Source organism: Lissotriton vulgaris, chromosome 5 (assembly GCF_964263255.1).
Source record: "Lissotriton vulgaris chromosome 5, aLisVul1.2, whole genome shotgun sequence".
NCBI classification, from domain to species: domain Eukaryota; kingdom Metazoa; phylum Chordata; class Amphibia; order Caudata; family Salamandridae; genus Lissotriton; species Lissotriton vulgaris.
In genome coordinates, this window is record NC_141693.1 from 1,544,303,489 (window position 1) to 1,544,420,509 (window position 117,021).

The 117,021-nt window shown below is 43.4% G+C and overlaps 34 non-coding genes across 34 annotated transcripts; 2 read left to right on the forward strand and 32 right to left on the reverse strand.

Moving 5' to 3' along the window:
* The first annotated feature begins 26,400 nt into the window (after positions 1–26,400).
* TRNAR-CCU (transfer RNA arginine (anticodon CCU)) lies at positions 26,401–26,473 on the forward strand. Its single transcript has one exon. It is a non-coding gene; the product is annotated as a tRNA-Arg (tRNA).
* Positions 26,474–35,193: 8,720 nt separating this feature from the next.
* On the forward strand, positions 35,194–35,266 carry TRNAR-UCU (transfer RNA arginine (anticodon UCU)). Its single transcript has one exon. It is a non-coding gene; the product is annotated as a tRNA-Arg (tRNA).
* A 1,024-nt stretch (positions 35,267–36,290) lies between these two features.
* On the reverse strand, positions 36,291–36,363 carry TRNAR-UCG (transfer RNA arginine (anticodon UCG)). Its single transcript has one exon. It is a non-coding gene; the product is annotated as a tRNA-Arg (tRNA).
* A 644-nt stretch (positions 36,364–37,007) lies between these two features.
* On the reverse strand, positions 37,008–37,080 carry TRNAR-CCU (transfer RNA arginine (anticodon CCU)). Its single transcript has one exon. It is a non-coding gene; the product is annotated as a tRNA-Arg (tRNA).
* Positions 37,081–37,883: 803 nt separating this feature from the next.
* On the reverse strand, positions 37,884–37,956 carry TRNAR-UCG (transfer RNA arginine (anticodon UCG)). Its single transcript has one exon. It is a non-coding gene; the product is annotated as a tRNA-Arg (tRNA).
* A 9,436-nt stretch (positions 37,957–47,392) lies between these two features.
* On the reverse strand, positions 47,393–47,465 carry TRNAR-CCU (transfer RNA arginine (anticodon CCU)). Its single transcript has one exon. It is a non-coding gene; the product is annotated as a tRNA-Arg (tRNA).
* Positions 47,466–48,985: 1,520 nt separating this feature from the next.
* On the reverse strand, positions 48,986–49,058 carry TRNAR-CCU (transfer RNA arginine (anticodon CCU)). Its single transcript has one exon. It is a non-coding gene; the product is annotated as a tRNA-Arg (tRNA).
* An 803-nt stretch (positions 49,059–49,861) lies between these two features.
* On the reverse strand, positions 49,862–49,934 carry TRNAR-UCG (transfer RNA arginine (anticodon UCG)). Its single transcript has one exon. It is a non-coding gene; the product is annotated as a tRNA-Arg (tRNA).
* Positions 49,935–53,724: 3,790 nt separating this feature from the next.
* On the reverse strand, positions 53,725–53,797 carry TRNAR-UCU (transfer RNA arginine (anticodon UCU)). The gene has a single exon. It is a non-coding gene; the product is annotated as a tRNA-Arg (tRNA).
* An 803-nt stretch (positions 53,798–54,600) lies between these two features.
* TRNAR-UCG (transfer RNA arginine (anticodon UCG)) lies at positions 54,601–54,673 on the reverse strand. Its single transcript has one exon. It is a non-coding gene; the product is annotated as a tRNA-Arg (tRNA).
* Positions 54,674–55,317: 644 nt separating this feature from the next.
* On the reverse strand, positions 55,318–55,390 carry TRNAR-CCU (transfer RNA arginine (anticodon CCU)). The gene has a single exon. It is a non-coding gene; the product is annotated as a tRNA-Arg (tRNA).
* A 2,396-nt stretch (positions 55,391–57,786) lies between these two features.
* Positions 57,787–57,859, reverse strand: TRNAR-UCG (transfer RNA arginine (anticodon UCG)). Its single transcript has one exon. It is a non-coding gene; the product is annotated as a tRNA-Arg (tRNA).
* A 1,500-nt stretch (positions 57,860–59,359) lies between these two features.
* On the reverse strand, positions 59,360–59,432 carry TRNAR-UCG (transfer RNA arginine (anticodon UCG)). The gene has a single exon. It is a non-coding gene; the product is annotated as a tRNA-Arg (tRNA).
* A 3,113-nt stretch (positions 59,433–62,545) lies between these two features.
* TRNAR-UCG (transfer RNA arginine (anticodon UCG)) lies at positions 62,546–62,618 on the reverse strand. Its single transcript has one exon. It is a non-coding gene; the product is annotated as a tRNA-Arg (tRNA).
* Positions 62,619–64,118: 1,500 nt separating this feature from the next.
* TRNAR-UCG (transfer RNA arginine (anticodon UCG)) lies at positions 64,119–64,191 on the reverse strand. The gene has a single exon. It is a non-coding gene; the product is annotated as a tRNA-Arg (tRNA).
* Positions 64,192–72,760: 8,569 nt separating this feature from the next.
* TRNAR-CCU (transfer RNA arginine (anticodon CCU)) lies at positions 72,761–72,833 on the reverse strand. Its single transcript has one exon. It is a non-coding gene; the product is annotated as a tRNA-Arg (tRNA).
* A 2,376-nt stretch (positions 72,834–75,209) lies between these two features.
* On the reverse strand, positions 75,210–75,282 carry TRNAR-UCG (transfer RNA arginine (anticodon UCG)). Its single transcript has one exon. It is a non-coding gene; the product is annotated as a tRNA-Arg (tRNA).
* Positions 75,283–75,926: 644 nt separating this feature from the next.
* On the reverse strand, positions 75,927–75,999 carry TRNAR-UCU (transfer RNA arginine (anticodon UCU)). Its single transcript has one exon. It is a non-coding gene; the product is annotated as a tRNA-Arg (tRNA).
* Positions 76,000–80,337: 4,338 nt separating this feature from the next.
* On the reverse strand, positions 80,338–80,410 carry TRNAR-UCG (transfer RNA arginine (anticodon UCG)). Its single transcript has one exon. It is a non-coding gene; the product is annotated as a tRNA-Arg (tRNA).
* Positions 80,411–81,054: 644 nt separating this feature from the next.
* On the reverse strand, positions 81,055–81,127 carry TRNAR-UCU (transfer RNA arginine (anticodon UCU)). Its single transcript has one exon. It is a non-coding gene; the product is annotated as a tRNA-Arg (tRNA).
* Positions 81,128–81,929: 802 nt separating this feature from the next.
* On the reverse strand, positions 81,930–82,002 carry TRNAR-UCG (transfer RNA arginine (anticodon UCG)). Its single transcript has one exon. It is a non-coding gene; the product is annotated as a tRNA-Arg (tRNA).
* Positions 82,003–87,341: 5,339 nt separating this feature from the next.
* Positions 87,342–87,414, reverse strand: TRNAR-UCU (transfer RNA arginine (anticodon UCU)). The gene has a single exon. It is a non-coding gene; the product is annotated as a tRNA-Arg (tRNA).
* Positions 87,415–88,217: 803 nt separating this feature from the next.
* Positions 88,218–88,290, reverse strand: TRNAR-UCG (transfer RNA arginine (anticodon UCG)). The gene has a single exon. It is a non-coding gene; the product is annotated as a tRNA-Arg (tRNA).
* A 2,237-nt stretch (positions 88,291–90,527) lies between these two features.
* On the reverse strand, positions 90,528–90,600 carry TRNAR-CCU (transfer RNA arginine (anticodon CCU)). The gene has a single exon. It is a non-coding gene; the product is annotated as a tRNA-Arg (tRNA).
* Positions 90,601–91,403: 803 nt separating this feature from the next.
* TRNAQ-UUG (transfer RNA glutamine (anticodon UUG)) lies at positions 91,404–91,476 on the reverse strand. The gene has a single exon. It is a non-coding gene; the product is annotated as a tRNA-Gln (tRNA).
* Positions 91,477–93,705: 2,229 nt separating this feature from the next.
* On the reverse strand, positions 93,706–93,778 carry TRNAR-CCU (transfer RNA arginine (anticodon CCU)). The gene has a single exon. It is a non-coding gene; the product is annotated as a tRNA-Arg (tRNA).
* A 1,510-nt stretch (positions 93,779–95,288) lies between these two features.
* Positions 95,289–95,362, reverse strand: TRNAR-CCU (transfer RNA arginine (anticodon CCU)). The gene has a single exon. It is a non-coding gene; the product is annotated as a tRNA-Arg (tRNA).
* A 1,519-nt stretch (positions 95,363–96,881) lies between these two features.
* On the reverse strand, positions 96,882–96,954 carry TRNAR-CCU (transfer RNA arginine (anticodon CCU)). Its single transcript has one exon. It is a non-coding gene; the product is annotated as a tRNA-Arg (tRNA).
* Positions 96,955–98,471: 1,517 nt separating this feature from the next.
* On the reverse strand, positions 98,472–98,544 carry TRNAR-CCU (transfer RNA arginine (anticodon CCU)). Its single transcript has one exon. It is a non-coding gene; the product is annotated as a tRNA-Arg (tRNA).
* Positions 98,545–100,155: 1,611 nt separating this feature from the next.
* Positions 100,156–100,229, reverse strand: TRNAR-CCU (transfer RNA arginine (anticodon CCU)). Its single transcript has one exon. It is a non-coding gene; the product is annotated as a tRNA-Arg (tRNA).
* A 1,519-nt stretch (positions 100,230–101,748) lies between these two features.
* TRNAR-CCU (transfer RNA arginine (anticodon CCU)) lies at positions 101,749–101,821 on the reverse strand. Its single transcript has one exon. It is a non-coding gene; the product is annotated as a tRNA-Arg (tRNA).
* A 1,517-nt stretch (positions 101,822–103,338) lies between these two features.
* TRNAR-CCU (transfer RNA arginine (anticodon CCU)) lies at positions 103,339–103,411 on the reverse strand. Its single transcript has one exon. It is a non-coding gene; the product is annotated as a tRNA-Arg (tRNA).
* Positions 103,412–105,022: 1,611 nt separating this feature from the next.
* On the reverse strand, positions 105,023–105,095 carry TRNAR-CCU (transfer RNA arginine (anticodon CCU)). Its single transcript has one exon. It is a non-coding gene; the product is annotated as a tRNA-Arg (tRNA).
* An 8,146-nt stretch (positions 105,096–113,241) lies between these two features.
* On the reverse strand, positions 113,242–113,314 carry TRNAR-CCU (transfer RNA arginine (anticodon CCU)). Its single transcript has one exon. It is a non-coding gene; the product is annotated as a tRNA-Arg (tRNA).
* Positions 113,315–117,021: the final 3,707 nt, after the last annotated feature.

Below are 117,021 nucleotides of genomic sequence, written 5' to 3' on the forward strand. Positions count from 1 at the left end.
TTCCAGGGAAGTTCGGCCATCTGGGGATCCGGGAGACCAGATGGCCGAGGGGATCCCGGAGACCAGATGGCCGAGGGGATCCCAGAGACCAGATGGCCGAGGGGATCCCAGAGACCAGATGGCCGAGGGGATCCCAGAGACCAGATGGCCGGGCACGAGAGTCGAAAGTCAAGCCAGCCTATGTCACTCTGTGGCCCAACGAAAAAGTGAGCTGGCGCCAGGGAACGGGCGGGTTGGGGACCGGAGGCCCAGGGCCTAGCACCCGACCCGGCCTGGGCTCTAATGCCCGGAGACGCAGGGGCCCTGGCCGGAGCTGCTGAACTCAGCCGAGCGAGGGGAGGCTTCCTAAGCACAATGGAGCCCCGTCCCGGGGCTTTGGCAGTGTGGCATGTCGGTGGATGGGGCCCAGGGCCGTAGCACACAACCCGGGGCCCGGCCGGGCCCCTGGACCCAGCCGGGGCTCCCGGGCCCGGAGGTTCAGGGGAAGCCTCCCCGGGCCCTCCGGACCCCGTCCCAGGCACCCTGCCACGCAGCAGGACCAAGGACAGAGCCCAGGATGGGGAGGCCGCCCTCCCCGGTCCCTCACAGGGGCCCCGGACGAAGCTCCTGAACTCAGCCCGGCAAGGGGAGGCTTCCCGGGCACAACGGAGCCCCGTCTCAGGCCTTTGGCAGTGCAGCAGGCTGAGCGACAGGGCCCAGGGCCGTAGCACCCGACCCGGGGGCCCGGCCGGGCCCCTGGACCCAGCCTGGGCTCCCAAGCCCCGAGGCGCAGGGGAAGCCTCCCCGGGCCCTCCGGACCCCGTCCCGGGCACCCTGCCACGCAGCTGGACCAAGGACAGAGCCCGGGATGGGGAGGCCGCCCTCCCCGGGCCCTCAGGGGTCCCCGCCCGGAGCTGCTGAACTCAGCCGAGCGAGGGGAGGCTCCCGGGGCACGACGGAACCCCGTCGTGGCCCTTTGGCAGTGCGGCAGGCCGGGGGACCGGGCCCAGGGCACCTCCCCGGGCCCTCCCGGACCCCATCCAGGGCTTCCTGCCACGCGGCAGGCCCAGAAACGGACCCAGGGCTGGGGCAACATCCTGGCCTTCCCAGCTGCCGGCTGAGGACCGCTAGGCCGAGAGGGGTCCCAGAGTACCTTGTCCCTAGTAATCCAGAGGAAGGCTACCCCACTTTCTGGGAACAAGTGAGCACCGTGAGGCTCCGGGGACCCTAGGTGCAAACGTGCCCGACCTCCTGGAGCCCTGGCTGGGATCCGGGAGGCGAATGGCACCTCATCGGGACTTCCAGGGAAGCCAGGCTCTCTGGTCGCCCCATAGGAAAGCATTGCGTGCGACCAGATGGCTGGGATCGAAAGTGCTTCCCACCCCGAGGCTTCGTGGTAGGGTTCCCGCCTGCCTGCTCACGCAAGGCAGGGCTCAGGGACACCGGCTGGGCCTCAGGCGCGGGGTGGACCACCAGAGCTCTCGGGCCCAGACGCCTGGGGGAGGACTGCCCGAGACCCATGGAACCCGTCCCGGATACTTTGCCATGCCGTTGGCCTGGAGAAGGGAGCCCCGGACACCCGGGGGAGGGCTGCCCGGGACCCATGGAGCCTGTCCTGGGCATTGTGCCATGCCGTTGGCCTGGGCAAGGGAGCCCCGGACGCCTAGGGAGGTGTTGCCCAGGCAAACTCAGAGAAAAAGGACCATCGGCAAGGGGCTGAGAGGCAGAAGCGTCCCGGGCCCATGGGGGGGCACCGGCGGGCGGGCCCCAGGACTGCCTCCCCCCTCTCAGCGTGGCCGGACCTCACGGAGGTCTGCTTGAGCAAACTCGGAGAAAAAGGAGCATCGGCAAGGGGCTGAGAGGCAGGAGTGTCCCCAGGCCCCTGGGGGCCCCGGCGGGCGAGCCCCGGGACTGCCTTCCCCCTCTCAGCGTGGCCGGACCTCACGGAGGTCCGGCCTGAGCAAACTCGAAGAAAAAAGACCATCATCAAGGGGCTGAGAGGCAGGAGCGTCCCCAGGCCCCTGGGGGCCCCAGCAGGCGGGCCCGGGACCCCGGCTGGGCCTCTGGCACGGGGTGGACCACCGGCGCTCTCGGGCCTGGACGCCCGGGGGGTGGACTGCCTGGGACCCATTGGAGCCCGTCCATGGTCGGACTCCCAATTCCGACAAATTCGTACGGACTTCCAATCCCGACAAATTCGTACGGACTCCTAACCTTCCGACACGGATCGGAATCAAGCCCAATGCGTTTCAATGCTTTGTTTATTTCTATAATTAGATATTTTTTTTATAAACAATATTTTATTTATTTAGTATTTTAAGTATTTATTTTTTAATTTCTAGGGTTTTATTATATTATTTACATTTATTAATAATATTAATTATTTATTTTTGTAAAAGATTTTATGTGTTTCAATGCTTTCTTTTTTTCTATAGTTAGATATATTTAAAAAAAATATATTTTATTTATTTAGTATTTATTATAAATTTTGTAACAATAATATATATGTTAATTTTTAAAATGTATTTAAAAGAAAAAATTATTTAAAAATGAAGTATTAATACTCAGGTATTTTTTGGTAAATTTATTAATATATATAAATTTAGTTAAAATAAAAAGTGATTTAAAAATAAATTAATAATACTCAGGTCATTTTTGGGTAAATATATTAATAATTTTTTTTTAAAAAATGAAAACATAAAAAAAAAAATTTGAAGGTAATATTTGTTATTAAAAAAAAATTAAAATATTATTTAATGTTTACAATAGATTTTTAATATTTTTATAAAAAAATGATAATTTTAACATGTATATTTTGAAATTTTCCCACGCTTTTGTATTGCTTTCAATGAAGCTTTTAGTCCTTTATTTATTTCTATGAATACTCTATTGGAATCCGCGGAACGGTTTATTATGGATGAAAAACAACTGAAGCAGGATGGAAAAGAAGCAAACAAGGGTAGCATAATGGTAAGTGATTAGAAACATAATTTTTGATACCTTTACTTTAATTTATAACGTAAAAATAAATGAAAATAAAAGTACAAAGTCAATGTGTTTTGAAATATATTTCATTTATTATTGAAAAAAACATGTTAAAAAATTATATATTTTTTAATTTACATTTATAATATTTTCACAGGATTTTAACTTTTCAAATAAATAATATAATGTATTTTATCAAAAATATAATAAATTATAATGAAATAGTCCTTTTTTCATATTGCTACTTTTAGATCACGTCGTTACGTTAACGTCGACGTAAGCCGCCATCTTGGATTTCATTGATTGCTGGAAGAAGCAGGAAGCTGATCTGCGCTCAAGGTAGGAAACTTTTATAACTTTATTAACAGTAAAACATAGTTAAAAAAGTATATATATTGTAATGAGAGGATAAGGAGAGGTTGCGTTTTAAACTAATAGTTGTTTTTTTTTTAAATTGAACATGTCGCCGAACATTTCACTTGTATATGCCTTCGTCGGGTTATGTAACGGGAAAAGTAAAGGGTAAATGTATGAAAAAAATGTTATTCAAATACATACTGAAAACATTTTGAACGTCACATGTTTTGTGTAGTGATAGAAATGTATTGTTTTTGAAAGTTTGATCAACATACAAAGGATAGTAACGACTTTTTTGAAAAATGATTGCTTTTGGCTTGCATTGCAAATGTTATTCTAATACATACTGAAAACATTTTGAACGTCACATGTTTTGTGTAGTGATAGAAATGTATTGTTTTTGAAAGTTTGATCAACATACAAAGGTTAGTAACGACTTTTTTGAAAAATGATTGCTTTTGGCTTGCATTGTTAAATAGAAAACTGGTTTTTGGATTTACGAGTGTTGAAATTCATGCAAGATATGTTTTGAATTGTTTGATGATATTTTCAAAACAGGGGTTTGATTGGTTGTTTTGGTTTCATATTTAAAAAAGGAGGAATTTAATTCACTTGTTAAGGCTTATTTACGAGAGTTGAAATCGATGCAAGATGTTTTTCGAATTAATTGTTGACATTTTCGAAAAATGGGTTTGATTCGTTGTTTTGGTTTAATATTTCAAAAAACTGATTTTTAATTCATCTGTTTTGCTTGTCGCTTTTAAAAATTGTATTAATTGAAATATTAAAACATTTAGTCAGCGAGAAAAACAGCAGTTAGGATGTGTTGAAAAAAAGTTTGGAAATATTGAATTGATTTTACATGGAAATTAATGTAAAAAAAAATTGAACAAGATTTTTCATTTACATGCACTGTTTTGTATTGGAAGATTTTACAAATATATTTAGTTAGCGAGAATATATGCAGTTAGGTTGTGATGTTACTTAACCATAAAAAATTATTTTTCAGGTTGCGAAGGTCACATTTTCTATTGAGGGATTGTTAAATAAATAGAGGAATGGGTAACATTTAAGCAAAGGAATACAGTTTTCTTTGCTTTCTTGTATTTTTTCTTTGTGAAATAGTACAGAAAAATGTAATTAAAAAAAATAGACACTTTTAATAAAAACCAGTTTTCAAAATTAATTTTCCACATGCCAGCATCACTTTTGAAAAAGTAAGTGGAGAGAAATGTTTTATAATATTACTTTAATCAGAACGTTCAAAATGTTTACAAGATCTATAGATATTCCATTTTAAAAGTAATGGAATGAAATCAAAATTATTCTTTTTCATAACAAAAAAAAAATACTAAATAGTTTGTATGGGTTTTTATTTGTAAAGAGAAAAGAAATGGATTTTTCTCTATTTTTAAATGGTGCAGTTGAAGAAAAAAAGATTTTTAAAGGTAAGGGAACCCGACGATTTTTAATTTAAACAAAGTTTTAAAAAATGCCAATTGAATTAAATGTTTAAAAAAAAAATTAGGGCAAAGCAGGAAAGTAAGATTGTGAATAAATATTAGAAATGTAATATGTTAGCAACATTCTCCAGGTAGTCTAATGCCACACTCAACGAAAATTGTTGTAGTACACCCAATAGTCTCTTGGACATCTCCTTTGTTTGTCTTGAAGGTCGTGGAATTAGACTACCTGAAAATGCCTGTGCAAGTCTCATTTCTTGAAAACTTTGCTCCTTCTTCAAAGTTTTCAAAAAAGAGTAGAAATTAGGATGATGTTTGCCAATTGTATGACTGAAGGAGTTGTGCCATCCCTCTATGGCGTTATTTGTTTTAGCACCACCTTCCAAGCAGGTTGAGTAGCAGTTCCACCACTCCACATGGTAACGTGGCTTCCTCCTGCGACCTGATCTGCCTAGACGCCCAATCCATGTGTCCTCGAAATAATTTAAAATGGGGGCCAATTTTTCTTCATTTTCCACAAAATATTCCGATTCTGAAATTGCAGTGTAGTACACTATCAGGTGGTACAAAACAAAGTGCAGTTAATTTTTTTAATTCAACTTGTAATTTACTATCAGAGGAGTAATCTGCAACCAGTGATGTTTTCTGAAGTTTACGCCAATATGCCTGGGAAAAATGAAAAAAACATCCCTGAATTTGGGTATCCACGTACAATTTGTTGATCACATTGATCATAGTCAATTCAAAATCTAAAATTATTTTCCTAGGACTCTTTCCAGATGTTTTCTCTTTAATAACTGATAAAAATTCAGTATAGGTTGCAGATTGCTTATCTGGTAGCAAACTATATACTAAGGGAACTACATTATTATTAATTTGAGCATGAATGCTGTAAATTTGAGTGAAAGGATGGGGCGTACATTTAAACGTTCCATCCATCATCCAAATTTCAGTATTCTCTAATTTAAAAAGGTTACGGGGAGTGCTAAATATTAAAATGCGTTTGAGAGGGTTTTGGTTATCATCGAGTAGAAAAGGTTCATTAGAGAAAGAAAGAGTTAAATCATGTGGAATTTCAATGTCAGCAAAAGTTTGTGGAGTAACTGTTTGTGTGTTACTTGCCTGCTTTTTACGTTGAATAATTCTACGCAAATTTGGTATGGTTGGCATATTACAAGCAACATGTCCAGGGACATGTTGTGCAACCTCTCTTAAAATCTGACCAGGAGTTTCATTGGAGGTGGATGCAATATCTTTCATTTGGTTGATTGTATCGCGTATTTCTATCTCCATTGCAGAGGCAGAGTGGTTATGTTATGTGGTTTTGAATACGTTGTCACCAACAGTAACCGCTCTGCCGCTGCAACGGGCAGAATAATATTGTACACACCTCCAATGTCTCCTTGGTTCACTTAGCCTCTCATTACAATATATATACCCACAATGTTTAAGGAGTCTGTTCCCTTTTCTTGATTTGGTATAAGTTGCAGTGGTCTGGCTTGCCATTTTCTGTTGAAAAAAGGAAATATAAAATATAAATTATTTTGTTTTGGAAATTTTTTCAATACATTATTTAAACTGAAGTTGAAATAAAAAGTGACAGCTCTTCATTATATAGCTCTTTTTTAAAATTATGCACTTCAGAGGAGTAGAAATAGTAAGTGGCTTTTCTTCACTATCCTGCACTTTCCCCATTTAGGCACTTTCCTAGAGTTAGAATAGTAAGTGGTACCTCTTGACTATCCTGCAGCTTCCCTTTTCATTCTTTTTTGTGAGTTGGAATAGTAAGTGGCACTTTGACACTATCTAGCATTTTCCGTACTTATACACTTTCCAGGAGTTAGAATATTAAGTGGTACTTTTTCACTATCCTGTATTTTCCCTACTCATACATTTTCTAGGATTTGGAATACTAAGTGGCACCTTTAGACTATCCAGTACTTTCCCTACTCATGCACTTTCCTGGACTTGGAATGTAAAGTAGCACCTTTTCAATATCCAGCACTTTCCCTAATCATGCACTTTACTGGAGAAAAAATTGTAAGTGGCATTTCCTAACTATCCAGCACTTTCCCTAATTATGCACTTTTCTGAAGTTGGAATAGTAAGTGGTACCTCTTGACTATCTAGCACTTTCTCTACTCATGCACTTTCTCAGAGTACGAATACTAAGTGGCATATCTTGACTATCCAGTATTTTCCCTACTCATGCACGTTCCTGGACTTGGAATGTAAAGTGGCAACTTTTCAATATCCAGCACTTTCTCGGAATATGCACTTACCTGGAGTTAGAATAGTAAGTGGCACTTCCACACTATCCAGCACTTTCCATAATCATGCACTTTACTGAGTTGGAATAGTAAGTGGTACTTTTTGACTATCCTGTACTTTTTCTACTCATGCACTTTCAAGGAGTTAGAATAGTAAGTTTTACCTTTGGATTATCCAGCACTTTCCCTACTCATGCACTTTCCTGGAGTTAGAATAGTAAGTGGCAGCTTTTCACTATCCAGCACTTTCTTATAACATGTACTTACCTGGATTTAGAATAGTAAGTGATATTTTTTCAATATTCTGCACTTACTTTGCTTTAACATTATGTATTATTTGCAATGTAATCTGAAAATGAGATGTGTTTATATTTAAAAATTACCTTTGAGTTTTGAAGGTTGCTTTGTTGTTTTCTTAAAACTCGTTCAAGTTGTTTGGATATTGGCTGTTCTTCAGGCGCTTTCTTGGTTTTAGTTGTTCTTGTTTGGCTGTAAAAAAAACGATTTGAAAAGGTGTTTTATGTTTAGAAAATGTTTTATTTATTTTTCTCTTTTGCACCTTGGAAAAAAGATTTATATTTAATGAGGTTTAGTAATTAGTGGCATTTTCACACTATCCAGCACTTTCTCAGATCATGCACTTACCTGTAGTTAGAATAGTAAGTGGCATTTCTACACTATCCAGCACTTTCCCTAATCATGCACTTTACTGGAGTTGGAATAGTAAGTGGTACCTTTTGACTATCTAGCACTTTCTCTACTCATGCACTTTCTCAGAGTTCGACTACTAAGTGGCATATCTTGACTATCCAGTATTTTCCCTACTCATGCACTTTCCTGGACTTGGAATGTAAAGTGGCAACTTTTCAATATCCAGCACTTTCTCAGATCATGCACTTACCTGTAGTTAGAATAGTAAGTGGCATTTCTACACTATCCAGCACTTTCCCTAATCATGCACTTTACTGGAGTTGGAATAGTAAGTGGTACCTTTTGACTATCTAGCACTTTCTCTACTCATGCACTTTCTCAGAGTTGGAATACTAAGTGGCACCTCTTGACTATCCAGTACTTTCCCTACTCATGCACTTTCCTGGACTTGGAATGTAAAGTGGCAACTTTTCACTATCCAGCACTTTTTCAGAATATGCACTTACCTGGAGTTAGAATAGTAAGTGGCACTTCCACACTATCCGGCACTTTCCATAATCATGCACTTTACTGGAGTTGGAATAGTAAGTGGTACCTTTTGACTATCTAGCACTTTCTCTACTCATGCACTTTCTCAGAGTTGGAATACTAAGTGGCACCTCTTGACTATCCAGTACTTTCCCTACTCATGCACTTTCCTGGACTTGGAATGTAAAGTGGCAACTTTTCAATATCCAGCACTTTCTCAGAATATGCACTTACCTGGAGTTAGAATAGTAAGTCGCACTTCCACACTATCCAGCACTTTCCTAATCATGCACTTTACTGGAGTTGGAATAGTAAGTGGTACTTTTTGACTATCCTGCACTTTCTCTACTCATGCACTTTCAAGGAGTTAGAATAGTAAGTTGCACCTTTGGATTATCCAGCACTTTCCCTACTCATGCACTTTCTTGGAGTTAGAATAGTAAGTGGCAGCTTTTCACTATCCAGCACTTTCTTATAACATGTACTTACCTGGATTTCGAACAGTAAGTGATATTTTTTCAATATTCTGCACTTATTTTGGTTTAACATTATGTATTATTTGCAATGTAATCTGAAAATGAGATGTGTTTATATTTAAAAATTACCTTTGAGTTTTGAAGGTTGCTTTGTTGTTTTCTTAAAACTTGTGCAAGTTATTTGGATATTGGCTGTTCTTCAGGCGCTTTCTAGGTTTTAGTTGTTCTTGTTTGGCTGTAAAAAAAAGATTTGAAAAGGTGTTTTATGTTTTGAAAATGTTTTATTTATTTTTCTCTTTTGCACCTTGGAAAAAAACATTTATGTTTAATGATGTTTAGTAATTATTGGCATTTTTACACTATCCAGCACTTTCTCAGATCATGCACTTACCTGTAGTTAGAATAGTAAGTGGCATTTCTACACTATCCAGCACTTTCCCTAATCATGCACTTTACTGGAGTTGGAATAGTAAGTGGTACCTTTTGACTATCTAGCACTTTCTCTACTCATGCACTTTCTCAGAGTTGGAATACTAAGTGGCACCTCTTGACTATCCAGTACTTTCCCTACTCATGCACTTTCCTGGACTTGGAATGTAAAGTGGCAACTTTTCACTATCCAGCACTTTTTCAGAATATGCACTTACCTGTAGTTAGAATAGAAAGTGGCATTTCTACACTATCCAGCACTTTCCCTAATCATGCACTTTACTGGAGTTGGAATAGTAAGTGGTACCTCTTGACTATCTAGCACTTTCTCTACTCATGCATTTTCTCAGAGTTGGAATACTAAGTGGCACCTCCTGACTATCCAGGACTTTCCCTACTCATGCACTTTCCTGAAGTTAGAATAGTAAGTGGCAGCTTTTCACTATCCAGCACTTTCTTATAACATGTACTTACCTGGAGTTAGAATAGTAAGTGATATTTTTTCACTATTCTGCCCTTATTTTGCTATACCATTATGTATTATTTGCAATGTAATCTGAAAATGAGATGTGTTTATATTTAAAAATTACCTTTGAGTTTTGAAGGTTGATTTGTTGTTTTCTTAAAACTTGTGCAAGTTATTTGGATATTGGCTGTTCTTCAGGCGCTTTCTAGGTTTTAGTTGTTCTTGTTTGGCTGTAAAAAAAACGATTTGAAAAGGTGTTATGTGTTTTGAAAATGTTTTATTTATTTTTCAGTTTTGAACGTTGGAAAAAAAGATTTATGTTTATTGATGTTTTGAAATTAATGCCATTTTTACACTATCCAGCACTTTCTCAGATCATGCACTTTACTAGATATCAGCAATGTGGTCATTCTCTAGCACTATGTTTTTATTTAATTAGATTTCTATTTATTGTTTCATTTTTAGAATGGGGTTGGGGGAGAAGGGAAATTACAATCTCAATACATGCGAGCTTTATTACACTGCCATGTTTTTTTCGTTTAAGCTTCTCAAATTATTATACTAATGCTTATTGTTTTTATACGATTTTGTACTGGCACTTTTATACTCTCAAGTACTTACCTTGCTGATAGTTCTAGCTTTTTGTTATCTTTATATATGTCATGCAGAGTAGATTAGTATTTTCAGTTTTTTTCGAAATTAACACTGCTTTAGAACATAAATTGGAGCATCTAAAAATAAATGATGATTGGCATAAGATGCAAAGGATATAAATACAAATGCAACGTTTTAATAGCAATCAATGTTGTGTAACATAAAGTTATTCTATGTAGATGTAATCGATCTACACACTGTATTATCATTCTGTTTTATATGAGTAACTTATATATTTATTGGTTAATTTTTCAAGGGTGTGGGGGCAGAGGGAGGGCACATTTATTAACGTGGCTTGTTTTTTTCGCTTATGCTAAATCATTAACTCTACTTATGTATATAACTACAATAAGTTATAATATAACGACTTTTACACTATGCAGCACTTACCTTGTTGATAGTCCAATTTTTTGACAAATATTTTTCTTAAATGCACTTTGTCTACTGGTATTAGCACTTTTTGTTTTCAACTTCGTACTGCTTGAGGTGATATTTTTGAATACCTTAAAAATATATTTGTAATTTATTAATAAGTTATTTACGATAGATTATGATCTACTAATTACTAAATAACGTTGTTTAAAAATACAACGTAATTTGGAAATGTTGGGTTTATCTTCAAACTTAGGGGTCGATTAGGATGGCGGACGGAAGAGCCACCGCGGCCCGTGAGTAGGTGGAAAAAGCCTTTTCCGTGTCCGCCTGCCGCGGATACTCCGTCCGCCATATCAGGATAGGAAAACTTGTCAAATTTCCGTCCGCGACGGAAAAGCACGCTCCGCCGGCCAACTACACACGACCACGCGGCGGACGTAACAGATCCGGACGCACCGCCGTACGTACTGACGACTAAGACCGTCCCCCCAATCAAGATGGCGGAAAACACACATAAAACCGCAGCGGAAAAACAACCTGTCTGAACACGTCGGAATCCCCACAGCGAACACAGGTGACATAGCCGAGATACCCACCGCAAGCTGACCACCACCATGGACCCTGCGCTACACGCTTTCCCGATGCTCTTCGCGATCCACCACGTCCTAGTCATGGCCTACTATGGACGACGCAGGTAAGGCACAAACCATTGGCAGTCTGGAGGTGAATACCAGCAAGGGACGTGACGTAGGGAGGGGGAGTGTCATGTCACCGTAACCACTGATGAGAAGCAAATACGAATACACAATTGTAGTACGCAAGCAGGAATGACAACGAAAAACCACAAGATTTGATAGACCACCTTTATTTCACAAAATTGGGGTTTGATCACAGTGTATGCGTGAGCATGGGCAAAGTGGGCACCAGAGCAGGCACATCATAGCAGGTAACGAGAGGGCAGTATGCAGTATCAGAGCATCAACAGGGCACAGTGCAGTACACAGCAGGTACATCATAGCAGGTAACGAGAGGGCAGTATGCAGTATCAGAGCATCAACAGGGCATTGTGCAGTACACAGCAGGTACATCATAGCAGGTAACGATAGGGCAGTATGCAGTATCAGAGCATCAACAGGGCACAGTGCAGTACACAGCAGGTACATCATAGCAGGTAACGAGAGGGCAGTATGCAGTATCAGAGCATCAACAGGGCACAGTGCAGTACACAGCAGGTACATCATAGCAGGTAACGAGAGGGCAGTATGCAGTATCAGAGCATCAACAGGGCATTGTGCAGTACACAGCAGGTACATCATAGCAGGTAACGAGAGGGCAGTATGCAGTATCAGAGCATCAACAGGGCACAGTGCAGTACACAGCAGGTACATCATAGCAGGTAACGAGAGGGCAGTATGCAGTATCAGAGCATCAACAGGGCACAGTGCAGTACACAGCAGGTACATCATAGCAGGTAACGAGAGGGCAGTATGCAGTATCAGAGCATCAACAGGGCACAGTGCAGTACACAGCAGGTACATCATAGCAGGTAACGAGAGGGCAGTATGCAGTATCAGAGCATCAACAGTCCATTGCAAAGAACAGGTCCATCAGAGGCAGCACATGAGAGGGGCACAGAGAATCAACAGTCCATTGCACAGAACAGGTCCATCAGAGGCAGCACATGAGAGTGGCCAAGTGCATGAACAGTCCATTGCACAGAACAGGTCCATCAGAGGCAGCACATGAGAGGGGCACAGAGAATCAACAGTCCATTGCACAGAACAGGTCCATCAGAGGCAGCACATGAGAGGGGCACAGAGAATCAACAGTCCATTGCACAGAACAGGTCCATCAGAGGCAGCACATGAGAGGGGCACAGAGAATCAACAGTCCATTGCACAGAGCAGGTACATCATGGCAGGAAACGAGAGGGCAGTATGCAGTATCAGAGCATCAACAGGGCACAGTGCAGTACAGAGCAGGTACATCATGGCAGGAAACGAGAGGGCAGTATGCAGTATCAGAGCATCAACAGGGCATTGTGCAGTACAGAGCAGGTACATCATGGCAGGAAACGAGAGGGCAGTATGCAGTATCAGAGCATCAACAGGGCACAGTGCAGTACAGAGCAGGTACATCATGGCAGGAAACGAGAGGGCAGTATGCAGTATCAGAGCATCAACAGGGCATTGTGCAGTACAGAGCAGGTACATCATGGCAGGAAACGAGAGGGCAGTATGCAGTATCAGAGCATCAACAGGGCACAGTGCAGTACAGAGCAGGTACATCATGGCAGGTAACGAGAGGGCAGTATGCAGTATCAGAGCATCAACAGTCCATTGCAAAGAACAGGTCCATCAGAGGCAGCACATGAGAGGGGCACAGAGAATCAACAGTCCATTGCACAGAACAGGTCCATCAGAGGCAGCACATGAGAGGGGCAGTATGCAGTATCAGAGCATCAACAGGGCATAGTGCAGTACACAGCAGGTACATCAGAGGCTGCACAACTACGTGTCCCTACCAACCCGTCACAGGAACCACAAGAGTGCCACGCAGTTCCCAATGGACACACCATGTGAAGTAACATTTCAGTGAAGTGTACAGCACCTCACATCACAGACTCAGGGGGACTGCGTGAACTACCTGCCTCGGACACACTGGCAGCACCAGCAACAGGAGTGTGAGACACAGTCACAGCCCGAGTCACACACACATGGGCCACGGACCCAGACACACTGGCAGCACCAGCAACAGGAGTGTGAGACACAGTCACAGCCTGAGTCACACACACATGGGCCACGGACCCAGACACACTGGCAGCACCAGCAACAGGAGTGTGAGACACAGCCACAGATGTAGTCACTGACACGTGAGCCACTGACCCAGACACACTGGCAGCACCAGAAACAGGAGTGTGCAACACAGCCACAGATCTCCTAACTGACACGTGAGCCATAGACCCAGATACACTGCCAGGACGTGCAACAGGAGAGGGCACAACTGACACTGTGCCACCATCTGATACATGAGAGTCAACTGCACCAGCGCCACTGGGACAACTGAAATGATGAGCCACAGGGCTGTATGGGCCAGGAGGCAGGGTGGGCCTGGGAGCTGGTGATAGGTCATCTAGAGCCAAATCGGGTTTGGTAGGTGTCAATGGTGTGTGTCTGCGTTTCTTATGGAGGTGTGAGTGCACCCTGGACAGGACTGGACTGCCAAGTGGCGGGGACTCCAAAGAATCACCACCCAGCATAGGTGGAGCAACTGCTGCCGGGGATCTGGTTTCTGGGGACGTGCTGGAGCCTGCTTGTCGTTTGCTCTGTGCCTGCCGCCTGGACTCGGAATGATGTGTAATGGGGGATGCTACAACAGGGGACACCCACCTCTGCTTCTGACTGGCCTGGATGGGAGTGGAGGTATGGGGGGACTCCGCCGCGGAGACATTAGTTTTGCGTCCAGTAGTAAACATCAGCCTCAGTGCAGCCAGGGGTGGAGTATGCCTGTCCTTGATAGCGCCATTGTCCATGCTAGATGCCTTGTCCGTAGGAGGTGCCTTATCCTTAGGTTGAGTGTTGTCTCTGGATGTAGCCTGTGCCCTGCTCGCCGCCCTGTTCCTGCCAGCAGACTTGTCGTCTGTGGTGCACCTGTCTCCAGTAGACACCTGCTCTCTGTGTGTGTCCATGCCCTTGGGAGTGTCCCTTACCTCTGCTGTGGGCCTGCTCTTGGGAGTCTCCCTGCTCTTAGTAGGTGCCTTAGTCTTCTCACTGTCCTTGGGAGTGTTCCTATCGACCGCTGTGGGCCTGCTCTTGGGAGTCTCCCTGCTCTTAGTAGGTGCCAGATTCTTCTCACTGTCCTTGGGAGTGTCCCTTACCTCTGCTGTGGGCCTGCTCTTGGGAGTCTCCCTGCTCTTAGTAGGTGCCTTAGTCTTCTCACTGTCCTTGGGAGTGTCCCTTACCTCTGCTGTGGGCCTGCTCTTGGGAGTCTCCCTGCTCTTAGTAGGTGCCTTAGTCTTCTCACTGTCCTTGGGAGTGTTCCTATCGACCGCTGTGGGCCTGCTCTTGGGAGTCTCCCTGCTCTTAGTAGGTGCCAGATTCTTCTCACTGTCCTTGGGAGTGTCCCTTACCTCTGCTGTGGGCCTGCTCTTGGGAGTCTCCCTGCTCTTAGTAGGTGCCTTAGTCTTCTCACTGTCCTTGGGAGTGTCCCTTACCTCTGCTGTGGGCCTGCTCTTGGGAGTCTCCCTGCTCTTAGTAGGTGCCAGATTCTTCTCACTGTCCTTGGGAGTGTCCCTTACCTCTGCTGTGGGCCTGCTCTTGGGAGTCTCCCTGCTCTTAGTAGGTGCCTTAGTCTTCTCACTGTCCTTGGGAGTGTCCCTTACCTCTGCTGTGGGCCTGCTCTTGGGAGTCTCCCTGCTCTTAGTAGGTGCCTTAGTCTTCTCACTGTCCTTGGGAGTGTCCCTTACCTCTGCTGTGGGCCTGCTCTTGGGAGTCTCCCTGCTCCTAGTAGGTGCCTTAGTCTTCTGACTGGCCTTGTCCAAGGAACAGTCCATGGACATGTGAGTATCCCATGCCTTGGGAGTACCTTTTGTGTTGAATGCCTGTGTAGCTCCTGAAGGCATGTCCTCCAACAACACTTGTGGATCCTGTGTGTGTACTCCAGTGCATCTGACGTCGTCTACGTGAACAGATGTAGGTGATCTAGGGGATGTGGTCTGTGCCCTGCGTGCCCTGACGTGCTGTCTGACGCTGCTTCTAGTGCAATAACCTTTATTTGAGTCTTGCTCACAATAATCACTACCCCCTGAGACATCCAGCGGTGTAGATGGGGAAACAGAAGTAGCACCCTGTTCATTCGACTGAACTATTGCAGACGACACACTGCTTGCCAATGACTGCACTGTCCTGTGTAGACCTGAAAGATCGCCATGCATCCCTTCCATGAATGCCACCACCTGCCCCAACTTCCTATCATGGTCCTGGAAAGCATTCGTCATATTGGTCTGCCCCACACACAGCTGTCGCAGCAGATCAACTGCCTCAGCACACAGTGCATTTTGGCTCACCGTGGCAGGGGCAGCGGTGCCTGCACCGAACGCCACTCTGCTCCCCCTACTCCTCCGGCCACGAACAGTACATGGTGCAGTTGGTGGAAGTGTGGGCCCTGTGTGCTGTCTTCTGACAGAAGGTGATGAGTGCCCACTCCCAGTCTGTGACAACAGTGCAGGCTCACCAAGACTGTCCGACGAGGAGGACGATGGTGTCTCCACATGCGAGTCCTCAGGGACGGTCCTGTCCCCCTCTCCGGCGCTGGCCTCCTCCGTGTCAGTCTGCGTGTGTGCGAAGTCTGAGCCGGACTCATTTCCTCGGCTACTCTCCACCGTCTGTGGCAGAGTGTCCTCTGTCAAAGCTGAAATGCACAGAAAAGATGTGTGAGTCATGGGCAGACTGACGTACAGAAGGAACAGGATAGCCAAATTACATAGCAGACAAAGGTTTAGGAGCCCACATCCTGCACATGGCCCACCCCTACCAGTCATCCTCACATTTCCTGGCATGGGGCCATGGACCACTAGGGGATGTGCATTAACACTCAAGTACTAAGCAAGTGGCGTGTCAACATGGCGGACCTGGCTGTCAAATGAGTACCACCCAATGGGACCAAAATGGCAGCACAGGCATACGTACGCAACACGGAACTCAATAGTGTGTCTGGGCACCAATACATGCATAGCACTCACAAGTTTCCTACACAGACTGTATGCTCACCGCTAGTTTGCTGTTGATCGGCACTCAGACGTTCGGCCAGTTCAGGATGCGTCACTGCAATTATACGGTGCATGAGAGGGGTCATGGAGCGTCGGGCCAGACGGGGCGTCCTTGGAATCAGGCCCAGTGTTACTTCAGCTACATTCTTGCTCAGCCTGGAAATGTCGTCCCAGCGTTTGTGGCAGTGTGTATGTCGTCTGTTGCACACCCCCAATGCCCGTACTTCCCGTGCTATGCTCCTCCACAGGTCCTTGCGAAGGTGCAGCTTGACCTACCATGATGAAAGACAAAAGGGTTAAAGTCAGTGGACAGGTGGCCTGTGACACACATAGGGGCAAGACGTAACTGTCAGCAGCCATGCACAATCGGGAACATATGTGTAGCCCACACTACACAGCTAAGATAGAAATTGGCAAGATCATTTTGCCCCCTCATGCACACCAACATGTCCCACACTGCACTTACCACCCGTCCTGGTGCGCCGTAGAGGCGTCCATAGTTGCGGAGTACACCGTCCACGAGGACATCAAGCTCCGCGGCGGTGAAGGGTCGAGACCGGATCTCATTGCCTCTCGACATGGCAAGATCACGGAGTATGGCACTAGAGCAGCAGTCGGTGGTCAGCTCAGCAGCAGCAGTAGGTCGAGGTGATGGTCACAGGCAGCAGTCGGTGGTCAGCTCAGCAGCAGCAGTAGGTCGAGGTGATGGTCACAGGCAGCAGTCGGTGGTCAGCTCAGCAGCAGCAGTAGGTCGAGGTGATGGTCACAGGCAGCAGTCGGTGGTCAGCTCAGCAGCAGCAGTAGGTCGAGGTGATGGTCACAGGCAGCACTGGTCCCCAGGGTAGGAAGAGTCGTTTTGGCCAACACACATATATAGGGCCCTCAGCACGTGTCAGTGGCATACGTCGCCAGCAATTGGTCAGCCCTGGAAGCGTGATCGTGAAATGGGCCAATGACTGGCCCATAGTTGCGGTGCACACCTTCCGCTACTTGCGATTGGCCATATGCGGCCAGCGTCCCTCTCCCCATTGGCTGCATGTGCATGGACCGTCACGGGCAGACATCGGCGACCGCACGTGCAAGCCTCAGGCACGGATGCTTCAGTTGCAACAATGTACTATCACTGGCGCCTCCATGGCGGTGCACGTACTCAGCGGGGGAGGTGCAGCCCCATACACCCTGTAGATGTAGTCAATGGACATGCCATTTCATGACCCCCCTTACAGTCACCTTGCATCATCCACCGTACACCGGCCGGAGCGGCCGGGCCTAGGACGACCGCCGTGCCCGGCCATGTTCAACCGCCGTGCCCGGCCATGTTCAACCGCCGTGCCCGGCCATGAACAACCGCCGTGCCCGGCCATGAACAACCGCCGTGCCCGGCCATGAACAACCGCCGTGCCCGGCCATGTTCAACCGCCGTGCCCGGCCATGTTCAACCGCCGTGCCCGGCCATGTTCAACCGCCGTGCCCGGCCATGTTCAACCGCCGTGCCCGGCCATGAACAACCGCCGTGCCCGGCCATGTTCAACCGCCGTGCCCGGCCATGAACAACCGCGGTGGCCGGCCATGGCGGTTGTGTTCATGGCCGGGCACGGCGGTCGTCCTAGGCCCGGCCGCTCCGGCCGGTGTACGGTGGATGATGCAAGGTGACTGTAAGGGGGGTCATGAAATGGCATGTCCATTGACTACATCTACAGGGTGTATGGGGCTGCACCTCCCCCGCTGAGTACGTGCACCGCCATGGAGGCGCCAGTGATAGTACATTGTTGCAACTGAAGCATCCGTGCCTGAGGCTTGCACGTGCGGTCGCCGATGTCTGCCCGTGACGGTCCATGCACATGCAGCCAATGGGGAGAGGGACGCTGGCCGCATATGGCCTTTGGGAAGTAGCGGAAGTTGAGCACCGCCATGGCGGCGCCAATTATGTGATCTTGTCAGACGCTGCACCGTGATGTGTTGTGTGCAGTTGTGTCATGAGGGATGTGAGCGTGATTGAGAAAGGTCATATGTCATACAATATAGCATGTGTGTCCATACAATGGCAATCGGTCGGCACATAATGGGCAACAGATGTGCATTTGTACTTGTTGACGTCGGGTGTGACCCTACAGACGTTGTTACATCTTCACAACTACACAGTACATCACGGCTGTGTGGCCAATTAATGCATCTGTTGTCAGTTTCTTGTTGTGTCGAGGTGACTACAGTGGTGGTGGTACACATGCATTCCGTGTATGTGTTTTGTACGTTGTGTCACCATGCATGTCATTTCCGTATGCACATCATTATTGGTGGTGGCATTTGTGCTTGATGACATGGCGTGTGTACACTTATCGTTTGTGTGCATGCAGTAGCATGTGTGTCTGTGATGTGTCTACGAAACATTAGGGTGATGACAGAAGTTTTGTCAGTAAGGTACACATGTGATGGAGTTCTACACGTATGCGTCGTTTGTAAGTTGACCAAAGTTACATCTCTGTCCCACACAGGAGGGCTCCAAATGTGCATCGGCCATACACTGTGCTGGAGGATATGGTAGACGAGGAGGTGATTCGGAAATTCAGGCTGGATCGACGTCGGTTGCTGGACCTTGTGGCACTATTGTCTCCTCATCTGCAGCCACGTAGAACGTATCCTGGGTCGATTACACCCACTGCAAAGGTCATGGCGGTACTACATTTCTTCGCTACTGGCACTTTTCAGTTCACTGTTGCAGTTTCCGGGGGGATGTCGCAGGCCATGTTTAGCACGGTTCTTCGGGATGTGTTAACAGCTATGATGCTCTACAAGGATGAGTACATACATTTTCCACGGCCGGAAGAGTTGCCAGCTGTCAAAGCTGCTTTCTATGCACTGGGCCACATGCCTCACGTTGTGGGCTCAATTGATGGCACACACATCGCTCTGATTCCACCACGGGCACGCGAACAAGTGTTCAGGAATCGCAAACACTTACATTCGCTGAACGTGCAGGTGGTGTGCCTGGCGAACAACATCATCTCCCATGTGTGTGCCAGATTTCCTGGCTCCGCACATGACGCCCACATCATGCGGAGCAGCAATGTCCCACGACTCATGGCAAATCTGCGACCCGGTCAAGCGTGGCTTGTTGGTGAGTGTGCAGTGGGTACTCTTGTGATCTCTGTGTTGCATGGGGTACCCACCATATATTTTTCGGATGTTTGTCTCTGTCATCCCCCTACATAGGCGACTCGGCTTACCCAAACCGGCCCTGGCTCCTCAGTCCCCTACGTAATCCGAGGACGGCGGGTGACATGCGGTACAATGAGGCACATGGAAGGACACGGAGAGTCATCGAACGTACCTTTGGACTGCTAAAGTCCAGGTTTCGGTGCCTCGATAAGACCGGAGGGGCCCTGCCTTACACACCAGGAAAAGTATGCAAGATCGTGATAGCCTGCTGCATGCTCCACAACCTGGCAGTACGCAATGGCATTGAACTGCTGTTGGACCCTGAAGACGAAGGAGTGCCTCGGCCTCCCATCCCACCCATGTCCACTGACGAGGATAGTGGTGAGGAGGAAGGTGTGGACCAGAGGCGCCAGCTCATAGATCGCTACTTCCCTTGAATGTGAGTATCTACCTCTAGTGGCGGTTGACAATGCCTCATGTATGTTTGCTGGTGTTGTGTGGATATGGGGTAAATCAGCTGGGTGTTGTTTGTGATGGTTGCACATGTGTGTCTTCATGTCTTTGGACATGGAAGTGTCCATGATGTGTGTGCTCTCATCCCATGCTTGTGTGATGGTTGTCGTTTGTGTAATGTAGCTGTGCATTGTGTTGTGATGTGTGTGAATCTCTTTACTGACGTGTGTTTGCTGTCTCTGGTTTTCTCTAGGTCACTCCCGCAGCGCCATGATCATGTACGACTATGATCCCTGTACCTGTTTACGTCTGTATCTGATGGCAATCATGTGAATAAACATGGAGGCAAAACATCATTGTGTGAGTTAATGCTATTTATTTACAGGTTGTGCTTCTGTGCTGGTGAATATTTACAAGTCAGTGGGGTGGAGGGAGTTGGAGTTGAAGGTATTGGCTGATGAAATGTCCGTGCTGACGCCACATTGGGGGGTGTCAGGGTAGTCCAGCAGACCTGTGGGAATGATTGTCTGTGGGACAGGCTACTTAGCTGGGTGAATGTCTGGCACAGGCAGTGACATTGTCATGGTCGTCCCCTCTTGGCAACACTGCTCTCAGCCTCTTTCTTACTCGGACGGCCCCTCCGTCTCTGACCTGGAACAGAGTCAGCTGGGAGGGCAGGTTGTTGATGGGCCACATCCGTCGCCAGGGGCTCAGGTGGTGGTGGCGCTACCACACTTGGTGGAGGGGGGGGGGGGTTGTTCCGGTCAACCCATTCACTCCACATTGTTGCCTGCTGCCCCATGATCAGCAACATCTGGCCAAGGATGCCAGCGATTTGGCGCTGGGTGTTGGTGTTGTCCACTGAGTCCTGGTGTGCACGATCAGCGTTTGCCTGGGACCGGTCGTATGACGCCTGGCACCTGGCAAGAGCTTGTAGGGACTGTGCCACTGGCTGGGGTAGCTGTTCCTCCTCTGCACGGCGGTGTGTGGCTCGCCTGATTGGATGTTGTCCCGTTGCCTGTGTTTGTGGCCCACTCACCCTGCTTGTGTGTGGGGCCGTTGGACCAGCGTTGCGCGGTGGGTTCTGCTGGGTGGCAGCGGCAGGAGTCGTGGTGCTGGTGGTAGTGGTGGTACTGGTGGTACTGGTGGTACTGGTGGTACTGGTGGTGGTGGGGACTGTGCAGATCACAGAGACAGGTGCCGCTGGAGTCACACATGCGACGTTGGTCGGTCCCGGGAGTCCCTGTGAGCCAGATGGCCCTGGCTGCGTGCTTGGTCCCGCTCCATCCTCCGCCCCGGAGCTGACTGTGTCCTCGTCACCAGAGAGTCCTGTAGATGTGAGAGGCGAGGCTGGCGGCCGGGTACTGGTTTCCGCAGTCAGTTGACGATCACCTGAGGGACAAGATCGAGCTGGTCAGTAATTTGGACATTACATGGGTATATGGATTTGTAGACATTTCGGTTTCCTGTCGCACACACCCCACCCTCCACCACCACCACCACCACCCTCCCCGTGAACATGGGGGCCTGTTGGGAGTTGTAGTTTGGGCCTCTCACACACCCCACCCTCCACCACCACCACCACCACCCTCCCCGTGAACATGGGGGCCTGTTGGGAGTTGTAGTTTGGCCCTCTCACACACCCCACCCTCCACCACCACCACCACCACCCTCCCCGTGAACATGGGGGCCTGTTGGGAGTTGTAGTTTGGCCCTCTCACACACCCCACCCTCCACCACCACCACCACCACCCTCCCCGTGAACATGGGGGCCTGTTGGGAGTTGTAGTTTGGCCCTCTCACACACCCCACCCTCCACCACCACCACCACCACCCTCCCCGTGAACATGGGGGCCTGTTGGGAGTTGTAGTTTGGGCCTCTCACACACCCCACCCTCCACCACCACCACCACCACCCTCCCCGTGAACATGGGGGCCTGTTGGGAGTTGTAGTTTGGGCCTCTCACACACCCCACCCTCCACCACCACCACCACCACCCTCCCCGTGAACATGGGGGCCTGTTGGGAGCCATGGACATGTTAGTGAGTTGGTGTCGAACGTGCATGGTTTGGGGCGTAGGGGATGTTTCTTCTCAGTTGTGTGAGCCTGACCATGTCGTGCTGATCGTGGTGTTGGTTTGTACTCACCAGTCTCTTCTCCTTCGTCAAGTCCGTCTAGGCTCTCTCGGTGTAGTATCCCCAGCACCTTCTCCTCCCAATCTGTGTAGGGTAATGGCTCCGGGGGTGTGCCACCGCCAGTATGATTGGCTCTAGCGACGTTTTTCGCTCGAATGCCCTTGATCCTGGTCTTCAGGTCATGCCACCGCCTCTGAATGTCATGCTTCGTCCTCGGCACAGTCCCCGACGCATTCACCCGAGTGACGATCCTGTCCCACATGTGGTTCTTTTGCGCCACGCTCGTCTGCTGGACTTGGGCCCCGAAGATGTGGGGCTCAACACGGATTATTTCGTCTACCATTACCCTCAACTCTGTCTCTGAGAATTTTGGATTTTTTTTGGGTGCCATGGTGTGTGGTGCTCAGTGTGTGAGTTGTGTGAGTTGGGAGGTGCAGGTGTGTGGTGTGTGATGTGTCGGATTTGTGTGGCGGGTGTTTGTGTGGTGGGTGTGGTAGGGTGGTGGGTGGGTGTCTTCTATGTGATTTTATGTGAGTAAGCAGTTTCTCGATTTGCCCTCTTGCTGGCAGCAATGCTGTGGTGCAAAGGATTGTGGTTGTGTGTGGGTGTCATTTTGTAGTCGTGTCTCAATGGTTGTTGCGAGTCAGGTGGTAGGTGGGCGTGTTGACGTGTGTGCATTGTTGGATGATTGGGGCTTGTCATGGTGGCTTGTGATTGGTGTTGGGGGGGGGGGCTTGTCAATGTTCGTATGTTTGCTTAGGACTTGCGGTGCAGTTTCTGACATTGGTTCGGCGCTAGGGATGTTGTGCGTGTTGGCCTTCCGCGGTGATGCTGTGGTTCTTGTGGCATTGTTTCCGCCGCGGACGTGGATGGCTGTGCGTTCCGTGGTACGGGCGGATTTATCCTGATTGCGGCCACGGAGTATTCTCAGGTATGGCGGTACATGTTTTATTTTCCGCGGTCATTTCCGTCCGCGGCAGTGGTTGTTCATTGAACTCCGTCCGCCGCGGACGGACTTGGTTGTGTTCCGTCCGCCGCGGTCGGAGTTTCGTCACATGAATATCCTAATCCCAAACGCGGTATCTCCGCGGCGCAGCCGGGAGTAAAATTTCCCCCACCATGGCGGACAGTACCCATTTCCGTCCGCCATCCTGATCGGCCCCTTAGTTAGAAAACACTTCATATCAGGACTTAATATTTTGACTCGTTTTATTAAATATATTCTGTTTCTCACAATAAAATAAATTAATTTTAATTAACACTTTTTTTTATATTATTACCGATGACAAACTTAAAATATTCGTATCCTTTTCTCTCATTATTTACTAATATTTCCTTTATTAATGGTAACTATTATATTAATTAATGTAATTTAAATAATTTTTTTTTTACATATTGCAGCCGATGTGTTAACATTAAATATTTTAAAATTTCGTTTTAATTAACTTACTGTAATGTGAAACAGAAATGCTTCTAAGTTCGTTTTCGTTGAGAATTATTTCAAGAGGTCAGAGGGTCAGGTTCTCACGTCTGCTCACTCTGCTAGTTGATAATCAACTGTTTTCAAAATGGTGGGTTACTCCTATTTAGAACTTTTCTTAATTATTATTATTTTTGGTCTAAATGATATCGTTTCGTTTAAAATTTTATTGTAATTGATTTGATGTGGTAACGTATAATTTAAAATGTTTTATTTTGAAGTAAACTTTTCACTGTTTCGTTCCGTTTTGGCATACATTTTGAAAGTGTTGTTGATATTGTAGGTCATGGAAATAGTAGATGGACTTTATTTATTTTTACTGTGTGTAAAATGGCGTTCTTCTGTTCGTAAAGTTATTCTTTTTGTCTAACAAGTTAAATTATTAATTATTTATTAATCATTTTGTCGTTTTCGTTTAGCTACATCATTATCTGTATCTTACATATAACATTTTTTAACTATAATTATTTTTCAAAATTAATCGATTATTTTTTTAATTACTCCCGTTTTAATTACAATATCTCTATGATTTAGCTTGATTTCCGTGAAGTTTTTAATATTAAACTATAGTTAATTAATTTAAGGCGTTTTTTTGCTACTATTCCGTTTCTTTATTTATGTTATTCAAAATTATAATAAAATGTATTTATTTAATTCAATTAATACATATATTATTTGGTAATAAACTAATTATTGGTTTCTAAAAGTATTTGATCTTCGTAAATATATAAATGTAATGTTTTTAGTTTGTAGTTAATTATCTCGTATTAAATGTAATTGTAGAAAAATATGAGTATCTTTATTGTTACTCGAGTATTTATTTTAATACTCGAGTATTACATTAAATACTCGTATGATTATGCACTTTTTTAATATATTTTCTTGCTTTTTCGTTTACGTTTTATTATATATTAATTATTTATTTAATTATTTTAAATTAAAAAAAATAAAACACAATGGGATGTAAACCTAAATAACTATCAATATCATATTTTCCATCCTTGCATACCACCTACATTACAAAAATAAGCACAGTAGGACATATGACCGTGTGGCCTAATGGATAAGGCGTCTGACTTGGGATCAGAAGATTGAGGGTTCGAGTCCCTTCGTGCTCGGTTTTTGCCAATGGTCACACAACTCAGCTTTCCATTCAGAATGGAAGCAGGCTCTTCCAATACTCTTATAGCCATCATGTTCTCATTCCTAATTATTCATGAAGTGGAGTACATACTGCATAGTCATTTAGATTGCATCTTCAGCCTAAAATCTTGTCCATGTTAGTGGCATTAAGAAGTGCTTCTATGTACACGCACTGAATATGTAATAGGGTTGCAGAATTTTGACATGACAGAATGGGTTTTTAGCTTAAAGGTGTCTAGATGAAATGCAAGGTGTGTAAGTATGTGTTCATGGAGTGCCTCAAGTGTAAAATCTGTACGATTTGTGCAGTTAAAGTGCTAATTTTGCCTACGAGAAAGAAAATTACTACAAAAGAATTATAAAAGATTGGCACATTGGCTGCCTTTGCTGATGACACAGTTGGCTAATTTGTAAAGCCTTGGTCTATTAAGTTGCAGAGTGTGGTTGAACTTAGTTAGGAGATTTGGTGCCTGTTTTTGTGTCCTGCTGAAGACAAGGACGGCTTGATACCACTGTCAAAGCCCAGCCCAGTGCCAAGACAGAAATCATCCCACTGGGTAGAAATCTGTCTTTTTGTCCGAAAGACTGGTGGCCCTTAGGATCAGAAGCCCCTCCCAGTGCAGTACCATCAGCCCGGAACCTAGGCGTGCAATTCGATTAATCTCTCTCTTTCGATGACCACGTTAGGATTACTGCCGGTCGCTGTTTTGGACAAATAAAATCCCTGAAGAAATTCTTCGATTTCCTTCCAATTGCAGCCAGAAAGTCAGTCGCGGTAGCCCTCATTCTTTCCCGACTTGATTACTGCAATGGTCTTATGGCCGGAGTGAAAAAATCTACCCTCAGAAAGCTGCAGAGCATACAACATGCTGCAGCCAGACTGGTTTTACAACTCCCTAGAAGGTCATCAGCGTCAGCAGCACTAAAGTCTCTGCACTGGCTGCCGTTGCATAAAAGAATCCTCTTTAAACTGCTCCTCACAGTTTTCAAAACCATGCAAAACACAGGGCCCCACTACTTTGCAAATCGTTTCACGCGCTATAATCCCCCGCGTTGCTTCAGATCCTCCGGGACAAATCTTGTCACGATCCCCAGATTCAAATACAAGATTAAAGGTGGGAAATCATTCACTGTTCTGGCAGCCAAGGCCTGGAACAACCTGCCTACCAACCTTAGACTTATAGAAAATGAGAACAGTTTCAGAAAACTTCTCAAGACATGGATCTACCAACAATCAGACTCCTCTGTTTTGGCCGCCATCTAGTTTCAATTTTCATCACACCCCACTTTTCTCAGTTATCCTCTGCAGTTTGCTCAGCGCCATGATGCTCCCTTGGGAGCGAACGTCTGCGCTTTACAAATACACATAAATATCAAATAAAAATTGAGAAAAGCATCCAGGAAAGAAGAAGTGTTGAGTCGAAAGTGGTTCTCCTCCAATTTCTCTCCACTTGCTCGAAATGCAGAGCCTCCATTATAGCACAGAACAGAGTGTTAAAGTCGGGGATGGAAGAGGATGTAAATGGGAAGTTTACTTATGGAGAGAACTGAGAAATGTCCTGTGTCCAGACACCAGCGTTTGACGATTAAATACATTTAAATAATGCCTCTAGACTGCAAGTGTTTATCTGTGCCTCAGTGGCCTAATGGATAAGGCACTGGCCTCCTAAGCCGGGGATTGTGGGTTCGAGTCCCATCTGAGGTGAAAACCAATGTCCACTCTTACTTTTCCAGAAAAATTTATATATTTGTTACATACTTCCGCTCAGAATCTTATGAGGTATTATGAACTTTGAAATGGTACAATTTTACTTCTGTACTCTTCAGAGTCATGGTGGTGTTCTGAAACTACAATGTAGATTTTTAAACACCTATCTTTGTCAGATGCAACTTTGACCCGGCAGAAGATATTCCTTTGGAAAAAACGATTTGAATTGGATTGGTGTAACTGTTGTTTCTAGAGGTGGTGACAGGCTTTCAGCTACTTGAATAGGGCAAGTCAGGATTCATGAAACCTATACAACCTTTGAGTGTGTGTAAATTGGCATATCCAGAAAGGAGCAGTTTGTACTACTGTCAAAACAGTTTCTCTCCACTTCTGGAAATATCCAGAGCTATGTAAAGCATACAACTGAGCTTTAATCTCATGAAGAAAGAGGTTTAAATGCAAAAAAGAAAACAAAAGCTTATCGCACTGGTGACATTCTCATTATATAGATTCCAAAAGAGTGCTTTAATTGAAAGGAGCTGAAAAAACACAATGGGATGTAAACCTAAATAACTATGAATATCATATTTTCCATCCAGTGGCGTAACGAAACCTGAGGGGGCCCCCCTGCAAGATACGAGGAGGGGGCCCCTCCAGACTCAATCAGGAGCTCTCCGGCCAGAGTATTGTGCTCAGCTGGCTCTTAGAGATCGCACCCCCCCCCCAACACCACAGGTGCTACGGGCGTCTATGTTGCGGCACTGGACTGGTGCTCCTGCTGCCTTCTCCTTTATGGTCGCTGCTGCTTGGTCTCTGCCCTTGGAGCCAGACATAGCTTCATTCCAGTCGTGCCTGGTACCCCTGTCTCTTCTTGTGACACCATACTTCCTGCAAGAATCCAGGAATTTCTAAATGCTTCGGCAGACACAATGCAGTCCCTTGGTTTTCTTACACTCTAAGCAACGGCTGACTTGGACGGCGAGGCAAGCCCTGAAATGTTGCTGTGAAGTGGTAGAAGATTACATTTCCGCAAAGTGGAGCACTCATCCCAAAATGCGGAAAGGAGGGCTGTTATCTTTAATTGTCTGTTCTTTGCTATGGGCTTATTGCCTCATTTGAACCAAGCTCATATGCTTGCCAGTTCCTAGAGCCATGACCTTTCCATGTTCTGCTCTCTGGTCATCTCTCCTCATTTCTGATGATGCTTTGCTGCACAGTTTGGTACACCTCACTCTTCCCTTTGGGCCCCTGTGTGCTCCTTTGTTCTTGGAGCAAGAAGACTTCAAGGATTGTTTTGTGAACTTCTTTTTCCATGGCCTTCCACCAGGGAATGGCTTCAGCTCCCAGGTGCTCACTTCACGAGCCAGGTCTTTGCTTTTATGAGTGTGAGAGATGTTTGCTCCGCTGTTAATTATATTTTTATGCACCATATTGAGTCTTCAAAAAACATTTTTACTATACAAAAAACAACACTACTACTGACTCAGTCTGTTTTGTGTAAACTGTGTTAAACCCAGGACTCATAATGACATAAAGGACAAAAAAAGAGTAGATCCAAGAACTTTAACCCTGTATAAGATGGCTAGGAAGCCTGGCATTTGGTGGGGCAAATTCTCCAGCCACAATTCAAAATTAGTCCATAGTCAGGCAAGCACTGTTTCTCTAAGATAGCTTTGTTTACCCCTTAATAGTGCAGATTTGAGTTGGAAGGCTACTTTGGAAAATGTTTCATGTCGACTAGTAGTATCAGCAAATCAGCAGAATCAAGAAACCTCTCAGTAAATGATCCCAAAACTATTTAGTAACATCAGAAAGTATGTTATGATTAAAGTAGGAACAAAACAACAAACACTGGATCCGTCACTGCAAAGATATAGCATTGCAAAGTACCATTCCCATTCTACATGGAGAGCACAATAATTCCTGCACGGTGCTCCCAAGCGGCCCTGGAGGCTTCTTCCCACTCCATTAGCACAGCATAACTCCCAGCTCCAGTCAACCTCTTGCCTTCAGGCAGGGTCAGGGGCTCAATGGGAGTCAGTCACCGTGTGTAGCCAGGCACCTTTCAGGCCCCAAAATTCACAGAGTTCCTGGGATGGTGTGTCTGGCTTGACCAATTGCAAATTAGCAGAATAAGACGGATTCATGCTCAGCTGACAACACCTAGACCGCCAAGATTTCAGGCCTGGGTTGTGCCAAAGACAACACCCTTTCAGCCACACAACCTGTATGGCGTAGCGTGCTGTCCATGTAGGTAAGTGCTTCAGAGCCATACATAGGGGTAGTAAGCACAATATAAATCCTTCAATGCAATACAACAGAAACATTTGGTTCTACTCTTTGTAAGCTGACTCTTAACTGCAAGAACATGGTGCCAGAAAGAAACAGATATGAGGCGCACCACGGTGCATTAGAAGGCCGAGTGTTGTCACGTCTGAAGACACACAGCGCCATCTGGCAGCAACGGAAAGCTACTGCTTTGTAAAGAGTAGGTGGATCCAGTCTGGTACCTACAGATAATCAAAATACATCCATGGGAAGAAGCGTCCATCAGAGATGTGTCATTGCCTTGGAACATGCTCATCATAAATCAGTGCTCTAATTTACAGCCAGAACCAGTACTGGGATTAGAAGGAGATGACCTTAAAACGGAGAGGCAAGTCTTTTACTTGCAGTGCAGTCTTCATATTGGGCAAGGTTTTACAAAGTTATTCTCCCCCAGAATAATTTGACAATAAACATATGTGAGATAATCAAACCATTTAATATGCTCAAGAGTTACTTTACTTATTGCAAAGTCATGTTATTTTCAAATTTGTATTTACAGTATTCTCTCTATTTTTTAAATGTCAACAGTATTGGCATCTGCTGTAGGGGTGAACTCACTGTGTGGTCAGCCATTAGCAAGAAGAGTATATCCTGACCGCCAGGCCCTGATCAATGGTAAACACGACCCACTTGGTCTTTGCCACCATAAATGTAACTTTTCTTTCTACCTTGGTGTAGATGTGCAGTTCGACAACTAAGCCATGGGGAGTACCACTGATTAAGCACATCAATCATTTTTTCATTGCCTTCCATAAAATATGGCTTTAGTTTTTCCTCATCACGTAAAACAATAAAAACTAACTAACAGGGCCCTTTTAAGGTAAGCGCACATAGCTCCCTGACTTGATAGACAGGAATTGGAATTCCACTCTTTGTGGCTATAATATGAGGACTGTTGGCCATAGTTTTGTAGCAGAATTAGCTATTGGCAAAAACAACAGGTTATGGACCCACAAGAATTCTCCTTAGGTCAGCATTTCTAGACAGACTGCACCTATGTTGCCTCAGACTGGGAACATGACATAGCCATCTCGCATGATGTCTACAGGTTACTAATATTAAGTGCCCAAACGTGCAAGCAGGAGCAAACTAAACAAGACACACATTCACAATAATGTGTGATTAATTACAGCTACACTGCAGGGAAAACCGAGGCCCCCAGGCACAGCTCAGAATTTTGAAAAAAGAAAAACACACAAAAAACGTATTTTTACTACAATGTAAGCAGACTTCAGAAAGACATCTATAAAGAAGGAGTACGTCAGGTCTACTAATAGGTAGTAGCGCAAAAGAAAGTGGCAACAGATAAAATAGTAGCGATCTGGACCACTAGAACGCATTGCTGTCTATAATCAGATACAGTCTATACATAGCTGCCATGGTTTCAGATTACTCGTGTGACATTTTCAGAATTTCAGTGTAATTATGAGTGACATTCAACAACTATGAGTGACACTTTCTTGCAAGCACAAATCAAGCAACGGAGACGAGGGAGATAAATACATTTCAGATATGATACCCATTTGAGCAATGAGAAACTTCAAGATTATCTCAAAACGGCTGCAAAGCACCAGAAATGGCAGGCCAGTCGTCCTCAACAGGTGCCAAAGCCAAAAACAATACCACATCCTTCTTCAGCTTTCTGCCACGCACATACTCCTTCAAAACACCAACTCTCCTTTTCAAAAACACACTCATATACTAGCATTTAAAAGGGAGAGCCTCTGCACTTTTCAGCAGTGTTGTAATACATTTAATGGGAGCACAGCGGCACTTTGGAGAAGCGAATTGGTACTGTGGATAATAAGTACCATCACTTTTTGTATCTTTTCATTTAAAGTACCGTTTGCACCATTTCATAGGTATACGTCACTCCTCCAACTGCAGACATCACAGCTTGCTTATGAGTGACATTTTCATTTTTTCAGTGTACTTATGAGTGACATTCAAAAACTATGAGTGGCACTTTCTCGTGAGCAAAATAAAGCAATGAAGACCAGGGAAACATATAAATATCAGAATTTACACCCATATGTGCAACCAAAAACTCTCACTTTACTGTACCACAGTCGGTAGAAAATTAGAAAAAGAAAATCACAAAAAGTCTGTATTTTCTCCCTCATTAGTTCATCCTACAAACAGTAGGAAACGTGTTTTATAGCTTTGCGTAATGATACCTGACTGATATGTAAAATAAACGAAAACTGAAAAGTCATGTTAAAAGTGAATAGAAATGGCTTTAAGTGTACATGAACAAATGATAATATCTGGTATATTTTTTCAATACTTGCAATCCTTCCTACCTTGAAAAGTGAGGACCCGACCAACCTGAGAGGAACCAGCAGCTGCATTCTGGCATCGGCCCCATGGATGGAAAAGCACTCTATGAGATAGACAACAGCTGGTGAAGAGCCGGTCTCAAGACTTTCCTTTCTGCGTAGATTGAGAGTCTTGGCCCACACCGAACTGGAGGGGCACCGGGCACTGTGGCAGGGCCTAATCAGTGCATCCATTGGAACAAACTTGATTAGTAGGCGTTGACTTTGATGGGCATGCTTATTTCTTCTTTAACAAAATGTAAGTCCCTCGACGCTAAACACCAGGCAGCCCTCCCCTCCTCCCTAATAAATACCTTCAAAGCATGGTCAGACTCGCCTATATCAGACAGTATGGCCATGTCTCAATGCTAACAAAGACCCAGATACTACTTGATTTGGTTCTAATCTCATTGTGTGTCATAGCTGCCAAGACTTCCACGTCTTGTAGTTCTGTTTATACCAATATAAAAAACAGGACTACGAGTCCCAGATATCCAAGAAAAAAAAACAGGACTGGCCTTCTAGTCATTCATGGCCTTGAGAAACTTGGCAGCTAAGCTAAGAGTAAAGTAATGACTATGACGTATGAAAGGGGATATTGGGAAGAAAGACTCAATGTCTGGTATAGGTTTCGATGCACTTCTGTTGATTTGGCACCATGTGCTAAAGAAATACAAACTGTAAGCTCAGTTGGAAGGCTCAGCACAGAGATCATGTGAAGAATGCTTGGCATCACACGCCCGTCCAGAGCACGGGAATCTCTGCCTGGGGACAGGGCTGGTGAGGCAGCAAGGGCAAGGCCGGACTTAAAACACTCCAGCCGGGTGTCAGAGTGAGCGCCAGAGCGCGATCTCTTCCACAGCAGAGCAGCACCGCTGAGGGCCCGAAAGTATATTTAAATTCTCGCCAGTGTTTTAAATACATAAATCAACAGTCAACTGAACGGAGCCTACCTAATCCTCTGCAGCAGTTACCACCCTCAGCCTGGAGAGCAGATAGCACAGCAACAGGCTCAGTGTTTGTCAGGCTGTAAAGTTTTAAAATCATGAATACCTCCGTGAGCCACGCAACAGCCTCGACTCTGTGATAACACTGTGAGTGTCAGTCTATAATGCAACCTCACGTTTCCAACCAGGTCCCGTCCCGTCGCAGGGCAGTGGCGTGATGACGCACTGTCCTGTCTGCCGCTGAAATTAAAATAATACATTTGGAAACTTCCAAGTGCTCCCACATCGGCCCGCCCACCTCAGGAGTAACAACTTCCAGCACCATTTAATTTATGAGGCGAGAGCAGGCGTCAAGAGCATAGCTGTAAAACTATGTCCCAGACGGACCCTGCTCTCACCGAATGTACTGTGCACTGATGGGCCCCCTGGAGCTCGAGGGGCCCCCTGGTGCTCGAGGCCCCCCCGCAACACAGGGGCTGCGGGGGCCTGTGTTACGCCCCTGTTTCCATCCTTGCATACCACCTACATTATAAAAATAAGCACAGCAGGTCATATGACCGCGTGGACTAATGGATAAGGAGTCTGACTTCGGATCAGAAGATTGAGGTTTCGAGTCCCTTCGTGGTCGGTTTTTGCCAATGGTCACACAACTCAGCTTTCCATTCAGAATGGAAGCAGGCTCTTCCAATACACTTATAGCCATCATGTTCTCATTCCTAATTATTCATGAAGTGGAGTACATACTGCACAGTCATTTAGATTGCATCTTCAGCCTAAAATCTTGTCCATGTTAGTGGCATTAAGAAGTGCTTCTATGTACACGCACTGAATATGTAATAGGGTTGCAGAATTTTGACTTGACAGAATAGGTTTTTAGCTTAAGGGTGTGTAGATGAAATGCAAGGTGTGTAAGTATGTGTTCATGGAGTGCCTCAAGTGTAAAATCTGTACGATTTGTGCAGTTAAAGTGCTAATTTTGCCTACGAGAAAGAAAAGTACTACAAAAGAATTATAAAAGATTGTCACATTGGCTGCCTTTGCTGATGACACAGTTGGCTAATTTGTAAAGCATTGGTCTATTAAGTTGCAGAGTGTGGTTGAACTTGGTTAGGAGACTTGGTGCCTGTTTCTGTGTCCTGCTGAAGACAAGGGGCCTTATTTATAAAGGACTTGCGCCACCGGTGCGTCACTTTTAACATGGGAAAAAGTGACGCACCGGCGGCGCAAGTCCTTCATAAATAAGGCCCAAGGACGGCTTGATACCACTGTCAAAGCCCAGTTTATTGAGAAAAGCATCCAGGAAAGAAGAAGTGTTGAGTCGAAAGTGGTTCTCCTCCAATTTCTCTCCACTTGCTCGAAATGCAGAGCCTCCATTATAGCACAGAACAGAGTGTTAAAGTCGGGGATGGAAGAGGATGAAAATGGGAAGTTTACTTATGGAGAGAACTGAGAAATGTCCTGTGTACAGACACCAGTGTTTGACGATTGAATACATTTAAATAATGCCTCTAGACTGCAATTGTTTATCTGTGCCTCAGTGGCCTACTGGATAAGGCACTGGCCTCCTAAGCCAGGGATTGTGGGTTCGAGTTCCATCTGAGGTGAAAATCAATATCCACTCTTACTTTTCCAGAAAAATGTATATATTTATTACATGCTTCCGATCAGAAGCTTATGAGGTATTAGGAACTTTGAAATGGTACAATTTTACTTCTGTACTCTTCAGAGTCATGTTGGTGTTCTGAAACTACAAAGTAGATTTTTAAACACCTATCTTTGTCAGATGCAACTTTGACCCGGCAGAAGATATTCCTTTGGAAAAAATGATTTGAATTGGATTGGTGTAACTGTTGTTTGTAGAGGTGGTGACAGGCTTTCAGCTACTTGAATAGGGCAAGTCAGGATTCATGAAACGTATACAACCTTTGAGTGTGTGTAAATTGGCATATCCAGAAAGGAGCAGTTTGTACTACTGTCAAAACAGTTTCTCTCCACTTCTGGAAATATCCAGAGCTATGTAAAGCATACAACTGAGCTTTAATCTCATGAAGAAAGAGGTTTAAATGCAAAAAAGAAAACAAAAGCTTATCTCACTGGTGACATTCTCATTATATAGATTCCAAAAGAGAGCTTTAATTGAAAGGAGCTGAAAAAACACAATGGGATGTAAACCTAAATAACTATGAATATCATATTTTCCATCCTTGCATACCACCTACATTATAAAAATGAACACAGCAGGACATATAACCGCGTGGCCTAATGGATAAGGAGTCTTACTTCGGATCAGAAGATTGAGGGTTCGAGTCCCTTCGTGGTTGGTTTTAGCCAATGGTCACACAACTCAGCTTTCCGTTGAGAATGGAAGCAGGCTCTTCCAATACTCTTATAGCCATCATGTTCTCATTCCTAATTATTCATGAAGTGGAGTACATACTGCACAGTCATTTAGATTGCATCTTCAGCCTAAAATCTTGTCCATGTTAGTGGCATTAAGAAGTGCTTCTATGTACACGCACTGAATATGTAATAGGGTTGCAGAATTTTGACTTGACAGAATGGGTTTTTAGCTTAAGGGTGTGTAGATGAAATGCAAGGTGTGTAAGTATGTGTTCATGGAGTGCCTCAAGTGTAAAATCAGTACGATTTGTGCAGTTAAAGTGCTAATTTTGCCTACGAGAAAGAAAAGTACTGCAAAAGAATTATAAAAGATTGGCACATTGGCTGCCTTTGCTGATGACACAGTTGGCTAATTTGTAAAGCATTGGTCTATTAAGTTGCAGAGTGTGGTTGAACTTGGTTAGGAGACTTGGTGCCTGTTTCTGTGTCCTGCTGAAGACAAGGACGGCTTGATACCACTGTCAAAGCCCAGTTTATTGAGAAAAGCATCCAGGAAAGAAGAAGTGTTGAGTCGAAAGTGGTTGTCCTCCAATTTCTCTCCACTTGCTCGAAATGCAGAGCCTCCATTATAGCACAGAACAGAGTGTTAAAGTCGGGGATGGTAGAGGATGAAAATGGGAAGTTTACTTATGGAGAGAACTGAGAAATGTCCTGTGTGCAGACACCAGTGTGTGACAATTGAATACATTTGAATAAAGCCTCTAGACTGCAAGTGTTTATCTGTGCCTCAGTGGCCTAATGGGTAAGGCACTGGCCTTCTAAGCCAGGGATTGTGGGTTCGAGTCCCATCTGAGGTGAAAACCAATATCCACTCTTACTTTTCCAGAAAAATTTATATATTTATTACATGCTTCTGCTCAGAAGCTTATGTGGTATTAGGAACTTTGAAATGGTACCATTTTTCTTCTGTACTCTTTAGAGTCATGTTGGTGTTATGAAACTACAAAGTAGATTTTTAAACACCTATCTTTGTCAGATGCAACTTTGACCCGGCAGAAGATATTCCTTTGGAAAAAATGATTTGAATTGGATTGGTGTAACTGTTGTTTCTAGAGGTGGTGACAGGCTTTCAGCTACTTGTATGCACACAGGACATATCTCAGTTCTCTCCATAAGTAAACTTCCCATTTTCATCCTCTTCCATCCCCGACTTTAACACTCTGTTCTGTGCTATAATGGAGGCTCTGCATTTGGAGCAAGTGGAGAGAAATTGGAGGAGAACCACTTTCGACTCAACACTTCTTCTTTCCTGGATGCTTTTCTCAATAAACTGGGCTTTGGCAGTGGTATCAAGCCGTCCTTGTCTTCAGCAGGACACAGAAACAGGCACCAAGTCTCTTAACCAAGTTCAACCACACTCTGCAACTTAATAGACCAATGCTTTACAAATTAGCCAACTGTGTCATCAGCAAAGGCAGCCAATGTGCCAATCCTTTATAATTCTTCTGTAGTACTTTTCTTTCTCATAGGCAAAATTAGCACTTTAACTGCACAAATCATACAGATTTTACACTTGAAGCACTCCATGAACACATACTTACAGACCTTGCATTTCATCTACACACCCTTAAGCTAAAAACTCATTCTGTCAAGTCAAAATTCTGCAACCCTATTACATATTCAGTGTGTGTACATAGAAGCACTTCTTAATTCCACTAACATGGACAAGAGTTTAGGCTGAAGATGCAATCTAAATGACTGTGCAGTATGTACTCCACTTCATGAATAATTAGGAATGAGAACATGATGGCTATAAGAGTATTGGAAGAGCCTGCTTCCATTCTGAATGGAAAGCTGAGTTGTGTGACCATTGGCAAAAACTGACCACAAAGGGACTCGAACCCTCAATCTTCTGATCCGAAGTCAGACGCCTTATCCATTAGGCCACGCGGTCATATGTCCTACTGTCCTTATTTTTGTAATGTAGGTGGTCTGCAAGGTTGGAAAATATGATATTGATAGTTATTTAGGTTTACATCCCTTTGTGTTTTTTCAGCTCCTTTCAATTAAAGCACTCTTTTGGAATCTATATAATGAGAATGTCACCAGTACAATAAGCTTTTGTTTTCTTTTTTGCATTTAAACCTCTTTCTTCATGAGATTAAAGCTCAGTTGTCTGCTTTACATAGCTCTGGATATTTCCAGAAGTGGAGAGAAACTGTTTTGACAGTAGTACAAACTGCTCCTTTCTGGATATGCCAATTTACACACACTCAAAGGTTGTATACGTTTCATGAATCGTGACTTGCCCTATTCAAGTAGCTGAAAGCCTGTCACCACCTCTAGAAACAACAGGTACACCAATCCAATTCAAATCATTTTTTCCAAAGGAATATCTTCTGCCGGGTCAAAGTTGCATCTGACAAAGATAGGTGTTTAAAAATCTACTTTGTAGTTTCAGAACACCAACATGACTCTGAAGAGTACAGAAGTAAAATGGTACCATTGCAAAGTTCCTAATACCACATAAGCTTCTGAGCGGAAGCATGTAATAACTATATAAATTTTTCTGGAAAAGTAAGAGTGGATATTGGTTTTCACCTCAGATGGGACTCGAACCCACAATCCCTGGCTTAGGAGGCCAGTGCCTTATCCATTAGGCCACTGAGGCACAGATATACACTTGCAGTCTAGAGGCATTAATTAAATGTATTCAATCGTCTAACACTGGCGTCTGCACACAGGACATATCTCAGTTCTCTCCATAAGTAAACTTCCCATTTTCATCCTCTTCCATCCCCGACTTTAACACTCTGTTCTGTGCTATAATGGAGGATCTGCATTTCGAGCAAGTGGGGAGAAATTGGAGGAGAACCACTTTTGACTCAACACTTCTTCTTTCCTGGATACTTTTCTCAATAAACTGGGCTTTGACAGTTGTATCAAGCCGCCCTTGTCTTCAGCAGGACACAGAAACAGGCACCAAGTCTCCTAACCAAGTTCAACCACACTCTGCAACTTAATAGACCAATGCTTTACAAATTAGCCAACTGTGTCATCAGCAAAGGCAGCCAATGTGACAATCTTTTATAATTCTTTTGTAGTACTTTTCTTTCTCTTAGGCAAAATTAGCACTTTAACTGCACAAATCGTACAGATTTTACACTTGAGGCACTCCATGAACACATACTTACACATCTTGCATTTCATCTACACACCCTTAAGCTAAAAACCCATTCTGTCAAGTCAAAATTCTGCAACCCTATTACATATTCAGTGTGTGTACATAGAAGCACTTCTTAATGCCACTTACATGGACAAGATTTTAGGCTGAAGATGCAATCTATATGACTGTGCAGTATGTACTCCACTTCATGAATGATTAGGAATGAGAACATGATGGCTATAAGAGTATTGGAAGAGCCTGCTTCCATTCTGAATGGAAAGCTGAGTTGTGTGACCATTGGCAAAAACCGACCACGAAGGGACTCGAACCCTCAATCTTCTGATCCGAAGTCAGACGCCTTATCCATTAGGCCACGCGGTCATATGTCCCGCTGTGCTTATTTTTATAATGTAGGTGGTATGCAAGGATGGAAAATATGATATTGATAGTTATTTAGGTTTACATCCCATTGTGTTTTTTCAGCTCCTTTCAATTAAAGCACTCTTTTGGAATCTATATAATGAGAATGTCACCAGTACGATAAGCTTTTGTTTTCTTTTTTGCATTTAAACCTCTTTCTTCATGAGATTAAAGCTCAGTTGTATGCTTTACATAGCTCTGGATATTTCCAGAAGTAGAGAGAAACTTTTTTGACAGTAGTACAAACTGCTCCTTTCTGGATATGCCAATTTACACACACTCAAAGGTTGTATACGTTTCATGAATCCTGACTTGCCATATTCAAGTAGCTGAAAGCCTGTCACCACCTCTAGAAACAACAGTTACACCAATCCAATTCAAATCATTTTTTGCAAAGGAATATCTTCTGCCGGGTCAAAGTTGCATCTGACAAAGATAGGTGTTTAAAAATCTACTTTGTAGTTTCAGAAGACCAACATGATTCTGAAGAGTACAGAAGTAAATTGGTACCATTTCAAAGTTCCTAATACCTCATAAGCTTCTGAGCGGAAGCATGTAATAAATATATCAATCTTTCTGGAAAACTAAGAGTGGATATTGGTTTTCACCTCAGATGGGACTCGAACCCACAATCCCTGGCTTAGGAGGCCAGTGCCTTATTCATTAGGCCACTAAGGCACAGATAAATATTTGCAGTCTAGAGGCATTATTTAAATGTTTCCAATCGTCAAACACTGGTGTCTGCACACAGGACATTTCTCAGTTCTCTCCATAAGTAAACTTCCCATTTTCATCCTCTTCCATCCCCGACTTTAACACTCTGTTCTGTGCTATAATGGAGGCTCTGCATTTCGAGCAGGTGGAGAGAAATTGGAGGAGAACCACTTTCGACTCAACACTTCTTCTTTCCTGGATGCTTTTCTCAATAAACTGGGCTTTGACAGTGGTATCAAGCCGTCCTTGTCTTCAGCAGGACACAGAAACAGGCACCAAGTCTCCTAACCAAGTTCAACCACACTCTGCAACTTAATAGACCAATGCTTTACAAATTAGCCAACTGTGTCATCAGCAAAGGCAGCCAATGTGCCAATCCTTTATAATTCTTCTGTAGTACTTTTCTTTCTCGTAGGCAAAATTAGCACTTTAACTGCACAAATCATACAGATTTTACACTTGAAGCACTCCATGAACACATACTTACACACCTTGCATTTCATCTACACACCCTTAAGATAAAAACCCATTCTGTCAAGTCAAAATTCTGCAAACCTATTACATATTCAGTGCGTGTACATAAAAGCACTTTTTAATGCCACTAACATGGGCAAGATTTTAGGCTGAAGATGCAATCTAAATGACTGTGCAGTATGTACTCCACTTCATGAATAATTAGGAATGAGAACATGATGGGTATAAGAGTATTGGAAGAGCCTGCTTCCATTCTGAATGGAAAGCTGAGTTGTGTGACCATTGGCAAAAACCGACCACAAAGGGACCCGAACCCTCAATCATCTGATCCGAAGTCAGACGCCTTATCCATTAGGCCACGCGGTCATATGTCCTGCTGTGCTTATTTTTATAATGTAGGTGGTATGCAAGGATGGAAAATATGATATTGATAGTTATTTAGGTTTACATCCCATTGTGTTTTTTCAGCTCCTTTCAATGAAAGCACTCTTTTGGAATCTATATAATGAGAATGTCACCAGTGGGATAAGCTTTTGTTTTCTTTTTTGCATTTAAACCTCTTTCTTCATGAGATTAAAGCTCAGTTGTATGCTTTACATAGCTCTGGATATTTCCAGAAGTGGAGAGAAACTGTTTTGACAGTAGTACAAACTGCTCCTTTCTGGATATGCCAATTTACACACACTCAAAGGTTGTATACGTTTCATGAATCCTGACTTGCCCTATTCAAGTAGCTGAAAGCCTGTCACCACCTCTAGAAACAACAGTTACACCAATCCAATTCAAATAATTTTTTCCAAAGGAATATCTTCTGCCGGGTCAAAGTTGCATGTGACAAAGATAGGTGTTAAAAAATCTACTTTGTAGTTTCAGAACACCAACATGACTCTGAAGAGTACAGAAGTAAAATTGTACCATTTCAAAGTTCCTAATACCTCATAAGCTTCTGATCGGAAGCATGTAATAAATATATACATTTTTCTGGAAAACTAAGAGTGGATATTGGTTTTCACCTCAGATGGGACTCGAACCCACAATGCCTGGCTTAGGAGGTCAGTGCCTTATCCATTAGGCCACTGAGGCACAGATAAACATTTGCACTCTAGAGGCATTATTTAAATGTATTCAATCGTCAAACACTGGTGTCTGCACACAGGACATTTCTCAGTTCTCTCCATAAGTAAACTTCCCATTTTCATCCTCTTCCATCCCCTACTTTAACACTCTGTTCTGTGCTATAATGGAGGCTCTGCATTTCGAGCAAGTGGAGAGAAATTGGAGGAGAACCACTTTCGACTCAACACTTCTTCTTTCCCGGATGCTTTTCTCAATAAACTGGGCTTTGACAGTGGTATCAAGCCGTCCTTGTCTTCAGCAGGACACAGAAACAGGCACCAAGTCTCCTAACCAAGTTCAACCACACTCTGCAACTTAATAGACTAATGCTTAACAAATAAGCCAACTGTGTCATCAGCAAAGGCAGCCAATGTGCCAATCTTTTATAATTCTTTTGTAGTACTTTTCTTTCTCGTAGGCAAAATTAGCACTTTAACTGCACAAATTGTACAGATTTTACACTTGAGGCACTCCATGAACACATACTTACACACCTTGCATTTCATCTACACACCCTGAAGCTAAAAACCCATATGGCTGAGATACCCGCCACCCCCTCTCAACACAATCCCCAAGAATTGGGAAACCGGAAACCGTTCTTGAACTTTTGGAAGGCGGGAAGGGAGTCACCCTTCCCGGCCGTATTTATTAAAAATATGAAACAAAATTAAAACATTAAAATAACAGTTTCATATTATGTACAATTTCATTTCCACATTACGATGTTTGGCTAACCTTAACAGATCTCTAATACAAAGGTTCTCCTAGCCGAACTAACATCCTACAAAACATTTGACTTGAAATTGTACATCCTAACGTTAAGGGCCAACGGCAAGGTCGTAACCGGTGTCAGATCCCTAAACCAGACATACCCCCCTCACTTGTGAGAGGAGTGACCGCACAGAGGCGTACCTCAAGTGCATCTACCAATTTCCCTTTGTACTTGACGGGGGCCCCGATAAACTCAACGCCATTTAACGGCCGTTCGAGGACTCGTGTGAGGTGTGTAAAAGGTAGCGTAAACCCCCTCCCGCACCCCACACAACTTACCCATCTGCCGTCGCAGATGTCCTGGCCCCGGGAAATTCCCCAGGAGGGGCCGTAGCCCCTCCTATCCAGGAAGGGGCCTTGACCACCTTTCCTTTCCTTCCGGCGGCCTCTCCTTAGACAGGACCGCCTCCCCGTTGAGGGGCCAATTGGCCACCTCCCCCTCGCGCTCCCATCCGTAATGGGTGACGCCCCCTCATAGGGATCTTCCAATTACTGCTCACCGATCATGACCTTACCGCCACAGGCCGGATAGTTGACCGGCTATCCGGACCCCCCACAACACTCCTGCCTAAAGGTCATGTCATAAAGTCTTTAGCCAGGCTATCAGGTCTCCTATGAGTAACTCGTTCCCCATCCGGGTCAAATGAACACCATCCCCCGGATACATACTGTCCCCTTTAATACAACCATGCGAAATAGAATGCAGTGTACTTGAACGGAACAATCTACTCACTTTATTATTAATTTTCCTCACTGAATGATTCAGAGCAGAAACAGAAATAGCCCCCCGCCACACTTTTCGTGGGATCATATGGGACCATGCAATTGTGCACCCTGGAACTCTTCTCGCCAACCAACTTACCGTGGAAAGCATCGCCTCAAGAAGAAGTCGTCTACCAGTGGTCACCAAATCATTGCCCCCAAGATGTACTATGACTACAGACGGCGGTGACCTCGTCCGCCCTAACAAACCCTCGAAAAATGATCGAAACTGGTCAATACAGAGCCCGCCCTTTCCGTAGAAGGACACACTGTACCCGTATTCCCCAGCCACGTGAATCATGTCACCTGCTTTGAATACGTCCGCGGCACGCCTCACGTATGAGTGGCCCACGACCCACACCTCCTTTTTCACAGCCGGTAATGTCTGACCGCTGGCCCCCCGGTGTCGGGTCGACTGCACAGTCTGCCCCGCCTCGTAGGCTCGCGCAACTGAAAACCAAACAGAAACAAGAAGCGTGAGTACATCATTACAGCTTCACAACATGTGCAACCGCACATACCTCTTATAACAGTTCGAGGACCAACGCCCCACACGTTTTACTTGTTCAACATTCAGACCCCTGGCTGTAGCCTCCGTAGCAGCCCCTATCCGAAAGGAATGGGTCCCAAAGTCGCCGGGGTTCAAGCCCGCGGCCGAAATCGACATCGCAAGCACCCGCTGAAACTGAAACCTCGTCAGTGGGGTGGCGTCAGCGTGTCTTAACAAGGTCCCCCCCCATGCTGCCACCCTCTGCGCTAAATATTCCTCTACGCACACAACAGGGCACATGGAAGACCCGGGGATCCTCTGGATGATTACGCAGTCCCCGATTGCACCCTGATCGGATTTGGACCTGACAAACGAGACCGTCATTGTCTCCCCCCTGACCTGAATGTGTTCCCGGCACAGTCCCCCCATCGTATCCTGCTTGTTCTTCGCCACTAATTCGCTTACCCGCATAGCCCCATGGAATGCTAATGCAAATGCGGCTCGGAACAACACTGCTTCGTACAGGGATGAACATGTTACCGGTAGCACGGAAAATAACAGGGCCAACCTATCCAGACCTATCGGGTGCCTATCGTCTACTCTGCGACCCTCAAGGCGTTGCCACCCACGTAGCGCTTTCTGCACAACGAAAGACGCTGTTGGGTCCTGGATCCCATGAGCCCTTGCCATGAAGGAAATGGAGGCCCGATGCCTCTGGGCCGTAGCTACTGACTTGCCTGCCTGAAGTAAAGAGAGCAGGAATCTCACTACAAACTCTTCCTGACCCCAAAGCTCCCCCCCGGCGGTACCCAAAAAGGCCCAATAGGAACGGAACGCCCCTTCATATGCCTTCCTCGTCCTGGGTGCTAAACTCTCTCCCACGAGGTCTTGTAGTTCGGGGCACCGAGAGACCATAGAGCTTCGGGAAAGGGTGCCGCCACCGGGTCCGCTGTGGGCAGAAAACCCCAGAAGGCCTGCATACGGAAACGAGAGAGCGCATCAGCCGCTTGGTTCATTACCCCCGGCACGTGTCGTGCCCTAAACAGTACATTAAGTTGCATGCACAACAACACAATTTCCTTGAGCAGTCTCAGAATCAATTTGCAACGTGCTGCCTGACTATTGATACACTCAACCACGGTCATGTTATCAGACCAGAACACCACAGAGTGATCCCTAAACCCTTCTGGCCATGTTTTCAAAGCCACCAGAATAGGGAACAGTTCGAGAAAAGCAATGTTACTCGTGAACCCGCACTCATGCCACCATGACGGCCATTTCTGAGCCGACCATTGTGTACCCAATATGGCGCCAAAACCCATACTCCCCGCCGAGTCTGTCCAAAGCCCCAACTCCTCGGAAGACACTGCTGGTTTATTCCAGACAATTCGACCATTGAAATTCGCCAGGAATGCAATCCAAATGCGCATGTCCTGGCGAACCTCTGCCGAGAGTCTCGTACGATGATGTCCTTCCTTCAAGCCGACCATGGACTGTGCAATCGAGCGGGAAAAGGGGCGCGCCATCGGCATTACTCTTAGGGCAAAATTCAACTGACCCACTACCTGTTGCAATTGATGCAGGTTCACTTTCGTTGCACGAATACATGTCTCAAGGGATAACCTGAATTTTAACACTTTTTCCTTGGGTAATCGAAAACAACCTTCCACCGAGTCGTGCTCGATCCCCAGAAACTCGATCAAGGTCGAGGGACCCACAGTCTTACCTGGCGCCAATGGCACACCGAATTGATTCATTAGGACACAAAATTCATGTAAAGCCTGTCCACACTCAGAATCCCCGGCTGCCCCCAAAAACAGAAAGTCATCGAGATAGTGCATAACATGTTGAAAACCTGTCTTCCTCGTGAATACCCACTGCAGAAAACAACTGAATTTCTCGAAATAGGCACATGAAATCGAGCATCCCATTGGCATACATCTATCCATGTAATAGCGACCCTGAAACTGAAAACCAAGGAGACGCTGATCGTCTGGGTGTACCGGGAGCAACCGGAATGCTGACTCGATGTCCGATTTGGCCATCAGCGTCCCGGGCCCCAGGCGATTCAACATGGCAACGGCCTCATCGAAAGATGCGTACCGCACCGAACATACTTCCGGGTCTATCGCGTCATTCACGGAAAGACCACGTGGGGCTGACAAATTATGTATCAGCCGAAACTCACCCGGGTCCTTCTTGGGGACCACCCCTAGAGGAGAACACACAAAATTAGCAACCGGTGGCAAATCGAATGGACCGGCGACACGACCTCGAGTCACCTCTTTCCCAATCTTTACCTGCACCACCGCCGTGTGCTGTAAGACCGACATTTGATTCTTACAGTTTGGTACCCCCTGAAAATCCCCCACTGGGATGCGGAAACCATATGAAAACCCGTTCCGTAACACCCCAGTGGAAGCATGATCTGGGTATTCGCTGAGCCAAGGAATCATTACCATGGTATCAATCGGGGTCGGTAAAGGCGCCCCTCGGACTATATTAGACCTGTTTGGCGCCTCCCTTACCACCGTTATCACCCGTTTTGGCTCTGCACATGGACTCAGGATGGGATGGCTGCCCGCACCCCCCACACTCATGTCTGAATTTGCATGACCCCTGGGGCCTGGTACATTTGCCTCTGTTAAAATTCCAACAGATCCCCCTTTTACCTGTGTTGCCACTCGGCTTCGAGTGGTACTCGTTACCTGCACCCGTCCGAAAGGGCGTCCCAGAGTTTTGGTGGGAGGATTCCCCCCCGTTACTCCCTACTAATGGCACCTTCAACATCCCTGTACTCTCCATTTTTTGCCAAGACACAGAGTCGTAACAATCCCAAGACAACAACGGGTTGTGTTCTTTAGCTTTTCTAAACAGATTATCATAGCAGAACCACTGATTGCCCCCATATGCCACAGAATACTCCATAATACGAGACTGATAAATGGGTAACTCGGTCAACAACTCAGGCCTGCGCTCACCCATGATGGAAGTAAAAATTCCCCACGCTCTGCCCCAAGTACCAATGGTCTCGTCGACCTTAAAGGCGGCCATTTTTGCGCGCCAAACACTTGGATGCATGAGCTCCTTTTGACTCTTCACATGCTCGATCTCGTAATGGTCGGTAAGCAATGAAAACATGTTTACATATTTATCCGCCCAAATCAATTCCTTGATTTCTTGTGGGACGTGCTGGGCAATCTTCTCCTTTCGAGAAGGTACAGACTCCTCCCCCGCAATCGGCAATGGCCGCTTACCTGAAGTAGGCCCCACGCTTGTCGCCGAACTTGGGCCTGCTGTACTTCCAACCGCCGGAACCTGTGGGGGAACAGAAGATGTTGCCTTCGCAGCCACCCTAGATTCCCGCAGTTGCCTCATCACTGCCCGGGCGTCGTCAGCCGTGGCGCCCTCGCTATCGTTTCCCAACCACGCTGCCAATTGTGCCGCTAACTCGGGGGGCATATCCTCCCTGTTCGCGGGGGTGACCACCACTGGGATTGGATTCCCCTCTTTCCGCACCGGGGTTGACTCCTCTCGTAGGGTTTCGGGAACCGGGGTCTCCCCCCCAAGTGCTCCCCTTCTGGGCCTCTTGCTTTTTCCACCGGGGATTGTTCCCTGTAAAGGCCGTTTCGGTCCTCCCTCCCCGTCCTTAGCCTCAACCTTTCTCTTCAGATCGGCTATCTCCTTCATGAGTATGCGGAGCATCTCCTCGGTACCGACCCGCTTTCTGACCTTCTTGGGCATTCTCAGACGGGATATCTGTAAGACAAAAAGAGAGATTACAACGCTCAAAATTGGCTCTTCGTTCCGTCTCGAGCTCACGTGCAGCGGGGAGGTGCAGCTTCAGAGCACAGGAACAAGAGGATGCTTTCTTGGCTTCCGCTCCTTTTATCCGTCTTCAGGGTGGGCGTGAACCCGCCCTCGCCTGCCTCCGGGGGCGTGGCCGGCCACGTCGGTGTCTAGATCAGCCCACTCTAGGGCGGGAAAAAGGCGCGCCCCGGCTACGCCGCTTCGGGCATACCAGCCGAGACTCGCCTCCCGCCCAAGATGGCTTCCCGGGGGGATCGAGGTACTCCACCATACGTTCGGGGGGACCGAATGGTCGCCCCTTTCCATTCTGTCAAGTCAAAATTCTGCAACCCTATTACATATTCAGTGCGTGTACATAGAAGCACTTCTTAATGCCACTAACATGGACAAGATTTTAGGCTGAAGATGCAATCTAAATGACTGTGCAATATGTACTCCACTTCATGAATAATTAGGAATGAGAACATGATGGCTATAAGAGTATTGGAAGAGCATGCTTCCATTCTGAATAGAAAGCTGAGTTGTGTGACCATTGGCAAAAACCAACCATGATGGGACTCGAACCCTCAATCTTCTGATCCGAAGTCAGACGCCTTATCCATTAGGCCACGCGGACATATGTCCTACTGTCCTTATTTTTGTAATGTAGGTGGTCTGCAAGGTTGGAAAATATGATATTGATAGTTATTTAGGTTTACATCCCTTTGTGTTTTTTCAGCTCCTTTCAATTAAAGCACTCTTTTGGAATCTATATAATGAGAATGTCACCAGTACAATAAGCTTTTGTTTTCTTTTTTGCATTTAAACCTCTTTCTTCATGAGATTAAAGCTCAGTTGTCTGCTTTACATAGCTCTGGATATTTCCAGAGGTGGAGAGAAACTGTTTTGACAGTAGTACAAACTGCTCCTTTCTGGATATGCCAATTTACACACACTCAAAGGTTGTATACGTTTCATGAATCGTGACTTGCCCTATTCAAGTAGCTGAAAGCCTGTCACCACCTCTAGAAACAACAGGTACACCAATCCAATTCAAATCATTTTTTCCAAAGGAATATCTTCTGCCGGGTCAAAGTTGCATCTGACAAAGATAGGTGTTTAAAAATCTACTTTGTAGTTTCAGAACACCAACATGACTCTGAAGAGTACAGAAGTAAAATGGTACCATTGCAAAGTTCCTAATACCACATAAGCTTCTGAGCAGAAGCATGTAATAAATATATAAATTTTTCTGGAAAAGTAAGAGTGGATATTGGTTTTCACCTCAGATGGGACTCGAACCCACAATCCCTGGCTTAGGAGGCCAGTGCCTTATCCATTAGGCCACTGAGGCACAGATATGCACTTGCAGTCTAGAGGCATTAATTAAATGTATTCAATCGTCTAACACTGGCGTCTGCACACAGGACATTTCTCAGTTCTCTCCATAAGTAACCTTCCCATTTTTATCCTCTTCCATCCCCGACTTTAACACTCTATTCTGTGCTATAATGGAGGCTCTGCATTTCGAGCAAGTGGAGAGAAATTGGAGGAGAACCACTTTCGACTCAACACTTCTTCTTTCCTGGATGCTTTTCTCAATAAACTGGGCTTTGACAGTGGTATCAAGCCGTCCTTGTCTTCAGCAGGACACAGAAACAGGCACCAAGTCTCCTAACCAAGTTCAACCACACTCTGCAACTTAATATACCAATGCTTTACAAATTAGCCAACTGTGTCATCAGCAAAGGCAGCCAATGTGCCAATCCTTTATAATTCTTCTGTAGTACTTTTCTTTCTCGTAGGCAAAATTAGCACTTTAACTGCACAAATCATACAGATTTTACACTTGAAGCACTCCATGAACACATACTTACACACCTTGCATTTCATCTACACACCCTTAAGCTAAACACCCATTCTGTCAAGTCAAAATTCTGCAAACCTATTACATATTCAGTGCATGTACATAGAAGCACTTTTTAATGCCACTAAAATGGAAAAGATTTTTGGCTGCAGATGCAATCTAAATGACTGAGCAGTATGTACTCCACTTCATGAATAATTAGGAATGAGAACATGATGGCTATAAGAGTATTGGAAGAGCCTGCTTTCATTCTGAATGGAAAGCTGAGTTGTGTGACCATTGGCAAAAACCGACCATGTAGGGACTCAAACCCTCAATCTTCTGATCCGAAGTCAGACACCTTATCCATTAGGCCACGCGGTCATATTTGCTGTTATGCTTATTTTTATAATGTAGGTGGTATGCAAGGATGGAAAATATGATATTGATAGTTATTTAGGTTTACATCCAATTGTGTTTTTTCAGCTCCTTTCAATTAAAGCACTCTTTTGGAATCTATATAATGAGAATGTCACCAGTACGATAAGCTTTTGTTTTCTTTTTTGCATTTAAACCTCTTTCTTCATGAGATTAAAGCTCAGTTGTATGCTTTACATAGCTCTGGATATTTCCAGAAGTGGAGAGAAACTGTTTTGACAGTAGTACAAACTGCTCCTTTCTGGATATGCCAATTTACACACACTCAAAGGTTGTATACGTTTCATGAATCCTGACTTGCCCTATTCAAGTAGCTGAAAGCCTGTCACCACCTCTAGAAACAACAGTTACACCAATCCAATTCAAATCATTTTTTGCAAAGGAATATCTTCTGCCGGGTCAAAGTTGCATCTGACAAAGATAGGTGTTTAAAAATCTACTTTGTAGTTTCAGAACACCAACATGACTCTGAAGAGTACAGAAGTAAAATGGTACCATTTCAAAGTTCCTAATACCTCATAAGCTTCTGAGCGGAAGGATGTAATAAATATATAAATTTTTCTGGAAAAGTAAGAGTGGATATTGGTTTTAACCTCAGATGGGACTCGAACCCACAATCCCTGGCTTAGGAGGCCAGTGCCTTATCCATTAGGCCACTGAGGGACAGATAAAAACTTGTAGTCTAGAGGCATTATTTAAATGTATTCAATCGTCAAACACTGGTGTCTGCACACAGTACATTTCTCAGTTCTCTCCATAAGTAAACTTTCCATTTTCATCCTCTTCCATCCCCGACTTTAACACTCTGTTCTGTGCTATAATGGAGGCTCTGCATTTCGAGCAAGTGGAGAGAAATTGGAGGAGAATCACTTTCGACTCAACACTTCTTCTTTCCTGGATGCTTTTCTCAATAAACTGGGCTTTGACAGTGGTATCAAGCCGTCCTTGTCTTCAGCAGGACACAGAAACAGGCACCAAGTCTCCTAACCAAGTTCAACCACACTCTGCAACTGAATAGACCAAGGCTTTACAAATTAGCCAACTGTGTCATCAGCAAAGGCAGCCAATGTGCCAATCTTTTATAATTCTTCTGTAGTACTTTTCTTTCTCGTAGGCAAAATTAGCACTTTAACTGCACAAATCGTACAGATTTTACACTTGAGGCACTCCATGAACACATACTTACACACCTTGCATTTCATCTACACACCCTTAAGCTAAAAACCCATTGTGTCAAGTCAAAATTCTGCAACCCTATTACATATTCAGTGCGTGTACATAGAAGCACTTCTTAATGCCACTAACATGGACAAGATTTTTGGCTGAAGATGCAATCTAAATGACTGTGCAGTATGTACTCCACTTCATGAATAATTAGGAATGAGAACATGATGGCTATAAGAGTATTGGAAGAGCCTGCTTCCATTCTGAATGGAAAGCTGAGTTGTGTGACCATTGGCAAAAACCGACCACGAAGGGACTCGAACCCTCAATCTTCTGATCCGAAGTCAGACGCCTTATCCATTAGGCCACACGGTCATATGTCTTGCTGTGCTTATTTTTATAATGTAGGCGGTATGCAAGGATGGAAAATATGATATTGGTAGTTATTTAGGTTTACATCCCATTGTGTTTTTTCAGCTCCTTTCAATTAAAGCACTCTATTGGAATCTATATAATGAGAATGTCACCAGTACGATAAGCTTTTGTTTTCTTTTTTGCATTTAAACCTCTTTCTTCATGAGATTAAAGCTCAGTTGTATGCTTTACATAGCTCTGGATATTTTCAGAAGTGGAGAGAAACTGTTTTGACAGTAGTACAAACTGCTCCTTTCTGGATATGCCAATTTACACACGCTCAAAGGTTGTATACGTTTCATGAATCCTGACTTGCCCTATTCAAGTAGCTGAAAGCCTGTCACCACCTCTAGAAACAACAGTTACACCAATCCAATTCAAATCATTTTTTCCAAAGGAATATCTTCTGCCGGGTCAAAGTTGCATCTGACAAAGATAGGTGTTTCAAAATCTACTTTGTAGTTTCAGAACACCAACATGACTCTGAAGAGTACAGAAGTAAAATGGTACCATTTCAAAGTTCCTAATACCACATAAGCTTCTGAGCGGAAGCATGTAATAAATATATCAATTTTTCTGGAAAAGTTAGAGTGGATATTGGTTTTCACCTCAGATGGGACTTGAACCCACAATTCCTGGCTTAGGAGGCCACTGAGGCACAGATAAACACTTGCATTCTAGAGGCATTTTTTAAATGTATTCAATCGTCAAACACTGGTGTCTGCACACAGGACATATCTCAGTTCTCTCCATAAGTAAACTTCCCATTTTCATCCTCTTCCATCCCCGACTTTAACACTCTGTTCTGTGCTATAATGGAGGCTCTGCATTTCGAGCAAGTGGAGAGAAATTGGAGGAGAACCACTTTCGACTCAACACTTCTTCTTTCCTGGATGCTTTTCTCAATAAACTGGGCTTTGACAGTGGTATCAAGCCGTCCTTGTCTTCAGCAGGACACAGAAACAGGCACCAAGTCTCCTAACCAAGTTCAACCATACTCTGCAACTTAATAGACCAATGCTTTACAAATTTGCCAACTGTGTCATCAGCAAAGGCAGCCAATGTGCCAATCTTTTATAATTCTTCTGTAGTACTTTTCTTTCTTGTAGGCAAAATTAGCGCTTTAACTGCACAAATCATACAGATTTTACACTTGAAGCACTCCATGAAAAAATACTTACACACCTTGCATTTCATCTACACACCCTTAAGCTAAAAACCCTTTCTGTCAAGTCAAAATTCTGCAAACCTATTACATATTCAGTGCGTGTACATAGAAGCACTTTTTAATGCCACTAAAATGGACAAGATTTTTGGCTGCAGATGCAATCTAAATGACTGTGCAGTATGTACTCCACTTCATGAATAATTAGGAATGAGAACATGATGGCTATAAGAGTATTGGAAGAGCCTGCTTTCATTCTGAATGGAAAGCTGAGTTGTGTGACCATTGGCAAAAACCGACCATGTAGGGACTCTAACCCTCAATCTTCTGATCCGAAGTCAGACACCTTATCCATTAGGCCACGCGGTCATATGTCCTGTTATGCTTATTTTTATAATATAGGTGGTATGCAAGGATGGAAAATATGATATTGATAGTTATTTAGGTTTACATCCAATTGTGTTTTTTCAGCTCCTTTCAATTAAAGCACTCTTTTGGAATCTATATAATGAGAATGTCACCAGTACGATAAGCTTTTGTTTTCTTTTTTGCATTTAAACCTCTTTCTTCATGAGATTAAAGCTCAGTTGTATGCTTTACATAGCTCTGGATATTTCCAGAAGTGGAGAGAAACTGTTTTGACAGTAGTACAAACTGCTCCTTTCTGGATATGCCAATTTACACACGCTCAAAGGTTGTATACGTTTCATGAATTCTGACTTGCCCTATTCAAGTAGCTGAAAGCCTGTCACCACCTCTAGAAACAACAGTTACACCAATCCAATTCAAATCATTTTTTCCAAAGGAATATCTTCTGCCGGGTCAAAGATGCATCTGACAAAGATAGGTGTTTAAAAATCTACTTTGTAGTTTCAGAACACCAACATGACTCTGAAGAGTGCAGAAGTAAAACGGTACCATTTCAAAGTTCCTAATACCACATAAGCTTCTGAGCGGAAGCATGTAATAAATATATCAATTTTTCTTGAAAAGTAAGGGTGGATATTGGTTTTCACCTCAGATGGGACTCGAACCCACAATTCCTGGCTTAGGAGGCCACTGAGGCACAGATAAACACTTGCAGTCTAGAGGCATTATTTAAATGTATTCAATCGTCAAACACTGGTGTCTGCACACAGGACATTTCTCAGTTCTCTCCATAAGTAACCTTCCCATTTTCATCCTCTTCCATCCCCGACTTTAACACTCTGTTCTGTGCTATAATGGAGGCTCTGCATTTCGAGCAAGTGGAGAGAAATTGGAGGAGAACCACTTTCGACTCAACACTTCTTCTTTCCTGGATGCTTTTCTCAATAAACTGGGCTTTGACAGTGGTATCAAGCCGTCCTTGTCTTCAGCAGGACACAGAAACAGGCACCAAGTCTCCTAACCAAGTTCAACCACACTCTGCAACTTAATAGACCAATGCTTTACAAATTTGTCAACTGTGTCATCAGCAAAGGCAGCCAATGTGCCAATCTTTTATAATTCTTCTGTAGTACTTTTCTTTCTCGTAGGCAAAATTAGCACTTGAACTGCACAAATCATACAGATTTTACACTTGAAGCACTCCATGAACACATACTTACACACCTTGCATTTCATCTACACACCCTTAAGCTAAAAACCCATTCTGTCAAGTCAAAATTCTGCAAACCTATTACATATTCAGTGCGTGTACATAGAAGCACTTTTTAATGCCACTGAAATGGACAAGATTTTAGGCTGCAGATGCAATCTAAATGACTGTGCAGTATGTACTCCACTTCATGAATAATTAGGAATGAGAACATGATGGCTATAAGAGTATTGGAAGAGCCTGCTTCCATTCTGAATGGAAAGCTGAGTTGTGTGACCATTGGCAAAAACCGACCACGAAGGGACTCGCACCCTCAATCTTCTGATCCGAAGTCAGACGCCTTATCCATTAGGCCACGCTGTCATATGTCCTGCTATGCTTATTTTTATAATGTAGGTGGTATGCAAGGATGGAAAATATGATATTCATAGTTATTTAGGTTTACATCCCATTGTGTTTTTTCAGCTCCTTTCAATTAAAGCACTCTTTTGGAATCTATATAATGAGAATGTCACCAGTTCGATAAGCTTTTGTTTTCTTTTTTGCATTTAAACCTCTTTCTTCATGAGATTAAAGCTCAGTTGTATGCTTTACATAGCTCTGGATATTTCCAGAAGTGGAGAGAAACTGTTTTGACAGTAGTACAAACTGCTCCTTTCTGGATATGCCAATTTACACACACTCAAAGGTTGTATACGTTTCATGAATCCTGACTTGCCCTGTTCAAGTAGCTGAAAGCCTATCACCACCTCTAGAAACAACAGTTACACCAATCCAATTCAAATCATTTTTTCCAAAGGAATATCTTCTGCCGGGTCAAAGTTGCATCTGACAAAGATAGGTGTTTAAAAATCTACTTTGTAGTTTCAGAACACCAACATGACTCTGAAGAGTACAGAAGTAAAATGGTACCATTTCAAAGTTCCTAATACCTCATACGCTTCTGAGCGGAAGCATGTAATAAATATATCAATTTTTCTGGAAAAGTAAGAGTGGATATTGGTTTTCACCTCAGATGGGACTTGAACCCACAATCCCTGGCTTAGAAAGCCAGTGCCTTATCCATTATGCCACTGAGGCACAGATAAACACTTGTAGTCTAGAGGCATTTTTTAAATGTATTCAATCGTCAAACACTGGTGTCTGCACACAGGACATTTCTCAGTTCTCTCCATAAGTAAACTTCCCATTTTCATCCTCTTCCATCCCCGACTTTAACACTCTGTTCTGTGCTATAATGGAGGCTCTGCATTTCGAGCAAGTGGAGAGAAATTGGAGGAGAACCACTTTCGACTCAACACTTCTTCTTTTTTGGATGCTTTTCTCAATAAACTGGGCTTTGACAGTGGTATCAAGCCATCCTTGTCTTCAGCAGGACACAGAAACAGGCACCAAGTCTCCTAACCAAGTTCAACCACACTCTGCAACTTAATAGACCAATGCTTTACAAATTTGCCAACTGTGTCATCAGCAAAGGCAGCCAATGTGCCAATCCTTTATAATTCTTCTGTAGTACTTTTCTTTCTCGTAGGCAAAATTAGCACTTTAACTGCACAAATTATACAGATTTTACACTTGAAGCACTCCATGAACACATACTTACACACCTTGCATTTCATCTACACACCCTTAAGCTAAAAACCCATTCTGTCAAGTCAAAATTCTTCAACCCTATTACATATTCAGTGCATGTACATAGAAGCACTTCTTAATGCCATTAACATGGACAAGATTTTAGGCTGAAGATGCAATCTAAATGACTGTGCAGTATGTACTCCACTTCATGAATAATTAGGAATGAGAACATGATGGCTATAAGAGTATTGGAAGAGCCTGCTTCCATTCTAAATGGAAAGCTGAGTTGTGTGACCATTGGCAAAAACTGACCACGAAGGGACTCGAACCCTCAATCTTCTGATCCGAAGTCAGACGCCTTATCCATTAGGCCACGCGGTCATATGCCCTGCTGTGCTTATTTTTATAATGTAGGTGGTATGCAAGGATGGAAAATATGATATTGATAGTTATTTAGGTTTACATCCCATTGTGTTTTTTCAGCTCCTTTCAATTAAAGCACTCTTTTGGAATCTATATAATGAGAATGTCACCAGTACGATAAGCTTTTGTTTTCTTTTTTGCATTTAAACCTCTTTCTTCATGAGATTAAAGCTCAGTTGTATGCTTTACATAGCTCTGGATATTTCCAGAAGTGGAGAGAAACTGTTTTGACAGTAGTACAAACTGCTCCTTTCTGGATATGCCAATTTACACACGCTCAAAGGTTGTATATGTTTCATGAATCCTGACTTGCCCTATTCAAGTAGCTGAAAGCCTGTCACCACCTCTAGAAACAACAGTTACACCAATCCAATTCAAATCATTTTTTCCAAAGGAATATCTTCTGCCGGGTCAAAGTTGCATCTGACAAAGATAGGTGTTTAAAAATCTACTTTGTAGTTTCAGAACACCAACATGACCTTGAAGAGTACAGAAGTAAAATGGTACCATTTCAAAGATCCTAATACCTCATAAGCTTCTGAGCGGAAGCATGTAATAAATATGTAAATTTTTCTGGAAAAGTGAGAGTGGATATTGGTTTTCACCTCAGATGGGACTCGAACCCACAATCCCTGGCTTAGGAGGCCAGTGCCTTATCCATTAGGCCACTGAGGCACTGATAAACACTTGCAGTCTAGAGGCATTATTTAAATGTATTCAATCGTCAAACACTGGTGTCTGCACACAGGACATTTCTCAGTTCTCTCCATAAGTAAACTTCCCATTTTCATCCTCTTCCATCCCCGACTTTAACACTCTGTTCTGTGCTATAATGGAGGCTCTGCATTTCGAGCAAGTGGAGAGAAATTGGAGGAGAACCACTTTCGACTCAACACTTCTTCTTTCCTGGATGCTTTTCTCAATAAACTGGGCTTTGACAGTGGTATCAAGCCGTCCTTGTCTTCAGCAGGACACAGAAACAGGCACCAAGTCTCCTAACCAAGTTCAACCACACTCTGCAACTTAATATACCAATGCTTTACAAATTAGCCAACTGTGTCATCAGCAAAGGCAGCCAATGTGCCAATCCTTTATAATTCTTCTGTAGTACTTTTCTTTCTCGTAGGCAAAATTAGCACTTTAACTGCACAAATCATACAGATTTTACACTTGAAGCACTCCATGAACACATACTTACACACCTTTCATTTCATCTACACACCCTTAAGCTAAACACCCATTCTGTCAAGTCAAAATTCTGCAAACCTATTACATATTCAGTGCGTGTACATAGAAGCACTTTTTAATGCCACTAAAATGGAAAAGATTTTTGGCTGCAGATGCAATCTAAATGACTGAGCAGTATGTACTCCACTTCATGAATAATTAGGAATGAGAACATGATGGCTATAAGAGTATTGGAAGAGCCTGCTTTCATTCTGAATGGAAAGCTGAGTTGTGTGACCATTGGCAAAAACCGACCATGTAGGGACTCAAACCCTCAATCTTCTGATCCGAAGTCAGACACCTTATCCATTAGGCCACGCGGTCATATTTCCTGTTATGCTTATTTTTATAATGTAGGTGGTATGCAAGGATGGAAAATATGATATTGATAGTTATTTAGGTTTACATCCAATTGTGTTTTTTCAGCTCCTTTCAATTAAAGCACTCTTTTGGAATCTATATAATGAGAATGTCACCAGTACGATAAGCTTTTGTTTTCTTTTTTGCATTTAAACCTCTTTCTTCATGAGATTAAAGCTCAGTTGTATGCTTTACATAGCTCTGGATATTTCCAGAAGTGGAGAGAAACTGTTTTGACAGTAGTACAAACTGCTCCTTTCTGGATATGCCAATTTACACACACTCAAAGGTTGTATACGTTTCATGAATCCTGACTTGCCCTATTCAAGTAGCTGAAAGCCTGTCACCACCTCTAGAAACAACAGTTACACCAATCCAATTCAAATCATTTTTTGCAAAGGAATATCTTCTGCCGGGTCAAAGTTGCATCTGACAAAGATAGGTGTTTAAAAATCTACTTTGTAGTTTCAGAACACCAACATGACTCTGAAGAGTACAGAAGTAAAATGGTACCATTTCAAAGTTCCTAATACCTCATAAGCTTCTGAGCGGAAGGATGTAATAAATATATAAATTTTTCTGGAAAAGTAAGAGTGGATATTGGTTTTAACCTCAGATGGGACTCGAACCCACAATCCCTCGCTTAGGAGGCCAGTGCCTTATCCATTAGGCCACTGAGGGACAGATAAACACTTGTAGTCTAGAGGCATTATTTAAATGTATTCAATCGTCAAACACTGGTGTCTGCACACAGTACATTTCTCAGTTCTCTCCATAAGTAAACTTTCCATTTTCATCCTCTTCCATCCCCGACTTTAACACTCTGTTCTGTGCTATAATGGAGGCTCTGCATTTCGAGCAAGTGGAGAGAAATTGGAGGAGAATCACTTTCGACTCAACACTTCTTCTTTCCTGGATGCTTTTCTCAATAAACTGGGCTTTGACAGTGGTATCAAGCCGTCCTTGTCTTCAGCAGGACACAGAAACAGGCACCAAGTCTCCTAACCAAGTTCAACCACACTCTGCAACTGAATAGACCAATGCTTTACAAATTAGCCAACTGTGTCATCAGCAAAGGCAGCCAATGTGCCAATCTTTTATAATTCTTCTGTAGTACTTTTCTTTCTCGTAGGCAAAATTAGCACTTTAACTGCACAAATCGTACAGATTTTACACTTGAGGCACTCCATGAACACATACTTACACACCTTGCATTTCATCTACACACCCTTAAGCTAAAAACCCATTGTGTCAAGTCAAAATTCTGCAACCCTATTACATATTCAGTGCGTGTACATAGAAGCACTTCTTAATGCCACTAACATGGACAAGATTTTAGGCTGAAGATGCAATCTAAATGACTGTGCAGTATGTACTCCACTTCATGAATAATTAGGAATGAGAACATGATGGCTATAAGAGTATTGGAAGAGCCTGCTTCCATTCTGAATGGAAAGCTGAGTTGTGTGACCATTGGCAAAAACCGACCACGAAGGGACTCGAACCCTCAATCTTCTGATCCGAAGTCAGACGCCTTATCCATTAGGCCACACGGTCATATGTCCTGCTGTGCTTATTTTTATAATGTAGGCGGTATGCAAGGATGGAAAATATGATATTGGTAGTTATTTAGGTTTACATCCCATTGTGTTTTTTCAGCTCCTTTCAATTAAAGCACTCTATTGGAATCTATATAATGAGAATGTCACCAGTACGATAAGCTTTTGTTTTCTTTTTTGCATTTAAACCTCTTTCTTCATGAGATTAAAGCTCAGTTGTATGCTTTACATAGCTCTGGATATTTTCAGAAGTGGAGAGAAACTGTTTTGACAGTAGTACAAACTGCTCCTTTCTGGATATGCCAATTTACACACGCTCAAAGGTTGTATACGTTTCATGAATCCTGACTTGCCCTATTCAAGTAGCTGAAAGCCTGTCACCACCTCTAGAAACAACAGTTACACCAATCCAATTCAAATCATTTTTTCCAAAGGAATATCTTCTGCCGGGTCAAAGTTGCATCTGACAAAGATAGGTGTTTAAAAATCTACTTTGTAGTTTCAGAACACCAACATGACTCTGAAGAGTACAGAAGTAAAATGGTACCATTTCAAAGTTCCTAATACCACATAAGCTTCTGAGCGGAAGCATGTAATAAATATATCAATTTTTCTGGAAAAGTAAGAGTGGATATTGGTTTTCACCTCAGATGGGACTTGAACCCACAATTCCTGGCTTAGGAGGCCACTGAGGCACAGATAAACACTTGCAGTCTAGAGGCATTATTTAAATGTATTCAATCGTCAAACACTGGTGTCTGCACACAGGACATTTCTCAGTTCTCTCCATAAGTAACCTTCCCATTTTCATCCTCTTCCATCCCCGACTTTAACACTCTGTTCTGTGCTATAATGGAGGCTCTGCATTTCGAGCAAGTGGAGAGAAATTGGAGGAGAACCACTTTCGACTCAACACTTCTTCTTTCCTGGATGCTTTTCTCAATAAACTGGGCTTTGACAGTGGTATCAAGCCGTCCTTGTCTTCAGCAGGACACAGAAACAGGCACCAAGTCTCCTAACCAAGTTCAACCACACTCTGCAACTTAATAGACCAATGCTTTACAAATTTGCCAACTGTGTCATCAGCAAAGGCAGCCAATGTGCCAATCTTTTATAATTCTTCTGTAGTACTTTTCTTTCTCGTAGGCAAAATTAGCACTTTAACTGCACAAATCATACAGATTTTACACTTGAAGCACTCCATGAACACATACTTACACACCTTGCATTTTATCTACACACCCTTAAGCTAAAAACCCATTCTGTCAAGTCAAAATTCTGCAAACCTATTACATATTCAGTGCGTGTACATAGAAGAACTTTTTAATGCCACTAAAATGGACAAGATTTTAGGCTGCAGATGCAATCTAAATGACTGTGCAGTATGTACTCCACTTCATGAATAATTAGGAATGAGAACATGATGGCTATAAGAGTATTGGAAGAGCCTGCTTCCATTCTGAATGGAAAGCTGAGTTGTGTGACCATTGGCAAAAACCGACCACGAAGGGACTCGCACCCTCAATCTTCTGATCCGAAGTCAGACGCCTTATCCATTAGGCCACGCGGTCATATGTCCTGCTATGGTTAATTTTATAATGTAGGTGGTATGCAAGGATGGAAAATATGATATTGATAGTTATTTAGGTTTACATCCCATTGTGTTTTTTCAGCTCCTTTCAATTAAAGCACTCTTTTGGAATCTATATAATGAGAATGTCACCAGTTCGATAAGCTTTTGTTTTCTTTTTTGCATTTAAACCTCTTTCTTCATGAGATTAAAGCTCAGTTGTATGCTTAACATAGCTCTGGATATTTCCAGAAGTGGAGAGAAACTGTTTTGACAGTAGTACAAACTGCTCCTTTCTGGATATGCCAATTTACACACACTCAAAGGTTGTATACGTTTCATGAATCCTGACTTGCCCTGTTCAAGTAGCTGAAAGCCTGTCACCACCTCTAGAAACAACAGTTACACCAATCCAAATCAAATCATTTTTTCCAAAGGAATATCTTCTGCCGGGTCAAAGTTGCATCTGAAAAAGATAGGTGTTTAAAAATCTACTTTGTAGATTCAAAACACCAACATGACTCTGAAGAGTACAGAAGTAAAATGGTACCATTTCAAAGTTCCTAATACCTCATACGCTTCTGAGCGGAAGCATGTAATAAATATATCAATTTTTCTGGAAAAGTAAGAGTGGATATTGGTTTTCACCTCAGATGGGACTTGAACCCACAATCACTGGCTTTGAAAGCCAGTGCCTTATCCATTAGGCCACTGAGGCACAGATAAACACTTGCATTCTAGAGGCATTTTTTAAATGTATTCAATCGTCAAACACTGGTGTCTGCACACAGGACATATCTCAGTTCACTCCATAAGTAAACTTCCCATTTTCATCCTCTTCCATCCCCGACTTTAACACTCTGTTCTGTGCTATAATGGAGGCTCTGCATTTCGAGCAAGTGGAGAGAAATTGGAGGAGAACCACTTTCGACTCAACACTTCTTCTTTCCTGGATGCTTTTCTCAATAAACTGGGCTTTGACAGTGGTATCAAGCCGTCCTTGTCTTCAGCAGGACACAGAAACAGGCACCAAGTCTCCTAACCAAGTTCAACCATACTCTGCAACTTAATAGACCAATGCTTTACAAATTTGCCAACTGTGTCATCAGCAAAGGCAGCCAATGTGCCAATCTTTTATAATTCTTCTGTAGTACTTTTCTTTCTCGTAGGCAAAATTAGCGCTTTAACTGCACAAATCATACAGATTTTACACTTGAAGCACTCCATGAAAAAATACTTACACACCTTGCATTTCATCTACACACCCTTAAGCTAAAAACCCTTTCTGTCAAGTCAAAATTCTGCAAACCTATTACATATTCAGTGCGTGTACATAGAAGCACTTTTTAATGCCACTAAAATGGACAAGATTTTTGGCTGCAGATGCAATCTAAATGACTGTGCAGTATGTACTCCACTTCATGAATAATTAGGAATGAGAACATGATGGCTATAAGAGTATTGGAAGAGCCTGCTTTCATTCTGAATGGAAAGCTGAGTTGTGTGACCATTGGCAAAAACCGACCATGTAGGGACTCTAACCCTCAATCTTCTGATCCGAAGTCAGACACCTTATCCATTAGGCCACGCGGTCATATTTCCTGTTATGCTTATTTTTATAATGTAGGTGGTATGCAAGGATGGAAAATATGATATTGATAGTTATTTAGGTTTACATCCAATTGTGTTTTTTCAGCTCCTTTCAATTAAAGCACTCTTTTGGAATCTATATAATGAGAATGTCACCAGTACGATAAGCTTTTGTTTTCTTTTTTGCATTTAAACCTCTTTCTTCATGAGATTAAAGCTCAGTTGTATGCTTTACATAGCTCTGGATATTTCCAGAAGTGGAGAGAAACTGTTTTGACAGTAGTACAAACTGCTCCTTTCTGGATATGCCAATTTACACACACTCAAAGGTTGTATACGTTTCATGAATCCTGACTTGCCCTATTCAAGTAGCTGAAAGCCTGTCACCACCTCTAGAAACAACAGTTACACCAATCCAATTCAAATCATTTTTTGCAAAGGAATATCTTCTGCCGGGTCAAAGTTGCATCTGACAAAGATAGGTGTTTAAAAATCTACTTTGTAGTTTCAGAACACCAACATGACTCTGAAGAGTACAGAAGTAAAATGGTACCATTTCAAAGTTCCTAATACCTCATAAGCTTCTGAGCGGAAGGATGTAATAAATATATAAATTTTTCTGGAAAAGTAAGAGTGGATATTGGTTTTAACCTCAGATGGGACTCGAACCCACAATCCCTCGCTTAGGAGGCCAGTGCCTTATCCATTAGGCCACTGAGGGACAGATAAACACTTGTAGTCTAGAGGCATTATTTAAATGTATTCAATCGTCAAACACTGGTGTCTGCACACAGTACATTTCTCAGTTCTCTCCATAAGTAAACTTTCCATTTTCATCCTCTTCCATCCCCGACTTTAACACTCTGTTCTGTGCTATAATGGAGGCTCTGCATTTCGAGCAAGTGGAGAGAAATTGGAGGAGAATCACTTTCGACTCAACACTTCTTCTTTCCTGGATGCTTTTCTCAATAAACTGGGCTTTGACAGTGGTATCAAGCCGTCCTTGTCTTCAGCAGGACACAGAAACAGGCACCAAGTCTCCTAACCAAGTTCAACCACACTCTGCAACTGAATAGACCAATGCTTTACAAATTAGCCAACTGTGTCATCAGCAAAGGCAGCCAATGTGCCAATCTTTTATAATTCTTCTGTAGTACTTTTCTTTCTCGTAGGCAAAATTAGCACTTTAACTGCACAAATCGTACAGATTTTACACTTGAGGCACTCCATGAACACATACTTACACACCTTGCATTTCATCTACACACCCTTAAGCTAAAAACCCATTGTGTCAAGTCAAAATTCTGCAACCCTATTACATATTCAGTGCGTGTACATAGAAGCACTTCTTAATGCCACTAACATGGACAAGATTTTAGGCTGAAGATGCAATCTAAATGACTGTGCAGTATGTACTCCACTTCATGAATAATTAGGAATGAGAACATGATGGCTATAAGAGTATTGGAAGAGCCTGCTTCCATTCTGAATGGAAAGCTGAGTTGTGTGACCATTGGCAAAAACCGACCACGAAGGGACTCGAACCCTCAATCTTCTGATCCGAAGTCAGACGCCTTATCCATTAGGCCACACGGTCATATGTCCTGCTGTGCTTATTTTTATAATGTAGGCGGTATGCAAGGATGGAAAATATGATATTGGTAGTTATTTAGGTTTACATCCCATTGTGTTTTTTCAGCTCCTTTCAATTAAAGCACTCTATTGGAATCTATATAATGAGAATGTCACCAGTACGATAAGCTTTTGTTTTCTTTTTTGCATTTAAACCTCTTTCTTCATGAGATTAAAGCTCAGTTGTATGCTTTACATAGCTCTGGATATTTTCAGAAGTGGAGAGAAACTGTTTTGACAGTAGTACAAACTGCTCCTTTCTGGATATGCCAATTTACACACGCTCAAAGGTTGTATACGTTTCATGAATCCTGACTTGCCCTATTCAAGTAGCTGAAAGCCTGTCACCACCTCTAGAAACAACAGTTACACCAATCCAATTCAAATCATTTTTTCCAAAGGAATATCTTCTGCCGGGTCAAAGTTGCATCTGACAAAGATAGGTGTTTAAAAATCTACTTTGTAGTTTCAGAACACCAACATGACTCTGAAGAGTACAGAAGTAAAATGGTACCATTTCAAAGTTCCTAATACCACATAAGCTTCTGAGCGGAAGCATGTAATAAATATATCAATTTTTCTGGAAAAGTAAGAGTGGATATTGGTTTTCACCTCAGATGGGACTTGAACCCACAATTCCTGGCTTAGGAGGCCACTGAGGCACAGATAAACACTTGCAGTCTAGAGGCATTATTTAAATGTATTCAATCGTCAAACACTGGTGTCTGCACACAGGACATTTCTCAGTTCTCTCCATAAGTAACCTTCCCATTTTCATCCTCTTCCATCCCCGACTTTAACACTCTGTTCTGTGCTATAATGGAGGCTCTGCATTTCGAGCAAGTGGAGAGAAATTGGAGGAGAACCACTTTCGACTCAACACTTCTTCTTTCCTGGATGCTTTTCTCAATAAACTGGGCTTTGACAGTGGTATCAAGCCGTCCTTGTCTTCAGCAGGACACAGAAACAGGCACCAAGTCTCCTAACCAAGTTCAACCACACTCTGCAACTTAATAGACCAATGCTTTACAAATTTGCCAACTGTGTCATCAGCAAAGGCAGCCAATGTGCCAATCTTTTATAATTCTTCTGTAGTACTTTTCTTTCTCGTAGGCAAAATTAGCACTTTAACTGCACAAATCATACAGATTTTACACTTGAAGCACTCCATGAACACATACTTACACACCTTGCATTTTATCTACACACCCTTAAGCTAAAAACCCATTCTGTCAAGTCAAAATTCTGCAAACCTATTACATATTCAGTGCGTGTACATAGAAGAACTTTTTAATGCCACTAAAATGGACAAGATTTTAGGCTGCAGATGCAATCTAAATGACTGTGCAGTATGTACTCCACTTCATGAATAATTAGGAATGAGAACATGATGGCTATAAGAGTATTGGAAGAGCCTGCTTCCATTCTGAATGGAAAGCTGAGTTGTGTGACCATTGGCAAAAACCGACCACGAAGGGACTCGCACCCTCAATCTTCTGATCCGAAGTCAGACGCCTTATCCATTAGGCCACGCGGTCATATGTCCTGCTATGGTTAATTTTATAATGTAGGTGGTATGCAAGGATGGAAAATATGATATTGATAGTTATTTAGGTTTACATCCCATTGTGTTTTTTCAGCTCCTTTCAATTAAAGCACTCTTTTGGAATCTATATAATGAGAATGTCACCAGTTCGATAAGCTTTTGTTTTCTTTTTTGCATTTAAACCTCTTTCTTCATGAGATTAAAGCTCAGTTGTATGCTTAACATAGCTCTGGATATTTCCAGAAGTGGAGAGAAACTGTTTTGACAGTAGTACAAACTGCTCCTTTCTGGATATGCCAATTTACACACACTCAAAGGTTGTATACGTTTCATGAATCCTGACTTGCCCTGTTCAAGTAGCTGAAAGCCTGTCACCACCTCTAGAAACAACAGTTACACCAATCCAAATCAAATCATTTTTTCCAAAGGAATATCTTCTGCCGGGTCAAAGTTGCATCTGAAAAAGATAGGTGTTTAAAAATCTACTTTGTAGATTCAAAACACCAACATGACTCTGAAGAGTACAGAAGTAAAATGGTACCATTTCAAAGTTCCTAATACCTCATACGCTTCTGAGCGGAAGCATGTAATAAATATATCAATTTTTCTGGAAAAGTAAGAGTGGATATTGGTTTTCACCTCAGATGGGACTTGAACCCACAATCACTGGCTTTGAAAGCCAGTGCCTTATCCATTAGGCCACTGAGGCACAGATAAACACTTGCATTCTAGAGGCATTTTTTAAATGTATTCAATCGTCAAACACTGGTGTCTGCACACAGGACATATCTCAGTTCACTCCATAAGTAAACTTCCCATTTTCATCCTCTTCCATCCCCGACTTTAACACTCTGTTCTGTGCTATAATGGAGGCTCTGCATTTCGAGCAAGTGGAGAGAAATTGGAGGAGAACCACTTTCGACTCAACACTTCTTCTTTCCTGGATGCTTTTCTCAATAAACTGGGCTTTGACAGTGGTATCAAGCCGTCCTTGTCTTCAGCAGGACACAGAAACAGGCACCAAGTCTCCTAACCAAGTTCAACCATACTCTGCAACTTAATAGACCAATGCTTTACAAATTTGCCAACTGTGTCATCAGCAAAGGCAGCCAATGTGCCAATCTTTTATAATTCTTCTGTAGTACTTTTCTTTCTCGTAGGCAAAATTAGCGCTTTAACTGCACAAATCATACAGATTTTACACTTGAAGCACTCCATGAAAAAATACTTACACACCTTGCATTTCATCTACACACCCTTAAGCTAAAAACCCTTTCTGTCAAGTCAAAATTCTGCAAACCTATTACATATTCAGTGCGTGTACATAGAAGCACTTTTTAATGCCACTAAAATGGACAAGATTTTTGGCTGCAGATGCAATCTAAATGACTGTGCAGTATGTACTCCACTTCATGAATAATTAGGAATGAGAACATGATGGCTATAAGAGTATTGGAAGAGCCTGCTTTCATTCTGAATGGAAAGCTGAGTTGTGTGACCATTGGCAAAAACCGACCATGTAGGGACTCTAACCCTCAATCTTCTGATCCGAAGTCAGACACCTTATCCATTAGGCCACGCGGTCATATGTCCTGTTATGCTTATTTTTATAATGTAGGTGGTATGCAAGGATGGAAAATATGATATTGATAGTTATTTAGGTTTACATCCAATTGTGTTTTTTCAGCTCCTTTCAATTAAAGCACTCTTTTGGAATCTATATAATGAGAATGTCACCAGTACGATAAGCTTTTGTTTTCTTTTTTGCATTTAAACCTCTTTCTTCATGAGATTAAAGCTCAGTTGTATGCTTTACATAGCTCTGGATATTTCCAGAAGTGGAGAGAAACTGTTTTGACAGTAGTACAAACTGCTCCTTTCTGGATATGCCAATTTACACACGCTCAAAGGTTGTATACGTTTCATGAATTCTGACTTGCCCTATTCAAGTAGCTGAAAGCCTGTCACCACCTCTAGAAACAACAGTTACACCAATCCAATTCAAATCATTTTTTCCAAAGGAATATCTTCTGCCGGGTCAAAGATGCATCTGACAAAGATAGGTGTTTAAAAATCTACTTTGTAGTTTCAGAACACCAACATGACTCTGAAGAGTGCAGAAGTAAAACGGTACCATTTCAAAGTTCCTAATACCACATAAGCTTCTGAGCGGAAGCATGTAATAAATATATCAATTTTTCTTGAAAAGTAAGGGTGTATATTGGTTTTCACCTCAGATGGGACTCGAACCCACAATTCCTGGCTTAGGAGGCCACTGAGGCACAGATAAACACTTGCAGTCTAGAGGCATTATTTAAATGTATTCAATCGTCAAACACTGGTGTCTGCACACAGGACATTTCTCAGTTCTCTCCATAAGTAACCTTCCCATTTTTATCCTCTTCCATCCCCGACTTTAACACTCTGTTCTGTGCTATAATGGAGGCTCTGCATTTCGAGCAAGTGGAGAGAAATTGGAGGAGAACCACTTTCGACTCAACACTTCTTCTTTCCTGGATGCTTTTCTCAATAAACTGGGCTTTGACAGTGGTATCAAGCCGTCCTTGTCTTCAGCAGGACAAAGAAACAGGCACCAAGTCTCCTAACCAAGTTCAACCACACTCTGCAACTTAATAGACCAATGCTTTACAAATTTGCCAACTGTGTCATCAGCAAAGGCAGCCAATGTGCCAATCTTTTATAATTCTTCTGTAGTACTTTTCTTTCTCGTAGGCAAAATTAGCACTTTAACTGCACAAATCATACAGATTTTACACTTGAAGCACTCCATGAACACATACTTACACACCTTGCATTTCATCTACACACCCTTAAGCTAAAAACCCATTGTGTCAAGTCAAAATTCTGCAACCCTATTACATATTCAGTGCGTGTACATAGAAGCACTTCTTAATGCCACTAACATGGACAAGATTTTAGGCTGAAGATGCAATCTAAATGACTGTGCAGTATGTACTCCACTTCATGAATAATTAGGAATGAAAACATGATGGCTATAAGAGTATTGGAAGAGCCTGCTTCCATTCTGAATGGAAAGCTGAGTTGTGTGACCATTGGCAAAAACCGACCACGAAGGGACTCGAACTCTCAATCTTCTGATCCGAAGTCAGACGCCTTATCCATTAGTCCACACGGTCATATGTCCTGCTGTGCTTATTTTTATAATGTAGGTGGTATGCAAGGATGGAAAATATGATATTGATAGTTATTTAGGTTTACATCCCATTGTGTTTTTTCAGCTCCTTTCAATTAAAGCACTCTTTTGGAATCTATATAATCAGAATGTCACCAGTACGATAAGCTTTTGTTTTCTTTTTTGCATTTAAACCTCTTTCTTCATGAGATTAAAGCTCAGTTGTATGCTTTACATAGCTCTGGATATTTCCAGAAGTGGAGAGAAACTGTTTTGACAGTAGTACAAACTGCTCCTTTCTGGATATGCCAATTTACACACGCTCAAAGGTTGTATACGTTTCATGAATCCTGACTTGCCCTATTCAAGTAGCTGAAAGCCTGTCACCACCTCTAGAAACAACAGTTACACCAATCCAAATCAAATCATTTTTTACAAAGGAATATCTTCTGCCGGGTCAAAGTTGCATCTGACAAAGATAGGTGTTTAAAAATCTACTTTGTAGTTTCAGGACACCAACATGACTCTGAAGAGTACAGAAGTAAAATGGTACCATTTCAAAGTTCCTAATACCACATAAGCTTCTGAGCGGAAGCATGTAATAAATATATCAATTTTTCTGGAAAAAAAAGAGTGGATATTGGTTTTCAACTCAGATGGGACGCAAACCCACAATCCCTGGCTTAGGAGGCCAGTGCCTTATCCATTAGGCCACTGAGGTACAGATAAACACCTGTAGTCTAAAGGCATTATTTAAATGTATTCAATCGTCAGACACTGGTGTCTGCACACAGGATATTTCTCAGTTATCTCCATAAGTAAACTTCCCATTTTCATCCTCTTCCATCCCCGACTTTAACACTCTGTTCTGTGCTATAATGGAGGCTCTGCATTTCGAGCAAGTGGAGAGAAATTGGAGGAGAACCACTTTTGACTCAACACTTCTTCTTTCCTGGATGCTTTTCTCAATAAACTGGGCTTTGACAGTGGTATCAATCCGTCCTTGTCTTCAGCAGGACACAGAAACAGGCACCAAGTCTCCTAACCAAGTTCAACCACACTCTGCAACTTAATAGACCAATGCTTTACAAATTTGCCAACTGTGTCATCAGCAAAGGCAGCCAATGTGCCAATCTTTTATAATTCTTCTGTAGTACTTTTCTTTCTCGTAGGCAAAATTAGCGCTTTAACTGCACAAATCATACAGATTTTACACTTGAAGCACTCCATGAACACATACTTACACACCTTGCATTTCATCTACACACCCTTAAGCTGAAAACCCATTCTGTCAAGTCAAAATTCTGCAAACCTATTACATATTCAGTGCGTGTACATAGAAGCACTTTTTAATGCCACTAAAATGGACAAGATTTTTGGCTGCAGATGCAATCTAAATGACTGTGCAGTATGTACTCCACTTCATGAATAATTAGGAATGAGAACATGATGGCTATAAGAGTATTGGAAGAGCCTGCTTCCATTCTGAATAAAAAGCTGAGTTGTGTGACCATTGGCAAAAACCGACCATGTAGGGACTCAAACCCTCAATCTTCTGATCCGAAGTCAGACACCTTATCCATTAGGCCACGCGGTCATATGTCCTGTTATGCTTATTTTTATAATGTAGGTGGTATGCAAGGATGGAAAATATGATATTGATAGTTATTTAGGTTTACATCCAATTGTGTTTTTTCAGATCCTTTCAATTAAAGCACTCTTTTGGAATCTATATAATGAGAATGTCACCAGTACGATAAGCTTTTGTTTTCTTTTTTGCATTTAAACCTCTTTCTTCATGAGATTAAAGCTCAGTTGTATGCTTTACATAGCTCTGGATATTTCCAGAAGTGGAGAGAAACTGTTTTGACAGTAGTACAAACTGCTCCTTTCTGGATATGCCAATTTACACACACTCAAAGGTTGTATACGTTTCATGAATCCTGACTTGCCCTATTCAAGTAGCTGAAAGCCTGTCACCACCTCTAGAAACAACAGTTACACCAATCCAATTCAAATCATTTTTTCCAAAGGAATATCTTCTGCCGGGTCAAAGTTGCATCTGACAAAGATAGGTGTTTAAAAATCTACTTTGTAGTTTCAGAACACCAACATGACTCTGAAGAGTACAGAAGTAAAATGGTACCATTTCAAAGTTCCGAATACCTCATAAGCTTCTGAGCGGAAGGATGTAATAAATATATAATTTTTTCTGGAAAAGTAAGAGTGGATATTGGTTTTAACCTCAGATGGGACTCGAACCCACAATCCCTGGCTTAGGATGCCAGTGCCTTATCCATTAGGCCACTGAGGGACAGATAAACACTTGTAGTCTAGAGGCATTTTTTAAATGTATTCAATCGTCAAACACTGGTGTCTGCACACAGTACATTTTTCAGTTCTCTCCATAAGTAAACTTCCCATTTTCATCCTCTTGCATCCCCGACTTTAACACTCTGTTCTGTGCTATAATGGAGGCTCTGCATTTCGAGCAAGTGGAGAGAAATTGGAGGAGAACCACTTTCGACTCAACACTACTTCTTTCCTGGATGCTTTTCTCAATAAACTGGGCTTTGACAGTGGTATCAAGCCGTCCTTTTCTTCAGCAGTACACAGAAACAGGCACCAAGTCTCCTAACCAAGTTCAACCACACTCTGCAACTTAATAGACCAATGCTTTACAAATTAGCCAACTGTGTCATCAGCAAAGGCAGCCAATGTGCCAATCCTTTATAATTCTTCTGTAGTACTTTTCTTTCTCGTAGGCAAAATTAGCACTTTAACTGCACAAATCATACAGATTTTACACTTGAAGCACTCCATGAACACATACTTACACACCTTGCATTTCATCTACACACCTTTAAGCTAAAAACCCTTTCTGTCAAGTCAAAATTCTGCAAACCTATTACATATTCAGTGCTTGTACATAGAAGCACTTTTTAATGCCACTAAAATGGACAAGATTTTTGGCTGCAGATGCAATCTAAATGACTGTGCAGTATGTACTCCACTTCATGAATAATTAGGAATGAGAACATGATGGCTATAAGAGTATTGGAAGAGCCTGCTTTCATTCTGAATGGAAAGCTGAGTTGTGTGACCATTGGCAAAAACCGACCATGTAGGGACTCAAACCCTCAATCTTCTGATCCGAAGTCGGACACCTTATCCATTAGGCCACGCGGTCATATGTCCTGTTATACTTATTTTTATAATGTAGGTGGTATGCAAGGATGGAAAATATGATATTGATAGTTATTTAGGTTTACATCCAATTGTGTTTTTTCAGCTCCTTTCAATTAAAGCACTCTTTTGGAATCTATATAATGAGAATGTCACCAGTACGATAAGCTTTTGTTTTCTTTTTTGCATTTAAACCTCTTTCTTCATGAAATTAAAGCTCAGTTGTATGCTTTACATAGCTCTGGATATTTCCAGAAGTGGAGAGAAACTGTTTTGACAGTAGTACAAACTGCTCCTTTCTGGATATGCCAATTTACACACGCTCAAAGGTTGTATACGTTTCATGAATTCTGACTTGCCCTATTCAAGTAGCTGAAAGCCTGTCACCACCTCTAGAAACAACAGTTACACCAATCCAATTCAAATCATTTTTTCCAAAGGAATATCTTCTGCCGGGTCAAAGTTGCATCTGACAAAGATAGGTGTTTAAAAATCTACTTTGTAGTTTCAGAACACCAACATGACTCTGAAGAGTACAGAAGTAAAATGGTACCATTTCAAAGTTCCTAATACCACATAAGCTTCTGAGCGGAAGCATGTAATAAATATATCAATTTTTCTTGAAAAGTAAGGGTGGATATTGGTTTTCACCTCAGATGGGACTCGAACCCACAATTCCTGGCTTAGGAGGCCACTGAGGCACAGATAACCACTTGCAGTCTAGAGGCATTTTTTAAATGTATTCAATCGTCAAACACTGGTGTCTGCACACAGGACATTTCTCAGTTCTCTCCATAAGTAAACTTCCCATTTTCATCCTCTTCCATCCCCGACTTTAACACTCTGTTCTGTGCTATAATGGAGGCTCTGCATTTCGAGCAAGTGGAGAGAAATTGGAGGAGAACCACTTTCGACTCAACACTTCTTCTTTCCTGGATGCTTTTCTCAATAAACTGGGCTTTGACAGTGGTATCAAGCCGCCCTTGTCTTCAGCAGGACACAGAAACAGGCACCAAGTCACCTAACCAAGTTCAACCACACTCTGCAACTTAATAGACCAATGCTTTACAAATTTGCCAACTGTGTCATCAGCAAAGGCAGCCAATGTGCCAATCTTTTATAATTCTTCTGTAGTAATTTTCTTTCGAGTAGGCAAAAATAGCACTTTAACTGCACAAATCATACAGATTTTACACTTGAAGCACTCCATGAACACATACGTACAGACCTTGCATTTCATCTACACACCCTTAAGCTAAAAACCCATTCTGTCAAGTCAAAATTCTGCAAACCTATTACATATTCAGTGCGTGTACATAGAAGCACTTTTTAATGCCACTAAAATGGACAAGATTTTTGGCTGCAGATGCAATCTAAATGACTGTGCAGTATGTACTCCACTTCATGAATAATTAGGAATGAGAACATGATGGCTATAAGAGTATTGGAAGAGCCTGCTGTCATTCTGATTGGAAAGCTGAGTTGTGTGACCATTGGCAAAAACCGACCATGTAGGGACTCAAACCCTCAATCTTCTGATCCGAAGTCAGACACCTTATCCATTAGGCCACGCGGTCATATGTCCTGTTATGCCTATTTTTATAATGTAGGTGGTATGCAAGGATGGAAAATATGATATTGATAGTTATTTAGGTTTACATCCAATTGTGTTTTTTCAGCTCCTTTCAATTAAAGCACTCTTTTGAAATCTATATAATGAGAATGTCACCAGTACGATAAGCTTTTGTTTTCTTTTTTGCATTTAAACCTCTTTCTTCATGAGATTAAAGCTCAGTTGTATGCTTTACATAGCTCTGGATATTTCCAGAAGTGGAGAGAAACTGTTTTGACAGTAGTACAAACTGCTCCTTTCTGGATATGCCAATTTACACACACTCAAAGGTTGTATACGTTTCATGAATCCTGACTTGCCCTATTCAAGTAGCTGAAAGCCTGTCACCACCTCTAGAAACAACAGTTACACCAATCCAATTCAAATCATTTTTTCCAAAGGAATATCTTCTGCCGGGTCAAAGTTGCATCTGACAAAGATAGGTGTTTAAAAATCTACTTTGTAGTTTCAGAACACCAACATGACTCTGAAGAGTACAGAAGTAAAATGGTACCATTTCAAAGTTCCTAATACCTCATAAGCTTCTGAGCGGAAGGATGTAATAAATATATAAATTTTTCTGGAAAAGTAAGAGTGGATATTGGTTTTAACCTCAGATGGGACTCGAACCCACAATCCCTGGCTTAGGAGGCCAGTGCCTTATCCATTAGGCCACTGAGGGACAGATAAACACTTGTAGTCTAGAGGCATTATTTAAATGTATTCAATCGTCAAACACTGGTGTCTGCACACAGTACATTTCTCAGTTCTCTCCATAAGTAAACTTCCCATTTTCATACTCTTGCATCCCCGACTTTAACACTCTGTTCTGTGCTATAATGGAGGCTCTGCATTTCGAGCAAGTGGAGAGAAATTGGAGGAGAACCACTTTCGACTCAACACTACTTCTTTCCTGGATGCTTTTCTCAATAAACTGGGCTTTGACAGTGGTATCAAGCCGTCCTTTTCTTCAGCAGGACACAGAAACAGGCACCAAGTCTCCTAACCAAGTTCAACCACACTCTGCAACTTAATAGACCAATGCTTTACAAATTAGCCAACTGTGTCATCAGCAAAGGCAGCCAATGTGCCAATCCTTTATAATTCTTCTGTAGTACTTTTCTTTCTCGTAGGCAAAATTAGCACTTTAACTGCACAAATCATACAGATTTTACACTTGAAGCACTCCATGAACACATACTTACACACCTTGCATTTCATCTACATACCCTTAAGCTAAAAACCCATTCTGTCAAGTCAAAATTCTGTAACCCTATTACATATTCAGTGCGTGTACATAGAAGCACTTCTTAATGCCACTAACATGGACAAGATTTTAGGCTGAAGATGCAATCTAAATGACTGTGCAGTATGTACTCCACTTCATGAATAATTAGGAATGAGAACATGATGGCTATAAGAGTATTGGAAGAGCCTGCTTCCATTCTGAATGGAAAGCTGAGTTGTGAGACCATTGGCAAAAACCGAGCACGAAGGGACTCAAACCCTCAATCTTCTGATCCGAAGTCGGACGCCTTATCCATTAGGCCACGCGGTCACATGTCCTGCTGTGCTTATTTTTACAATGTAGGTGGTATGCAAGGATGGACAATATGATATTGATAGTTATTTAGGTTTACATCCCATTGTGTTTTTTCAGCTCCTTTCAATTAAAGCACTCTTTTGGACTCTATATAATGAGAATGTCACCAGTACGATAAGCTTTTGTTTTCTTTTTTGCATTTAAACCTCTTTCTTCATGAGATTAAATCTCAGTTGTATGCTTTACATAGCTCTGGATATTTCCAGAAGTGGAGAGAAACTGTTTTGACAGTAGTACAAACTGCTCCTTTCTGGATATGCCAATTTACACACGCTCAAAGGTTGTATACGTTTCATGAATTCTGACTTGCCCTATTCAAGTAGCTGAAAGCCTGTCACCACCTCTAGAAACAACAGTTACACCAATCCAATTCAAATCATTTTTTCCAAAGGAATATCTTCTGCCGGGTCAAAGTTGCATCTGACAAAGATAGGTGTTCAAAAATCTACTTTGTAGTTTCAGAACACCAACATGACTCTGAAGAGTACAGAAGTAAAATGGTACCATTTCAAAGTTCCTAATACCACATAAGCTTCTGAGCGGAAGCATGTAATAAATATATCAATTTTTCTTGAAAAGTAAGGGTGGATATTGGTTTTCACCTCAGATGGGACTCGAACCCACAATTCCTGGCTTAGGAGGCCACTGGGGCACAGATAAACACTTGCAGTCTAGAGGCATTATTTAAATGTATTCAATCGTCAAACACTGGTGTCTGCACACAGGACATTTCTCAGTTCTCTCCATAAGTAACCTTCCCATTTTCATCCTCTTCCATCCCCGACTTTAACACTCTGTTCTGTGCTATAATGGAGGCTCTGCATTTCGAGCAAGTGGAGAGAAATTGGAGGAGAACCACTTTCGACTCAACACTTCTTCTTTCCTGGATGCTTTTCTCAATAAACTGGGCTTTGACAGTGGTATCAAGCCGTCCTTGTCTTCAGCAGGACACAGAAACAGGCACCAAGTCTCCTAACCAAGTTCAACCACACTCTGCAACTTAATAGACCAATGCTTTACAAATTTGCCAACTGTGTCATCAGCAAAGGCAGCCAATGTGGCAATCTTTTATAATTCTTCTGTAGTACTTTTCTTTCTCGTAGGCAAAATTAGCACTTTAACTGCACAAATCATACAGATTTTACACTTGAAGCACTCCATGAACACATACTTACACACCTTGCATTTCATCTACACACCCTTAAGCTAAAAACCCATTCTGTCAAGTCAAAATTCTGCAAACCTATTACATATTCAGTGCGTGTACATAGAAGCACTTTTTAATGCCACTAAAATGGACAAGATTTTAGGCTGCAGATGCAATCTAAATGACTGTGCAGTATGTACTCCACTTCATGAATAATTAGGAATGAGAACATGATGGCTATAAGAGTATTGGAAGAGCCTGCTTCCATTCTGAATGGAAATCTGAGTTGTGTGATCATTGGCAAAAAACGACCACGAAGGGACTCGAACCCTCAATCTTCTGATCCGAAGTCAGACACCTTATCCATTAGGCCACGCGGTCATATGTCCTGCTGTGCTTATTTTTATAATGTAGGTGGTATGCAAGGATGGGAAATATGATATTCATAGTTATTTAGGTTTACATCCCATTGTGTTTTTTCAGCTCCTTTCAATTAAAGCACTCTTTTGGAATCTATATAATGAGAATGTCACCAGTTCGATAAGCTTTTGTTTTCTTTTTTGCATTTAAACCTCTTTCTTCATGAGATTAAAGCTCAGTTGTATGCTTTACATAGCTCTGGATATTTCCAGAAGTGGAGAGAAACTGTTTTGACAGTAGTACAAACTGCTCCTTTCTGGATATGCCAATTTACACACACTCAAAGGTTGTATACGTTTCATGAATCCTGACTTGCCCTGTTCAAGTAGCTGAAAGCCTGTCACCACCTCTAGAAACAACAGTTACACCAATCCAATTCAAATCATTTTTTCCAAAGGAATATCTTCTGCCGGGTCAAAGTTGCATCTGACAAAGATAGGTGTTTAAAAATCTACTTTGTAGTTTCAGAACACCAACATGACTCTGAAGAGTACAGAAGTAAAATGGTACCATTTCAAAGTTCCTAATACCTCATACGCTTCTGAGCGGAAGCATGTAATAAATATATCAATTTTTCTGGAAAAGTAAGAGTGGATATTGGTGTTCACCTCAGATGGGACTTGAACCCACAATCCCTGGCTTAGAAAGCCAGTGCCTTATCCATTAGGCCACTGAGGCACAGATAAACACTTGCAGTCTAGAGGCATTTTTTAAATGTATTCAATCGTCAAACACTGGTGTCTGCACACAGGACATTTCTCAGTTCTCTCCATAAGTAAACTTCCCATTTTCATCCTCTTCCATCCTCGACTTTAACACTCTGTTCTGTGCTATAATGGAGGCTCTGCATTTCGAGCAAGTGGAGAGAAATTGGAGGAGAACCACTTTCGACTCAACACTTCTTCTTTCCTGGATGCTTTTCTCAATAAACTGGGCTTTGACAGTGGTATCAAGCCGTCCTTGTCTTCTGCAGGACACAGAAACAGGCACCAAGTCTCCTAACCAAGTTCAACCACACTCTGCAACTTAATAGACCAATACTTTACAAATTTGCCAACTGTGTCATCAGCAAAGGCAGCCAATGTGCCAATCTTTTATAATTCTTCTGTAGTACTTTTCTTTCTCGTAGGCAAAATTAGCGCTTTAACTGCACAAATCATACAGATTTTACACTTGAAGCACTCCATGAACACATACTTACACACCTTGCATTTCATCTACACACCCTTAAGCTAAAAACCCATTCTGTCAAGTCAAAATTCTGCAAACCTATTACATATTCAGTGCGTGTACATAGAAGCACTTTTTAATGCCACTAAAATGGACAAGATTTTTGGCTGCAGATGCAATCTAAATGACTGTGCAGTATGTACTCCACTTCATGAATAATTAGGAATGAGAACATGATGGCAAAAGAGTATTGGAAGAGCCTGCTTTCATTCTGAATGGAAAGCTGAGTTGTGTGACCATTGGCAAAAACCGACCATGTAGGGACTCAAACCCTCAATCTTCTGATCCGAAGTCAGACGCCTTATCCATTAGGCCACGCGGTCATATGTCCTGCTGTGCTTATTTTTACAATGTAGGTGGTATGCAAGGATGGACAATATGATATTGATAGTTATTTAGGTTTACATCCCATTGTGTTTTTTCAGCTCCTTTCAATTAAAGCACTCTTTTGGACTCTATATAATGAGAATGTCACCAGTACGATAAGCTTTTGTTTTCTTTTTTGCATTTAAACCTCTTTCTTCATGAGATTAAATCTCAGTTGTATGCTTTACATAGCTCTGGATATTTCCAGAAGTGGAGAGAAACTGTTTTGACAGTAGTACAAAGTGCTCCTTTCTGGATATGCCAATTTACACACGCTCAAAGGTTGTATACGTTTCATGAATTCTGACTTGCCCTATTCAAGTAGCTGAAAGCCTGTCACCACCTCTAGAAACAACAGTTACACCAATCCAATTCAAATCATTTTTTCCAAAGGAATATCTTCTGCCGGGTCAAAGTTGCATCTGACAAAGATAGGTGTTCAAAAATCTACTTTGTAGTTTCAGAACACCAACATGACTCTGAAGAGTACAGAAGTAAAATGGTACCATTTCAAAGTTCCTAATACCACATAAGCTTCTGAGCGGAAGCATGTAATAAATATATCAATTTTTCTTGAAAAGTAAGGGTGGATATTGGTTTTCACCTCAGATGGGACTCGAACCCACAATTCCTGGCTTAGGAGGCCACTGAGGCACAGATAAACACTTGCAGTCTAGTGGCATTATTTAAATGTATTCAATCGTCAAACACTGGTGTCTGCACACAGGACATTTCTCAGTTCTCTCCATAAGTAACCTTCCCATTTTCATCCTCTTCCATCCCCGACTTTAACACTCTGTTCTGTGCTATAATGGAGGCTCTGCATTTCGAGCAAGTGGAGAGAAATTGGAGGAGAACCACTTTCGACTCAACACTTCTTCTTTCCTGGATGCTTTTCTCAATAAACTGGGCTTTGACAGTGGTATCAAGCCGTCCTTGTCTTCAGCAGGACACAGAAACAGGCACCAAGTCTCCTAACCAAGTTCAACCACACTCTGCAACTTAATAGACCAATGCTTTACAAATTTGCCAACTGTGTCATCAGCAAAGGCAGCCAATGTGCCAATCTTTTATAATTCTTCTGTAGTACTTTTCTTTCTCGTAGGCAAAATTAGCACTTTAACTGCACAAATCATACAGATTTTACACTTGAAGCACTCCATGAACACCATGGCCTGGAAAAAAGACCCAACCACCAGCACCAAGGACGCCTTCAAAAACGCCACCCGCATTCACCACCAACTAATCCGAAAAGCCAAGAAAACAGCTTTCAAGGATCGACTTGACAACAACGCTCACAACAGCAAGGAACTTTTCAACATCGTCAAGGAATTTTCCAATCCCTCGGCCAACTCCAACGACATCACCCCCTCTCAAACCCTCTGCGACTCCCTAGCCTCATTTTTCCACAACAAGATTGCAGACATCCACAACAGCTTTGACAACCAACCCGGAAACCAACCCACCCTACCATTTGCTGATCATCTTCCCCCCGTGAACACCCTTAACGACTGGAACCCTATCTCCACTGAGGACACCATCCGCCTGATGAATTCCATCCACTCAGGATCCCCCACAGACCCATGTCCTCACCACATCTTCAACAAAGCAGACTCCGTCATAGCACCGCACCTCCGAGACGTCATCAACTGCTCATTCAACTCCGCCACCTTCCCGGAAGACTGGAAACACGCTGAACTCACCGCCCTTCTGAAAAAACCCACAGCAGACCCCACCGAACTCAAAAATTACCGCCCCATCTCGCTTCTTCCATTCCCGGCCAAAGTCATCGAAAAAGCTGTCAACAACCAGCTCGCCGCCTTCCTCGAAGCCAACAAATCCCTCGACCCCTCACAATCTGGCTTCCGAGCAAAACACAGCACTGAGACCGCCCTCATCGCAGCAACAGACGACATTCGAACTCTACTGGACAATGGAGACACAGTCGCCCTCATCCTCCTCGACCTCTCTGCAGCATTCGACACAGTCTGCCACAAAACCCTTTTACAACGCCTCAATAACATCGGAATCCAAGGAAAAGCACTTGAATGGATCACCTCGTTCCTCACCGGAAGAACCCAGAGAGTCCGCCTTCCACCATTCAAGTCCGAGGCCTCTGAAGTCATCTGCGGCGTACCACAAGGATCCTCACTCAGCCCCACCCTCTTCAACGTATACATGAGCCCCCTCGCGGCCATCGCACGCCAACACAACCTCAACATCATCTCTTACGCGGATGACACTCAACTGATCCTTTCTCTCACCAATGACCCCAGCACCGCCAAAACTAACCTACACGAAGGAATGAAAGAAGTTGCCGAATGGATGAAACAAAGCCGTCTGAAACTGAACTCAGACAAAACAGAAGTCCTCATCTTAGGTACATCCCCCTCTGCATGGGACGACTCCTGGTGGCCGGAAGCCCTCGGAAAAGCACCCATCCCGACAGACCACGCACGTAACCTAGGCGTCATCCTTGATTCTTCACTCTCAATGAACAGACAAGTCAGCGCCGTATCCTCTTCCTGCTTCAACATTCTTCGCATGCTCAGAAAAACATTTCGCTGGATCCCCTCCGACACAAGGAAAACAGTCACCCACGCTCTGGTCACGAGCCGATTGGACTACGGAAACACCCTCTACGCATGTACTACCGCAAAACTCCAGAAGAAACTCCAACGAATCCAAAACGCCTCAGCCAGACTCATATTAGACATCCCACGCAATGAACACATCTCTGGTCACCTTAAAGACCTCCACTGGCTACCCGTCAATAAGAGGATCACTTTCCGACTGCTTACCCACGCACACAAATCACTCTACAACATCGGTCCAGAATGCCTCAACTCACGACTGTCCTTCTACACCCCCTCCCGCCAACTACGTTCTTCCAGCCAAGCCCTCGCCACTGTACCTCGCATCAACAAGACCACCATGGGAGGCAGATCCTTTTCATACCTGGCTGCTAAAACATGGAACTCACTCCCCGCTTACCTTCGCCTTACCCAGAACCACCTAGCATTCAGAAAGCAACTTAAAACGTGGATATTTGACAAGTAATCCTCCTCCCCCTCCTAAGCGCCTTGAAACCCTCTGGGTATGTAGTGCGCTATACAAATTATATGACTTGACTTACTTACACACCTTGCATTTCATCTACACACCCTTAAGCTAAAAACCCATTCTGTCAAGTCAAAATTCTGCAAACCTATTACATATTCAGTGCGTGTACATAGAAGCACTTTTTAATGCCACTAAAATGGACAAGATTTTAGGCTGCAGATGCAATCTAAATGACTGTGCAGTATGTACTCCACTTCATGAATAATTAGGAATGAGAACATGATGGCTATAAGAGTATTGGAAGAGCCTGCTTCCATTCTGAATGGAAAGCTGAGTTGTGTGACCATTGGCAAAAACCGACCACGAAGGGACTCGCACCCTCAATCTTCTGATCCGAAGTCAGACGCCTTATCCATTAGGCCACGCAGTCATATGTCCTGTTATGCTTATTTTTATAATGTAGGTGGTATGCAAGGATGGAAAATATGATATTCATAGTTATTTAGGTTTACATCCCATTGTGTTTTTTCAGCTCCTTTCAATTAAAGCACTCTTTTGGAATCTATATAATGAGAATGTCACCAGTTCGATAAGCTTTTGTTTTCTTTTTTGCATTTAAACCTCTTTCTTCATGAGATTAAAGCTCAGTTGTATGCTTTACATAGCTCTGGATATTTCCAGAAGTGGAGAGAAACTGTTTTGACAGTAGTACAAACTGCTCCTTTCTGGATATGCCAATTTACACACACTCAAAGGTTGTATACGTTTCATGAATCCTGACTTGCCCTGTTCAAGTAGCTGAAAGCCTGTCACCACCTCTAGAAACAACAGTTACACCAATCCAATTCAAATCATTTTTTCCAAAGGAATATCTTCTGCCGGGTCAAAGTTGCATCTGACAAAGATAGGTGTTTAAAAATCTACTTTGTAGTTTCAGAACACCAACATGACTCTGAAGAGTACAGAAGTAAAATGGTACCATTTCAAAGTTCCTAATACCTCATACGCTTCTGAGCGGAAGCATGTAATACATATATCAATTTTTCTGGAAAAGTAAGAGTGGATATTGGTGTTCACCTCAGATGGGACTTGAACCCACAATCCCTGGCTTAGAAAGCCAGTGCCTTATCCATTAGGCCACTGAGGCACAGATAAACACTTGCAGTCTAGAGGCATTTTTTAAATGTATTCAATCGTCAAACACTGGTGTCTGCACACAGGACATTTCTCAGTTCTCTCCATAAGTAAACTTCCCATTTTCATCCTCTTCCATCCTCGACTTTAACACTCTGTTCTGTGCTATAATGGAGGCTCTGCATTTCGAGCAAGTGGAGAGAAATTGGAGGAGAACCACTTTCGACTCAACACTTCTTCTTTCCTGGATGCTTTTCTCAATAAACTGGGCTTTGACAGTGGTATCAAGCCGTCCTTGTCTTCTGCAGGACACAGAAACATGCACCAAGTCTCCTAACCAAGTTCAACCAAACTCTGCAACTTAATAGACCAATACTTTACAAATTTGCCAACTGTGTCATCAGCAAAGGCAGCCAATGTGCCAATCTTTTATAATTCTTCTGTAGTACTTTTCTTTCTCGTAGGCAAAATTAGCGCTTTAACTGCACAAATCATACAGATTTTACACTTGAAGCACTCCATGAACACATACTTACACACCTTGCATTTCATCTACACACCCTTAAGCTAAAAACCCATTCTGTCAAGTCAAAATTCTGCAAACCTATTACATATTCAGTGCGTGTACATAGAAGCACTTTTTAATGCCACTAAAATGGACAAGATTTTAGGCTGAAGATGCAATCTAAATGACTGTGCAGTATGTACTCCACTTCATGAATAATTAGGAATGAGAACATGATGGCATAAGAGTATTGGAAGAGCCTGCTTCCATTCTGAATGGAAAGCTGAGTTGTGTGACCATTGGCAAAAACCGACCACGAAGGGACTCGAACCCTCAATCTTCTGATCCGAAGTCAGACACCTTATCCATTAGGCCACGCGGTCATTTGTCCTGCTGTGCTTATTTTTATAATGTAGGTGGTATGCAAGGATGGAAAATATGATATTGATAGTTATTTAGGTTTACATCCCATTGTGTTTTTTCAGCTCCTTTCAATTAAAGCACTCTTTTGGAATCTATATAATGAGAATGTCACCAGTACGATAAGCTTTTGTTTTCTTTTTTGCATTTAAACCACTTTCTTCATGAGATTAAAGCTCAGTTGTATGCTTTACATAGCTCTGGATATTTCCAGAAGTGGAGAGAAACTGTTTTGACAGTAGTACAAACTGCTCCTTTCTGGATATGCCAATTTACACACACTCAAAGGTTGTATACGTTTCATGAATCCTGACTTGCCCTATTCAAGTAGCTGAAAGCCTGTCACCACCTCTAGAAACAACAGTTACACCAATCCAATTCAAATAATTTTTTCCAAAGGAATATCTTCTGCCGGGTCAAAGTTGCATCTGACAAAGATAGGTGTTTAAAAATCTACTTTGTAGTTTCAGAACACCAACATGACTCTGAAGAGTGCAGAAGTAAAATGGTACATTTCAAAGTTCCTAATACCACATAAGCTTCTGAGCGGAAGCATGTAATAAATATATCAATTTTTCTTGAAAAGTAAGGGTGGATATTGGTTTTCACATCAGATGGGACTCGAACCCACAATTCCTGGCTTAGGAGGCCACTGAGGCACAGATAAACACTTGCAGTCTAGAGGCATTATTTAAATGTATTCAATCGTCAAAAACTGGTGTCTGCACACAGGACAATTCTCAGTTCTCTCCATAAGTAACCTTCCCATTGTCATCCTCTTCCATCCCCGACTTTAACACTCTGTTCTGTGCTATAATGGAGGCTCTGCATTTCGAGCAAGTGGAGAGAAATTGGAGGAGAACCACTTTCGACTCAACACTTCTTCTTTCCTGGATGCTTTTCTCAATAAACTGGGCTTTGACAGTGGTATCAAGCCATCCTTGTCTTCAGCAGGACACAGAAACAGGCACCAAGTCTCCTAACCAAGTTCAACCACACTCTGCAACTTAATAGACCAATGCTTTACAAATTTGCCAACTGTGTCATCAGCAAAGGCAGCCAATGTGCCAATCTTTTATAATTCTTCTGTAGTACTTTTCTTTCTCGTAGGCAAAATTAGCACTTTAACTGCACAAATCATACAGATTTTACACTTGAAGCACTCCATGAACACATACTTACACACCTTGCATTTCATCTACACACCCTTAAGCTAAAAACCCATTCTGTCAAGTCAAAATTCTGCAACGCTATTACATATTCAGTGCGTGTACATAGAAGCACTTGTTAATGCCACTAACATGGACAAGATTTTAGGCTGAAGATGAAATCTAAATGACTGTGCAGTCCACTTCATGAATAATTAGGAATGAGAATATGATGGCTATAAGAGTATTGGAAGAGCCTGCTTCCATTCTGAATGGAAAGCTGAGTTGTGTGACCATTGGCAAAAACCGACCACTAAGGGACTCGAACCCTCAATCTTCTGATCTGAAGTCAGACGCCTTATCCATTAGGCCACGCGGTCATATGTCCTGCTGTGCTCATTTTTATAATGTAGGTGGTATGCAAGGATGGAAAATATGATATTCATAGGTATTTAGGTTTACATCCCATTGTGTTTTTTCAGCTCCTTTCAATTAAAGCTCTCTTTTGGAATCGATATAATGAGAATGTCACCAGTACGATAAGCTTTTGTTTTCTTTTTTGCATTTAAACCTCTTTCTTCATGAGATTAAAGCTCAGTTGTATGCTTTACATAGCACTGGATATTTCCAGAAGTGGAGAGAAACTGTTTTGACAGTAGTACAAACTGCTCCTTTCTGGATATGCCAATTTACACACACTCAAAGGTTGTATACGTTTCATGAATCCTGACTTGCCCTATTCAAGTAGCTGAAAGCCTGTCACCACCTCTGGAAACAACAGTTACACCAATCCAATTCAAATCATTTTTTCCAAAGGAATATCTTCTGCCGGGTCAAAGTTGCATCTGACAAAGATAGGTGTTTAAAAATCTACTTTGTAGTTTCAGAACACCAACATGACTCTGAAGAGTGCAGAAGTAAAATGGTACATTTCAAAGTTCCTAATACCACATAAGCTTCTGAGCGGAAGCATGTAATAAATATATCAATTTTTCTTGAAAAGTAAGGGTGGATATTGGTTTTCACATCAGATGGGACTCGAACCCACAATTCCTGGCTTAGGAGGCCACTGAGGCACAGATAAACACTTGCAGTCTAGAGGCATTATTTAAATGTATTCAATCGTCAAAAACTGGTGTCTGCACACAGGACAATTCTCAGTTCTCTCCATAAGTAACCTTCCCATTGTCATCCTCTTCCATCCCCGACTTTAACACTCTGTTCTGTGCTATAATGGAGGCTCTGCATTTCGAGCAAGTGGAGAGAAATTGGAGGAGAACCACTTTCGACTCAACACTTCTTCTTTCCTGGATGCTTTTCTCAATAAACTGGGCTTTGACAGTGGTATCAAGCCATCCTTGTCTTCAGCAGGACACAGAAACAGGCACCAAGTCTCCTAACCAAGTTCAACCACACTCTGCAACTTAATAGACCAATGCTTTACAAATTTGCCAACTGTGTCATCAGCAAAGGCAGCCAATGTGCCAATCTTTTATAATTCTTCTGTAGTACTTTTCTTTCTCGTAGGCAAAATTAGCACTTTAACTGCACAAATCATACAGATTTTACACTTGAAGCACTCCATGAACACATACTTACACACCTTGCATTTCATCTACACACCCTTAAGCTAAAAACCCATTCTGTCAAGTCAAAATTCTGCAACGCTATTACATATTCAGTGCGTGTACATAGAAGCACTTGTTAATGCCACTAACATGGACAAGATTTTAGGCTGAAGATGAAATCTAAATGACTGTGCAGTCCACTTCATGAATAATTAGGAATGAGAATATGATGGCTATAAGAGTATTGGAAGAGCCTGCTTCCATTCTGAATGGAAAGCTGAGTTGTGTGACCATTGGCAAAAACCGACCACTAAGGGACTCGAACCCTCAATCTTCTGATCTGAAGTCAGACGCCTTATCCATTAGGCCACGCGGTCATATGTCCTGCTGTGCTCATTTTTATAATGTAGGTGGTATGCAAGGATGGAAAATATGATATTCATAGGTATTTAGGTTTACATCCCATTGTGTTTTTTCAGCTCCTTTCAATTAAAGCTCTCTTTTGGAATCGATATAATGAGAATGTCACCAGTACGATAAGCTTTTGTTTTCTTTTTTGCATTTAAACCTCTTTCTTCATGAGATTAAAGCTCAGTTGTATGCTTTACATAGCACTGGATATTTCCAGAAGTGGAGAGAAACTGTTTTGACAGTAGTACAAACTGCTCCTTTCTGGATATGCCAATTTACACACACTCAAAGGTTGTATACGTTTCATGAATCCTGACTTGCCCTATTCAAGTAGCTGAAAGCCTGTCACCACCTCTGGAAACAACAGTTACACCAATCCAATTCAAATCATTTTTTCCAAAGGAATATCTTCTGCCGGGTCAAAGTTGCATCTGACAAAGATAGGTGTTTAAAAATCTACTTTGTAGTTTCAGAACACCAACATGACTCTGAAGAGTGCAGAAGTAAAATGGTACATTTCAAAGTTCCTAATACCACATAAGCTTCTGAGCGGAAGCATGTAATAAATATATCAATTTTTCTTGAAAAGTAAGGGTGGATATTGGTTTTCACATCAGATGGGACTCGAACCCACAATTCCTGGCTTAGGAGGCCACTGAGGCACAGATAAACACTTGCAGTCTAGAGGCATTATTTAAATGTATTCAATCGTCAAAAACTGGTGTCTGCACACAGGACAATTCTCAGTTCTCTCCATAAGTAACCTTCCCATTGTCATCCTCTTCCATCCCCGACTTTAACACTCTGTTCTGTGCTATAATGGAGGCTCTGCATTTCGAGCAAGTGGAGAGAAATTGGAGGAGAACCACTTTCGACTCAACACTTCTTCTTTCCTGGATGCTTTTCTCAATAAACTGGGCTTTGACAGTGGTATCAAGCCGTCCTTGTCTTCAGCAGGACACAGAAACAGGCACCAAGTCTCCTAACCAAGTTCAACCACACTCTGCAACTTAATAGACCAATGCTTTACAAATTTGCCAACTGTGTCATCAGCAAAGGCAGCCAATGTGCCAATCTTTTATAATTCTTCTGTAGTACTTTTCTTTCTCGTAGGCAAAATTAGCACTTTAACTGCACAAATCATACAGATTTTACACTTGAAGCACTCCATGAACACATACTTACACACCTTGCATTTCATCTACACACCCTTAAGCTAAAAACCCATTCTGTCAAGTCAAAATTCTGCAACGCTATTACATATTCAGTGCGTGTACATAGAAGCACTTGTTAATGCCACTAACATGGACAAGATTTTAGGCTGAAGATGAAATCTAAATGACTGTGCAGTCCACTTCATGAATAATTAGGAATGAGAATATGATGGCTATAAGAGTATTGGAAGAGCCTGCTTCCATTCTGAATGGAAAGCTGAGTTGTGTGACCATTGGCAAAAACCGACCACTAAGGGACTCGAACCCTCAATCTTCTGATCTGAAGTCAGACGCCTTATCCATTAGGCCACGCGGTCATATGTCCTGCTGTGCTCATTTTTATAATGTAGGTGGTATGCAAGGATGGAAAATATGATATTCATAGGTATTTAGGTTTACATCCCATTGTGTTTTTTCAGCTCCTTTCAATTAAAGCTCTCTTTTGGAATCGATATAATGAGAATGTCACCAGTACGATAAGCTTTTGTTTTCTTTTTTGCATTTAAACCTCTTTCTTCATGAGATTAAAGCTCAGTTGTATGCTTTACATAGCACTGGATATTTCCAGAAGTGGAGAGAAACTGTTTTGACAGTAGTACAAACTGCTCCTTTCTGGATATGCCAATTTACACACACTCAAAGGTTGTATACGTTTCATGAATCCTGACTTGCCCTATTCAAGTAGCTGAAAGCCTGTCACCACCTCTGGAAACAACAGTTACACCAATCCAATTCAAATCATTTTTTCCAAAGGAATATCTTCTGCCGGGTCAAAGTTGCATCTGACAAAGATAGGTGTTTAAAAATCTACTTTGTAGTTTCAGAACACCAACATGACTCTGAAGAGTACAGAAGTAAAATGGTACCATTTCAAAGTTCCTAATACCTCATACGCTTCTGAGCGGAAGCATGTAATAAATATATCAATTTTTCTGGAAAAGTAAGAGTGGATATTGGTGTTCACCTCAGATGGGACTTGAACCCATAATCCCTGGCTTAGAAAGCCAGTGCCTTATCCATTAGGCCACTGAGGTACAGATAAACACTTGCAGTCTAGAGGCATTTTTTAAATGTATTCAATCGTCAAACACTGGTGTCTGCACACAGGACATTTCTCAGTTCTCTCCATAAGTAAACTTCCCATTTTCATCCTCTTCCATCCCCGACTTTAACACTCTGTTCTGTGCTATAATGGAGGCTCTGCATTTCGAGCAAGTGGAGAGAAATTGGAGGAGAACCACTTTCGACTCAACACTTCTTCTTTCCTGGATGCTTTTCTCAATAAACTGGGCTTTGACAGTGGTATCAAGCCGTCCTTGTCTTCAGCAGGACACAGAAAAGGGCACCAAGTCTCCTAACCAAGTTCAACCACACTCTGCAACTTAATAGACCAATGCTTTACAAATTAGCCAACTGTGTCATCAGAAAAGGCAGCCAATGTGCCAATCCTTTATAATTTTTCTGTAGTACTTTTCTTTCTCGTAGGCAAAATTAGCACTTTAACTGCACAAATCATACAGATTTTACACTTGAAGCACTCCATGAACACATACTTACACACCTTGAATTTCATCTACACACCCTTAAGCTAAAAACCCATTCTGTCAAGTCAAAATTCTGCAAACCTATTACATATTCAGTGTGTGTACATAGAAGCACTTTTTAATGCCACTAAAATGGACAAGATTTTAGGCTGAAGATGCAATCTAAATGACTGTGCAGTATGTACTCCACTTCATGAATAATTAGGAATGAGAACATGATGGCTATAAGAGTATTGGAAGAGCCTGCTTCCATTATGAATGGAAAGCTGAGTTGTGTGACCATTGGCAAAAACCGACCACAAAGGGACTCGAACCCTCAATCTTATGATCCGAAGTCAGACGCCTTATCCATTAGGCCACGCAGTCATATGTCCTGCTGTGCTCATTTTTATAATGTAGGTGGTATGCAAGGATGGGAAATATGATATTCATAGTAATTTAGGTTTACATCCCATTGTGTTTTTTCAGCTCCTTTCAATTAAAGCACTCTTTTGGAATCTATATAATGAGAATGTCACCAGTACGATAAGCTTTTGTTTTCTTTTTTGCATTTAAACCTCTTTCTTCATGAGATTAAAGCTCAGTTGTATGCTTTACATAGCTCTGGATATTTCCAGAAGTGGAGAGAAACTGTTTTGACAGTAGTACAAACTGCTCCTTTCTGGATATGCCAATTTACACACGCTCAAAGGTTGTATATGTTTCATGAATCCTGACTTTCCCTATTCAAGTAGCTGAAAGCCTGTCACCACCTCTAGAAACAACAGTTACACCAATCCAATTCAAATCATTTTTTCCAAAGGAATATCTTCTGCCGGGTCAAAGTTGCATCTGACAAAGATAGGTGTTTAAAAATCTACTTTGTAGTTTCAGAACACCAACATGACCCTGAAGAGTACAGAAGTAAAATAGTACCATTTCAAAGTTCCTAATACCTCATAAGCTTCTGAGCGGAAGCATGTAATAAATATATAAATTTTTCTAGAAAAGTAATAGTGGATATTGGTTTTCACTTCAGATGGGACTCGAACCCACAATCCCTGCTTAGGAGGCCAGTGCCTTAACCATTAGGCCACTGAGGCACAGATAAACACTTGCAGTCTAGAGGCATTATTTAAATGTATTCAATCGTCAAACACTGGTGTCTGCACACAGGACATTTCTCAGTTCTCTCCATAAGTAAACTTCCCATTTTCATCCTCTTCCATCCCCGACTTTAACACTCTGTTCTGTCCTATAACGGAGGCTCTGCATTTCGAGCAAGTGGAGAGAAATTGGAGGAGAACCACTTTCGACTCAACACTTCTTCTTTCCTGGATGCTTTTCTCAATAAACTGGGCTTTGACTGTGGTATCAAGCCGTCCTTGTCTTCAGCAGGACACAGAAACAGGCACCAAGTCTCCTAACCAAGTTCAACCACACTCTGCAACTTAATAGACCAATGCTTTACAAATTAGCCAACTGTGTCATCAGCAAAGGCAGCCAATGTGCCAATCCTTTATAATTCTTCTGTAGTACTTTTCTTTCCCGTAGGCAAAATTAGCACTTTAACTGCACAAATCATACAGATTTTACACTTGAAGCACTCCATGAACACATACTTACACACCTTGCATTTCATCTACACACCCTTAAGCTAAAAACCCATTCTGTCAAGTCAAAATTCTGCAAACCTATTGCATATTCAGTGCGTGTACATAGAAGCACTTTTTAATGCCACTAAAATGTACAAGATTTTAGGCTGAAGATGTAATCTAAATGACTGTGCAGTATTTACTCCACTTCATGAATAATTAGGAATGAGAACATGATGGCTATAAGAGTATTAGAAGAGCCTGCTTCCATTCTGAATGGAAAGCTGAGTTGTGTGACCATTGGCAAAAACCGACCACGAAGGGACTCAAACCCTCAATCTTCTGATCCGAAGTCCGACGCCTTATCCATTAGGCCACGCAGTCATATGTCTTGTTGTGCTTACTTTTATAATGTAGGCAGTATGCAAGGATGGAAAATATGATATTCATAGTTATTTAGGTTTACATCCCATTGTGTTTTTTTCAGCTCCTTTCAATTAAAGCACTCTTTTGGAATCTATATAATGAGAATGTCACCAGAGCGATAAGCTTTTGTTTTCTTTTTTGCATTTAAACCTCTTTCTTCATGAGATTAAAGCACATTTGTATGCTTAACATAGCTCTGGATATTTCCAGAAGTGGAGAGAAACTGTTTTGACAGTAGTACAAACTGCTCCTTTCTGGATATGCCAATTTACACACACTCAAAGGTTGTATACGTTTCATGAATCCTGACTTGCCCTATTCAAGTAGCTGAAAGCCTGTCACCACCTCTGGAAACAACAGTTACACCAATCCAATTCAAATCATTTTTTCCAAAGGAATATATTCTGCCGGGTCAAAGTTGCATCTGACAAAGATAGGTGTTTAAAAATCTACTTTGTAGTTTCAGAACACCAACATGACCCTGAAGAGTACAGAAGTAAAATAGTACCATTTCAAAGTTCCTAATACCTCATAAGCTTCTGAGCTGAAGTATGTAATAAATATATACATTTTTCTGGAAAAGTAAGAGTGGATATTGGTTTTCACCTCAGATGGGACTCGAACCCAAAATCCCTGGCTTAGGAGGCCAGTGCCTTATCCATTAGGCCACTGAGGCACACATAAAAACTAGCAGTCTAGAGGCATTATTTAAATGTATTCAACCGTCAAACACTGGTGTCTGCACACAGGACATTTCTCAGTTCTCTCCAGAAGTAAACTTCCCATTTTCATCCTCTTCCATCCCCGACTTTAACACTCTGTTCTGTGCTATAATGGAGGCTCTGCATTTCGAGCAAGTGGAGAGAAATTGGAGGAGAACCACTTTCGACTCAACACTTCTTCTTTCCTGGATGCTTTTCTCAATAAACTGGGCTTTGACAGTGGTATCAAGCCGTCCTTGTCTTCAGCAGGACACAGAAAAGGGCACCAAGTCTCCTAACCAAGTTCAACCACACTCTGCAACTTAATAGACCAATGCTTTACAAATTAGCCAACTGTGTCATCAGAAAAGGCAGCCAATGTGCCAATCCTTTATAATTCTTCTGTAGTACTTTTCTTTCTCGTAGGCAAAATTAGCACTTTAACTGCACAAATCATACAGATTTTACACTTGAAGCACTCCATGAACACATACTTACACACCTTGAATTTCATCTACACACCCTCAAGCTAAAAACCCATTCTGTCAAGTCAAAATTCTGCAAACCTATTACATATTCAGTGTGTGTACATAGAAGCACTTTTTAATGCCACTAAAATGGACAAGATTTTAGGCTGAAGATGCAATCTAAATGACTGTGAAGTATGTACTCCACTTCATGAATAATTAGGAATGAGAACATGATGGCTATAAGAGTATTGGAAGAGCCTGCTTCCATTCTGAATGGAAAGCTGAGTTGTGTGACCATTGGCAAAAACCGACCACGAAGGGACTCGAACCCTCAATCTTCTGATCCAAAGTCAGACGCCTTATCCATTAGGCCACGCAGTCATATGTCCGGCTGTGCTCATTTTTATAATGTAGGTGGTATGCAAGGATGGGAAATATGATATTCATAGTAATTTAGGTTTACATCCCATTGTGTTTTTTCAGCTCCTTTCAATTAAAGCACTCTTTTGGAATCTATATCATGAGAATGTCACCAGTACGATAAGCTTTTGTTTTCTTTTTTGCATTTAAACCTCTTTCTTCATGAGATTAAAGCTCAGTTGTATGCTTTACATAGCTCTGGATATTTCCAGAAGTGGAGAGAATCTGTTTTGACAGTAGTACAAACTGCTCCTTTCTGGATATGCCAATTTACACACGCTCAAAGGTTGTATATGTTTCATGAATCCTGACTTGCCCTATTCAAGTAGCTGAAAGCCTGTCACCACCTCTAGAAACAACAGTTACACCAATCCAATTCAAATCATTTTTTCCAAAGGAATATCTTCTGCCGGGTCAAAGTTGCATCTGACAAAGATAGGTGTTTAAAAATCTACTTTGTAGTTTCAGAACACCAACATGACCCTGAAGAGTACAGAAGTAAAATAGTACCATTTCAAAGTTCCTAATACCTCATAAGCTTCTGAGCGGAAGCATGTAATAAATATATACATTTTTCTGGAAAAGTAAGAGTGGATATTGGTTTTCACCTCAGATGGGACTCAAACCCACAATCCCTGGCTTAGGAGGTCAGTGCCTTATCCATTAGGCCACTGAGGGACAGATAAACTCTTGCACTCTAGAGGCATTATTTAAATGTATTCAACCGTCAAACACTGGTGTCTGCACACAGGACATTTCTCAGTTCTCTCCATAAGTAAACTTTCCATTTTCATCCTCTTCCATCCCAGACTTTAACACTCTGTTCTGTGCTATAATGGAGGCTCTGCATTTTGAGCAAGTGGAGAGAAATTGGAGGAGAACCACTTTTGACTCAACACTTCTTCTTTCCTGGATGCTTTTCTCAATAAACTGGGCTTTGACAGTGGTATCAAGCCGTCCTTGTCTTCAGCAGGACACAGAAACAGGCACCAAGTCTCCTTACCAAGTTCAACCACACTCTGCAACTTAATAGACCAATGCTTTACAAATTAGCCAACTATGTCATCAGCAAAGGCAGCCAATGTGCCAATCCTTTATAATTCTTCTGTAGTACTTTTCATTCTCGTAGGCAAAATTAGCACTTTAACTGCACAAATCATACAGATTTTACACTTGAAGCACTCCATGAACACATACTTACACACCTTGCATTTCATCTACACACCCTTAAGCTAAAAACCCATTCTGTCAAGTCAAAATTCTGCAACCCTATTACATATTCAGTGCGTGTACATAGAAGCATTTCTTAATGCCACTAACATGGACAAGATTTTAGGCTGAAGAAGCAATCTAAATGACTGTGCAGTATGTACTCCGCTTCATTAATAATTAGGAATGAGAACATGATGGCTATAAGAGTATTGGAAGAGCCTGCTTCCATTCTGAATGGAAAGCTGAGTTGTGTGACCATTGGCAAAAACCGACCATGAAGGGACTCGAGCCCTCAATCTTCTGATTCAAAGTCAGACGCCTTATCCATTAGGCCACGCAGTCATATGTCCTGCTGTGCTTATTTTTATAATGTAGGTGGTATGCAAGGATGGGAAATATGATATTGATTAGGTTTACATCCCATTGTGTTTTTTCAGCTCCTTTCAATTAAAGCACTCTTTTGGAATCGATATAATGAGAATGTCACCAGTACGATAAGCTTTTGTTTTCTTTTTTGCATTTAAACCTCTTTCTTCATGAGATTAAAGCTCAGTTGTATGCTTTACATAGCACTGGATATTTCCAGAAGTGGAGAGAAACTGTTTTGACAGTAGTACAAACTGCTCCTTTCTGGATATGCCAATTTACACACCCTCAAAGGTTGTATATGTTTCATGAATCCTGACTTGCCCTATTCAAGTAGCTGAAAGCCTGTCACCACCTCTAGAAACAACAGTTACACCAATCCAATTCAAATCATTTTTTCCAAAGGAATATCTTCTGCCGGGTCAAAGTCCATCTGACAAAGATAGGTGTTTAAAAATCTACTTTGTAGTTTCAGAACACCAACATGACTCTGAAGAGTACAGAAGTAAAATGGTACCATTTCAAAGTTCCTAATACCACATAAGCTTCTGAGCGGAAGCATGTAATAAATATATCAATTTTTCTGGAAAAGTAAGATTGAATATTTGTTTTCACCTCAGATGGGACTCGAACCCACAATCCCTGGCTTAGGAGGCCAGTGGCTTAACCATTAGGCCACTGAGGCTCAGATAAACACTTGCAGTCTAGAGGCATTATTTAAATGTATTCAATCGTCAAACACTGGTGTCTGCACACAGGACATTTCTCAGTTCTCTCCATAAGTAAACTTCCCATTTTCATCCTCTTCCATCCCCGACTTTAACACTCTGTTCTGTGCTATAATGGAGGCTCTGCATTTCGAGCAAGTGGAGAGAAACTGGAGGAGAACCACTTCCGACTCAACACTTCTTCTTTCCTGGATGCTTTTCTCAATAAACTGGGCTTTGACAGTGGTATAAAGCCGTCCTTGTCTTCAGCAGGACACAGAAACAGGCACCAAGTCTCCTAACCAAGTTCAACCACACTCTGCAACTTAATGGACCAATGCTTTACAAATTAGCCAACTGTGTCATCAGCAAAGGCAGCCAATGTGCCAATCCTTTATAATTCTTCTGTAGTACTTTTCTTTCTCGTAGGCAAAATTAGCACTTTAACTGTACAAATCATACAGATTTTACACTTGAAGCACTCCATGAACACATACTTACACACCTTGCATTTCATCTACACACCCTTAAGCTAAAAACCCATTCTGTCAAGTCAAAATTCTGCAACTCTATTACATATTCAGTGCGTGTACATAGAAGCACTTCTTAATGCCACTAACATGGACAAGATTTTAGGCTGAAGATGCAATCTAAATGACTGTGCACTCCACTTCATGAATAATTAGGAATGAGAACATGATGGCTATAAGAGTATTGGAAGAGCCTGCTTCCATTCTGAATGGAAAGCTGAATTGTGTAACCATTGGCAAAAACCGACCACGAAGGGACTCGAACCCTCAATCTTCTGATCCAACAGACGCCTTATCCATTAGGCCACGCGGTCATATGTCCTTTTGTGCTTATTTTTATAATGTAGGTGGTATGCAAATGTGGGAAATATGATATTGATAGTTATTTAGGTTTACATCCCATTGTGTTTTTTCAGCTCCTTTCAATTAAAACACTCTTTTGGAATCTATATAATGAGAAGGTCACCAGTACGATAAGCTTTTGTTTTCTTTATTGCATTTAAACCTCTTTCTTCATGAGATTAAAGCTCAGTTGTATGCTTTACATAGCTCTGGATATTTCCAGAAGTGGAGAGAAACTGTTTTGACAGTAGTACAAACTGCTCCTTTCTGGATATGCCAATTTACACACACTCAAAGGTTGTATACGTTTCATGAATCCTGACTTGCCCTATTCAAGTAGCTGAAAACCTGTCACCACCTCTAGAAACAACAGTTACACCAATCCAATTCAAATCATTTTTTCCAAAGGAATATCTTCTGCCGGGTCAAAGTTGCATCTGACAAAGATAGGGGTTTAAAAATCTACTTTGTAGTTTCAGAACACCAACATGACTCTGAAGAGTGCAGAAGTAAAATGGTACCATGTCAAAGTTCCTAATACCTCATAAGCTTCTGAGCTCAAGCATGTAATAAATATATAAATTTTTCTTGAAAAGTAAGAGTGGATATTGGTTTTCACCTCAGATGGGACTCGAACCACACAACCCCTGGCTTAGGAGGCCAGTGCCTTATCCATTAGGCCACTGAGGCACAGATAAACACTGATAGTCTAGAGGCATTATTTAAATGTATTCAATCCTCAAACACTAGTGTCTGCACACAGGACATTTCTCAGTTCTCTCCACAAGTAAACTTCCCATTTTCATCCTCTTCCATCCACGACTTTAACACTCTGTTCTGTGCTATAATGGAGGCTCTGCATTTCGAGCAAGTGGAGAGAAATTAGAGGAGAACCACTTTCGACTCAACACTTCTTCTTTCCTGGATGCTTTTCTCAATAAACTGGGCTTTGACAGTGGTATCAAGCCGTCCTTGTCTTCAGCAGGACAAAGAAACAGGCACCAAGTCTCCTAACCAAGTTCAACCACACTCTGCAACTTAATAGACCAATGCTTTACAAATTTGCCAACTCTGTCATCAGCAAAGGCAGCCAATGTGCCAATCCTTTATAATTCTTCTGTAGTACTTTTCTTTCTTGTAGGCAAAATTAGCACTTTAACTGCACAAATCGTACAGATTTTACACTTGAGGCACTCCATGAACACATACTTACACACCTTGCATTTCATCTACACACCCTTAAGCTAAAAACCCATTCTGTCTAGTCAAAATTCTGCAACCCTATTACATATTCAGTGCGTGTACACAGAAGCACTTCTTAATGCCACTAACATGGACAAGATTTTAGGCTGAAGATGCAATCTAAATGACTGTGCAGTATGTACTCCACTTCATGAATAATTAGGAATGAGAACATGATGGCTATAAGAGTATTGGAAGAGCCTGCTTCCATTCTGAATGGAAAGGTGAATTGTTTGACCATTGGCAAAAACCGACCACAAAGGGACTCGAACCCTCAATCTTTGATCCGAAGTCAGACGCCTTATCCATTAGGCCACGCGGTCATATGTCCTTTTGTGCTTATTTTTATAATCTAGGTGGTATGCAAGGATGGGAAATATGATATTGATAGTTATTTAGGTTTACATCCCATTGTGTTTTTTCAGCTCCTTTCAATTAAAGCACTCTTTTGGAATCTATGTAATGAGAATGTCACCAGTACGATAAGCTTTTGTTTTCTTTTTTGCATTTAAACCTCTTTCTTCATGAGATTAAAGCTCAGTTGTATGCTTTACATAGCTCTGGATATTTCCAGAAGTGGAGAGAAACTGTTTTGACAGTAGTACAAACTGCTCCTTTCTGGATATGCCAATTTACACACACTCAAAGGTTGTATACGTTTCATGAATCCTGACTTGCCCTATTCAAGTAGCTGAAAGCCTGTCACCACCTCAAGAAACAACAGTTACACCAATCCAATTCAAATCATTTTTTCCAAAGGAAAATCTTCTGCCGGGTCAAAGTTGCATCTGACAAAGATAGGTGTTTAAAAATCTACTTTGTAGTTTCAGAACACCAATATGACTCTGAAGAGTACAGAAGTAAAATGGTACCATTTCAAAGTTCCTAATGCCTCATAAGCTTCTGAGCGGAAGCATGTAATAAATATATAAATTTTTCTGGAAAAGTAAGAGTGGATATTGGTTTTCCCCTCAGATGGGACTCGAACCCACAATCCCTGGCTTAGGAGGCCAGTGCCTTATCCATTAGGCCACTGAGGTACAGATACACTAGCAGTCTAGAGGCATTATTTAAATGTATTCAATCGTCACACACTGGTGTCTGCACACAGGACATTTCTCAGTTCTCTTCATAAGTAAACTTCCCATTTTCATCCTCTTCCATCCCCGACTTTAACACTCTGTTCTGTGCTATAATGGAGGCTCTGCATTTCGAGCAAGTGGAGAGAAATTGGTGGAGAACCACTTTCGACTCAACACTTCTTCTTTCCTGTATGCTTTTCTCAATAAACTGGGCTTTGACAGTGGTATCAAGCCGTCCTTGTTTTCAGCAGGACACAGAAACAGGCACCAAGTCTCCTAACCAAGTTCAACCACACTCTGCAACTTAGTAGACCAATGCTTTACAAATTTGCCAACTGTGTCATCAGCAAAGGCAGCCAATGTGCCAATCTTTTATAATTCTTCTGTAGTACTTTTCTTCCTCGTAGGCAAAATTAGCACTTTAACTGCACAAATCGTACAGATTTTACACTTGAGGCACTCCATGAACACATACTTACACACCTTGCATTTCATCTACACACCCTTAAGCTAAAAACCCATTCTGTCAAGTCAAAATTCTGCAACCCTATTACATATTCAGTGCGTGTACATAGAAGGACTTCTTAATGCCACTAACATGGACAAGATTTTAGGCTGAAGATGCAATCTAAATGACTCTGCAATATGTACTCCACTTCATGAATAATTAGGAATGAGAACATGATGGCTATAAGAGTATTGGAAGAGCCTGCTTACATTCTGAATGGAAAGCTGAGTTGTGTGACCATTGGCAAACACCAACCATGAAGGGACTCGAACCCTCAATCTTCTGATCCAAAGTCAGACGCCTTATCCATTAGGCCACGCAGTCATATGTCCTGTGTGCTTATTTTTATAATGTAGGTGGTATGCAAGGATGGAAAATATGATATTGATAGTTATTTAGGTTTACATCCCATTGTGTTTTTTCAGCTCCTTTCAATTAAAGCACTCTTTTGGAATCTATATAATGAGAATGTCACCAGTACGATAAGCTTTTGTTTTCTTTTTTGCATTTAAACCTCTTTCTTCATGAGATTAAAGCTCAGTTGTATGCTTTACATAGCTCTGGATATTTCCAGAAGTGGAGAGAAACTGTTTTGACAGTAGTACAAACTGCTCCTTTCTGGATATGCCAATTTACACACACTCACAGGTTGTATACGTTTCATGAATGCTGACTTGCCCTATTCAAGTAGCTGAAAGCCTGTCACCACCTCTCGAAACAACAGTTACATCAATCCAATTCAAATCATTTTTTCCAAAGGAATATCTTCTGCCGGGTCAAAGTTGCATCTGACAAAGATAGGTGTTTAAAAATCTACTTTGTAGTTTCAGAACACCAACATGACTCTGAAGAGTACAGAAGTAAAATGGTACCATTTCAAAGTTCCTAATACCTCATAAGCTTCTGAGCGGAAGCATGTAATAAATATATCAATTTTTCTGGAAAAGTAAGAGTGGATATTGGTTTTCACCTCAGATGGGACTTGAACCCACAATCCATGGCTTAGGAGGCCAGTGCCTTATCCATTAGGCCACTGAGGCACAGATAAACACTTGCAATCTAGAGGCATTATTTAAATGTATTCAATAGTTAAAACTTGGATATTCGACAAGTAATTCCCCACCCTTCTTCAAGCACCTTGAGACCCTCTGGGTATGTAGCGCGCTATATAAATCTCTGACTTGACTTGACTTGACTCTGCACACAGGACATTTCTCAGTTCTCACCATAAGTAAACTTCCCATTTTCATCCTCTTCCATCCACGACTTTACCACTCTGTTCTGTGCTATAATGGAGCCTCAGCATTCCGAGCAAGTGGAGAGAAATTGGAGGAGAACCACTTTCGACTCAACACTTCTTCTTTCCTGGATGCTTTTCTCAATAAACTGGGCTTTAACAGTGGTATCAAGCCGTCCTTGTCTTCAGCAGGACACAGAAACAGGCACCAAGTCTCCTAACCAAGTTCAACCACACTCTGCAACTTCATAGACCAATGCTTTACAAATTAGCCAACTGTGTCATCAGCAAAGGCAGCCAATGTGCCAATCCTTTATAATTCTTCTGTAGTACTTTTCTTTCTCGTAGGCAAAATTAGCACTTTAACTGTACAAATCATACAGATTTTACACTTGAAGCACTCCATGAACACATACTTACACACCTTGCATTTCATCTACACACCCTTAAGCTAAAAACCCATTCTGTCAAGTCAAAATTCTGCAACTCTATTACATATTCAGTGCGTGTACATAGAAGCACTTCTTAATGCCACTAACATGGACAAGATTTTAGGCTGAAGATGCAATCTAAATGACTGTGCAGTATGTACTCCACTTCATTAATAATTAGGAATGAGAACATGATGGCTATAAGAGTATTGGAAGAGCCTGCTTCCATTATGAATGGAAAGCTGAATTGTGTAACCATTGGCAAAAACCGACCACGAAGGGACTCGAACCCTCAATCTTCTGATCCAACAGACGCCTTATCCATTAGGCCACGCGGTCATATGTCCTTTTGTGCTTATTTTTATAATGTAGGTGGTATGCAAGGATGGGAAATATGATATTGATAGTTATTTAGGTTTACATCCCATTGTGTTTTTTCAGCTCCTTTCAATTAAAACACTCTTTTGGAATCTATATAATGAGAAGGTCACCAGTACGATAAGCTTTTGTTTTCTTTATTGCATTTAAACCTCTTTCTTCATGAGATTAAAGCTCAGTTGTATGCTTTACATAGCTCTGGATATTTCCAGAAGTGGAGAGAAACTGTTTTGACAGTAGTACAAACTGCTCCTTTCTGGATATGCCAATTTACACACACTCAAAGGTTGTATACGTTTCATGAATCCTGACTTGCCCTATTCAAGTAGCTGAAAACCTGTCACCACCTCTAGAAACAACAGTTACACCAATCCAATTCAAATCATTTTTTCCAAAGGAATATCTTCTGCCGGGTCAAAGTTGCATCTGACAAAGATAGGGGTTTAAAAATCTACTTTGTAGTTTCAGAACACCAACATGACTCTGAAGAGTGCAGAAGTAAAATGGTACCATGTCAAAGTTCCTAATACCTCATAAGCTTCTGAGCTCAAGCATGTAATAAATATATAAATTTTTCTTGAAAAGTAAGAGTGGATATTGGTTTTCACCTCAGATGGGACTCGAACCACACAACCCCTGGCTTAGGAGGCCAGTGCCTTATCCATTAGGCCACTGAGGCACAGATAAACACTGATAGTCTAGAGGCATTATTTAAATGTATTCAATCCTCAAACACTAGTGTCTGCACACAGGACATTTCTCAGTTCTCTCCACAAGTAAACTTCCCATTTTCATCCTCTTCCATCCACGACTTTAACACTCTGTTCTGTGCTATAATGGAGGCTCTGCATTTCGAGCAAGTGGAGAGAAATTAGAGGAGAACCACTTTCGACTCAACACTTCTTCTTTCCTGGATGCTTTTCTCAATAAACTGGGCTTTGACAGTGGTATCAAGCCGTCCTTGTCTTCAGCAGGACAAAGAAACAGGCACCAAGTCTCCTAACCAAGTTCAACCACACTCTGCAACTTAATAGACCAATGCTTTACAAATTTGCCAACTCTGTCATCAGCAAAGGCAGCCAATGTGCCAATCCTTTATAATTCTTCTGTAGTACTTTTCTTTCTTGTAGGCAAAATTAGCACTTTAACTGCACAAATCGTACAGATTTTACACTTGAGGCACTCCATGAACACATACTTACACACCTTGCATTTCATCTACACACCCTTAAGCTAAAAACCCATTCTGTCTAGTCAAAATTCTGCAACCCTATTACATATTCAGTGCGTGTACACAGAAGCACTTCTTAATGCCACTAACATGGACAAGATTTTAGGCTGAAGATGCAATCTAAATGACTGTGCAGTATGTACTCCACTTCATGAATAATTAGGAATGAGAACATGATGGCTATAAGAGTATTGGAAGAGCCTGCTTCCATTCTGAATGGAAAGGTGAATTGTTTGACCATTGGCAAAAACCGACCACAAAGGGACTCGAACCCTCAATCTTTGATCCGAAGTCAGACGCCTTATCCATTAGGCCACGCGGTCATATGTCCTTTTGTGCTTATTTTTATAATCTAGGTGGTATGCAAGGATGGGAAATATGATATTGATAGTTATTTAGGTTTACATCCCATTGTGTTTTTTCAGCTCCTTTCAATTAAAGCACTCTTTTGGAATCTATGTAATGAGAATGTCACCAGTACGATAAGCTTTTGTTTTCTTTTTTGCATTTAAACCTCTTTCTTCATGAGATTAAAGCTCAGTTGTATGCTTTACATAGCTCTGGATATTTCCAGAAGTGGAGAGAAACTGTTTTGACAGTAGTACAAACTGCTCCTTTCTGGATATGCCAATTTACACACACTCAAAGGTTGTATACGTTTCATGAATCCTGACTTGCCCTATTCAAGTAGCTGAAAGCCTGTCACCACCTCAAGAAACAACAGTTACACCAATCCAATTCAAATCATTTTTTCCAAAGGAAAATCTTCTGCCGGGTCAAAGTTGCATCTGACAAAGATAGGTGTTTAAAAATCTACTTTGTAGTTTCAGAACACCAATATGACTCTGAAGAGTACAGAAGTAAAATGGTACCATTTCAAAGTTCCTAATGCCTCATAAGCTTCTGAGCGGAAGCATGTAATAAATATATAAATTTTTCTGGAAAAGTAAGAGTGGATATTGGTTTTCCCCTCAGATGGGACTCGAACCCACAATCCCTGGCTTAGGAGGCCAGTGCCTTATCCATTAGGCCACTGAGGTACAGATACACTAGCAGTCTAGAGGCATTATTTAAATGTATTCAATCGTCACACACTGGTGTCTGCACACAGGACATTTCTCAGTTCTCTTCATAAGTAAACTTCCCATTTTCATCCTCTTCCATCCCCGACTTTAACACTCTGTTCTGTGCTATAATGGAGGCTCTGCATTTCGAGCAAGTGGAGAGAAATTGGTGGAGAACCACTTTCGACTCAACACTTCTTCTTTCCTGTATGCTTTTCTCAATAAACTGGGCTTTGACAGTGGTATCAAGCCGTCCTTGTTTTCAGCAGGACACAGAAACAGGCACCAAGTCTCCTAACCAAGTTCAACCACACTCTGCAACTTAGTAGACCAATGCTTTACAAATTTGCCAACTGTGTCATCAGCAAAGGCAGCCAATGTGCCAATCTTTTATAATTCTTCTGTAGTACTTTTCTTCCTCGTAGGCAAAATTAGCACTTTAACTGCACAAATCGTACAGATTTTACACTTGAGGCACTCCATGAACACATACTTACACACCTTGCATTTCATCTACACACCCTTAAGCTAAAAACCCATTCTGTCAAGTCAAAATTCTGCAACCCTATTACATATTCAGTGCGTGTACATAGAAGGACTTCTTAATGCCACTAACATGGACAAGATTTTAGGCTGAAGATGCAATCTAAATGACTCTGCAATATGTACTCCACTTCATGAATAATTAGGAATGAGAACATGATGGCTATAAGAGTATTGGAAGAGCCTGCTTACATTCTGAATGGAAAGCTGAGTTGTGTGACCATTGGCAAACACCAACCATGAAGGGACTCGAACCCTCAATCTTCTGATCCAAAGTCAGACGCCTTATCCATTAGGCCACGCAGTCATATGTCCTGTGTGCTTATTTTTATAATGTAGGTGGTATGCAAGGATGGAAAATATGATATTGATAGTTATTTAGGTTTACATCCCATTGTGTTTTTTCAGCTCCTTTCAATTAAAGCACTCTTTTGGAATCTATATAATGAGAATGTCACCAGTACGATAAGCTTTTGTTTTCTTTTTTGCATTTAAACCTCTTTCTTCATGAGATTAAAGCTCAGTTGTATGCTTTACATAGCTCTGGATATTTCCAGAAGTGGAGAGAAACTGTTTTGACAGTAGTACAAACTGCTCCTTTCTGGATATGCCAATTTACACACACTCACAGGTTGTATACGTTTCATGAATGCTGACTTGCCCTATTCAAGTAGCTGAAAGCCTGTCACCACCTCTCGAAACAACAGTTACATCAATCCAATTCAAATCATTTTTTCCAAAGGAATATCTTCTGCCGGGTCAAAGTTGCATCTGACAAAGATAGGTGTTTAAAAATCTACTTTGTAGTTTCAGAACACCAACATGACTCTGAAGAGTACAGAAGTAAAATGGTACCATTTCAAAGTTCCTAATACCTCATAAGCTTCTGAGCGGAAGCATGTAATAAATATATCAATTTTTCTGGAAAAGTAAGAGTGGATATTGGTTTTCACCTCAGATGGGACTTGAACCCACAATCCATGGCTTAGGAGGCCAGTGCCTTATCCATTAGGCCACTGAGGCACAGATAAACACTTGCAATCTAGAGGCATTATTTAAATGTATTCAATAGTTAAAACTTGGATATTCGACAAGTAATTCCCCACCCTTCTTCAAGCACCTTGAGACCCTCTGGGTATGTAGCGCGCTATATAAATCTCTGACTTGACTTGACTTGACTCTGCACACAGGACATTTCTCAGTTCTCACCATAAGTAAACTTCCCATTTTCATCCTCTTCCATCCACGACTTTACCACTCTGTTCTGTGCTATAATGGAGCCTCAGCATTCCGAGCAAGTGGAGAGAAATTGGAGGAGAACCACTTTCGACTCAACACTTCTTCTTTCCTGGATGCTTTTCTCAATAAACTGGGCTTTAACAGTGGTATCAAGCCGTCCTTGTCTTCAGCAGGACACAGAAACAGGCACCAAGTCTCCTAACCAAGTTCAACCACACTCTGCAACTTCATAGACCAATGCTTTACAAATTAGCCAACTGTGTCATCAGCAAAGGCAGCCAATGTGCCAATCCTTTATAATTCTTCTGTAGTACTTTTCTTTCTCGTAGGCAAAATTAGCACTTTAACTGTACAAATCATACAGATTTTACACTTGAAGCACTCCATGAACACATACTTACACACCTTGCATTTCATCTACACACCCTTAAGCTAAAAACCCATTCTGTCAAGTCAAAATTCTGCAACTCTATTACATATTCAGTGCGTGTACATAGAAGCACTTCTTAATGCCACTAACATGGACAAGATTTTAGGCTGAAGATGCAATCTAAATGACTGTGCAGTATGTACTCCACTTCATTAATAATTAGGAATGAGAACATGATGGCTATAAGAGTATTGGAAGAGCCTGCTTCCATTATGAATGGAAAGCTGAATTGTGTAACCATTGGCAAAAACCGACCACGAAGGGACTCGAACCCTCAATCTTCTGATCCAACAGACGCCTTATCCATTAGGCCACGCGGTCATATGTCCTTTTGTGCTTATTTTTATAATGTAGGTGGTATGCAAGGATGGGAAATATGATATTGATAGTTATTTAGGTTTACATCCCATTGTGTTTTTTCAGCTCCTTTCAATTAAAACACTCTTTTGGAATCTATATAATGAGAAGGTCACCAGTACGATAAGCTTTTGTTTTCTTTATTGCATTTAAACCTCTTTCTTCATGAGATTAAAGCTCAGTTGTATGCTTTACATAGCTCTGGATATTTCCAGAAGTGGAGAGAAACTGTTTTGACAGTAATACAAACTGCTCCTTTCTGGATATGCCAATTTACACACACTCAAAGGTTGTATACGTTTCATGAATCCTGACTTGCCCTATTCAAGTAGCTGAAAGCCTGTCACCACCTCTAGAAACAACAGTTACACCAATCCAATTCAAATCATTTTTTCCAAAGGAATATCTTCTGCCGGGTCAAAGTTGCATCTGACAAAGATAGGGGTTTAAAAATCTACTTTGTAGTTTCAGAACACCAACATGACTCTGAAGAGTGCAGAAGTAAAATGGTACCATGTCAAAGTTCCTAATACCTCATAAGCTTCTGAGCTCAAGCATGTAATAAATATATAAATTTTTCTTGAAAAGTAAGAGTGGATATTGGTTTTCACCTCAGATGGGACTCGAACGCACAACCCCTGGCTTAGGAGGCCAGTGCCTTATCCATTAGGCCACTGAGGCACAGATAAACACTGATAGTCTAGAGGCATTATTTAAATGTATTCAATCGTCAAACACTAGTGTCTGCACACAGGACATTTCTCAGTTCTCTCCACTTTTTTTTTTTTTTTTTTTTTTTTAAATATATTTTTATTGCAGGAATTAGAAGATCAATACAATTACGACCAGCATTGTATCATAAGCAATATTAACAGAATAAAGCCCTCTGGCCCCCCCCGTACAGTCCATACACAGCCATCCAGCCCACAACCCTAGGGTCGGGCGGCGAAATGTGAAGGGGGGTCAGTAGGATGCTGGAGCTGGTCCGGATAATGCACTGTCCGTCATCTGCTTTTCCAAACAAACCTAAAAACCTCCAAAGGAACCCCCCCCTCCCCTTATACATCTACTAACTAAGAGAAACCCCCCTCCCTCCCCACCACCAGCGCCAGGGAGCTATCAGCATAGGATCTGCTATTGGACCCACGGGGAAAGCAATAGGACTATCAGTTCTAACGTTCACCGGGACTCGGGGCGAGTCGCTGTTTCACTTTCAGAGTCACTGGGGGCACAATAATCCCTGAGGGCCTGCACCAACATCTCCCATTCCAACGCGGCCTCCTGCGCCTTCTCATTACCCTGCCTCCAAGCCAGTTGATAACGCAGCGCGCTCTCTCCCGCCGCCCACTTCAAAAGCTCACTGTGCCATCTGCTGCCCGCCGGACCAGCTCGTGCCTTCCAGTTCCTGGTCACCTCTCGTTTAGCAAGTAGGAGCCCCAGGTCGATAAATTTACTAGAAATTTTATTCCTGGGGGTATGGGGGAACCAATGAAGGAGCCCCACCGCCGCATCTAATGATAGGAGTCTCCCTGTCACCTCCTCCAAGGTCGTCGCTACCTCCTGCCAGTAGGACGTGAGCCCTGGACAGGCCCATAACATGTGTAGGAGGTCCGCCTCCTGAGCCGGACATCTAGGGCATTCCGCCGAAGCCGTGGCAAAATATCGCCTAATTTTCACCGGGGTCAGGTACGCTCTATGAAGAACATAATAGTGGACCAGCTGGAAACGGGCGTTACGTGTGCCCTTCCAGGCTCGTCTCACCAACTGGGACCAGGTCGTCTCCGGGATCTCCCTACCAATGTCCTCCTCCCAGCGGTTCCTCAAAGTGGTGAGAGGAGCCAATCCCTCGCTGACCAACCTGCCGTAGAGGCAAGTGACCGCCTTCACCGTACCCGCCGACATCATTACGTACTGGCACACCTGAGATAAGTGGGGTTCCTCCTGCCCGCTCTTCCAGTGTGCCTGGGTCGCCCGCACAATGGCCGAGTGCAGCAGAAAATCACCCCGGGGGATCCCGAAGCGGTCAATGAGATCCTGAAAGGACAAGAGCGCCCCGTCTTCGTACAGATCACCAACGAGCTGTAAACCGGAATCCTCCCAGGCCGCCAAACGTGACCAATCCCCTCCGTGGGGGAGGGCCGTCAACATCCCCAACGGTATTTCAGGTGCATATGGTGTTCTCAGTTGGCCTTGGGCGTGAGCCCGATTCCAACACAGGCGGACAGTTCGCTCCTCCATCGACAGGTCCCGCAGGACTAAACGTTGTCGCAGCGCTATAAAGGAGAGAACATGCCTAGCCATACCTGTCCCCCTTCTGTCTTCCGGGCCTCGGAATTCCCTGGCGATCTCCTGGGTGAAGGTCTGGAGCTGCGCCGCCAGATAATACTTTTCAAAGTCCGGCACAGCGAGCCCCCCCTCGTCTTTCGGCCTCATCAAGGTGTTGAGGGCTACCCGCCGCCGGCCCGATCCCCAGAGGAATCCGACCACCATAGAGCGCAACTGACGAAACGTGGCCGGCGGGACCCAGACCGGTAGAGTCCGGAAGTAGTATAATAACCGGGGAAGCGCCACCATTTTGAGCAGGGCGATACGTCCCGCCACCGAAAGCGGCAGCGTGGTCCAAAAGTCCATGCAACCTCGAAGTGCTCGAATGCAGCGGGCAATGTTCCCATCTAGGAGGTCGGGTTGGTCGTGGTAAACAAGTACCCCAAGGTACTTAAAGCAGTCGGGCTCCCATCTAATCTCCCTACTTAACGTAGGGGCGGGGGTACCCCTGCGTACCGGAAAAAGACAGGTCTTGGACCAATTCACTCGGAGGCCCGAAACCTCTCCGAACTCCGTGAGCGCCAACTCCGCTCCGCGTAACGCGTCGATCGGGTCCTCTAGGAAGAGCAACAGGTCGTCCGCATATAGCGAGACGTAATGCGGGCCCGTAGACGACCACAAGCCTGTATAGTGGGCTCCCGATCGAAGGTGCAGTGCCAGCGGCTCGACCGCCAGCGCAAAAAGAAGGGGGGACAATGAGCACCCTTGCCGCGTGCCTCGTTCTACTTGATACCGCGATGAAATCAATGGGCCCGCTCGGACCCTGGCCGAAGCAGAGGCATAAAGAACCGCGGTCCATCTAACAAATCCCTCCCCGAGGCCGAATCTCCGTAACACCGTGCAGAGGTAGTCCCACTCCAGGCTATCAAATTCCTTCTCTAGGTCCACCGACAAGACAACCGGGGACGGGGCATCCACAAATGGTTCCCCTAGCAATCGGAACAACCTACGAATATTCATAGTCGTGTTCCGCCGTGGGATGAAACCGGCCTGATCCTCATGCACCAGGGAACTCATGCGTCCCAGCAATCTCGATGCCAAGATGCTGCTCAGAATTTTGTAGTCCACTGTCAACATCGACAGGGGACGGTAGGATCCCGGGTCTGATGAGTCCCGGCCCGGCTTGAGGAGAGGAACCACCAACGCCTCACACATCGAGCTCGGGAGTCGCCCCAGCCTCTTCGCCTCCTTGTAGACCACCAATAATCGAGGGGCCAGGAGGTCAGCGTCAGCTGCATAGAACTCCACTGGTAAGCCATCCAGGCCCGGGGTCTTGTTTCTCGCCATCCGTTTAATGGCCCCGCGGATCTCCCCTAATTCAATGTCGGATCCCAGGGTTTTCGCCACGTCCTGCTCTACTGTGCGGAGCTCTAGTGGGCGAAGATAATCATCAAGTCGGACAGGGTCGCGCGCGGAGCGGCTGCGGTATAAACATTCATAGTAATGGCGGAAGCAACTAAGAATCTCCGGTTGGGTGCATACCTCGGTTCCGTCCGTCCCACGCATACTTGTCGTCGTTTGGGACTGGCGCGTAGGGTTGGCCAACCACGCCAACAACGCACTCGACCTGTCACCCTCCGCGATGGAGCGAACCGTATAGGCCTTGTAATCAAAACAGCGGAGCCGTTCGACCTCTGCCGCTACTTTTTCCCTCGCCTCCGCCGTTTGTGCTTGCAATTCCGGGTGTCCGGGTCAGCGAATTTCAAGCTCGCGGAGTTCCCGGTCCGCTGTGTTTAATTCAGCCAGGATGACACGCCTCATGCCCACCTTCTTAGAGATACAGTACCCCCTCACCACCACCTTAAAAGCATCCCATTCTAACGCCCTAGTACTCGCGGAGCCGCCGTTGGATGCAAAATAATCCGATATTCTCTCCCCCAGATCCGCTTTGAAGACACTGTCCTCGAGGATCTCGGGTCGCAATTTCCAGGTGGGCACCGCCGGTGCCCCGGGAAACCAGCGAAGGTCCAGCAGGAGGGGGTTATGGTCCGAGATGGTCCTAGCTAAGTACTCCGATCGGACCGCTGCCGAAACCAGTTCGGGCGATCCAAGGAAGCCATCCAGTCTGACATGTAACTCATGGAGTCTCGAGAAATATGAATAATCCCTGGACGCGGGGTGATGCGCCCTCCAAATGTCCGTCAAACCCCAACGGGTTTGCCAATCCTGACGACCCTTAGCCGTGCGACGGACCGGGGAATCGGGAAGCGGGGGATGCGAGCGGTCTATGTCCACATCCACCACGGAGTTAAAGTCCCCCCCAAGCAGGAGGGGCCCGGAGAAGAAGTGGGCCAACGAGCCCGATAACCTGGAAAGGAAGGCAGTCTGGTCCACATTAGGAGCGTACACACAGCAAACGTTCAGGTCCCTCCCCCCTAGAGTGCCCGAGATGGCCACGAAACGCCCCTCTGGATCTAACACTGTCCTCGTGACTTGGAAGGGGACCCCTTCCCTGATCCATATTAGCGCCCCCCTGGCATAAGCGGAGTACGACGTGGAAAAGACCTGCCCCCGCCATCTACGCTGAAGCGCCGCCCCTTCCGCCTTGTTCAGATGAGTTTCCTGCAGCAGCGCCATTTGCACCCCCCTACGCACTAAATAAGCGTGTACCTTGTGGCGCCTGGACATAGTGTGGAGCCCCCTCACGTTCCAAGTAACACATTTCAAGTTTGCAACATCAGCCATTGTCCCAAATTGTTCTCGCACAGTTCCCCCATCCAGGTCCCCACAAAGAAAAGACATCAATCCTCCCAGCGCTGATGGCGGCCATTTTCCCCAACCAAAACCAACCGACCCAAAAACAAGCCAAACCCCCACCCACCCACCCCAGGACAGGACCCAAACTGCACCACCTAGATCCCATCCAAACCTCGTCTTTCATCAACCCAAGAACCCCCATTAATCCTACGGTCGCCACCGTAGGAAGGCCTTATGGGCCCGGTGCGGGCTGGGCGGAGGTAGTGGGCCCTCGTCGCTCAGGCCACCAGGACTATAACAAGCCCCAAACAGTGCCAAAAACTTCTCGGGGCATGAGCAGAGGCCCCCCAACCCCATTCCCATTTTTTTGTCAGCCTTAAAGGACGGCAACCGCCTCCCCCCTGCCGGGCCCCCACCCAAAACAAGTCATCATACCCCGTTACCCTTGTCCATCCAAAAGTTCCTCCACCGATTTCGGAGTGATCACCGGTGTATGGGTGCTATCGGCCACTGAGTCCTCCGAGTCTGACGGTGCTCCCTCTGCACCCGGGTTTTCTTCCTCCTCGATGGCTTCATCCCGTGCCCCCGATAACTCCGACAGTACCTCCAGCACTCCCCTCCGCTCCGATGACGTCTCCGCCGTGGAGGGCCCTCCCGTGCGGCCGCGGCGATTTCTGACCCTCTTGGATCGCCGCCTTTGTTCCGGCTCGTCTGCTTGTTGGTACGAGGAGCCAAAGCCATCTTTTCCTGTCCTGTAGAGCTCGAGCCAGACACAGACATCCTCCGGGGTGTCGAAGAACTGGGTTTTGTCATCGACAATGATGCGAAGCCTTGCAGGGTAGAGGAGTGAATACTGAATGCCCTCGCTCCTGAGCTCGCGCTTAACCGCTAGGAAGGAGAACCGCTTGCGTTGAGTCTCGTAGGTGTAATCAGGGAAGATGTTCACTTGACTGTTCGCTACCTTGAACGGGCCATTATGTCTGGCTGCATTGAGGATTAAGTCCCTGTCTCGAAAGTGCAGCAGCCGCGCTATCACCGGTCTTGGGGTGCGTCCCTGTTGTAGGGGCCGTGCTGGGACTCTGTGGGCACGCTCCAAAGTGTAGAAGGAGGATAGTCCTTCCGGGACCACCGTGTCCCGGAGCCAGGTCTCCAAGTATGTGACCATGTCGCCATCCTCGATCTTTTCCGGCAGACCCACCACTCGGATGTTATTCCTTCTGTTGCGGCCTTCTGCATCCTCCGCCCTTTGTTCCAGGGTCGCAATTCGGGATAGGGCGTCCTTCATCGTCGCAGCCAAGGTTCGCTGCGCCGGTTCCAAAGTTTCCACCGTGCTCTCCACCTCCTTGACCCGGTCTGAAAGTTTTCCATGGTCTGCTCTGAGGAGGCCCAGGCTCGTCGCCACCTGAGCAATGTCCTGTTGGAGGGCCGATCTCGTGGTCTCTATCGCCTCTAGGACCCGGTCGAACTGGTGTTGCATCGGCGCGCCACCAGAACTTTTGGGGTCCCCATGCTCCTCTTTGTCCTGGGCTTCAGAGTCCGAGGTGGTCTGGGTGGATCCCTTGGCTCCTCTAGGTTTCCCCATTCCTCCAGGGGCACTCTGCGAGGGTCCCAGAGTAGGCGTCTCCACGTGCAGGTGTCGACCACGACCTTCCCGGGTACTTGTCCTCAATTCGGGTGCGGGCGACCTCCTTCTCCAGGGCCTGAGGAGACTCCGCCGCTTCGGCTCACGCCAACGCCATGGCGTCCGGGGGCACCGATGAGGGGGCGGAGACAACCGTCGTCGGGTCGGGCAGGCCCGCTCACCCACTATGGCCCCGGGGTGAGGGCCACCAACTCCCTCGGATGATCTGTGGCGCCAGAGTGTCGTGCCTCCCATGGAAGTGCACTGGCCAGGAAGGCGAAGCTAGTTGCGGAGTCGCGAGGCGGGCCACCGCTTGAATCACAGGGCGTCCGCTCCCGGTGCCCTCTATAGCGTGGGCATCCGCCCGGCCCTCCAACCGAGTGCAAATCCGTTGCAAAAAGTCCAATCCAGTAATTGTCCAGTGCTCGGGACAGCCGGGGATGGCGAAGTCGGGCGCTAGTCACTGCCCGCGCCACCTCTCCAAGTCAATGGGTTCGACCCGGGGGACAAAGGGGTCCGGGCGCCATGTTGGGTCTCACTCCGCAACTCCGCAAACTTCGGTTTTTCTCCGGGGCAATCCTCGTCCGAGCTCCACTAGGGGTCCCGGCAGGTCATCGTCAGCACGCTCAGCAGAATGCGGGGTCTGGGGTGCCCCGCAGCCTCCGATTTTCAGGATAATCCCGGGCTTAGTCCCGGAGCCGAGCTCTCAGGCGACCATCGCCATCGGCGCCCAAGCCACGCCCCCCTCAGTTCTCTCCACAAGTAAACTTCCCATTTTCATCCTCTTCCATCCACGACTTTAACACTCTGTTCTGTGCTATAATGGAGGCTCTGCCTTTCGAGCAAGTGGAGAGAAATTAGAGGAGAACCACTTTCGACTCAACACTTCTTCTTTCCTGGATGCTTTTCTCAATAAACTGGGCTTTGACAGTGGTATCAAGCCGTCCTTGTCTTCAGCAGGACAAAGAAACAGGCACCAAGTCTCCTAACCAAGTTCAACCACACTCTGCAACTTAATAGACCAATGCTTTACAAATTTGCCAACTGTGTCATCAGCAAAGGCAGCCAATGTGCCAATCCTTTATAATTCTTCTGTAGTACTTTTCTTTCTTGTAGGCAAAATTAGCACTTTAACTGCACAAATCGTACAGATTTTACACTTGAGGCACTCCATGAACACATACTTACACACCTTGCATTTCATCTACACACCCTTAAGCTAAAAACCCATTCTGTCTAGTCAAAATTCTGCAACCCTATTACATATTCAGTGCGTGTACACAGAAGCACTTCTTAATGCCACTAACATGGACAAGATTTTAGGCTGAAGATGCAATCTAAATGACTGTGCAGTATGTACTCCACTTCATGAATAATTAGGAATGAGAACATGATGGCTATAAGAGTATTGGAAGAGCCTGCTTCCATTCTGAATGGAAAGCTGAGTTGTGTGACCATTGGCAAAAACCGACCATGCAGGGACTCGAACCCTCAATCTTCTGATCCAAAGTCAGATGCCTTATCCATTAGGCCACGCGGTCATATGTCCTGCTGTGCTTATTTTTATAATGTAGGTGGTATGCAAGGATGGAAAATATGATATTGATAGTTATTTAGGTTTACATCCCATTGTGTTTTTTCAGCTCCTTTCAAATAAAGCACTCTTTTGGAATCTATATAATGAGAATGTCACCAGTATGATACGCTTTTGTTTTCTCTTTTGCATTTAAACCTCTTTCTTCATGAGATTAAAGCTCAGTTGTATGCTTTACATAGCTCTGGATATTTCCAGAAGTGGAGAGAAACTGTTTTGACAGTAGTACAAACTGCTCCTTTCTGGATATGCCAATTTATACACACTCAAAGGTTGTATACGTTTCATGAATCCTGACTTGCCCTATTCAAGTAGCTGAAAGCCTGTCACCACCTCTCGAAACAACAGTTACACCAATCCAATTCAAATCATTTTTTCCAAAGGAATATCTTCTGCCGGGTCAAAGTTGCATCTGACAAAGATAGGTGTTTAAAAATCTACTTTGTAGTTTCAGAACACCAACATGACTCTGAAGAGTATAGAAGAAAAATGGTACCATTTCAAAGTTCCTAATACCTCATAAGCTTCAGAGCGGAAGCATGTAATAAATATATCAATTTTTTTTGAAAAGTGAGAATGATATTGGTTTTCACCTCAGATGGGACTCGAACCCACAATTCCTGGCTTAGGAGGCCAGTGCCTTATCCATTAGGCCACTGAGGCACAGATAAACACTTGTAGTCTAGAGGCATTATTTAAATGTATTCAATCGTCAAACACTAGTGTCTGCACACAGGACATTTCTCAGTTCTCTCCATAAGTAAACTTCCCATTTTCATCCTCTTCCATCCACGACTTTAACACTCTGTTCTGTGCTATAATGGAGGCTCTGCATTTCGAGCCAGTGGAGAGAAATTGGAGGAGAACCACTTTCGACTCAACAATCTTCTTTCCTGGATGCTTTTCTCAATAAACTGGGCTTTGACAGTGGTATCAAGCCGTCCTTGTCTTCAGCAGGACACAGAAACAGTCACCTACCGCCATATTCATGAAAATCGGCATTTGCGATTCTGTAATAGCGAAAAAAAGCGAATCGCTATTCAGAAATCGCAAATCCGAATTCATGAAGAATTGCGATAAAAAAAGCGATTCGCACGCGATCGCAAATTCCGTTAGCGATGACCGATAATCGCAGAAAAATCGCTATTTTCGGCTACCCGCGCCGGGATTGCGAGCTCGCAAATAGCGATATCGCTATTTGCGATATCGCTATTTGCGAGATCGCAAACTCGCGAGATCGGGAAAACGGGAAGTCGCATTTCGAGCCCAGTGATGACATCACAACCAGGAAGCTGCCGGTTCCCACCACCATTCTCCACAGTGAGGCTGACAGAGAGGGAGCAATTTGGAGAGCTGCAGCTATTCAGGAGAAAACCACAGAACCACAACCCTGCAACAATGGCTGAGGAACCTGCACCTGGCACCAGCAGCTCGTCTGGGCGCAAAAGAAAATTAAAATTTTCGGAGCAGGAGCTAGAACACCTGATAGAGGGGGTGGTGGCAAACCATGAGAGACTGTTTGGCAAAGATTCAAGGAGGGTCCCTGAACAGGAGAAGCACAGGATATGGCAGGGGATAGCCTCGACTGTGAACTCCGTGGGAGTGGCGGACAGGTCCCTCGAGGAGTTAAAGAAGCGCTGGTATGACCTCCGAGGCCGTGCCAAGGAGAAGGTGGCGGCGCGCCTTGGGGAGTCCTCGGGCACTGGAGGAGGAGGACCAACTGTCCCGCCCAATACTGCCATGGAGGACCAGGTGGAGGACACCCTGGAGAAGGAGGCCTGTGTAGGATTTACACAACTAGACTCATCCCGCACCACCCAAGACACCCAAAGTAAGTGGCATGCGACTGCGACCCTGCCCCCTATGGATGTCCATGACCAAATAGGCTCGCCTAATGTCCCATAGGCATGCCATAGTTGCACATCAAGGAATGTCCTGAAGCATTGTGGGAGATGTAGTCTGGCCACAATGTTGTAGTACCACAATGCAGCCAGACAGGTCCCAAAGCACACAAAGCCACTGCCATTCAGGGAATGTCACCCAGCATGCATGTAGCAACTGCACGTCTGCCAGATACATGCAACTAATGATCCACCACTTACCCCCACAGGTGGCGATAGCAGCGACAGCAAAAGGCTGCAAATCGATGAGGGGGTCCAGGAGGAGGAGGTGCCACCACCAACCCAGGCAACAGCCCCTGCCGCTGCATCAACACCAGCAGCAAGAACTACCTGCAGTGTCCCCCCTGCGACTGGTGCAGCACCCACAGCCGCTGCCAGGCCAGCCACCATCGTGCCACCTGCTACCGCTGCTCCACCTAGAGCCACAGCCAGGGCAGTCACCACTGTGCCCCCTGCATCTTGTACACCAGCCACACCAGCAGTCACACCCCCTGCATCTGGTGCACCTGCAACACCTGCGGTCATACCCCCAGCAGCTGTCGCCTCAACATCCGGGGCTGCGCCAGTTTCCACACAGCGGCCAGCCACACACTCAGGCCAGCAGGGCAGACGTGGCAGGTCACGCCAGCACTCCACTCCAGCAAGCAGGCGGGCCAATGAACAGGGACTGGCGCGGCTCAGCATTGAGAGACGCATGCTTCGGATTCACCAGCGCCAGGCACAGCAGCAAGGAGCTATTCAGCTGCAGCTGCATATGATAGGGCGCAATGTGGCCACAGTTGCAGGCCACATGGACGGCATGAGGGCAGCCATGGCAGGTGTGGGTGAGGGAATGGCCCGCATGGCTGCAGCCATGGAGGCCAACACCGCTGCCATGTCGAGACAGCGCAGTGGAGCACGCCGGCGCCACCGCCAACTTATGACCTGGCTGGCCTCTTACAGCAGGGCAAGTTATGTAGCAGCAAATGCTACTGCTCTGTTGGCGCGACGCTCCCTGACCCAGCAGCACCAGCTAGTACAGTGCAGCGAGGACATGACTAGGGTGCTGGAGCAACTCACCACGGCCGTCATTGCACTACACCCTCCAGCTATTCCATCCGTTGTGGGGGGTGATGATGCGAGTGAGGGGGCGTCCAGCGTCAGCTCTCAATCTGCCTCACAGGTCCCACCACACAGCCGCAGCACCAGGCCCACGCCAGGGCCTGACGCCCCGGAGGAGGATGTCCCTCAGAGGCGCTATGGCGCAACACGCAGTAGGCGCTCCTGAAAACTTCAGACTATCATTGGCACAGGCTGACGTTAAGCCTGCCATCTAGTGATACACAGCAGTATGCCGTAATACTGTTTGTTGTAGTTATTTGGACTGGAACCTTATTTTTATTTTTGTGAATTGAACAAATACATTTATTTTGCTACACACATTAGCGTTGTGTCATCATTACATTTTGCATGCATTGTTGATTTGTGGGGTGATGGAAGTGGTTGTACTAGAAACTGTTCACTGTGATGTGGTTGCGACATCTGTGCCCTTCTGCTGGGTTCTCCCCATGTGCATGGCGCGCATGTGCAGGTGGCCGGTTGTCCCCATCAGATTCACTGCCAGAGATGTCAACAGGTATCCGGCGCTTGGTTGCAATGTTATGTAGTATTGCGCAGACAGCCACAATGCGGCAGCACTTTTCAGGACTGTAATACATGGCCCCACCTGTCTTGTGCAGTATGCGGAACCTGCTCTTGAGCAGGCCAAATGTCCTTTCTATGCAATTCCTTGTCCGTATGTGTGCAATATTGTAGCGCCGTTGCTGGGGTGTAGCAGGGTTGAGGTATGGGGTCAGGAGGTATTCACGGAGGGCGTAGCCACTGTCACCTGAATGAGAGGAGCAGATGGTGATTGCCTGTGCTGCGCTGTTACATCTTAGCAATGTGACATTTTCAACAAAGTGTACTTACCAAGTAGGTGTCCTTCCCCAAACTCTCGCCTGACCAGTCTTGTGTGGAGGCCGCTGTGCCGGAAAATGAAGGAGTCATGGGTACTCCCTGGGTACTGTGCGACAATGTCAGTGATGTATGTCTTAGCATTGCAGACCATCTGGATGTTGAGGGAGTGGTAGGACTTTCTATTGCGGAACATATACTCCATGCCAGCTGGTGGGCAGATGGCGACGTGGGTACAGTTTATGCATCCGAGCACATGTGGAAAATGGGCTACATTGTAGAATTGTAGCTTGGTCATGTCCAATTCCTGTTGGCTGGCGGGGAATTTGATGTGACGGTGTAGCTGGGTGAGCATGGCGTCAACAAAAGTGTGGAGGCAGCATGACATGGTGGGCTGGGATATCCCCCCAGCAGCCGCTACTATCCCCTGGAAACTCCCGGAGGCCAGGAGGTGCAGGCTACACAATACCTGCACATGTGTAGGCACAGCATTGGTACGGCTTGTTGGGTGCTGCATCAGGGGGTCAAGGTCCT